Source organism: Martes martes (genome assembly GCF_963455335.1).
Source record: "Martes martes genome assembly, chromosome: 10".
Classification (NCBI taxonomy): domain Eukaryota; kingdom Metazoa; phylum Chordata; class Mammalia; order Carnivora; family Mustelidae; genus Martes; species Martes martes.
In genome coordinates this window covers 28,978,389-29,122,567 of record NC_137898.1, presented here as the reverse complement: position 1 = coordinate 29,122,567, position 144,179 = coordinate 28,978,389, and the positions used below count along the sequence as shown (strand labels likewise).

The following is a 144,179-nucleotide window of genomic DNA, read 5'->3' as shown; positions in this document are numbered from 1 at the left end:
AGTGGAGCCCCAACCCAGGTTTGTCTCCCAGCTGGTAAACTGAATCCATGAATCCACCCAGTGATCATTTTTCCAGCTCCCAAATGTATAAATGGAATGGACATTCTTAGAAATTTGCAGAATATTTATACTTGTTCTTAGACCTGTAGAGTAAAGGCAATTGTAGTAGGAAAGGCCATGTGTCAGTCTCCCAAACAATACCCTTTGGTGAATTTAGTATATCCAGACAGTCTGCCCCATAGGGAGAATGGCGGATTGCTGCCACCCTTGAAGACATAAAGGATGTAGGGGTGGTAGTCCCCATTATATTATCATTGAATTTTCCAGTCTGGCCCCTGAAAAACCGAATCATGGGGTATAACTGTGTACTGCGGAAGACTGAGAATACCCCCAACTTCAGCCATTTTTCACTAGAGCAGATTAACAGATCCTCATGTGCTTGGTATTCAATGCTACCTGGCAAGTATGTGGTTTTCAATACCCATCAGAAATGAGGATCTGAAGCAGTTGACATGAATATGTGCTGAACAACAATATCCATTCACAGTTTTACCTTAAGACCACATTCATTTTCCTCCTCTCTGTCCCAGTGTAGTCCAAAGTGTTGTAGACCATCTGATGATTACACAGAACATCACCTTCGTCCACTATATTGACATCATATTAACCAAACCTGAGGAGGGATGACAAATTCTTTGGATAACTTGGCAAGATACAAGTGCTTCAAGAATTCAGGGACTTGCCACACTGGTGAAGTTTTTCGGGATCCAATGATTTGGATATAATATCATACCCATGCTGAATTATCCTATCTAAGGTAAAGGTCAAGTTTTTGTGCTTTGTACCTTATACAACAAAGAAAGGGGCATAGCGCTTGATAGGCCTCTCTGGATTTAGGAAGTAGTATATTCCACATGGGAATACTGGGCCATTTATTGGGTGACACAGAAGGATCCCATGGAGATTGAGTGAACAAGATATTTATATTATGGAACCTATAACATAAATCCATAAATCTCTAATACTCTATTTCCCATTTCAAGCTTTCCTTCTAAGGAACCTGACATGAGACAGCTTCTTCCAAAGAGACCAAGTTGTCCAGGGCCAGTAGATAGAACACTAGCTCCTGGTGCTATCGACTTTTTTCCTGACTGAATGGTCTAGGCATGCTTTCTGCCTCTCTAGGCCTCCATGTTCTTGTAGGTAAAGTGTAGGGTTTGTGTTAGTTCAGCAATTTTCAGCTCTTGCCATCAGATAACAGATAAGATTTACGTGCATGACACACTCCCACGGGTGTGTCCCTCCCACCAGTAAGAGAGGCTACAGGTTACGGGCAATTCCCAGCAGTCTGGCTGTAACTCCACCCCTCCTTCCCACTCGAAAGAGAATATTGGAATGCAGTGCAATAAAAGGGGGGTAATATGGTAGGAATAACCTTGGCACCACTCTAGTTTGTTTTTTGAAACATCATTCACCGTCTATAATACTACTGTGTGTTTTAAAATTTTAACAAATTTCACAATGTCTTGACAACATGGTTCAGAACTGGTGGCTTCGAATGCTCTTTAAGATTACTCTTTGGGGCACCTGGGTGGCTCAGTGGATTAAGCCTCTGCCTTCGGCTCAGGTCATGGATTGAGCCCCACATTGGGCTCTCTGCTCAGCGGGGAGCCTGCTTCCCCCTCTCTCTCTGCCTGCCTCTCTGCCTACTTGTGATCTCTCTCTTAAAAAAAAAAAAAAAAAAAGATTACTCTTCACCTCCAAATTTTTAAATTCTGAGAATGGGTCCCCCCAAAAGGACTTCCAAAACCTTTCTATAATCTCAAATGTCCCTGTGATACCTGAAGCAAGAGCACTGCTTTGTAAACCTAAGTTTGAATGTAAGTTGCATGTGTATTTCATTCAGCCTCAGCTATCATGGCCCCTATATTTGGAGTCACTCACCCCATATTTACTGATGCCTACTCTTGTGCTATATCTAAGATTTTAGAAGGGACAAGTTGGGAGAAGTAGTTTAAAATTCACTGCCCTTATTTTATATTAGCCTTTCAAAAAGTGCATCTTAATGAGAAAGAAAGGGGTTCTGTGGCCCAAGAACTTTCTTTACCATAGGGGTGCCTGGGTAGCTCAGTCGGTTGAGCTTCTGCCTTCAGCTCAGGTCATGATCCCAGGGTCCTGGGATCAAGTCCTTCTTCGGGCCCCCTGCTCAACAGAGAGCCTGCTTCTCTCTCTCTCTCCCTCTGCTGCTCCCTGGCTTGTGCACTCTCTCTCTCTGTGTGTCAAATAAATAAAATCTTTAAAAAATGTATTTCTTTACCACAGCCCTTCTCTAGTCCTTTAGTTTACTCTGTTTATAAGCCTTGTGAATCTCCAGGAGAGAAATTTAGTTTGCAGTGTTTGCCAAAGACTTTGAACATGGAACCCCAATAGAACAACTGTTTCCAGGAACACACTTTGGAAAAGTCCACAATACGAGGTTTCAAAGTTTCCCAAGTAATTTGAGATAATACCACAGTGACACCATCCACACTGGCTTATTCACTACCAACAGAATTATACTTCTAAGTGATAGACAGAGCTGTCTCCTAAATGTCCCTCACTCCCTTCCCCATTCTTCTTTCCTCATCTTTAGTCCAGATTCCACAAAAGCCAACGGTGGCTCCATTCTGAAAAGTGTATTGCTACCCCTCTCAGGCACTGACAGATTTTTGTGGGAGAGTGTGAACCAGTGGTCAAGACACCCAGTTCTGGACCTTGCTGTGGCACCCAATAGGAAGGTGACCTAAAATAATTAAAATACGAGTGGTTGTGTTCATGAAATGAGCTGACATGTTTTTAATGTTGTTTAGAGATATAGTTTTAAAAATAAAAGAAATTACCTGCCACACTTCAGGTACATGTCTATAAGCTTCTTGAGGATAAGAAACTGGAAAGTAATATTGTGAATGGTCCCATTTATTGAGTACTCTATGCTTGATCTATGCTAAACATTTCACATTCCGATCCTTGTTCACATGCTACCTCTTCAGAGAGGCCTTTCCTGACTATCCTATCTCAGATAGCCCCCATCACTCTTCATACCCTAATCAGGCTCTATGCTTTATAGAATTTATTTTTCTGCTTAATATTTGTGTCCCCAACTAGAATTTAAGCTCCATGAGGATAGAGGTTTTGGGGTTTGTTTTATTTGTTTTCTGTGTGGTATTCTTAGTATCTAAAACAGGGCTCAGAACAGTGCAAGCCCTCAATAAAGTACTTGTACAAGGAATACACCAATGAATGATCTCGTGGAATTCTAACCACAACCCTATGAGCTAAGTCCTATTATTAGCTCCATTTGATAACTGAGGAGACTGGGTCACAAAGAGATTAAGTCACTTGCTGAAGGATGTAGTAAGTAGTAGAGCCTGTATTCAAATCTAGGTATGACTGACTCATCTTTAGCCACCAGGTTCTCTTGCCTTTTAATGAACCCAAGTGTTGCTTCTCAGAAGGTCATCTCTGGCCTCTGTGGGAACTCATTAAAATGCAGATGACTGGCATTCACTCTGATATATTGAAATGAGTGGAGGGAGGGCTGGGGGAGAAGAACAGGTAAGGAGAGGTAGTGAAAAGAATTATGTCTGTCTGAAACCATAAGTGACTCTTAATCTCACAAAACAAACTGAGGGTTGCTGGGGGGAGGGGGGTTGGGAGAGGCGGGTGGGGTTATGGACATTGGGGAGGGTATGTGCTATGGGGAGTGCTGTGAAGTGTGTAAACCTGGCGACTCACAGACCTGTACCCCTGGGGATAAAAATACATTATATGTTTATAAAAAAATAAAAAAAATTAAAAAAAAAAGAATTATGTCTGTCTGAGATATCAGTTCCCACGAGGACCAGTGTGACCTCTTGGGGGTCCTGTCTGAATTCTTCAAGAGAGAAGGGATGCAGGAGAAATGGAAGGAGCCGTTTTCACAAGGGGCTCTGGAAGACCTGCGATACTTCGAGCCCAAGGTGAAAAGATGGCGCCCAGTCTGGCCCCTTTCAGGTTATTGGCTCTGGGAGCAGCATGGGACAGCCCAGCCCAGACACCAGAATTGTCACAGAAATCATAGAGGGAATCTTGGGAACTGGACATCATCGACACAGAGGCTGGAACGGAAAACAAATGCCTATGGAATGTCAGCAGGGGACTCCCGGAACACCTCGGAAGGTGGGCAGCATTTGCTAGGGTCTGAGGTCCCCGTTTAAGCAAGTGTGGGCAAGGGCGAGCTACAGACACGGGAATCGTTATTGTTACAGTGACTCCATTAGTACCTTCAAATATTATTTTTCTTCTTCCAAGGTTTCTGTTTTCCTTTGTCTGATTGGTCCTGGGTGGTTCTGCTCCCTTAAGTCATGCTGGCCTCCTGGGCTCTCCCCCTGATGTTAACCAGAGGACAAGCTGAAAGTGCAACATTGATCCTTTCCTCCCTGGGTCCACCTGTCATTCTCCAGTGGTTTTAAACAGAAAACAAAAAAAGCCTGGAATAAAAACTACATGGGAGGATTCAGAACGAGCTCTGGAGTCCCACCTCTTGGCATCACATCCATATGGACATGGGTGAGCTCCAGAGAGAGAAAGGAGGCTTTTGTCCTCCCCTTGGTCCAGACCCAGCCACCCGGCTGTGCCTACATCCTGCAGTGTCACAGGACTGGAGGGAAGTTGCCCTTAATTTCTAGCAGCTGAGCTTGCTTGCAAGGCGCCCCCAGGATTGAGCTGTTAACTCACCACTCCTTTGTTTACACGTTAGTTAGATGAAGTACACCCACTCAGATTGTGAAACACCATTCATTGTTTTTGGCGAGTTACTCTTTAGGTGTAGTCAAGAAGTCTTATTCGGAGGGGTTCAGAAGCATTTCATGGCCATGTCAACTCCATAGTTATGGCCCAAAGTAAAAACCTTGACCTGAGAAACAAGTTAAAACTCCCAATAGGTGAGGTAAGTAATTAAGCAAGGGACTGCATTTTATTGTGTAAATTACACTCCATTTACAGTAAAGCTCAGCTTCCAATAACCCTTATAAAGTCCTCGCAGGTAATGACTTACCCATGAATAGTGAGTTCTAGGGCTGCAGAACAGAACATGTTTGTCCTTTAAATGCTGTTGGGAAAGAGAAACTAGATTAAAATTGAAGTGGGGGGGGAGGCCGTTTTCCCAGTCTCCAGTCATTGAAGGCTTGGCGTGGGTTCAGGGGTGGAATTTTGGTTTTCCCCCCAAACCTCCCCAGGACTGGCTTATGCAAATCTTAGGTGTAGCAAGAGTTGGGCACGAAATCAGTTGGCAGTTTTGGAATGCTTGTAGCGTACAGGCAAGTTGGTGGGATATTCTCTCTCTTCTCTTGGACCATTTTGCATCTCATTTCCCTGGGAATGAGTGGCATGTAATCATTGCACTCAGGCCAACAAGTTTGCACAACCCCAAATGTGAAAGGTAGCCCCCCCCCCAGTTGTGTAAAACACCAATCCTTCTTCCTTTCTAATGGGGCCATTTGTATCACTGGCTGCCGAAAATGAAGTTCCTATCCAGCTGGATATTCCCTTCTAGCGTTCTTTTCCCACCACCTGGTTCGGGTTAAAGGATGTTTTCCAGCTTGGTCTATTTTTACCTTTTCCTGTTCATCCTTCAAAGATAAGACCTTCCAGGCAGTCCAAAGGGTGGTGGTATGTGCCATCTGACACGAGGGAGACCTTGGGGGATGAAAAAGAAAAAAGAGTCCAAGGTACGTGCGAAAAGGCTGGGACATTGTTCTGGAAAAGGTGTGAGAACTTGCTTGTGACATAAAATAGTAGTTTTGATCCTGAATCTTGTATCTAGTGTTGAGTGTTAACAGACTTTGAGTTGAAATGAGGGCATATGGCGTCCCTGGGAGATGAGGACAAGAGTGAAGTCTCCTCTGCAGCCCCACCTCTCAATCGAAATAGATTGTTTTTATTCTTTCTGCAACAGACATTTACTTACAAGAACAGCTGCTGCCTTAGGAAGGATGTACCCAACTAATCCTCCACATAAATACTTGGCTTCAACAGAGAAAATACGTTTGCCATATTCAGCATAAAGCTTGATTGCACTTGCCTCTAGGACTCTGAGTGAGCTGGGCTGCTCTGTGCACAGAAAGCCTAGGCTAACAGCAAGGACATTTCAAGAGCCAATCAAAATATCTGAGACCTGGAGAAAAAAAGAAAGGTTATGCTTCCAAACTCTGGAAGTTGTGAAATCAGAATCTTAAAATGTTTACTGACGTCGCTACAAATTACAGCATATGTCAATTTCATTGACTACTGAATTTGATATTCATAAGGATCTCATTACAATGAAAAACGGTGTGCGCATTGGGTTTTCTGACTTAAAATGTCTCCTGGGTTCCCAGCAATTGCTAAGAAATCATAATGAGTGTGAATCAAAGAAGTTACCCTAGAAAAGAATTTTGAAAGCCAAATTAGAAAATGCCTTTCAAATGTTTTTGCCCCCAAATTGTGATGGACGTGGGTATATATTAATATGTTGGATGAGAGCTGCCTCGGACTTATGAAGCTCAAGTGACCCCCCCCCCCTTGTGGGGGTCATATCTCCTTTCTGGGATTCTTTCGAATTGTATCTACAATCCATATTCTTCCACGGATTTAAACCTTCACAGGAAATGTTCCCAAGGACTTTGTTTTGTTCTACTCTACTTCTCTCCTCGAATAGCAATCGTGCATGGAAGGACTTCCCAAGTAAAGCATAGTATTCAGCCCTTTCCTTCAAGATGTTCACAGTCGAGAAAGGAAGATGGACAGGAAAGGAGATAAATTCGAGCACAGCTGCCTTCTGGAGGCTTCCTGTCTGTTGCTTAGAGAAGCAATGGGTTCAATATGTTTTTACTTAATGAGCATTTTCTGTGCGTCAGGGACTGTTCTCAACACAGGTGCTTTTTAACAGTTTTACAAATATTAACTCATTTAATTCCCAAAGTAATCCTTGGGGGTATTATTATCAGTCGCACTTGAGAGATAAGGAATTTGCTCAAGGTCAGTCAAACAGCAAATAAGTAGTAAAGGTACAATATGAACCCAGACAGCCTAGCTTGAGAGCCCACACTCTGGCATTTTGAAGGTCCAAACCAACCCATATGACCAGAACCAGAAGGGTTCATAGAAAAAACTACATCACTAATTATGCACAGGTCAGATGAAAAGGCATCTCACAAAGGAGATGATATTTGAATTGCTTTGTATCAAACAGGAATTCACCCAATAGATAAATTTGGAGTACAGGATTAAGAAATACGTTCCAAGTAGAAGAAATAGCCTATGCCATCATCTGTACATATAAAACAAACAAGCCGATAAAATGGTTTGTTTTGGGTGATGCAGATAGTTTATAGGGTTGGGATTCAATGTGCCAGGGAGGAGGTGTAGAGATGGGGCCTGAAAGGGAAGCAGGGAAGACATATATGTGTGGGTCATTTTGAGGAGTTTGGCTTTTGGTCACTTTGGACTTTGGTCCCATTGAATGTTGGTGGGCTACCCCCCACTTCCATCCCTCCCAAACCACCAATGAAGAGCTTGATAACTCAATAATGCAGAACAAAAATTTTCAATGTGCATGGAAGGAAATGACACCTAGTCAAAAGTCAAACAACACACGAGGATGAAATATTTGCACTGCACGGCACAGTCCTTTTGCTTAATGTACTAAGTGTGTTTACAAATCAATAAGGGAACTCCGTGTGGCGACGGATGTTACCTAGACTTATTGTGGTGACCATTTCGCAACCTAGACACATATCAGGGCATTATGTTGTACACCTGAAACTACTGCAATGTTACATTGTCAATTTTAAAAACATTAGGGAAGGGGCACCTGGTTGGCTCAGTCAGTGGAACATGTGACTCTTGATCTTGGGAATGTAAGTTCAAGCCCCACGTTGGGTGTGGACATTACTGAAAAATAAAAAAATAAAAAATAAATCTTAAAAATTAAAAAAACTAAGAAAAAAATAAAGATAAGGGGAAAAAAGACCAACAAATCAAGGACAAAGGACATGAACAGAGAGTTTAAGCAAAGGTATCTAAACATGTGTGAAGGCACTCTGCCTTCTTAAAAGAGAAATGCAAAAGCAAATCGGAGTAAGATATAATTGTCACTGTTGATCTGGCAAGGATCGAAAGGTTTGGTAACACACTGGCCCAGCCAGGGTTTGGGAAACAGCTGCTTTCATACACTGTTGGTAGGAGGATAATTTGGCACAAACTTTACGAGGGTAATTGGGCAGCATCTCTCAAAACTACACATGAACAGTTTTTTTCACCTGACATTTCCACTCCTATGAATTTATTCTGCAAGCATATTCAAGCATGGATATGGTGGTGTACATACAAGGACATGTATGTTACAACATTATTTGTGATAGTGGACGATTGGGGGGAAAAACTAAATCTTTTTTGTTAAGAAATTGGTTGAGTCCATCATGGCGCAATCATACCATAGAATTCTTTGCTGTCATTAGAAAGAGCAAATCTGTCCTGTACTTACTGATGTGGTTGAATCTCCCAGATATAGTGGCAAAGGCAACGTACAAAATAATGGCTTAGGTTTTCGCCATTTTATGTGTATGTTTGTTTCAGGAAATGAATACATATAGGCTTGAATATGCATTAAACACTTCTGGAAGAATCGAAAGAAGCTGGTAACGCTGGGTGCTTCTTGGAAAGGAGATGGGGCAGCTTGGGAGAGAGGGATTATAAAGATCTATTTTTTTATTGTACAAGTCTGGTGCCTTCTGAGTTTTTGCCCTGTGTTTCCCATTTTTTATTACTATGTTTTACCTTGTATTATCTGATTCTTAATTGTTAAGTTTTAAAATGTTGGTTGGCCACCCCCCCCCACACACACCATTGCATTTTTTGCATTTGGTAGGAAGATCAACCAATAGGTGTTCCATGGATTTAATTTTCCATAAAACTCCAAACTAAATTATCTTCCTATAGGAGAGTGAAGAAGGAGGAGCTTGACCACCATGAGCTGGAGCTACAGGCTGAAGGTGGCCTGGGGAGGAGACTGCATCAGTCCACCTCTTCGGGCAATGCCAGGACGATCAGCCTTCCTGCAGGACGGGCAGGTGGGAGAGATCATGTGTCTGGGCAAAGGTGTGCAGCGGAGCTCGTTGGAAGATTTGTTTGAACACCCTTCCAAATGTTGGCTTTCTCTGACTTGAACCCAGAGATAAAGATTGTGAAACTTCTGTCTCACCACAGTTTTGGTTACAACCCTGGGTTTGTATTCATGAATGCTTTCTAGCATGTAAATAATCGTCACTGGCCCTACTCGAAGCAAAGCTCAGTTTTGCTGAAAGGGATGAATCTGTGCATCTATTTTTAGTGAAATCTATCAATGCGCTTATGTAACCACCGAAGGACAGATTTCTTCCCTTAATAAGGACGAGTACAGAAGACCCAAGTGTCCATTTAAAAGAGACTGTGTTTAGACCTCTCAAGGTATAATTAATAAAGAGAATAAAGGATCAAAGATTATTTCAACCGACAAAGCCAGGCCCTTCTAATTAGTGAAAACTGCCCAGTGGCCTGGCAATATTTTCTTTGCCAGGAGACAACTCCTAACCTAAATGTTTAAGTGACTTCTTGTTGAGCTGGTTTCGGAGGATTAAGCGCAGTGTAATTTCATCTTTCCCAGGTGTGAGGCACTTGTGTGTGCAGTAATACGATTCTGTCCTGGCAGAGAAAACAGTGTGTCTTTGTCAGCACTGGTTGACAGAGTCAAAACCCTGAATCATGACCTCACTCGCGGCAGGCCTAAGTCCCGTGTGGTTACCACTCGCCTTCTGCCTGCAGATGTGAGGGTTTGCGCACCGGCACATGGTCATGCCAGTTAGCAGAGTGGAGGTGATGTGAGCCGCCGGCCCCTGCCTGGGCTTCGGAAAGCATTTCCTGTCTGATTCCTTCAGATTTAACTCCGAAGGCCTGAGCAATAGCGTCTCTGTTTTCATCAAGGGTGGGAAAGTAAAATGCTCGATAATTAATTTGTGTTTGCTTTAGCTAGTAGTTATTTTTCTGATTCCTTGGATAGTGTTCTCAATAATGGTTTCCTGCTCAGTGTTTGCATTTTGATGTATAGTGTGGACTCTGATCTAAAAGATATTACCTACCACCTATCAATAATAGTGGTTAACTTTTCCCTAGTTCCAACAAACGCCAGGGACTGTTCCGTGTCCTTACATGGATTATTGCATCTGATGCACACCACTGTGATTATCATGTCCATTTTACAGATTGGGAAGTGAAATTCAAGACAAGTTAAGTAAGCTGACCCAGGACACAGGGATGATAAGTGGTACGTGTGGGATTCAAACCCGGGTGGATGAGTCCAGCATCTTAGCACATAACCAGAAAGTTATCTTTCTGTATTTATTGTATTTCAGACACAAGAAAACTCTGAGACATGATGATTGTCATCCCCATTTTACAGATGGGCAAATAGAGTCTTTGAGAGTTGAAACCAGCTACCCAGGTCACACAGGTAGTAAATGGCTCTGCCTAGCTCACTTGGATCCAAATATGAGTTTTTAACTCACAAATCATCTGACTGAGAAAAGTGAATCCATTCCTGTGTTGGTTGGTCCACATGGAGCACATGTGATGGGCAGAGAGATATGGGCTGTCTTGCCGTTTGTCTGCACCTGTCCATAGAGGGAAGCATAGGAAATGAGAGATGGTTGTACTCTGAGCTGGGGATTCTAAAAACTTGTTACTGTGAGTCTTAACTGTCTTACAGTAGCAAGGAGTAGAAAAGAGTCTTGAAAGATGGAACCTTAAACATTATAGCTCAAAACCCTAATTTCACAGATAGTGAGCTATCGTTTCCGAGACAGAAAGCACCTTAGGCAAAGTCGCAGAGGAAATATTATGGTCTTGCTGGAGTTAGAACCAAAGTCTCCTGACCCAGTCTAGTGGTGTTTTACACCATTTTGTTACTGCAGAGTTTCCCTGAACCTTGTATTGCAAAATACCATTGGGGCACTGTTCCTCATTGCGTGCTTTAAGCTCAGCCCTCCTCTCTAATGTCAACACTTTAAAGTTCTTTATCTGAAGCCTTTATACAGTTAGTCCAAATCGTATGATTGTGCTGTGATTGTGTTTCAAAAAAGATTGACTATGGTGGTTGTCTTGGGATTCTACCTGATAGGTTTTCATTTAGAAAGTAGCAACTAGCATAGTCGGCCTTGAATTTAGTAAATCAAGAAATCATGTTCTTTAACTGGATTACTTCTTTACCCAAATGTACCCCCCTAAAACTGTGTGGATATTTTAGCATCTTCTCTTTCCACTCAGAAAGAAACATGGAACAACCTGAGAAGAATAGAGGAAGGATGTCATATCTAAGACTTTCCCAAGATTACCAAGTGGGATGAGCTATTCATGGCCTCTGTGTTCTTAGCAATTAAACTTTCAGATATGCCTTAATTCCACCATCATTCCCACCAAAACCAGGTCAAACTTCCTTCTCATACATTCCCATATACCCCATAGCTCTCTTTTGTAGCATTGAGCTTTTCTATTTACTTGTAAAATGATTTACCTAAATCCTTCCAGCTCTTTGAGGCTGGGAACCTGACTGGTGTTGCTTGCTCTGCATCTCCAGCACTTAGCTCCATATCCAGCACATAGCAAAGGGTCAAGAAATACATGCTGAACGAATGAATGGACAAAAATTAAAATGCAATGCTTTGTTTTATTCCTGTCCTCACCCTCCAGCAACCTAATGTCAAAATTTTTCATTTAAATTTAAGTCCAACCATGGAAATCTGTAGAAACATCCCATTTTATCACTGTGATAGGCTGGACTGTCCTATGTCAGCCCATGACCTATACCAGGTGTCGAAGTACTCAGAAGGGAGCCCTGGCAAGGACTTGAAATTTCTTTGTATGGCCATGAGGCTAATATGCAGATTTACATACAATTTGGACCGTAAGCCGTGAGGGGCTTTCAAATCTCCTAGCCAGTCATCACTATAAATTCTTATTCCTTGTACTTTCTAACTATTGGGGGAACATTCTGGTAGTTCCCCCTTCACTGCCCTGGCTGGCATGGATGTACACACAGCAGGTCAAAGGTAGCCCCGGTGGCTAATCTAGCCATGTGAACATGGGCTGGTAGTGCCACTTCCATAAATGAGGACAGAAATGGAAGTTTCAGTCTCTCCCTGTTCATTAGGGTCAGAGTTAGGACCAACCAGAACATAGTAGAAGATGCTCTGGAGTAGATTTGGGATGGGAGGGAGGTCTTGGGAATTTTGTGTCAAACTATAGTCTTCATCCTCCTTCACTGACCAGAACTTCTTTGAGAAAATGATCTGACCATAGCGTTAATCCATAGCCCATCAGTGATTTGGAAAGCCGAATATGGAGATGACCTAGATGCTGTTCTACCTGCATTCCAGAGTGGGAGCTGACCTGGAACCTGGTGTCACTGTAAGGAATGGGACTTTCAGTGATTGCTTTATTTGCCTAAGCGAAGGCATAGAAAGAATGGCCCTCCCCCAGCTGGAATAAGGACAGTGTGTTCTGGCACCCTCACTGCTCTTACTGGCAGTCTTCTGGTCAAGATCATTATCTGCAGAGTGGGCATACCGAGAGGTAGAGTCTTCTCCACTGACATCTCAGTAGGGATTATGATCTTCTCTGCTTATGGAACACAAGAAAGTCAGGTCCTGGGAACTAGCTGAGACAAATTGCTTGTTTGAGAAACCAGCTCATCAAAGAGGACTTGACTAATTGGTCTTAAGCTTGGGCTGAAGTTGACAGCAGCACAGCCATAACTCCCTGTATCTATCTTTGCATTACCAAATTTCTCTGAGTGTTCTATGCATGCTTCTCAAGGTCTTCTCCTTAACCCTCCTCTACCACGCTTTCACTTTTCAGTCTTCCCCAAGCTGATTCGTCTCCCCTTTTGGATTTGTGTTTGTCAGTGCTCTCCATAGTTGCCCTGCTATTTCTTTTAATGGTTCTCTGCTATTGTCCCTGCTTCCAAGGTCCAAGTAAGGGCAAGAGAAAAATAATCTGTAGCCTTCCAATTTGGGGTGAGTCTCATGCTGGATTTATTCATATGCTACTCTGGCTGTGTGAGACAGAACCTAATTCAGCTCCAAAGTTCTGAGTTGTAAGAGGCTGGATATAGACTTTGCTTCAATTTCTAGCTGTGTGACTGATCACATCCTCCTCTAAGCTAAAAGGTTGAGGCATCTGGGTACCAAATGGTGGCCCTAAATTATTATCACAAATGTCCCTGGTATTGCCCTTCCTCCTACATCTTATCGGAGGGGTGTGTACTGGAAGACTGTTGGTCTGAGATACATAGACACTGGAGAAGAAGAGTCTTTTGGATTTTAAAGTTTAAGGAATTCAGGCAAATTTTTAAGAATGCATTGATTCTCCTTTTTGCCAAATTCAAAGGTGTCCAAAAAAAAGCAAAATAAAAAACCAAACTTCCGTGTATTAAGCAGTATGGACACTTTTGCATACATGATCTCACTTACATAGCCCTTAAAAGATGCATTTTAATCCCCACCAAAGTCACATCCATAGAAAATGGACTCAAAGATTATTTTTCTGAAGTTAAGTCCATGTTCTTAACAATATCATGCTCTATTTTTTTATTTCTTACTCTTGATTTTTCTGCAGAAGATGACATTTTGACTTCTCTTTTCCTTTGGAAACTCTCACATTTTAAACTGAATGATATGCTCTTCTGGTTTCCACCCACTTCCTCTTTCTCTGTTTCCCTCATTGGTTTATTTTCTCTTTTAGACTCTAGAAAGTGCCCTCAAAGCTCAGTTTTTCTCCTCACCTTTAGAAAGATCATCTTTACTCATGACTTCAATTAATTTTTCTATGCTCTCACCAGATTCTAAGTACCAGAACAACAGAGACCAGATTTGTCCTATTTACTGAAAATCTCAAGCATCTTGCGGAGTGCTTGATGTATAGTAGGTGTTCAATAAACATTGTTAAATGAGTGAATGAGTGAATGGGCGAGTCACTGATCTGGTGACACCTTTCAGATACTCTTTTTCCAAAGTCTAGACCCATATTTCCAGCTACCTTTTAGATATTTACCATAGTGCCCTGCTATTGCTAATGAAATGACAGTAAGAGTTTAGTAGAATAATTGACAGTTTGCTAGGGCAGCCACACCAGTTGGGTTCTCTTATGTTTTTCCACTGAAGGAAGCTATAGACTTTCTGCAGGGGAGAATAGAAGGTTGTTGGTTCCTTCCAATGATCTGAGCTCTTTTGGGAGGATGTCAGTGCAGCTACCGGGTGGAGTCTTTTGCTAAGTAGGCAAGGATGAAGAAGGATCACTGGATCCAAAGCAACCAGTAGCTCATTTGAAGGTGACAATATCACCACACTCACTGGGTAAATTCATCCTAGTATTGAATGCCCAGGGAGACTTATGTCCAGATCAAGTCTAGGCATGGAAGAATAATGAGCTCATAGCTGTGAAGAGTCATGATCCTATCAGAGCCTCCAGATGTGTCCCTTTGTTACCTCTTCCTGTTGTAAGTCTTCAAATATTCCCATAAAATTTGGCTGTGAATGCCAAAATTGGTGGCTAGCCTTAGTTACTAAGGGTGTGGTCCACTGAGGATTTGTTCATTCTTAAGTAATTAATCAAACAATTTGTGGGAGGTATAATCAGAGAGAGAGAGACTTAGAGGCTGGATGACATCTGCTGGCTGAGTCATGCTGTCCACTTGCTTCATGCCTTTTCTATGCTATGTGCTTCTGGTGGGCATTACCATGTGATCCAAAAATCTGCACACTTCATGTCTGCTATTATGTATTTGTCCTCATGCTTCCATCCCAGACCAATTTGATCCCAATTTTCCCATCTTCCTTCTTCCAGACACCTGTTCAGCCAGTCAGGCCATTTGCCACTGCCAGTGAGTCTGTATCTATTTTAATGCTGGGCCACTTCTTCTGTCCCTGCAAAGTGGGTAACAAATTCATCACTGGATACTCTGCCAACTGGAAGAATTTTTACCTCACCACTGTCTTTCAAGGCCACCCCTGGGTGGGAATAGAGTGCAGCTTCTTGTCCTTTTTGGATTATATCCATATGCTGAGATGACCTATGTATAACGCAAGCCCAGGCTTGTTCCTTCTCTGTCAGTTGGTTGTAAGGAATCCACCATGAGACCATAGGTGTGAGCTAAGCCAGAAGTGTTCAGGTGACAATAATACATGGCATGAAAGGCAGAGCTATCTGCTATGGCAGCTTTCTTGTGACCTCTGGCCCAGCCCATGCTTGACCCCAGGTGTTCCACTGCTATCTTGTGAATTGTGGGTGGGTCTAAAAAAACCCAACATGATGATGGATGATGGTTGTTCTGGATGCATGATCATGTGATGTTCTAGTCAGGGTTCTCCAGAAAAATAGAACCAATAAGACAGAAACATTGGTTATATATTGTATATTTTACACACACACACACACACACACACACATACACACACACACACACACACACACGGAGAGCTTTATTTAAGGAACCTGGTTCCTATGATGATGGGCCTGGCAAGTCCAAAATCTGCAGAATGGGCCAACAGCCCGGAGATACAAGGAAACATTAATATTGCAATCTTGAGACTGAAAGCAATCCAGAGGCAGTATTCATCAGAGCACCACAATTTTTTCCTTTAAAGCCTTTGACTGATTGGATGAGGCCCACTCATATTATGGAAGGTAATCTGCTTTACTCAAAGTCTACTGATTTAGATGTTAGTTATATCTAAAAGAAATACCTTCAGAGAAATATCTAGGCTGATGTTTGACCAGACATCTTGGCACCAGAGCCTGGCCAAGTTGACACATAAAATTAACCATCACCGTCAGTGTCCCAAGTTCTACATATCTGCAAAGGCCCAGAAGCACACTAAAGTTTTTCAAAAGGCAAATAATTTTCCACTGCAGAAGTCCAGGATTTGCACTGTGACTCTCACAATGAGACTTGCCATAAACTATTCATGACATCTTTTTCACCACAGATTCTCAATACCAGACGGTCTTCTGGGTCATGTGGCCCAAGCACCAGGGCTGCCTGCACCACAACCTAGAGCTGTGGCAAAATTCTTTCCTGCTCTGGGTCCCACTCAAAGCTGGCACCTTCCAAGATATTCAGCATATAGACTGGAATAGTATTTCCATGTGTGGAATATGTTGCCTCCAGAACCCAAAGGAATCTACTAGGCATTGTGCCTCCTTCTTTTTAGTGGGAAGTACAAGATGTAATAAGTTGTCTTTCACTTTGGATGAGATATCCTAGCATGCCCCTAACTATTGGACTTTTAAATAATCCAGCCAAGGTTGTGCTGGGCCTCATAAGAGAGGAAAGGGACCTTCAGGGAGCCATAACACCCATATACAGGTATAGGCAGAAGCCAGGGGAATGATGTGGGAATGAATTCTAAGGATGTAAGGCTGAGACATAAAGCTGGTTATAGGAGAGTTAATTTACTTTCCTTGGCAAAGGAAGATATATCCAAGTGTTGGAAAACTGTTAGACACAGGGTCTGAGGTGACATTGATAGCTGGTGACCCAAAGTGTCATCATGAACCTCTGTTAGAGTGAGGTCAGAGGGAACAAAGTTATAAATGGACTGTTGACCAGGTTCTGGTTCACTGAGGGCCCACAGGGTCCATGGACCCACCTACTGGTCATTTCCAAATGTATAATTGGAATAGATAGAGTTGGTTGTGGTATAACCCCCACATAGGATCCTTGGCCTGTAAGGTAAAATCTATCCATCACAGTACAGAAAGCCAAGTTGAAGTCTTTGAAACTGCTTCCTACTCCTGCCCTGCCCCCAGCCAGGATACTAAATAAAAAACAAATTCATATCCTTGGACAGATAACAGAAATTAATGCTACCCTTAAGGATCTAAAAGCGGCAGAGGTGGAGATCTCCATTTTATCTCCACTTAACTCACCAGTTTGGGCCCTTACAAAAATTAGACAGATCTCTTAGAGGATGATAATAGATTGTCACAAATGCAAATGCAGTTGCCATATCAGATACAATATCTTTGCCAGAAAGGATTGACATGGCCTAGATACTATGGAGACATTGATTTCTGTATCAGAAAAGAGGGTCACAAAGACTTTGCCTTCATGCGCAACGGGCAATGGTTAGAGCTCTCCTCCAGGGCTGTGTTAGCTCTCACTCCCATCATAGAGTCCAGAGAGATTTTGACTTCCTGCGTATCTTACAGAGCATGATATTGGTCCACTGCTTTGATGACATTATGCTGAACGAGCTGAAAGGGCAAAAAGAAACTAGCCTCTGCTTGGGCAGATGGGAGATAAACTAGATTCTGCGGCTTGACACGGGGAAATTTAAAGGTCCAACATGGGGCTCAATCCCAGGACCCTGGGATCATGACCTGAGCCAAAGGCAGACACTTAACCTACTGAGCCCCCCAGGCACCTCATGTCTTTTTAAAAAATGCACTCATTTATCAAATATTTATTGTGTACAGGTAAAGCTAGATAAAACCTCCATACTTACAGATCTAAAAGTCTACTATCCCTCTTGATAACCAAATGGGTAAAAATATTTCAGTTCTTATTTTTCAATCTAAACCAACGTAGTTGAATGTGAATGTTCTTATTTTTCAATCTAAACCAAGATAGCTACATGTGCTGGGCAGCAGAAGATGAACGGTGATATTAAACCGAGGTGTTAGGGAACTGCCACCTGATTTTTCACAAAATCTGAGCAGTATATTCACCAACACTAGGCTTTAAACATTCTTTTTTTTTTTAGCCTTAATGTTAGCCTTCAATGTTAATATTTATATCTATATTTCTTCCCTTTCCTCCCCCTTTCCCACAAATCATCTTATGATGTAAATTTGTATATGGTCCTCAATCTTTTTCAGAATGAGTATAAGTAGGTGATATAGAAATGGCATATGGGATCTACAGGGCTGAGGCAGACCACCAAACCTGTTACCATGTTTATAGGACTATGACACCAGAGCACAAATAAAAATAATAATATCACTAATAAAAACACCAACTTGGTTAACTCTCTTCAAAGTTCACAGTGAGCATCACCATTAGCTAATCATTGATTTCCCTAGAATTCCTTTGAGATGTGGTTCTTATGAGGCATTTGCTTCTAGAAGACTCTATTTTCATCAAATTTAGAATCTGATCCTGTCTGAAGCCTTCCTCATGAATCCACTGTTTTATGTTGGGGGAAATTTCTTGGGTCTTCATGCACACCTGCCCCAGCCAGTGCAACGAAGTGAAAACAGTGACAGCTCGTGAGATCATTAGATCAGACCCACTCTAACTCCCCACCCCGCTGCACCACTTTTATCCTTTGACTTCAAGACTGAACTTCTGCAGGATTTTCAGTTTTTCCCCAAGGTTTCCATGTATTTCTAAAACATTCTCATTAGTTGTGAAAGCTTGCCCTGGTTGCTTTAAAACAATGTGCGGAGAAAAACTGTGTCTGAACCAACCCAGCTTCCAAGCCACAGTGGGACACCAACAACTTTTCTCTGTTTGCTAATTCTCTACAAAGTCACGCACACAGAAACCTGTGTCTCCTCAGTCTTCATGTGAGTTAGCCATTCCTCTCACATGACTGCGTAGCTTCTGCTATTAGTCACACATGGTATCAGTTGAGATACCTATATGCTAGCTAGCATATAGGCTGAGAATGTAAGTGTCAGGAGAGACAGTATAAGTCAAGACAGAAGATGAAAGGAATAGAATAAAAGATATATGTTCAACGAATAAAAAAGAAGAGAAACAAGAAAAAGCCCTCCCAGAAAAGTGTGTGGGGGGGAATAAAGCAACAAATAAAGCCTCCCGTCTTGATAACGGGTGGGCAGAAGAAACCAAAGAAAAGGAGAACCTGCAGGAAAGCCTCATTCTCAGGGTGTGAAAGCATTGCGAAAGATTCGAAGTGATAATACATACTTTTGTGTTTTGTGGATTTGGGGTAAGGGTCAAGTTTTCATTTCATATTGGGACTTCAGGTGGTGGTGTGTTTCATAAGTAAATAGGAAAAATGCCTGAAGACTATGTGAATGGCATTGAATGATTGAAGATTAACAGCTAGAAGTAGTTAAGGCCCGGGTTAAAAATCACACTTACTTGTAAGCGTGGTGAGTCAGAATCATTGTAAATGCAAAAAGGTAATTCTTAGGAAGTCACCCGAGGCCAAAGGAGTCTCCTTCACAACAGCCAGCTTTCACAACAGAGAGGGGTTTTTAACAATCATTCTTGGCTGGGAAGGGAAATCAGCAACGGGAAGTAAGAGCTCAATTTTGCTTTCTGGATCAAAAGGAGCCAAGGAGAAGATGATAGGAGGTTCTGAAATTTAGGAGAATGGACGAAAGAAGTCTTTTTCAGAGAATTTCTATAAAAAGCACCCAGTGATTGCTGCTATGACATTGAGGAACAGTAGACTGAAATGAGTTCATTCATCCCACTGTGTGATAAGATCTCCAGTTAGAGATCCCACGTGATTAAAATAACTGCAATAATGGCTGTGAAGAGAACTTAAAAGGCAGAATTTGATTTGGCATCCTGTTAAACGAATGGCTTTGAAAGTACCTTTGGGAAGTATCCCTTATGTGCAGTGCCCTTAGAAGTTTGAATTTAAAACAGAATCGACACATTTATTTCGAGGCTTATCAAGATCCTCATATCCCTGGGGCGCCTGGGTGGCTCAGTGGGTTAAAGCCTCTGCCTTCGGCTCGGGTCATGATCCCAGGGTCCTGGGATCAGCCCCACATCGGGCTCTCTGTTCGGCGGGGAGCCTGCTTCCTCCTCTCTCTCTGCCTGCCTCTCTGCCTACTTGTGATCTCTCTCTGTCAAATAAATAAATAAAATCTTAAAAAAAAAAAAAAAGATTCTCATATCCCTGAAAAAATACTGGAACAAAGCAGGAAGGACAGAAATATGCAGAATTATCAGTTAATGTAAGTTCATTATTAAGAATTGTAGAGAAAGGAATATAATTTTTTCTGTAATAACATCCTAATATTCTAATATTGTGATGTTTATCACATCTATGAATATTGTTAAAATATGCATGCAGTTTTACTAAAATGTCAGAGAGAATATATACCTGAAATTTATATAAGGAACAAAAATAGATGTCAACCAAAAAATGTCCCTATGTGCATTTTAAGTCTTGAACAATTTTAAAATGTTACAAATCAAATGCATATCTCTGTATTTGCTGAGAGATAATTATTCATCCAGTTTGGACAAATGTCACAGACTTTAGAGGCAAAGGCTTGGGACAAATTCTCACCCCTGTCACTCACAGGTATTGGGCAAGTTAACCTTTTGAAACCTATGTTTTTATTTGTAATATCAAGGTCTACATTAAAAAACAAGCTTTTGGGGGTGCCTGGGTGGCTCAGTGGGTTAAAGCCTCTGCTTTAGGCTCAGGTTATGATCCCAGGGTCCTGGGATCAGCCCCACATCAGGCTCTCTGCTCAGCGGGGAGCCTGCTTCCCCCTCTCTCTCTGCCTCCCTCTCTGCCTACTTGTGATCTCTGTCTGTCAAATAAATAAATAAATAAATAAATAAATCTTAAAAAAAAAAAAAAAAAGCTTTTGGGGGGCATCTGCATGGCTCAGTTGGTTGAGTGGCCAACTTTTGGTTTCAACTCAGGTCATGATCTCAGAGTCTTAGGATAGAGCCCAGCATTGGGCTCACTTGAGGATTTTCTCTCCCTCTCCCTCTGCCCCTCCCCCTGCTCACTCTCTCTCCCAATCTCTAAAATAAATACCTAAAATCTTAAAAAAAAAAAAAAACAAATAACCTTTTTGATTGTCTGTTATGTGTAGGAAAAGGGCTATGGCAATCAGTGGGACAGGGTGCCAGTTCCCCAGAAGCTTCTGTGTGCGGGCCGATGGTGATAACAGTGCAATCACAGGGATGTCAAGAAGATGACTAGGAGAGTGGAAGTGTTTGCTAAACTATAAGATTTTATGCAATTATTGTTATTAAGCATAGTTAACGACTAAAGTGACTCATAGTTTGCTAATGGGAAGACTCATAAAATTTAAAGACATTTCAATAAAGAGATATTAGATAAGCTTTATTGCTTCAAGATTTTAGAATCCTATTCATTCTAATCTCTTCTTTTGTGATGTAATATATGACTGATTTGTTTACCTATAACTCCCCCTTCCAGTGCTGTCCCAAGCAGGGATTTAAGACTTTCCCAGTCCTACTCCATTAACTACCATCGCCAATTTTGTCTATCATATAAAAGCTAATACAGCATTCATTCTTCCTAGGCTCATTTCTCTCCCAATGGAATTGGGAGGAGGAGGTGAGGCAGATATTTCATTTCATTCCTAATTCCTAGCTGCTTTAATATTTATGGGGCGGGGGCCCAAGAGTCAGTCATTCAATGTCTATTGTCATCTACTTACTATCTTAGGTTTGCAGTCATATCATTTGAAGGATCAAGATTTCCCACCCAGTATTGGACAGGAACATTCAGTGCCCTGGGGATGTTGATCTATTTCATTCCTTCGCTGTATTCTTCTTGTGGTTTCTTTTAGTTCATTTATATCAAACGGATAAGTTGACAGATGGACATAAGTACTTCAACTGGGAGAGCCTTATATTGGACACCAAAAGAACTGCCTGCTTCCAGAGAGAACTTATTACACTAATATATTGTATTTCCTTGGGATAGGATATTTTGCTTTTTACCCAGTTTTCATAAAATAATGGAAGCCAAAATGAGCATAAGATTATACACACACACATACACACATGCACACACATCTTTCTATATTTAGAACATAGGAAAGAAAAGTTTATCAACTGAATAGTTCATTCATACCAGAAAGAGAAGGAACCTTAACTAGCTAGTGAGTTCCTGTTACAGTAGTATTTTATCATGTTCGAGGTAATTAAAGAGGTTGTATACCAGGACAAGATCCCTTTTTTCTTATATTAAAAGTGGTGGATGCAATGAAACTTGAAACCAACAATGAACATTTGTGAAACCAATGGAAAACATTTTTGAGTGATTTTAAAACACATTACTCAAATAGAAGAAAAATTGTTGGTAATGATTTAGTCCATATCCTCAAGATGGGAAATAGTTATGACTGAGGGCCATATGTGAATATTTACCATTGAAAGAATGAAAAAAACTAGGCTAAATTCACAAATCACATATATAATGTTATACTTTATGAGTGAGTGAAATAATTTTTTTTAAGATTTTATTTATTTATTTGACAGACAGAGATCACAAGTAGGCAGAGAGGCAGGCAGAGAGGGGGAAGCAGGCTCCCTGCTGAGCAGAGAGCCTGATGTGGGGCTTGATCTCAGGACCCTGGGATCATGACCTGAGCTGAAAGCAGAGGCTTTAACCCACTGAGCCACCCAGGCGCCCCTGAAAGAATTTTTAAGGTAATTTTGACTATTGGAAGTTTTCACTTAATCATTAACTTTCAAACCTAAGATGTAGCTCTACTGTACATTAAGAAATTGATTCCTTAGTTTTGTTGGCAAAGATGTGGCCTCTCTTGAGATAAAAATAATATCAAGTAGGAAAGTAAAAGGTACTTAATAAAAGTATAAGTAAACTAATAGAAGGAATAGAATGCTATATTTATATTTAAAGGAATAAAAATTAATCATACAGCTGAATAATAAATGGAAACTCAATGTACCATCAATAAATGGTCCCCAAAGATATTTTGGAAAGTATTAGGTCAGTAACACCAAAGATGCTTCTTTGTGAACATATTAAAAGTTCTTCAGTTCCTAAGTCTCTAATGCCTATCTCAGAAGCCACATATACTTTAAGAGGCAAGCTCTTTTTATAGCCATAAGAGTAAAATTATATTGCACTGACAAGATAAATTTAGTTAATGTGGAAAGTGCAGAGAGCTTACTGAATGAGCTTGGTAGATTTTTTATTTGGGTAATTTAACCTCTGGATTTTATTTTCTTCATCTGTAAAATGAGGGGTAATAATATCTTCAAGAGTTACTATAAAAATTGAATATAATGTATTTAAAGGTTCTTACCATATATGCCAACAAACTGGGCAATCTGGAAGAAAATGGACAAATTCCTAGAAACATACAAACTACCAAAACTGAAACAGGAAGAAATAGAACATTTGAACAGACCCCTAACCTGGAGAGAAATTGAATCAGTAATCAAAAACCCCCAACAACAACAACAAATCCCCAACAAACAAAAGTCCAGGGCCAGATGGCTTCCCAAGGGAATTTTACCAGACATTTATATATTTTTTAATTTATTTGAGAAAAAGAGAGAGAGAGAGGAGGGGGAGGGGCAGAGGTAGAGGGAAAGATAGAATCCTGAGCAGATTCTCTGTGGGGCATGGAGTCCAACCTGGGGCTGACATGGGGTTTGATTCCACAACCCTGAGATCATGACCCGAGCCAAAATCAAGAGTCAGACACTAAATTGACTGAGCCACCGAAGCACCCATCTCCCCGGCATTTAAAGAAGAGTCAATACTTATTCTCCTCAAATTGTTTCAAAAAATAAAAATGGAAGGAAGATGTCCAAACTCCTTCTACAAGTCCAGCATTACCTTGATTCCCAAACCTAAGACCCCACTGAAAAAGGAGAATTATGGGCCAGTATCTCTGATGAACATGGATACAAAAATTCTCAACTAGATCCTACAAAATCAAATCCAACAGTACATTAAGAATTATTCACTGTGATCAAGTGGAATTTATTCCTCGGCTGCAGGGGTGGTTCAGTATTTGTAAATCAATCAGTGTGATATACCACATTAATAAAAGAAAGGATAAGAACCATATAATCCTCTCAATAGATGCAGAAAAAGCATTTCACAAAACACAGCATCTATTCTTGATTTAAAAAAAAAAAACCCTCAACAAAGTAGGAATAAATTGAACATACTCAACATCATAAAGGCCATATATAAAAGGCCCCTAGCTACTATCATCATGGGGAAAAACTGAGAGCTTTTCCTCTACAGTCAGGAACATGACAAGGATGCTGACTCTCACCCTTACTATTTAACATAGTACTGGAAGTCTTAGCTTCTGCAATCAGACAACAGAAATAAAAGGCATCCAAATCAGCAAGAAAGAAATCAAACTTTCACTATTTGTAGATGACACGATACTCTATGTAGAAAACCCAAAAGATTCCACCAAAAAATCGCTAGAACTCATATACGAATTTAGCAAAGTTGCAGGATATAAAATCAAAGTACAGAAATCTGTTGCATTTCTATATATCATAATGAAGTAGCAGAAAGAGAAATCAAGGTATCAATCCCACTTACAATTGCACCCAAAACAGTATGATACCTAGGAAAAAACCTTTATCCAAAGGAGGAAAGGATCTATACTCTGAAAACTATAGAACATTTATGAAAGAAATTGAAGAGGACACAAAGAGATGGAAAGACATTCCATGCTCATGGACTGGAAGGACATTGTCAAAATGTCTATACTACCCAAAGTAATCTACACATTTAATGCAATCACTGTCAAAATACCATCGGCATTTTTCACAGAGCTAGAACAAACGATCCTAAAATTTGTATGGAAACACAAAAGACCCTGAATAGACAAAGCAATCCTGAAAAAGGAAAGCAACGTTGATGGCATCATGATTCCAAATTTCAAGCTCAATTACAAAGCTGTAATCATCAACACAATATGGCGCTGGCACCAAAACAGACACTAGATCAGTGGAACAGAATAGAGAACCCAGAAATGGACCCATAATTATATGGCCAACTAATCTTCTTGGACAAAGCAGGAAAGAATATCCAAAGGAAAAAACATTTTCTTCAATAAATGGTGTTGAGAAAACTGAACAGCAACATGCAAAAAAAAGGAAACTGGACCACTTCCTTCCATACACAAAAACAAATTCAAAATGGATGAAAGACTTAAATGTGAGACAGGAGTCCATCAAAATCCTAGAGGAGAACACAGGCAGAAATCTGTTTGACCTTGGCTACAGCAACTTCTCACTAGACATATCTCTGAAGGAAAGGGAAACAGAAGCAAAAATGAACTATTAGGACTTCATCAAGATAAAAAGCTTCTGCACAGAGAAAGAATCAATCAACAAAACTAAAAGGCAGCCTTCATAATGAGAGAAGATATTTGCAAATGACATATGTGATAACAGGATAGTAGCCAAAATCTTTAAAGAACTTATCAAACTCAACACTTGAAAAACAAATAATCCAGTTAAGAAATGGGCAGAAGACATGAATAAAAATTTTCTAAAGAAGACATTCAGATGACTAACAGGCACATGAAAAGATGCTCAGCATTACTAATAATCAAGGGAATACAAATCAAAACTATTTCATGCCTATCAGAATGGCTAAAATGAACAACACAGAGGGGCGCCTGGGTGGCTCAGTGGGTTAAAGCCTCTGCCTTCGGCTCAGGTCATGATTCCAGGGTCCTGGGATCGAGTCCCGCATCAGGCTCTCTGCTCAGCAAGGGAGCCTGCTTCCCCCCTCTCTCTGACTGCCTCTCTGCCTACTTGTGATCTCTGTCTGTCAAATAAATAAATAAAATCTTTAAAAAAAAAAAAAAAAAAAAAAAAAAAAAAAAAAAAAATGAACAACACAGAAAACACAGATGTTGGTGAGGATGTGGAGAAAGGGGAACCCTCTTACACTGTTGGTGGGAATGCAAACAAGTATAGCCACTCTGGAAGACAGTATGGAGTTTCCTCAAAAAGTTAAGAATAGAGCTACCTTATGACCCAGCAACTGCAACACTAGGTATTTATGTAAAGGATACAAAAATAGTGATTCAAAGGGGCACATGCACCCCAGTATTTACAACAGCATTATCAACAATAGCCAAACTACGGAAAGAGAAAAATTACACAATTAGAACTGTGACAGGGCGCCTGGGTGGCTCAGTTGGCTAAACGTCTGCCTTCAGCTCAGGTTGTGATCCCAGGGTCCTGGGATCGATTTCCACATTGGGGTGGGGGTGGGGGGGTTCCTTGCTCAGCAGGGAGCCTGCTTCTCTCTCTCTCTCTCTGCCATCCCCCCACCATGGGTTGTGCTCTCTCTCTCTCTGTCAAACAAATAAATAAAATATATTTTTTAAAGATTTTATTTATTTATTTGATGGAGAGAGAGATCACAAGTAGGCAGAGAGGCAGGCAGAGGGAGAGGGGGAAGCAGGCTTCCCGCTGAGCAGAGAGCCTGATGCGGGGCTCTATCCCAGGACCCCGAGATCATGACCTGAGCCGAAGGCAGAGACTTAACCCACTGGACCACCCAGGCGCCGCAACAAATAAATAAAATATTTTTTTAAAAAAAGAATTGTGACAGAGTAAGAGAGGAACACTGCTTGTAACTTATAACCACATAAGAGGTTACTTATTTCAGTGATTATCATCCAAAATGTGATGATTCAATGCTTATAGATTATAGATCAATGAAATAAAGCCAAATTCTTTTTCTGTCTTAAACTTGGAGGGAGAATTCTGATTGCTTCTTGAAAAGTGCGACCAATGGTGACTCCCATATCTGACCACCTTGACTAGAATTCCTGATGAGATACCAGTTTTCTTCATGCAAGGGGAAGTATTTGAGCAAATTGAAATACAAGATGAAACTTTATCTTTCTCCTTGTTTGGGACGTTCTCTGGGGAACTATATTTTTTGAGGTACTTCTCACAAAAGAGAGGGGGTGGGACAAAACAGCTCTAAAATCAGTTGAGAAACAGATGACATATTCTTGACTAAACTATGTTAATCCCTTATTCAATCTGAACGTGAATGGAATGTCCTGCACTTAATGAAATAAAAGTGTTTGATCTAGATCTCTTACCAGTTTAATCCTTCATTAGTAACCAACCTTTCCCCTCCTTATTTAAAGAAGTAGGAATAATTGAGAGAATAGTCACAAGGGCAACTGAAGAATGCCCGTCCACCCCCACCCCCCAAATCTTCACTCAACACCCATGTGTCAGACACTGAGAATAAGCCCTCCCACAGCTGTATTTGCATTCACTTTTGGACCTCAGCTCCTAGAATCCACATTGTAAGGATCTTTAAAAAAAAAATTTACTGGGTGATACAGACTTTCAGCAACCATTTCTCCACCTCAGGTTTTACAAATCTTTTCTGCATTTCCAGGGGTAAGAAACACACAAAAGGAGAGGTGCTACAGTGCAGCCAGACTTCAATGGCTTCTTGCATTACATCTATCTCCAGGATAGCTAAGTGAGGGCTGTTTAGGAGAGAAATTGAAGAGGTTGAATTGAATGCCTTGGGTGCATTTCTAGTTTGAGGCACTGCAGTAAGAGGTTTATATACTTCTTCTTATATTCTATGTAGTTATTATTCTTATCTGAGCCTCAATTTCCTAATCCAAAAAAAAAAAAAAAAAAAAAAAGGACAATACCTACCTCCAAACACTCTTATGAGAATTCGATGGGACTTATAGAAAGAAGGTTAATTAATATTTATGGAAGTATTGAATACCTGCCAAAGGTCGAACACTGTGGTCTGTTCTTCTATGTGCTTTATCTCATTCATTAGCTTCATTTAAAAATGAAGAGAATGAAATGAAGCTGAAGTAACCAAAACTATAGAACCTAGAACCTAGAAAAACAAATAGTTATTGGGTGCTTAAAATGTGTCAGGCATTTTTCTTGTTGTAAAGAACAAGACAGGTCGGTCTCAAAGAGATTTTAGCATAAGCCTCCAGAAAATGTTTGGAAGTGGGGAGGGGAGGGTGAAGGTTTATAGGGAAGATAAATCAATAGCACTGTTTTGGGCCACGATGGGTTTTAGATGCCTGTTAGACATCCAAGTGGTGAGGAGTAGGAGGTAGAGACAAGTCTGGAATGTAAAGGAGAGGTCTGGGCTGGAGATAGAACACTGAGTCATCAGCATGTAGATATTTAAAGCTGTGGCACTGAATGAGATTTCCCAAGAAAAAGGTAAAGATGGAGAACATGGTTAAGGGTGGACAGCCCTGGGGCCCCCCAACATTGTGGTCTGAGAGAGGACAAATACTCAGGAAAAGAACTGCAGACATGGCCAGTGAGGTGAGTGGAAAATGACCTGAGTCTGGGGCCGTGGAAGCCTAGAGAAAAACGTTTCAAGGGGAAATAATCACTAGTCATGCTACTGTAAAGTCTCACCAAATACAGAGAACTAATCGCGAGTTTTGGCAAAAAGTTGCTCTTTTATTCAACAAATATTTATTTAGTACCAACTCTGTACTAGATATGCTCGAGGGACCGGTGAACAAAACAGACAAAAATCCTTGTCCTCATGGGGATCATTTTCTGGTGAGGGGGGAAAGGTGAACAATTAAATCACAGGGTTAACCATAAAAGTAAAAACTGCCAGTGATTTTACCTGCAAAACATAGGTTTATTAGGGAGTAAAATAGAATTGTAATCTGGGACAAACAAGCTACAGCAAACCATAGGCACATGGGTTTAAGGAGAAAAGGGGTAATTTGAAAAGGCTGTTAGGAACTAAAAGTCCACCGGAGTAAACTGGGAGTTCAAAGCGAGGTGGCTTCGCATTGGCTGAGCTGTTGCTAGGGCACAAGGAAAGCTTGTCCTCCTCCAGCTGGAGCAGTAGAGCAGCACCTACGTGCAAGGTCAAGTCCATCTCTTCCTGTTGGGTCTGCAGTTGACTGCTGAGTGGTAGGTGTGATCGCTCGCTCTGTGGAAACCTCCTGACTTTATTTATCCCCCTTACTAATTTTCACAATAGCCTACTAGTTGGTTATAAGGGCTTTACAACTAAAACTAAAACAAGGTTGAAGAGAGTTCTGGATGAGGGGACTAGAGAAGTGTTGTGATTATAATAGGGTGGTCAGGGAAAACCACACAGGTGAATTTGAAGACCTGCCTGAGCAAAGGGCATGAATGAGCTATGCAGGTGTTCTGGAGCAAGAACATTTAAGTGGGGGAAGAACACCTGCTAAAGAAATTGCCTGGAAAGTTTAAAGACTCACTAGGATACTGTTATGCCCCAATAACGGGTCCGTGATTAAAGGAGCGAGACTGATACAAAGCGAAGGTCAAGCAAAGCTTTATTTCGCGCCAAGCATCAAGAATCTAACCGAACGTTCGGGGCCGCACCTCTTACAAGAGAGGGCGACCCTTCTCTGTTTCACAGTCTAGCTTTTAAGGGCAAAGGCCATGCGGTTGGGCCTGGCCACGCACAGGTGGCCAATGAGATTGTAACACACACAGGAAACTCCAGTGATGCTAGGTGACCAATTGAATTATAATTTTCCCTAGTAGACATTTGAATCAGCCTATTACACCTTGATTAGGATTGGTGCCAAAAGGGTTCCCAAAGGGCGGGGGCCCATGCTCCTTGGTAGCTAGGGAGACAGTATGCAACCCCCTACTGATCGGATGTCTCCACCTGGCCTGACCCATCTTTGTATCTGGGCATTGTTACCTGGAGCTGGTTTCCGGGACCGCCTTTAAGTGAATCCCCTGGGGGAAGGGGAGCAAGGCAGTTCAAGGGCTAAACAACAAGGTTTTGTTTAACCTCAATGAAAGCCTCTTGACAAAATATAAACATAAAATATGTCCTTACAGATACTAGTGTGGCTGGAGCAGAGTAAGTGGGGCGGAGGGAAATTGAATAAGGCAATGGAGGTGGGGCGGAGGGGAGGCTCTGTGGAGCCTTTACTGTGAGACTGGAAGCCAGGGTTTTGAGCAGAGGAGTGACACTGGCTGACTTCCGTGTTGACAGGATTGTGTAGGCTGCTGTGTTGAGAATAGATAGATGAATGGGGACTGGAGTGGGGAGCTGAGCAAAGACTGAAGTGGAGAAGTCAAGAGTTTAGGTGAGAAATGGTGGCCCTTGGGCCAGGGGGTTAACAGTGAACCTGGTGAGAAGTTGAGAGATTCTGGATAGGCTTGGAATCCAAAGCAGATGGGATTTGCTGATTAGCTGGATGTATAGCCTGTTGAAGCAACCACCAAACATGATAGCAAGATTATGAACTTGAGCAACTGGAAAGATGGTGTTACCATTAACTGCGTTGGGGAGGACTTCAGGAAACTGGAAATTCTGTCATGGATATTGTCCTTACATGAGAAGCGGGTGGAGATTTCTTTACGTGAAGAGGCTAGCCTTAGTGGGAAGCATGGACAGCTCATCATCAGAGTCCCAGCAGAGACGTACAAGCCCATGCAAGCTCTTTTGTTTAATTATTATTTTTTTTAATTGAAGTATAATTGACACAAAATGTTGCATTAGTTTCAGGTGTACAACACAGTCATTCAGTAACTTTATACTTTATACTACGCTCTCTCCTGATGGCTTCCATTTTTTCAGTGAAATAGCACTCAGGGTCGTCAGTCAAGAGTGAATATGCAGGGAGGAGGTGTTTGAAGTTTGCAGAGACACTTGTCAAGAGAGTGAGGGAATGAATGGATGAGGTAGTGAAGTAAAATTCCCAGACAGTATTAAAAGCCCACTCAACCTTGTGACCTTAACGTGGTTATGAGTTTTCCTTCAGCCACCTTAAGGCACACAGGTGTGGGTGTGGAGTCAGAAGAGCTGGAATTAGCTGTGACCAAAGGTTTGCTGAGTACAATGGAATGAGAAGGGGAAAGACTTTTAATGTTCAAGGAATTCACTCACCCCATGCCTGAGGGTACAGGAAGTGAGAACCACCATCAATTGAGAGGCTAGCCTCAGGGGAAACTGTGTCTTTGGGAGAGACAAGTTTCATTCTAAGCAAAGAAGTAAAAGAAGCGTTCAAGGAGGCTGGGGGGGTTGTTACTCTTGGTAAATCTGTTTCGGTGGAGTGGTGTGGTCTGATTGGAAGGAGTGGGTCAAGGAACAAGTGAGAGAACAGCTGACAGAAAAGTGGACAACTCTTTAAGAAATGTTTGCTCTGAAGGTGCTGAAAAGAGCTGAAGGTTGAAGGCAAAGTTTGTGTTTGTGTGTGTGTGTGTGTGTGTGTGTTTTAAGATAGATGGTATTTTAGTAGGTTTTTATACCAATAGAAAAGATCCAGTTAACAGGGTGAAAAAATGCCAATACAAGAGAAAAATGGCATGTGGGCATCCTTGTAGAAGCAAAGCCCTTGAGAAGGTCACAGGGCATTGGATTCAAGGGAGAAGTGGGAGAAATGACCTTAGAACCAACTCTGTACAAGGAAGGTGGCAAAGAAGTCTGTAGGCAGAAGGCTGGTAGAAACATGAGCTGGAAAGGTTAGTTCTCTTTGCAATGAATCTATTTTATCTCTTCAAGTAAGAGGTGTTGTCATCTGGTACGGCGGGGTGGTGGGGAATGGTGGAGATCTGAGGAAAGACAAAGGTGAGGAGAAACAGTCACGAGGTTGGGAAAATGAATTTACTAAGGAATTATAGGAAGTTTGTTTGGCAGAATCGAGTGCCCACCTGAGATTTGTGGTTCTAACTCTGAAATGAGATCAGTCAACAGAGTTGTGTAATTTTCCCCCATCAGACCTTGCTGTGTGGGTGCAGGTGCCAAGTAAGTGGCTTCACAAGGACTGAGGGCTGTCCAAGTGAGCGTGGTGGAGGGAGCACAGTACACGGGGTTAGGATGTTTGCCATGAAGTGGTGCAAATATGGGGCCGCCACCTAGGCTTCATGAGGGAGGAAGCAAGGACAGGAATGGGGTCTGGATAGTGACAAAGGGTATGATCCAAGGGCTGGAGTGAAAGAACTGGGGTAAGTGAACTCAAAGGATAGAGGACAGGAAACTGAGAGGGGGTGTATGAGGTTCAGACTGTGGAGATGGTGCATTACTGATTTTTTCTCCCCCAGCTGAAAGGAGCCTTAACCAAGTGAAACCTTTATGATCAAGCTGATGTTGCTTTTGGCTGCCCTAAAGAAAGCACTTTCTGATTATACCACTGGTTTGGTCGGGCTTTGTTTGGCTAGGAGAGTGGGAGTTAGTGGGAACCTCACAATCGGTTCCAATATAAAATGAGTGCCTTTTGTTTTATCACAGGGAAGCACTACAGCATAGAGGGGAAATCTATAAATTGCTCTGACATCAATATTGAGAGATGCATTTGATTTTAACTCTTCACATCAATGTTACGATGCCAATACTAAAATAAGAAAAATGCTCATTTCATAACCAATGGAAATTTTCTCATGATGTCTATATTATCAGTAACTTTAAAGAACAAGAGGATTTCTCTGGGAGTATATGTAAGAAAGGAATTAATTGAGAGGGGAATATTTTGCTGTTAAGGATTTTAAAGTAAACATAAAAAATTCATTATGAAATAATTTTTATTCCACTGCAGTGTCATTTAAATTTACAAAAATATAAGCAAATATCATCCAATGTCAGAAGAGATTCAGGGTGGCCATCTTGTACTTAGTGACAAATTAACAGTATCACAGAAATGTTCAATTCATTAAAAAGAATAGTCAAGTTTCATTTGAGTCATAATTAAGATAAACTTTGTGTATATCGTTAAACTTTCATTTGGCTTATACAATTCCATTTTCTCCAACTGGAAGCTGTGTAGGATCCAGGCCGACTCTCTTCATCGAAACGGCAATATCAAACAAATAGTCGTAACACTCACACCTATGAAAGAAAAAGCACAGAACTGAAGGTCTCAGTGAAACAGAGTTCTCCAGTCCTACCAGTCACGTTTCTCCTCTCTACAAAGCCAACCTGTTTCTCGTGCATTTTTTTCCCCTCAATTCCAGGCGAAGTTTTCTCATTTTGCCCCCAGCATTATTAAAACACGGAAAGGAATCCTACTGAATCATGCAATCATATTACATGCTTCCCAGGACATAAAGGGAGTTTAAAATACACTACTTATATAAATTTAAGTTGTTGTTGTTTTTACCATGTGTCACTTTTTGAAAAAAAGTGTAGCAAATCATTATATAACTTGGGTTAGCTTTATTCTTCCTTCTAGCCTTAAACTTGGAGAATGAGATCTGTGTTTCCTTCTTCTTTGTCAAGTGCATGATGGCGCCTTGCCAAATAATAGCTTGTCCAATAAATATTTCTTAATAAATGAATACATAATACAAATCAAATATCTAGAAATAGTAAGCTACTTAAATTTAAACCAATCTGACCAATAATACACACACACAAAATCATACTTCCTTTCAGATCACAAAACATACTTCATTCCCTTTCACATTTCGAGTGTGGTGACTTGTCCCAAATGTCCTATGATTGATACTTACATGGTTTTAGCCTTCTCCCAGGTTTCTCCCCAGACATACACGCCATGACGCCTGACAAGGACTGCGCAGGAGTCGGGGTATTCATTTATTGCACGAGCCATTCGTTCTTTGAGGTCTTTCTCCTCAGGTGTATTCTCAATAATGGGTACCACTAACATATCATCATACCTACAGGATAAAACAAGCCATTTTTTCCCCATTAAAACAAATAAAGGTATTCATATGTTAAATTTATAATTTTTTTTTCAAGTAAGCAGTTAGACATTCTCTTTATATCTGAAAGCCATTCCAAATTACAGACAAGATGTTGCATGTTATTCTGTATATCTTGCATAAACAGCTGTATCAAAAGACGCCTTGGGAGTTTGGCAGGTATTATTCTAAGTATAAGTGGCAGAAATTTGTACAGGATACCAAAACCTAACAAAGAAATGATCAAGATCATACATGTATTTCCTTGAAGCAGAGACAACCATAATATTTTCAACAGGTGATGAGACATGATAGATCGGATAACCAGAAGCATAGAAAGGATTAACAATTTAACTACTTATTAAGTATGAATTTTCCAAAGATACAAAATCCATTCCTTTTATCTCTGCAAGACCCCAAAGTGTTTCAGGCAAATAAATACAGGTGTGGTTTGTGGCCCTGGGATAGCAAGAATCTTCTGGAAATAACTCTGAATATGATGTGATAATATTTTCAGAACAGTCTCAAGTCTGTGGCATTAGAACTTCTTTAGCTTCCACCTTGTTTTCAGGAAATACACGTGATAAAATTGGCACATGTGTTTCCTTTCTGTTTGTGTAAGATAATATTTAAGCGAATAACTTAGTTACTGTAAAATCAAGTTTATCTCTGAGGTTGTTTATACCCAGTCAAACTCGGACATGTTTTCCCTTTTACATGAATTTCTCTTGCCTTGTTAATATAACATCTGCTTTTTCACTACCTCTGTAATGGCCAAACTAAACAACAAAGAAGTTCTAGGTATAGTTTTACCACAACCTGCAACTTTAGGACAGGAATAGGTTAAGTAGCTGTCATGTAAGGAGATGTTTACTATTTCATTTAAGTAAAAAAGAAGTAATTAAAGAATATTCTTTTTTTTTAAGATTTTATTTATTTATTTGACAGACAGAGATCACAAGTAGGCAGAGAGGCAGGCAGAGAGAGAGGGGGAAGCAGGCTCCCTGCTGAGCAGAGAGCCCGATGCCAGACTCGATCCTGGGACTCCCGGATCATAACCTGAGCCGAAGGCACTTGCCCAACTGACTGAGCCACTAAGGCGCCCCAATTAAAGAATATTCTTAAATATGGAATGAATGAATTGCTAATCCCAAACATTTCCTAATTTTGGCCAAGAGAATCACAAACATATATCTTCCTTGAACCTATACTGAATAGTCAGACATCTTTTCAGGGGTAAAATAATATTACAGTGCAGTAAGACCTGAAATTCAATCTGAATCACCAACTTTACAGAGAGAACACTAATTCTTCTGAGTTAAATGAGGAACAGAGCCAGGATGGTCCTTTGATCATTAAACAGTGTTCTTTTCACTCTACCACAGGCGTGTTGCTGCCAGGAGAGAGGACAATTACACTTACATGGGGGAACCTCCCCTGAGGAGAATTAGGTATGTATTTGAAAGTTTTTGTTTTTCAAGATGGACTTTAAAAAAAAAAAAAAAGACGTATCTCTGCCCCCTGAGTGGTGATAATGAGCCTATTTCTGATTTCCAGGCTCAAAGAGAATTGCAAAGGACATTTCAAAAAAGTTTGTATCCTTTAAGTTCCAAAACATTTCAAATAATATATGAAATGTGTATGTTATGGTGCATAAGAAAATGGTATCTTTTCATTCATGACATTCTTTTCCCCCACAGAATTCCAAAGGCTGTGGAATTCTACTGTGGTGTTCCTCTAGGCACCCTGTTATACCTCCTTCTGACCTACTTTTATTTCTTTACCAAAGCAATCAAATGCTGAGGAAATTAAAAGCACACATATTGCTTCTCTTTCAAGACCAGAATGGAAAAGGCAATGTGGAGCTATACTTTCTTTAGTATGTACACTTCCATAATTTAAACATTTAACTTTTGTAAATAGGTTTTTCACAGTGCCAAGGAATGCTGTAGGCATACAATAAATATTAACTAAAATCAAATCATAGTAAGTTCTCGGCACACTAGTTTAAACTTGTACATTCTACGACGTGGAGTAACAATAAGATATTGCCATCAGAACACTTTAGAAAAACTGGCACCCATTTCCTCTAAGCAAGATAAGGTAGAATCAGGCCCTTTAGCAAATTAATAAGCTCAGAAATAGAATGCCAATACATTCAAAAGAAATGCTTAGCTTATACCTGAGCACTGAGAACACGTTTCTTCCTGTCCCTGTATTCTAGATTGGCAAATAATTACTACATTTTTGTGGGCTGGTGGATTTGATTTTATCTAGAAGGTTCTATTTAACCATCTATGCTACTTTCCATTCTGAAAAATTATAAAAATACAGAGATCTACTTAATTGAAATAATTGCACAATGTTTATAAATACTAAAATGTTCTGGAAATTCCTTATTAAATCAGGATGAAGTAGAAACTTCAGTGAGGGCTGAAGCTTCCTGGAGACCAAGTGAAAGTAAGGGGATCTTGCTCTCTGGGTGACTTCATATGAAACATAATCTTTCCATCTCTACAGAAAGCTCAGGCAAGGGTTTTTCATTTTATTCTGACAAATGTTTCATTATTCATGTTGCTAATAATTTACCAAGGTTGGGGCAGGAGTAGGGAAGGAGGAGGGGAAGTGTCTGATTTGTGTCACTGAGAACAGATCTGTATAATAGTATAATAGTAAGTGGGCTATTATTTAACGTAGATCCCACAATATCTCATTAAAGGCATAAAAAGATCAGCAGCCTCTTTATCAGAAGACAGAAAAATACTTTTCAAATTACTTAAGCAAAAATAGAAAAAAAATACCTGTAATACCCTCCCGAAGTACATTTCCTTATTCCTTTGATCATCTCTTGATGGGTAATTTTAAACTCTCGTCCTGGAAAGAGAAGGGTGGCCAGGACAGCAGCTTTTGAGTGGGTATGAATCACTGCACCTGCTCCTGGAGGAGGAAGAAAAAAGTCACATGCCCAGTGAAAATGAAATGTTACCTTTTAGAGAAATATCTATATAGGTACATATACAACACATATATTTATTTGTATGTGATTTTGAACTTGTTTTTCTTGGCATGGAATCATAAGTTGGCAGCAGACAGGAGGGTAGGAAGGGAAGGAGGAAAAGAGAAATAGTAACAGAGAAGCTGGAAAGCAAAAGGCATTTAACTTTTATCTACATTGGGACAATGCTCAATACTTTACACGTGGCTCAAGAAATAGCTTTAGGGGCACCTGGGTGGCTCAGTGGGTTAAAGCCTCTGCCTTCAGCTCAGGTCATGATCCCAGGGTCCTGGGATCGAGTCCCACATCAGGCTCTCTACTCAGCAGCGAGCCTGCTTCCCTTCCTCTCTCTCTGCCTGCCTCTGTGCCTACCTGTGATCTCTGTCTGTCAAATTAAATAAAAAGTTAAAAAAAAAAGGAAATAGCTTTAGATGGTCTGAAGTACAGCTGTAATAATCATGGAGATCATAGTCAAAATGGTACCATTTTCTGCCTACCTCTCATTGTGTAAGCATTCATGAAAAGAGGAGTACACTGGCTTTTTTTAAGATTCTTACATGGCGGAGGTCCACTTATGTCCTGTTCATTGATGTCACAAACAAACATATCTTCAGGCTGTTTATAGAGTAGGGAAAAAAAAAAAAGGCTTATACAGTATCAGTTAGAAGTGCCCCTTTTCTTGTGCGTGCTAATATATATGTGAGCATATTTAACTCATATTTTAAATATCCATATACAGTTTCTCTTTGAAAATGTTTCAGCCATTTTGAGAAATAAAAAATGTTTCTACTGATGAACTATTCTCAAGAGCTAAAATTCTTCCTTTAGAATTTGAAGAAACAATTGATGTGGAAAATTTCATATGTTTGTAATGATATTGCTACTTTCATTAACGTAGCTTCTTAGATTTTCCCTGCAATTTCACAACTATATTTCAGGGAAGCTATACAAAGAAGTCATCATTCTGAGATGGGTGCTACAGTTCTTTTTTTATATTTCATGACATGAGGAAAAATCTAAAGTAGAATTTCTAATCTCTTGAGAAACTTCACTGGTAATCAGAACCATGTTCACCTCAATAAAGCATATTATTTTAAAGTTCAAGCAGTTAAGCAGATGCATGGATTTTTCCTAGCAGGGCAGGCATACTTCCGACTTGTGACTTTCACTTGCCAGGATTTATTACAAACTACAGTCTAAATGTTTTATTAATGAAGCATTATGCCTTAGCTAGAAGTTAAGTGCTATATGTTTGTTCTAACTAGATTTTGAGTCTTCTAAGCATGAATATGGAATGAGACTTCTCAAAGATTTGAAATAAAGTTTTATAACTTTAGATTGGAATAGCCTGGCTATTGCTAAATATGAGCCAGTTTGGTCCATTTGAGACTATCAGTGTGATTCCCCTACTAGCCTGATAAAGATGGTGGTATAATGGTGCAAAATTAGAATCGCTTTGTAAAGATTGCGCTATTCACTTGTGCCCTCTAGAGGTGGAATGAGAATTCAAAACATATTAGTTGCATGGAGATGAATCACCTTAAAAATTGTTAATAGTCACTTAACAAATGTTTATTGATTATTTAAACTATAACAATATTACCCCCTTCAAAACTTCTTTTGAAATTAATTCCATTTCACAAAACAATAGTCAAGTAGACAAGACAAGCCATTTGGTGTTAAGAAGGATCCCTTTAACATACCTGAATCCGTTCCTTTTGCACTCCTGAAGGAGCAATGTAGATTTCATTGCTAGTAACACAAAATATAGAAATTGGCATTTATTTAACTCTACTGTTCTGCTTTTGACCAAAGACAAGTGTATTCTTGCAGTCCAATCATCAATATTCTTTACACATCAAGTCACACAGAAAGCTGCTTGATTTTAATTAATGGCATATGCTGTATAGAAAGAATATCAAATTACTGTAATGTCTTTATAATGCCGGTGACACAGAAAAATGTTGATAGTTTTCATATATAATATATATATTATATATAATATTATAATAGATATAGTTTTTCACATATATTTCTTTTTACAGTGCAAAATCAATGGTCATCAGAACTATCTGGTTAGGGGAAATACAATTCTAAAAACACAAGTCTTTAGCATCTTTAAGCTTGAGTAAGCAGTTTATCTTATTACACGTGGAATACTTATTATAAAAGCCATTCAGAAGAAAATATGCTCATGAGGAGTAGCTCGTCTTACAAGGGATCAAGTTTAATTTTATTGCTTCAAAAGCTCTTCTTATAAAACATGAAGTTCGGGGACCCCTGCTGGACAGCTTGTTAAATTACAGCATTAACAGGTCTACTTTCTGGGTGGAACACACACTTCCTATTTGAAAAGCCCATCTTTCTTGTGAAAATATTTGGTAATAAAGCTAAAACAACAGCAGAAAGTTAAAAATATAAAAGGCATGCTTACATCTTGAGATCTTCCTGTTACAGAATGTTGCGGTCCTAAGGGAGATGCTATATATTCCACTTAACAGAAAGTACTCTCAAATTTGATTTGGAAATCAATTTCAAAACCTTCGCTAAATTCTCTCTGCCCTCAACAAGGTCCTTTGGCTCCTTTGTCAGTTTCAGCTCCTGCCAGAGGGTATTAAAGAGCTGCCATGTACATGCAAATGAAGGAAATCCCAGCACCTGCCCACTCCAGCTTCTGCCACTGAGCCATGGATAGAGGGACACTGAATATTAACTGTCCTAGTGAAAATGAGGATGATGGTCTATATTGAATCAAGCTATCAATCCAGTTGGGGTTTTTAATAAACCTACAGACTTGTAACTGACAGAAATGAAAGTTCCTTTAAGGGGCCACTCGTAAGCTAAGGTCTACAAAATAAATGCCTGAAAATGGGAGAGAAATCCAAAGCACAGCAAGCTATCTCAATCATTTGTTTTCACGACACAGCTCAATTTAAGGCTTTGTTCCATAAGAAAACATGGAGCGGCATTCCTCCTGAATCAGTGGAATTGGTATGGGTCATACTGTTAAAAAGGGCCCTTTGCAAATAACAGGGATCCAAATCTCTTGTCCTTGGGTAACATGGAAACAATGCGAGAATCATGTGTGGTATAAGACTCGTAGGGTAAGTCTTCTTGTGTGGGGAGAAATTTATGCAATCCTGGGAAGAGACCCAAATAAAGTTCAAAACAGCCTGCTGATAAATAAAATCCACTTACAAAGTGGGAAAATTCAGGGTATTCTGTTATTCAAATGATTTGGTAATCTGAATCTGTTTTTACTGCTGCCTTTCTGAAAACAAATCAGTTTAGACTGAGCAACTTTGGGTAATTGAAAGATTAGCTAAATAGGTTGTGGAAAAAACATATTTACACCTATAAAGAAGGAGCTATCTGGATAAAAATAGGAAGATGATAGAGACTTTATTTTAGGAGGGAAATATGCCAAGGACTAAAAGTGAAGTCTTTACTTGGTGCTGTAAGCTGCAAACAAAAAGCATTTTGAATTTGAAGGCATTAAGTTTTGGGATTTATTTCTCCATACTCCCTGCTCTTTCACTATTTGGTAAGGAGGGGGACAAAATTCAAGAGTTCCCAATACATCTGTGTTCAGTTGCTTCTATTTTTATTTACTGTCTAGTTATTTAAAAAAAAAAATTAGATCTTAAACCTCAGTTATCTTGTCTACAGTATGGGTTGATTAATTTTAATTCTAATAACATGCCAAAGGATTAGTATCTCTGACACACGATGATATCATAACATGAAAACAGGAAATGTCAAATGTGAATGACAGTAACCCAACCTAAACACAGCGGCTGCCGAGTATCCTGGAATTGCTTATGATTACTGTCATTTTCTTGGTCTTCAATGTCCTCCTTCTGATTTGACACTCGTATGGATCTTAAGCTGTCTTTTATATACATCTTTTGGGATTACACAGACTACACACAAGTAGCATAATCTAGGATCTTATTGGCCAAACCTTGTCAGTAAATAATTTTATGTTCCCAAACACAATCTATTTATTGGGTTTATCCTTCATTCCAAATTTATTTGCTCTAAGCTTCAGGCAAAGAAAAGTGAAGTTTTACTAGCAGCATGGGTATAACATTGTGGATAAAGTTAATGATGGGGACTTATGAAGTCATTTAAATATTACGTCCAGTAAAAACTGGACGTTTTACTACAAATTACCCATCTTATTTTGTAAAGCACAAATTTAGTGAGATTCCAAACAATGCCATGTAATTGTGGCTGTTTCCAGCCATGACCTCCAGGAGGAGCTCCTCACCTATTAAGAATCTAAGGGCAAAGCATTTTACACTTATGATGCAATGTCCCCATTAATTGATTGTAGTGCTATAAAAACCATTTAATTTTAAAAGGTGCCAGTGAGTGTTTTAGAGTGACCACCCACAATTTCAGTGCATGGGTTAACAAAATTCTTCTAGAAAGAACACAGTCTTTTATGTCTTTATGATAAAAAAAATGTGGCTCTTTCTTGAAAAAGCCACTTAGAAGACAGTTATTGTAAGTGAGCTGGGTAGAAAGCTCTATTTTGTACACGCATAAACTTTCTGCATATATGAATAAAAAGCAGTTAACTAAAGGCAATGTTTAGAGTATAATTTATCATAAATACAGCTGAGAAACCAAATTACTGGGAACTCCATGAAATGAGGGGATAAATGAAAACAACAATGACAAACGTTATCATAGGGCTTTGCTCTGAACAGGTCAACTTGGGAGGTTTTTGGCAAAATCACCTGAAAACCTGCAAAGTGCTGAACTGACAGGAGCACGGGGTGATGGTAAGAGGGAAGGCACAGAGGACGTGCGATGTCCCATGAGGAACATGACCCTTCCAGACAGAGCATATCCCTACACATGTAACTGTGACAGTTAAGGCCCCATAGTTCAATTAATATTCTATGAGTAACTTGACAATTTGAAACAGGTGAAATTTCACTGGCATCATCTTGTAGTATGCCAAAAAACCCCTTTTGTTCTAGATGTTCTGATTAAGTTTTACGTTCCATTCCTTTCTAGGAAATGCAGCCTCCTAGGGGGTGTTACTATATATATATTCGAGATTATACGAGTGTTATAGTAACTCAATTTTGCTAAAGAAACTGAATTAGGATAAAGAAATAAATCAAGTTACTTAGTTTAACATTCAGCCTCCAGACAATACTATTCCTAAAACATTTCAGGAGAAAAAAATTCATCTTCTTCTAAAACACTGGAAAGAACGAGATTCCACAACCTGCATTTTCATCGTTAATAGGTTATGTACCACTTCATCTTCTTGGAGGAAAGACACTGAATAAATCTCATGAACAATTAAATACTATTCATTCCTTCTGTTTCACCCAGTGCCTTGTGTTTTGTCCTCTGAGCAACAGAGACCAGCAGGTGCTGTCCATTGATGATGACATACGATGCATTTAGAAAGGCATACTGCCTGTCTTTTGACTTAATAAAATGTATTTTTTAGTATTTTTGATGGCTTGTCATCTGTATTTCAGTGACTTTTAAAACATGTATGTGAACCTTTAAAACAAATCCTGTTCACTTAAAGGTCCGGGACCTTTTCTAATTCCAGCCATATAAACATACTTGGCAGCACGTTATTTAACTTTGGTACTCCAAAGACTGAGGACAAAATTATTCTGATCAGAAATTGTGGTTCTTAAATCCTTAGGTATTTTTTGTATCTACAACTTCTGCACACTTACTATTCAGTTATGCAAATATTCATTTCTCCATTTAGAAACTAAATATTTCTAGTATCACATAAAACTGGCACCCTAACACATATTAAGCTTTTCACTGAACTACTTATATGGATAATTCCCAGAAGTGAAATCAGCCCCAAACTTACCCATGTTTCAAGCTAATTCCTCCTCCAGTCCCAGTGACCCAACCCAAATGGTAAAACTGTTTGCAAAGCTCTGGAATCAGGTATCTTGGATGTTCCTTGTCCTTAAAAAGAAGATAATGATTTTTCCCATAGACATTATATTATCAAGTGACTTTTCTAGCTGACAACTCTGTTAAGAAGCCTATGTAGGGGGTGGCTGGGGGGGCTCAGTCAGTTTAGCGTCTGCCTTGGGCTCAGATCATGATCCTAGAGTCCTGGGATTGCTGGAGTCCCCTGTCGGTGGCAGGGGCGGGGTGGGTTCCCCCCAACTGCTCAGCAGAGAGTCTGCTTCTCCCTTCCCCTCTGCCCCTCCCCCAACCCCACTTGTGCTCTCTCTCAAATAGATAAATAAAATCTTAAAAAAAAAAAAAAAACAAAGACTGAAGGAAGTTTAAGAAAATCTACCATAGAGAAGGTACCACGAGGGAGAAAACTATTAGAAGACATGCTTTGTTTTTAATGCTTAGAAGGTGGATCTCCTACTGTTATTTGGCAACGTGGAATTATTCAGAACAGGAGCATTTAGTACAACACCATGGGACAGGCTGCAATAACAAGCTGGGTAGATGCCCAGTATATATAAGTGTCTACTACAATGGCTGAAATAAAACAGAATCTAGTGCTGAGAGGAACATGCTTCTGCCTGTCCAGTGAATTTTTTTACACAAAACATCTTACTCAATTAAGTCATGATATACATATGACAGCTATGTGTTCATATTCTGTGTTGGTTCAATTTTATTTTTATTCTAAAATCTTTTTTCCAGTGATTACACTGTTTTCTCTTATTACAAAAGCAATTATCTACTAACTATGGAGTATAAAGTCAAGAAAATAACATGGAAAGGACTCACTAAGAAGCAATCACCATAAACACATAAACATAAACATAAAACACCATAAACACATTCTAATAAAGGTATGTGTGTCTGGGAACAAATGTATGCAGGTTGGGATAAATTTCAAGCTTTATGTATTTTTACTGAAGTAGAATTGACATTTGGCATTATAATAGTGGATAATATAAAGAGTAGATATTTGTATATATTGTGAAATGATCAGCACAATAAGTTTAGTTAAAATAAGAGCTTATTTTTATTAAGTCTAATGATTACTTTTTTAGGAAAAAAAATCAATGTTTTCCCATTTTAAAAAAATAAAATTAAAGAAAATGAAAATAATAAAGAAATACAATGAATTCTACTTTTGGCAGTATTTTTAAGATTTTATTTATTTATTTGGCAGAGAGAGAGATCACAAGTAGGCAGAGAGAAAAGGGGGAGTAGGCTCCCCCCTGAGCAGAGAGCCCAGTGCAGTGCTTGATTTCAGGACCCTGAGATCATGACCTGAGCCGGAAGCAGAGGTTTGCTTAACCCACTGAGCCACCCAGGCGCCCCCTTTTAAAGCATTTCAAATTGCTAGGCTGTCAAGAAAGTAAGGTTTCACAGTAGCCATAAAAGAAACCAGGGTGAGTCTACCTGGGAGGGAAGCTCTGAAGTCATAATTTCCCTGAAGGTATTTGCAGAACTCCGGTGAGCTTAAGCTTTAATTTTGATAGCTCTATAAGCCACTAGAAACATGAGATAAAACCTAGGATGGCCTCAGAATGGGGTACATGATAGGAAACCCCTCCATAGGCTTGTGACCAGACATGGAGCTACACCCTCCAGGTAAGGGTGAACAAGACATAGAGCTTGTGCACAAAAGCACAGCAAGGAAGCTTGCCTAGCTAAATCTTGGTACTGAGTAAAGGGGAAAAACATCTTTGAGTCCAAAGAGAATTTCTGAACAGACCAAATTTTCAGCTATTTAACTGGCTTTTGGAAATTATGGTGTTTTCCAAAATTCACTGTTAATATTTTACACATACACTGTATTTTGGTATAAGTGATAATTTGATGGAGTAGACTTCAAAATATAAAATTAAGAACATGGGAATGTTAAAAGTTTTTGAAGTTCTGAGTTAGCATAGGCTTAGGAGTTAATGGACATAAAGTGAAACTGACATTATGGCATTTATTGCTTATATGACTTTGGATTTCACTTTAATCCATAAAATGAGAACATTCTGAGGATTAAAAGGAGATACAATGCTACAGGATTCCAGGTATGGGATGAAAAAGTTTTTCTTTAAAAAGAGAAAATAATGAAGATAAAGCATCCACCAGGACAATATGTGACACAGGGTTAGTTTCCCTCCCATTTTTTTTTTCAGTGTTATGTTAGTTCAGATGTACAATATACTGTATTTGACAGTTCTATATATTACCCAATGCTTACCACAATAAATATAGTTGCCATTGTTACCATATAATGTTATCACAGTATTACTGACTCTATTCCATATGTTGTACTTTTCATCCCTATGACTTATTTATTACTGCAAGTTTCACTTTCTTTCCTATTCTAATGTGTTAAAAATTCTTGAATTAAAAATAATAAGAACGTTGTGTTGCCTTTCCTTATATCTGTCATTACAAAATCTAGCCAGAATTATCCATGCCCTGTATAATTTGCTATTTCCTTTTTTGGTGATACAAATGATATTTTAATTATATATTAAAGTACAGCTAATGAGAAGACTCCTGCAGTCTTCCAATCCTTAAAACCATCAATCTGCATAGCAGGTTGCAAACATTATAGAAAATGGTCTATTATTATGGGTCTCTCCCCTTTTCCTTTTGTCTTTTCCAGTACTGAGTTATTACAGCAATTAGCAAGCTTCGTGCTACAGGAATAACAATGATAAGGCAGCTGTTGTTAATAAAGTTTCATTCAACCGTTCAAACCCATAAAATTACAATTTCAGGGAAAATAATCATGGAGCAGTGGGAAATAACAAATATACTGGGTAAAATGCAGTCATCTAAATTGTTCAGAATGGTGAGGAAATAAATATTAGAACATATATTTCAGTAAGAACAGACAAGGAGGAAAAAGGTTAACATTTACTTCTCCCTGGAATGTCAGTAATATTACTTGTCTGTTACTGTTATGTCTGGTTTTCAATTAGAGTAAGAATGTTGAAAGACATTTCTAAAGTTGGATTACAATCAGCTTCTTATAGTAGAGGTCCTATACCATGAAGGAGAAAGATTTAACAGTATTTTGTGTATATTAAAAACATTAAAGCCTAAAAAGTTGTTGAATCAATACTTTTAAAAATTTTCCAAACCAGTTGTTTTAAGGAAATCAGCTCTACTGTCACTGAGATACCTGGTCCCAGCCAACAATGACTCTAAACCCGCCCCTCTCCACCTTTTCTTTCAATTTAAGCATAAGAATGAGACATGTACTGCTTGGACAGAGGTTTTCCTGGAGGACTCTCCCACAACTATAAAATAAACATGTCAAAGATATTATTTAACCCATCAACTAATGACAGAATCAGAAAGATGATACAAATATGTCCAAAGACAATGCAAAGCACACATCCTTATAAAATAATCAGGAATCCTTGATTTACAAACAAGGAAAAACTGGACAATATCCTCCAGGCAGCAACAAATTCAATGTCCAGAATACAGGTCACATTTCTCTGATCAATAATCATCTGCACTGTTACTGGCATTCTACAGTTTACAGAGCTGCACAATAGCTCAAAGATGGCCCTAAGACACCTAGTGAGATACATATATATATATATATATATATATATATATATATATATATTTGGCTCATTTCAGTCTTTTAAAATTCTTGACACTGGCCTAAGGCAGGGACTGGATGCAGGCAGAGCCAAGTTGTCAGCATTTTCTCTGTCTCTGGGCTTGCTTTCTCTCTGTCTCATTCTCCTCTCTATGCATATGAGTTTTCTTTGCAACTTCACCTCCCCTCAGAGCCCTATTTCTCCCTTTCGCCTTTACCATACTTCTTCAGGTCAGCTGGACACTGAATAGAAGAAATGAGACCTGAAGCCGGCTTTAGCTTTGACCTCCCACTAGCTGAGTGCCCTCAGGCCAAGTCAGTGACACTTTCTGGGTATCAGTTTCCTTATGTTAATAACTTGAATCCTTGATTCCCAGACTTCCCTAGATAGGCCAGCAATTTGTTGTTTAAATTTCAGGGACTGACATAAGGTTGCCAAGTTATAGCATTTATTTCATTTAACCATCTATTATCTCCCTCCTCCAGAAAGAAAGAGCATTTTTAACATAAAAAAGTAGGATCATCTCAGAATAAAAGGTAGTCCTTTAAATTGAATGCATTAATTTTGTGAAATTCACTTTTTCATTATCCCGATTTTTCTATTTTGCAATAATTGAGTAAAAACGCTTTCAGGAACTCCTATTACTCCTATTTGGGGGAGGAATAGGGTAATCTTTTCCTATTTGGTCTCCTTGTCTACAATTTCTCCTTCCACTCCTTCTCTGGCTTACCCTCCACTCTCTTGTTGGTACTAAAAGGATACACTACTTTGATCACTGAACCCCTATTTCTCCAACCACAGAAAGCTCAAATGCTACATCCTTAGTCTGTTACTTAAGTCCTTCTGCTTTCTTACCTCAGTTTACCTTTTCAAATATTTTCTTTCAGTTTATGTTTCTATAAATCTCTTCGTTGGTGTTCAACCTAGTTGTGGTAGTCAGCCTCCAGGATGACTCTCAGTGGTCCCTGCCTTCCAGTATTCACACCCTGGTGCACAGTCCTTCTCAGCGTGTACCAGGGCGGGGCTGCGTGACCAGGGACTGTAGTAGCAGGGCAGAAGAGATGGTAGGTCACTTCTGACATTAGCTTATAAAACACTGAGCTTGGTTGCTCTCTCTTGGCTCACCTGCTCCAGGGGAGTGAGCCAGCTGCTAAGTAGTAAGGGTACTCGGCCTATGCAGAAGGCCATGTGGTGAAGAGGTGTGTGGGTAAAAGTCAGTGAGGAATGGAGACCTGCCAACAACTACACAGGCAAGCTTGGAAGCGGACCTCCAGCTGCAGTCAGGCCTTGAGAGGACAGCAGTTCCAGCAGATGGTTTCACGGTCACCATATGAGAAACCCTGAGCCAGAACCTTGAGCCAAACGCTCCTGGATTCCCAATCCTCAGCAGCTCTGTGAGACGGTACGTGCTTGTGTTTTAAGCCTAAGTTTTGGGGTATTTGTTATGGAGCACTAGTTAACTAAGACATATTTTCTTGCTAACCTAGTGCATCTTTTTTTCTTCGCACTGTTATTGCTCATGCTGTATTTTCAATGATCCCAACTCTAGCTGTCACGCTCCTGCTTGTTGGCCTTTATACCGGACTCCCTACCCACTTTACCTGGGATTCCTTCTCTCATCATCCCAGCAGGAAGTGATCACTCCCTCCTTTAATCCTGTGCCCAACATTTGCTCTATGTATCTCTCCTTTGGTATTATAGAGCCTTCTTCTCATTCATTCTTTCAGCAAATATTTACTGTAAGCCCTGAAGAAATGAATATGAGTAAGATAAAAATCCTTACTCTTGAGAAGCTCACAATCTAGTAAAGAAGTTATGAAAAGACAAAGCAATACATAATACAAGATAGTCCAAGGTAGCTACTGGTGGTGGTGGGCGCAGGGAGAGCTAGTGGTGGGAGGGAGCAGGAGCTGGGCAAGCTTCACAGGGAAGGGGATGGTTGAACTAAGTCTTAATGAGGCACAGTCCGAGTATGCCAAGCATTTCCTGGCAATTCAGCCATGAACACTTGACAAAGTCCCTTCCCTAAAGAAATTTACATAGGAAGAAGGAAACACACTAGGAACTTAGAGAAACATAGCAGAGATCAACTTTGACTGAGGTGGTTAAGGATAGCCTCTCTGAGCACATGAGGATCTAAAGCCTGCAAAGTGTGAAAAAAACCAGTGTAGTGAATGTGTTTGTACATGCAAGGTTTTTTTTCTTAAATGTTTTATTTGTGAGATAGAGAGAGAGTGCACACAAACAGAAGCAGAGGAGAGGGGCAGAGGGAGAAGCGGACCCCCACTGAGGGGGGCTCAATCCCAGGACCCAGAGATCATGACCTGAGCAGGCAGATGTTTATCGGACTGAGCCACCCAGGCGCCCCTCTCACGCAAGGTTTTATGTTGGGGAACGGCGAGCACTCCAGGCCAAGAACACAGCGAATGTGAAGGCCGTGGAATGAGACAGTGCTTGACATGTTTAAGGAATAGGAAAAAGGCCAGGTGGCCAGAGCAGAGTACTGACAAGGAAAGTGCAGATGAGTCTGCAGGGGCCACATCACAAAGGGGCCTGGAAGCCATTCTGATGAGAACAGTCTCGCTGAGAGGGAAGGCATTCATGGTTGGAGAGACAGGGAGAGGGGGAGAAACAACTTCTGGATGTGAGAGTGCAGGGAAATCCTGAGTGGAGGGATTGGGCTTCTTCCACCTTGAGAAATGAGAAGATGGGTTCATGTTTAGGCAGATCAGTAGGTTTCGTGGGAGGAAGGTGAGTAAGTTCACATCCAATGTCTTCTATTTTCTCAAGTATGAACAAAGTCATCAGCTGAGTAACAATGTGAGGACAGGGTATGTATGGGAGGCTTGAAAAGATAAAAAAGATAATATAAAAGATAAATACCTTGAAAAGGTATAAAATAGTAATTTCAGGGAGTGGGACAGTAAAGTACTAGGCAAACCCAGGATGGCTGATGGGCAGTGGTAAGTGCCAACCTGAGGCGGAAACGTTGACGATGAAGCGAGGGCCGTCCGTGTAGTTGTGTAGTTTTCTCTAGGAATGCGGCTCAGTGTAATCACAAAATGATAGTCAGTAGGGTTCATCTTGGGCTGGGGTTTCGGTAGGACAAGTATTTGTAAATTAGGTCAACCATGACCTTAAGTAAGAAGTGTTTCAATAGACTGGGTGTAGAAGCCAGATCTCAGTGGATGAAGTAGTGAATAAAACTTAGAGGCAGAGAATTCTAAGGACTCTCTTGATAGTGTGGCTGTGAAAGGCAGGATAGGGAAACTGGTTAATACAGAGTTTTCTTTACAGGCTAAAAGGTAAAATTAGGAAAGAGGGAGAGATTAATGACATAGGAAAGCAAAGCCTAAAATAGGTCGATTTTTGTTGAGACAGAGCAGCTGGAATTAGACCAGGGAGGTATTTACCTTAGACAGGAGGAGGAAGAAAGATGCAGGAAAATATGTAATAATATAATTAATAACAAAAATAGTTAACATTCACTGAATATTTATTTTATACCACATACCAAAGGCTTTATATGCACAATTTAACTTACTCCTAGTAATTGTATTATGCTAAAAAGATTAATGTCCAAGAGCACTCGAGTGGCAACTGGCAGAACCAAGATTTGCACAGGCAGTCAGATTCTGGATGTTTTATTCTTTTTTTTTTTTTTTTTTTTTTTTTAAAGATTTTTTTTTTTTTTTTTTTTTTTTTTTAAAGATTTTATTTATTTATTTGTCAGAGAGAGAGAGAGTGAGCACAGGCAGACAGAGTGGCAGAGGGAGAAGCAGGCTCCCTGCAGAGCAAGGAGCCCGATGTGGGACTCGATCCCAGGACGCTGGGATCATGACCTGAGCCGAAGGCAGCCGCTTAACCAACTGAGCCACCCAGGCGTCCCTGGATGTTTTATTCTTAACCCTTACATTATAACGTGGATGTCTTGTTCTTAACCTTTACATTATAATGTAGGTGGGACCAGGAAGAAATTGAAGAAGTTCACACCTAATAGCTTCATTTTCTTTGTGATTTTGGAGGCAAAGTCCTCTTCAAAACAGGCTTAAAGGAGAGGACAAGGTGAGATGGTGAGGTTTTGGGATAGTCACTTAAGATAATGTGAAGGGAAGCCCCTCAGGGGACTACCATGAGGTGCTCAGGAGCTAGCTGCAGTAGGACACAGTAATATTTGTAGAGACACAAATGTGTATCATTGAGTGACCGCCCCCCCATCCCTCGGGAGTTCTGAGTGGAAGGCATTTAAGTAAAGGCAATCATTTATAATACGGGATGGAGGATCCTATGATAGAGGCTACACAGAGAGACCTGTATGAGTAAAGAAAGAAAAATCCTTCACCCAAAAAAGTATGGACTAAAGGGACAGTGGTTGGGCAGGGAAGGATATGGCCATGGGGATGGGCTGCTAGAGCAGAGGGGAGGGTGGAGATCTGATGAGGTCAAAGAAAACAGAGGGAAGGGTATTGAAAAACCTTGTGTTATCGTAATAACAACGAACAAGAATTATTCTTGTTTTATTCTTGTATTAACACATACAGGACACTGTGATAGGTAAGGTATAATTAAAAAATACAAGTAGGGACACCTGGGTGGCTCAGTTGGTTGAGCGGCTGCCTTCGGCTCGGGTCATGATCCCAGTGTCCTGGGATCAAGTCCCACATCAGGCTCCTTGCTCGGCGGGGAGCCTGCTTTGCCCTCTGCCTCTGCTTGCTACTCTGTCTGCCTGTGCGCTCTCTCTCTCTCTCTCTCTCTCTCTGACTAATAAATAAATAAAATCTTTAAAAAAAAATACAAGTAGTTCCTGGTTTACTTCCGAGCTAAGCATAGCTCCCTGAAGGGCAGGAAACATGCTCTTGACATATCCATATAACTACCACAGTGCTTTGCTCAATGAACACTGATGGGTTTAAGATCACATCTACATTAAGAAAAGTCCTATATCACAGGTTACAAACTGGTGGCTCATGGCCTGAACCAGACTTATAGGAAGTGGTTTACTGAAGTGCATATGCAAATCTGTTGAGTATGGAGTTATGGTAACGGGGCACGCACATTTAGATGGTACTCACTGGTCAGCTCGCTCTAGACCCCGAGCCGTCAGATGTTCTAAAGTTTTAAGAGAAGCCTGAAGTGTTCTCCATTTTGAAAGGTTGGCTCAAATTTTTTATGAACAATGAAGTGAACTAAACTTGCCAGGTTTGATTTGAGAATTCTCGTTTATTCTCATCTCCCTTGATAAAGGCTCTCCCTGATGCTCATTTAGATTATATTTCACCAAGATTTATCTACTGGGGGTATTAACATATGTGTTATTGAAACCTCTTAGCAACGATTCTAACAGGTTGCTTTCCTCACTTTCCACACACACCTGCCTGGCCATCTAACCTGTATCCAACGTCTTCCCCCTTCTCACCCAGTTTTCCCTGTCCTGCATTCCATCCTCACAGTCGTTGCTGCTCATCTGGGGAGTTACTTATTCACACGAGATTGACAAGTATTTCGCAATAAAATCTCCCACGTGTTATTACTTTTTAATTGGAACCTTCAGTCCTAAGAGAGAATAACATGGGGAACAAGGAGGCTAATTTTAGGGAGGCTTTCCCTGCCTCTGAAGCAGGGTGTACTGCAATTATTTATCCGTCTAGTTTTCCTCCAGACCCCAGGCCATTTGTCTTAATCACTGCTGTATCCCTGAGCACGTAGGTGTTCCATAAAACTGTTGGGGAGTATACCCAGTGAACGAAAAGCAGATGCAGCCCGAGGGTGGATTTTCCTTTGACTCCTGCTCAAGGAAGCAAGCATCCCACAATCACTCTAAACTGAGGCAGGCAGAGAGGGAAAGCGCCGGCTCCTGGAGCACAAGCCCCGATTTGGCCACCGTTTCCAGTGCGCCCACTGCCTGCCAAACGTCGGGCTGGTCGCCAAGGGCGCAGAAAATAAGCTCGCGAGCAAACAGCCTTAGCTCCATTTGCACTCCAGTGTTTCCCGTTGCCTTGTTTGGCCTGTATGCCCCCAAGTTGTTTCAAAACACACTCAAGACACCCGGCGCTCTTCTCCGTTATTTTCCCTTTAAAGTGTCTGGCGCCCCACGCCCGCCGTCGGAGCCCAGCCCCGGGAGCAGGGACCGCGGCGGGGTCGTGGCCTCGGGTCGGCCCGGGAGCCGAAGCGGCGGAGAGCTGGGGTCGCGTCCGCACTGGTCCCAGGCCCCGCGGGTCCGCGCTCCGCGCGCCCGCCGCCGCGTGCCACCAGCGCCTCACCTCCGGGCTAATCCCGCAGCCGCGGCCCCGCCCCTACCTGCGCGCCGCAGCGCCGCGAGCCGCAGTCTCCCTCCGGAGCGTGACAGCCCGACATGGCCCGGATGAGGAGAACCACGGCCTCCAATCCTCGCGGGCTTCGGAACCCGCGCTCAGTCTGGGCTAAGGAAGACCCGTCTGTGGTGAGGCCGCAACTGCAAACGGGCGGCGCTGAGGGCAGCCCGAGGGCGGGGCGGACCAGGCGGAAAGCGGGTCTCGGAGGGCCTCGCAGACGCGAGATCCGGAGGCGCCGCCTCCTGGCCGGGAGGTGGGGCGAACGAGGTTGGGGGCGGGACTCTTGTCTCGGAGATTCACAGACGCCGCCGGAGTTCGGAGGCGTGGCCAACATGACAGGAGGCGGGGCCCGGGTGGGTCTGCTGACGGGGCCATCAGGCTGTGCTGCGGGCAGCCCGTGACAAGGCCGGGAAGATGGCGGCCTCCTGGAGGCTAGGCTGTGACCCTCGGGTGCTGCGCTATCTCTTGGCCTTCGGCGGGTGCCGAAGACTAGAGCTGGTGAAGGGCGCTTCCGGGTGGTCTGTCGGCCGCGGAGCTAGTTGGAGATGGCTTCACAGTACGCAGCGGCTGCGGGGTGAGTGGTCGGGGTCGCTCAGCTTCTCTGTGTAGCTGAGTAATGGGCCTGGGCCAGGGGCTTTTTGATTCAGGACCCATCTGGGTCTGAAGGAGCCCGGGGCTCTCTGTTCCTGAGACCTTTTCTTGGGGAGGGGTCCGCCGACTTGGCCTAGTGCATGCCGCGAGGGGTTTTCTTGGGAGCTGGAAGAACCTGACTCCGTTCCTGGGCCCCTGGTTGGTATGGCTTCTCTGTGACCTTGCCTTGGAATTTGGGTTATTTGTGACGCGCAGAGACAGGTCCTAAACGCTTTTCTTCAGGCCACTTCTCAGTTATATCTCAGGTTCCTCTAGAGCTGTCAAGCTGCCCAAGGTTGCTGAAATTCAAAAGCCTTTGGTAGCAGTTCGTATTCATTCTCTGGGCCCATCTCTATGGGAAGGTCTTTTCTTCCAGGCCCCTCGGGTTGCCCCGCGCGACGACTCGCAGAAGACTTAATTTGTAAATACCTACGGCATCACAGACGTAGGTGCACAAGGATATTTTAAGCAAAATATGCGCTTAAAAGAGTGGCAATTTAGGAGGGGAATCATACCAAGAAGTTATTAGAAAAAATTGGCATTAAGTAATGACATTAACACTGTTCACACAATTCTTTAGTATTTAACGGGATGCAATATAGTATGCCAGGCATTGTTTTCTTTACGTGAGGGTGGCGGGGAGGGAGGGTATGGCTAACATTTTGTGTGTGTGATGTATTACCTGCCAGTCATCCTGGCACTCCACAGTATGAAACTAAGTGCAGTAGGCAGTGCTTAAATATTCTGAGCTACCTGAGACTCAGAAAAAAAGTAAGTTACGAAAAGTCACAAGATGAGTGCACTGAGATTTTAAGATTTGGTAATGAGAACAATTTATTTCAGTTTCTTCAGCTTAATATTTAATAAAATAGCTCTTGGAGTAGTAGTACTTTAACTGTGTATAGAATTCCCTGTTTTCCCTTTCCTCATTTTGTTAAATATTAAATTTTCCTATACCCCCCAGATATTCCATCTGGGGTGGAGCTCAGCCATCTTCATTTTACAAACTACCTTTGGTGAATTGTGATGTTTTATGTTAGTGTTTGATGGGCTGCACTATGACACTAACTACCTTCAAAAATCATGAAACAGTAAAAGCTCAGTGTTGGAAATAATTTAGGAAGAGTGTTGGTTTTTGTGTTTTGTTTTTTTTCCAAATTCATATTTAAATTTTAGCTAGTTAACATACAGTGTAATATTGGTTTCAGGAATAGAATTTAGTGATTCATCACTAACATGTAACACTCAGTGCTCATCATAACAATTGTCCTTAATACTTATCACCCATTGAGCCTATCCTCCACCCATCTCCTTCCATCAACCTTGAGTTTGTTTTCTATAGGTAAGAGTCAATTATGGTTAGTTTCCCTCTCTCTCTTTTTTTCTTCCTGTATATTCATCTGTTTTAATTCTTAAATTCCACATATGAGTGAAATAATATGGTATTTATCTTTCTCTTACTGATTTATTTCATTTATCTTAATATATTCTAACTCCATCCACATTGTTGGAAATGGCAAGATTTCTTTCTTTTTGATGGCTGAGTAATATTCCATTGTGTATATATACCACATCTTCTTTATCTATTCATCAGTCATTGGACATTTGGGCTCTTTCCATATTTTGGCTATTGTGGATATTGCTGCTAGAAACATCAGTATGCCTGTGCCCCTTAGAATCTGTATTTTTGTAACCCTTGGGTAAGTACATAGTAGTGCAATTGCTGGGTAATAAGGTAGTTCTATTTTTAACTTTTTGACGAACCTCCATATTGTTTTCCAGAGTGGCTGCACCAGCTTGCATTAGGAAGAATGTTCTTAACCTTGTTTGTAAAACAGATTCTCTAGAGAATCTTTGTAAGCTTTAGACCTGCTCTACAGAAAAAGGGACAAAGAAGTGCATGCAGTTTCAGGGGTTTTCTTTTTTCTTTTCTGCCTCTTACAGTTCTCCTATATTTGTTTTTTAAACATTTTAAAATTTAAATTCAATTAATTAGCATACAATGTATTACTGGTTTCAGAGGTACAGACCTGTGATTCATCAGTCTTAATGTAATACCCAGTGCTCATTATATCACATGCCCTCCTTAATGTCCATCACCCATTTACCTCATTTGTCCATTCCCCTCCCCTCCAGCAGCCCTCAGTTTGTTTTCTACCATTAAGGGTCTCTTATGATTTGTGTCCCTCTCTAGTCTCGTTTTGTTTTATTTTTTCCTCTCTTCCCCTGTGATCCTCTGTTTTGTTTCTTAAATGCCACATATCCGTGAAATCAGATGATAATTGTTTTTCTCAGATTGACTTATTTTGCTTAGCATAATACCCTCTAGTTCCATCCATGTCATTGCCATTGCAAATGGCAAGATTTCAGGGTTTTTTTTGATGGCTGCATAATATTCCTGTGTGTGTGTGTGTGTGTGTGTGTGTGTGTACACCATATCTTCTTTACCATTCATCTATTGATGGACATCTGGGCTCTTTCCATAGTTTGGCTATTGTGGACATTGCCAATTGGGATGCAGGTGCCTCTTCAGATCACTACATTTGTATCTTTGGGGTAAATACCCAATAGTGCAATTGCTGGCTTGTAGGGTAGCTCTATTTTCAGCTTTTTGAGGAACCTCCATACTGTTTTCCAGAGTGGCTACACCAGCTTGCATTCCCACCAACAGTATAGGAGGGTTCCCCTTTCTTCGCATCCTTACCAACATCTGTTGTTTCCTGACTTGTTAATTTTAGCTCTTCTGACTGGGGTGAGGTGGTGTCTCACTATGGTTTTGATTTGTTATTTCCCTGATGCCGAGTGTTGTGGAGCAGTTTTTCATGTGTCTGTTGGCCACTTGGATGTCTCCTTTGGAGAAATATCTGCTCATGTTTCCTGTCCATTTCTTGATTGGATTATTTGTTCTTTGGTTGTTGAGTTTGATAAATTCTCTATAGATTTTGGATACTAGCCCTTCATCTGATATGTCATTTGCAAATATCTTCTCTTAGGGGTTTTCTTTAGACCCCGTTTAAGGACTCCTGCCTCTGGAAACTCACTTAGGCAATCCTCATCTGAAGCATCATTACATTTTACCCACTCCACTGTGTACCATGAGCAACATGTCTAACTCAGCCTGAACGTCATCCATGAGAGAGAGAACACTATATCCCAAGAAAGCTGTCTTAGTTTCCTAGTTCCTCCTCCTTTTATGTATAAGGATCCTGGTGATTACATTGGTCCCACCAGGATTCTTTCCCCATCTCAAGGCCAACTCTTTAGCAACCTTCTTTCCTCCTTCAACCTTAATTTCTCCTTGCCATGTAATATGACATATTCACAGGTTCTGGATGTTGGGATGTGGGACATCGAGGGGGGAAGGAAGGTGGGAGAGAGGCAAGGATATTATTATTCTGCTACCCCAGTAGCTAACTGTTAATTGGGTAGCTTTAAGTTATTTGGAAATCTTGGGGTGTATTTTTTTTTCCCCTAACGCTGAGCCCAAATTTGTCTCCTGACTTTTCACATACAAATTTTTTTGTTTTGCCATGGTGAATGCACGTGGCAGTCCTTGAACTATTTGTTTTACAAAGCATGAATTACATGGTGTTGCCTCATTTTTCACTGAGCTTGGTAGAAATTGTAGTTTCATAAAACGAAGCAACTATTTGGTAATGTGTAGACTATATGAATTAAGTACACTTCCTGAATAATTTCCACACTCATACATCAACCAGGATTTTAAAGTCTGTCCATAGAAGTCACACTTGGAGTTTTGGTTTCCTTAAGTGGTGTTTGTTGGCATCATTTTTATGAGTAATGACCTATGCCCCGTGCTTAGCACTGTCTATGAATTGGGAAGTGGATCCTCGTCAGCTGTCACACATCTGTCAGCATCATGATTTTGCACTTCCCAGCCTCCAGGGCTGTGAAAAAATAAATGTTGCTTGTAAGCCACCAGTCCCAGGTATTTTGTTATAGCAGTCTGAAGTGACTGAGACACCGAGCAGTGGGGTCCTTTACTCAGAGAATATGTTCACAAGAAAGGCATACAAGTGAACAAAATTTGGTCTCTTCCAGCAGGAAAGAAGTTGGGGGAGTGGGTTTGAGTATAACAAGTAGCACCAATCGCTTACTATGTACTATGTACCCTTCTCAGCACTTGACATGGCTTAATTCATTTAGTCCTCACAGCAGTTAATGCTGTGCTCTGGGGATAGGATGATTTCAGCCCAGCTCTGCCTGACACCAAGGCCTGTTTCCGTAACCACAGCCTACCTTGGTGTCTGTGGTGGCTTGGCCTTAGCCATCAGCAGAGCAGTGCCTGCACGCTGAAGCTGTGTTTACCAGGTGTGTATTCTATGTGAACACCTGTCCTTTTTTTTTTTTTTTAAATAAAGTGAGTCATATTTTAGTAATAGCTGCACTGTAAAATAGTATTTCAGCAATAGTCCCGATAATCATACAGTTTAACAATTACAAGCCTAGACTGTGTATAAAGGGTGGCAGAACCATTTAAGAGAGTTAGAGTGTATGTTAATGTCCTCTCATCTCTAAATTTCTAATTGATAATTGATGTACAGTTGATCCTTGAACAACATGGGGATTAGAGGCATTGACCCCCCATACAGTTGAAAATCCATGTATAATTTTTGACTGCCCCAACTTAAGTACTAATAGCCCACTGTTGACAGAAGCCTTACCAATAACATAAACAGTGTATGAACACATATTTTGTGTGTTATATGTATTATATACTATATTCTTATATACATAATTTTTTCTTTAAATGTTTTGGTATTTGGGCACCTGGGTGGCTCAGTTGGTTAAGCGACTGTCTTCAGCTCGGGTCATGATCCTGGAGAATGGGGATCGAGTCCCACATCAGGCTCCCTGCTCGGCAGGGAGTCTGCTTATCCTGCTGACCTCTCTCCTCTCATGCTCTCTCTCTCATTCTCTCTCTCTCTCAAATAAATAAATAAAATCTTAAAAAAAAATGTTTTGGTATTTCTAGTCTACATGATTCATCTGTAAGTTTTTTCAAATTTTTGCAAATCTCCAAAAAATTTCCCAGTATACTTATTTTTTAAAAACCTGTGTATAAGTGGGCCTATAGAGTTCAAACTCAAGAGTTTCCTGTACTCTGTTCAAGGGTCACCTATACTCTTAAGTGTTTCTTCTTGTCTTGGGCTTCATTTTGTTTGCCTTTTACAGCAAAATGCATAAATGCCCAAACTTACACATGTGTTCCTTTTTTTTTTGGGAGACTCGTGAGTGGTGATTTCTTTTTGTCCTTTTCCAAGATTGCAAAGTAAATGGATTCAATTAGAATTTTAATTTTATAATTTAATTGCAAGACCAGTATTGCAAGCTGAAACCGCTTGTGTGGTGTGTGGTTTTTCCTGCTCAGAGGAGGTAGTTCTGCAGCCACGGACTGACTACCTACAGTTCTGGCCAGCTTCCTTACAGATGCACCATTGGATACTACATATATGAAAGAATCAGCAAAACCCTTAGAGAAAATTGGGGCAATGGTGATTTGATTTAATTTTATTTTATTTTTGTAGTTGGTAGGCAGTACATTTACTGTAGCTAGTGATCTACTCAATACTTTGCTGCAATCAAGGGCATTCTTGTATTACATGAAAAATTTTAGGGGAGAATTAAGTTGGCATATTTATAATTCAGGAGAGCTTCCTTGGGAATCTCCTAGTCTTGGTTTTTAGGGGGGTACAAATCTATTTGAAAAATTATAAAGCTCTACCACTTTTTGAGACAAATGTGTACATTCAAAATTTTCTTTGTGGTTCCAGGAAGCCCATGGATCTCCCTGTAATTTATCTATAAACACTGCCTAGTCTCCAACCTATTTCCATAAACAAGTCTGTCATTTCCTGTAGAGAATGGTGCTAATTTGCAAGGATATTTACCCTCTCGGAGAACAAGAAATATATTTTTTATAGGGGTTCCCATTATAAACAAATGGCTAGAGAATACCTTTATAGAAAGCCAGTAATTTGGAAATCTTGATTCATACTATTCACATGGGGTGACCTTCCCTGTGGTTTGAAATTTTTCTCATTACTTGCGTGCCAGCCTCCTAAATCTTTATGTAGGGTCCCGGCAGGGAATAGATAGCAATCTAAAAATGGCTGATTTGAGGAGAGTTTACTAAGTGATTACTGTGAATTCGGGGTTTAGAGATGGTGCTATACTAAGGGGCTATTTAGAGCAAGATGCTCTCCCCACTCCTTACTTAGCATGGAGAGGCTTGGGGAGAGAGCAATTGCCAGACTAGAAAGAATAGAGCCTGAGGGGAGGATCCCTGAGGGGAGGATCCTTGGTGGATGTGCAGTCCTTCAGTTAAAGGATCCTACCAGCCCCTGGGACCCCGTAGGGAGGAAGCTGGGGAAATAAATACCCTGACCTTGCTCTCCTTTCTCCCTTCATCTCCTGCTTATGCTGTCCATTGGCTGAACCCAGGCGGAAGCCTGTGCCCAGGAATGCCTAATGAAACACAGTGGTATGGGCAAAGCTGACGAGTAGATCTAGAGGGGCGAATGGGAGATCTCTCCCGTGCCCTCCTGACTGATCCCTGTCAGTCATTACACTTTACACTTCAGGTGAGCACTGAAACTACCAAGTACTGTATTGTTTATAAATATGGTGGTTCTCATGCTATGAGGGAGGAAAAGAGCAAGTATAGTTTTTAGATTTGGAAGAAGCCAAGTGTAGTTTCCCTGGATTGTGGCCCAAGGCCAGGGCCAGGCACAAGGGGGTAAGCACAGGGTCTATATAACTGACCTGATGTTCCCATTTTTCTATAGGCATTTGAACAACTGAATAGAAACCAAATCTATGTAGTTTATAGGGCTCTTGGGGCACTTTTTATAGGAAGAAAGATTTTCTTTTTGGAGCTGTGGCATCTAATTTTCATTTTTGTTATTTCACTTGTACTCATGATTAGAGTCATCCCTGACTCCTGACTTTTGTATGGCACATCAGAAATTCCTGTTGGCTCTAGCTTTTATATGTAATCTGGCCACTCCTCTCCAGCTAGCCTAGTCCAGGCTACCACTACCTCTACTCTAAATTATTGCAGGAGTGTCCCAGGACACAGCCCTACCATCACCCTTGGCCCAGTACAGACTGTTCTCCATACAGCTTTGCAGGCTGCTTCCTTTCCCTCTTTCTTTCTTTCTTTCTTTTTTTAGAGATTTTATTTATTTATTTGACAGAGAGAAAGAGAGCACAAGCAGGCAGAGCTGCAGAGAGAGTGGGAGAAGCAGGCTCCTCACTGAGCAGGGAACCTAATGTGGAGCTCCATCCTGGGACCCTGGGATCATGTCCTGAGCTGAAGGCAGATGCTTAACTGACTGAGCCACTCAGGTGTCCCCAACCTTTTTTCAAAGTAGGCCTCACGCTGGGCCTACTCATGACCTGAGAACTCATGACCCTAAGTTCAGAATCTGAGCTGAGATCAATAAGAGTTGGATGCTTAACCAGCTGAGCCACCTAGGCGCCCCCAGAGTTCTTTTAAATTATAAATCAGATCATGTCAGTTCTCTGCTGAAAACCTCCAGCAACTTCTCTTTAAACTCAGAATGAAGTCTAAAGTCCTGACTCTGGTATACAAGACCCTATCTTCCAGAAATGCCTCTCATTTCTTTCTACCACTGCTAGAATGAAGGCCAAACATTTGGAAGATCTAATGGAAGATTCTGGGTGCCTTTTCAGTCTCTCACGTCAAATGGTCTAAATGGATAAAGGAGAATAGGTAACAAATTCATGGGTATCTTCACTTTGTACTTAAAATTCTATTATTTTAAATTTTCTGCAACATTTATAGTTGCTACCATCTCCAAGCATATGCAGGTTTATTTTTTTTCTGTAAATGATACAAATTTGTGAACATAAGCCGTTTATGTGGAACTGTAACCAAGCTGTTTTTAACTGTGGTTATTTCTCTTGCTTAGAACTTTTTTTCATGGTTTTCCATTGCTGTTTAAATAACATCAAACCCATTAATGAGGTATTAAAGTTAAGTTACAATAGTACTGTAAGGTACTGTAGACAACCATAAGGTAATAGTCCCAACATACTTTTTTAATTCACATGCTTATTTTTCATTTTCATTATATTTTGCACTCCAGCCAAACTAAGCTGTAATTCCCACCTTCTTTGCAAATGATGTTCCCCTCATCTAAAGTATCTGCTCATTCCCTCACCTTTTCTTCTTTGCCTGGCATACATTTTTTTAAGTTAAAAAAATTGTGGTAAAAATACATAAAATTCACCATTTTAATTATTTTTGTGCATTCAGTTCCATGGCATTAAATACATCTACATTGTTGTGAAACCATCACCACCATCTATGTCTAGAACTTTCTCATCATCCCAAACTGAAACCCCGTGTTCCTTGATACATCCCCTTTCCCCTCTCTCCCCTGCCCCAGGTGACCACCATTCTACTTTCTGTCACTGTGAGTTTGCCTGTTCTGAGTATCTCCCAAGGGCAGAATCCTACAACGTTGGTCTTTTTGTGTTTAGCTTATTTCACTTAGCATAATGGCTCGGGTTTCGTCTGTTTCGTTGCAGGTATTCAAATTTCATTCCTTTTTAAGGCTGAGTCATGTTTCAGTGTATGTCTCTACCACATTTTGTGTATCCATTCATCTGTTGTCGGACGCTGGGGTTGCTTCCACCTTTTAGCTAATGTGAATGATACCGCTGTGAACATGGTTGTACAGATATGTTCCAGCTCCGCTTTCCCTTCTTTCGGGTGTATACCCAGACATAGGAGGCCTGGATGAAATGGTAATCGTGTGTTTAATTCTTTGAGGAATCATTTAATTTTCCCTAGCAGCCACACCATTTTACTTTCCCACCAGCAATGCACAACGATTCCAGTTTCCTCATCTTGCCAACACTTGTTTTCTCAGTTTTTGATAATAGCCATTCTAATGCGTATGAAGTGAAGTGGTACTAGATCCTCTAGTACTTACGTATGTATCTCGACTGCCCAATTAAACCATAATCCTTTTGAGGTCAAGATTCTGGTCTTGTATGGGTCCAGGGTCAGGATAACAGGAGCTCAAGAGGCACTTACTGAGGGCCTAGTTGGCTCATTAGCTTTTGGTAGAGAATGTTATGGGCAGCACCACTGGAAATAAAACATTTGCTGATGGTTTTAATGAGAGTTTGGTTTTCAGATGTGCACTTCAGTTAAAATAGAGGTCAAGAATTCGTAGACTGTAACTGTGAGAACAAAGGCCAGATTAGGTAAAGGAGAGACTAGAAAGGAAACCTTCACCTTTAGGCCTGGGATGTGAAAGGAACTATGATTCCATCTTCTATTACTTGAGGAAAGAGGTGTAAGGCAGGATATTGTGATACATCTAGCCAATTCTGGATGTCCGCAGAGTCCTCCCTCTTAACCATTTCTGTGCTACCTATTAATAATAAATAGCGAATGTTTTTGAGACTGACTGACTTTTCGCCAGGCCCCACTGTAAAGACTTTGTATGTGTTAATCTTCTTTAATCCTTACAAAGTCTGTATTTTACAGAAGAGGCGACTGAGGCACAGAGTGGTTGAGTGACTTGTAAGTAGTGGATCTGTAATTGAACCTAGCCAGTTTGGTTCCAGTGTTCTCTGAATCACCATGGTATGCTGCTGCTTATTAGGATTTTTATAAAATTAATGAACCATGCTTATGGTTCATGCTTATTAGGATTTTTATAAAATTAATGAACCATTTTATTAAATAATAAAATATTTACCTTAACACAGTAATAGATGCATATAGTTTAAATAGAGTACTAAGAGGTTTATAGCAATACAGTGGATCTCTCCCTACTTCTTTCTTATAAGCACTGATAATGCTTATTATCAGTGCTTCCCCATCTTCTTTCTTATAAGCACCAAGTTTCATCTCTTAGCTTCCTTTCAGCATTTGCTTATCTCCCTATTTCTGTTTTACATATTATCTTTGGATGAGTGCTGAACAGGGCCATTCCCTAGGCTTTTGTTCCACTAATGTAATTATTTTTGCAATTCTTGGTTAAATCCATATTCAGTATTTATACCCAATAAATGTTACACACAACTCGATATTGTCCCAAATTATGATTGTTACCTTTCTTACTTTTTTCTTTTCCTGACATTGTTGCCATTTAAATTTTTACTCTAGTTTCCTCTGTCACTATTGCTGATTCATCCCACGCCATCTAATAGCTTCTCAGTGCGACTTTGTCAGTCATATCAGATAATTTCTCAATTTATTTTTTTGCAGTTTCTGCTTGCCTCCAGATGTGTAAGTTGAACCTCCATTCCAGAGGTTTAGAGAACCTCCATTCTAAAGGTCTTTTACCTTCTTCAGAGAAGCAGTCTCCAGTGTCCCAGTGTTCTGTTGAAGGAGAGTGAGCTTTTACCTAGCACTGGACTGCAGGAGGGGATCCACGTATCTGCATCTCAAATAGCATTCACCCAAACGCCCACCCCCATTCCCCAGCTCCAAAGATCCTCAGGACTGCCAGTTTCTGGGCCTTTGGGGGATTCTGTTGTATGAACAGGTGATTAGCCTGGCTTTCCTCACTTCTGGCTTAGCATTCAGCTTTCTAGAATCTCTTCAGTCAATCATTACTCATCTGTTTACTTTCCTGCTTCCAAAGTTGTGTGCTGTTATTCCTTCCTTTCTCTCTGTCCTTGTGGGTTTGTATCTAAAAATAATAAAAACAAAACTACCTTTTTTTTTTTTTTAAACTTAGTGTTAGATTAGTATTGGGCAGGGAATAAATTGAATAAATTTAACGGAAGAAAACTGCTAGGGGCGCCTGGGTGGCTCACTGGGTTAAAGCCTCTGCCTTTGGCTCAGGTCATGATCCCACGGTCCTGGGTCGAGCACTACATCAGGCTCTGCTCAGCAGGGACCCTGCTTCCTCCTCTCTTTCTGCCTGCCTCTCTGCCTACTTGTGATCTCTGTCAAATAAATAAATAAAATATTTAAAAAGAAAACTGCTAAAATGTAGATTATAAGAAACAAAAGAAATAAAAAGCACTTATGTAATATCACCAACCAGAGAACCACTTCTGCCATTTTGGAGTATATCCTTTCAGTCTGTGTGTGTGTACAAGCTAAGCAGGTAGGGAATGGGTTATGCCATGCATAGTGTTTGTGGGCCATCTTTTACCATGGCAAGACCTGTAAATGCTATTTTTACAAGTTATTCATGCATCTTCTGTTGTCCTTTGGCCTTTTCAGTTTATTCTTACACTGGTAGTACACCAAAATCACTGTTTGAATAAAGATGATATGTAGGACAAGCACTCATTTTTTTAAAAATTTGCTTTAGCCTCCTTTATTCAAAGCTCAGTGTTAATACTGTTTTGTGCCCTGGTGTTGATTCTTAAATTACCTGTACTTCTTCATTGTGCTTTATTTCATCCAGCCTGCAGGTGGCAGAATTGTTTTATTTTTAACAGATAGTTTAAAGGCTAATTATATTTAATGAGTTCCTGCATTGGAAAGAGAGGTGATTAAATGAGCAGCATCTCTCCCTATTAGAGAAGCAGCAAATTAATGTGAAGAACAGGGAGGCACACTAAGAAAGTATTGGATAATTTACTTCTTCACTTGATCTATCTTAACGATTTTTTATGTATTCGCATAATAGTACTATAAATGGACTAGAGCCTGATGCTGAAGCGTTATCATATGTAAACTGCTATGTTTCCTTAATTTCCTTAGGCACAGTAATGGAACTCAGATCTGCTTCATATTAACCACAAAGCAATTTGGTCTGCTTTTATATTTTAAGAGTTTGCATATATTGTTTTTGTTGTTGTTTTAATCTGGAGATCTCTTAGAAGTGATGTATAGAACATTAGTTAAAGGTTTTTTATAATCAATTTTATGTGAAGTATGAGTGTTTTGTTCTTAGCATAAAAGAAATTCTTTAGGGAACAAGAAGTAGAATTAGTATACCATATTTAAAGTTGAAGACAGAATTATTCTGCAGAAAGATTAGAAGAGCAGATTTGAAGAAATGCAGGAATTGCTTACAGAAGCTTATAAAATTCAGTGATTGGTAGATTGCTTGTGTGCTTGATAAGACAAGTAAAACAACAATATACTAAGCAAAAAATTTTAATTTATTGTGTCATTCTGTCGAAGGAAAAAAAAGATTAGGACAGTTCTAGTGATTTTTGAGACTCTACTTTTAAAAATCATTATATTTTAAATATAAACTAGAAATGTACATTGCTGTAGTCATCTTAAAACTTTTTACATATGTTTTTAACCGCAGAAGTACAGACTTTATAAGCGATTAGCTATAATTTGTTAGTTTGCTAGAAAGGATTTGTAAAAGGCTAAGACTAAAATAACTACCAAGGAGTTACACTCTAACTAAAATTTGGGTGTATTTTTGAGTATTAGTTGAAATAACTGGTATTACCCGTGGAGAAGAAAACACATTTCCTTTATTCTTATTCATAGTTGTGCCCAGTTATTCGTAGGAAATATAGTTGGTGCTCATTTCAAGGCCTCCTCAACTTGACAAGAAGAAGGTAGTGGGACGCACTGCTTACTGGAATGAAAAGGGAAGCTATATTTAGTTTCTCTAATGAAATTAAAAATGTTAAGTATAGGCCAAAATTCCAAGAAGTCTAGAAAAAAGCCCAAACTATCTGAATAGAATTGACAACAGCCATAAAGGGCAGATATTAATAATGTGCAGCCTGTCATTCAAAGCTGATATGATTGTATACTTATTTTCCACTGGAAAAATACATTTGGAAAAGATATGTATAATGTTCCAGTCAAAAGAGAATATACTAGAATGAAATATGTACCATTATGAGTAAATTGATGTTTATGTTTTGAAGTGATTTTCTGGTATTAAGAGTAGATTGGCAAATTAATCAGAAAATACATTGCACGTTTTATTTCTGCAGTAAACTAGTATAATCAATCAGGAGTTACGACCAAATAAGAGAGATGTCCAAAATGTCTTTCTTTGGTTTTTGTCACCTTCATTTCAGAGTCCAGATAGTGATCTATTACAGAATTTTTCTATTTTACAGTCATTATTCAGAGAAGCAATTTCAGTTCATCCTTGAAGGGTGGCTGCATGAAGAATGATTATGTTCTTCTTATTTTTAAAATATGAAAATTTTTGAGTTTGTGATGTGGTAATTTGGAAAATAATACTTAATAAATATAAAAGTTTCATAATATAGTCCTTAATGTCAGGAATAATGGAAATGTGAAGGTCTCATAGGTGAGAGATTATAATAAGAGATAGAATCATAAAATAAATATGAATTCTATCTTGGCAACTGGAACCAAGGTATAAAAATACTGAGGAGAGATTTTGTTTTGGAAACGTGATTTAGTGTTTGTCAGAAATTGGAATCTGGACGTAGAATCATTGAAGTCCATTTATTTTGTTGCTTTGAAATGGAGCTCTATTTGACATAAATTTCATATGTATGTGATTATGAAATAGTCTGTCTCATAATACCAGCCTTGAACTTTTTGAAGGAAGCAATATATTAGGCCTTTTTTGGAAGCTGTGTTTTTCAAGAAGAGGCTGACCTCTTACCATGGTGCTATTAGAAGGTAAATTTTTTATTCGCTTCTTTTTAAAACCCCATTTGTCACTGTGAACTTAAAAAAATTAAAACTGTAGGCTTAGACTCGCCAAACATTTTGAAGGCAACTGTTTTTATTTGTTTTCTACATCAAGCCGTGAGAAAATGAAAGAGGCACGTGCAATGTAATGTAGGGGATAAGAAAGCTTATTTTATTGTTTTTAAATGGGGTTTAGTTTATCAGCTTTGAGCACTTGGAATTAAGCATAGGCTTGTTACAGTTCGGATTTGGAGATGTACCACTAATGTTGTTTGCCTTAACATTTGCTAATGTTAAGTTTGCCTTGTGTGTGTTGTGTTTCCTCTAAGTGCATGTCCCTGAATTCTAATTCACTTAAAAATCTGGTACTCTGGTGTGTTCTATAGACGGCACTGCGCTAAGGTCGGGCGTAGTAGTTTGCATTCTTTTCTACCCATTCAGTATCTTAATGTGTCTATTTTAGTCCATGAGGACTTATTTTACTAAAGAAAAAAATGTGCAGATGTTTTTAAGCTATATTACATTCATGGTTTGAATCTTAACTAGACGGAGCTGGGAAATTAAATGAAACTGAGGCGGTAAAAGTTTTAGAGAAATGTAGTACACAGGAGCTGATGGCCCGTGTTTGCCAGTCTCTTCTGTGATAAATGTGTTTTAACAATAAATCACATTTTAATAATAAATACATGTGTTAATAATAATACATTAATAATATATAATAAATAAGGATTTATCAAGAATTAGGATAGTTAGTTGTGGCTGTTTTTCCTCCCTTGTTTTCAAGATATAATGCACTTAATGATTACCTGCTTTCTTCTACATTCAAAATATTCAGTGTCAGTAGTAAAAATGGTTTCTTGATACAGGAATTTTTTTAAGCCCAAGGTAGGGAAAGGGCTTGTTGGGAAATTTGACCGAAGATATGTTCACATGGATTTGAGATGTCTCATTTGCTGTGTTTGGATTTCTGGGTTAGTAGACTATGAATAACCAGTGATTAATTGATGATCTGTGTTTGTAAGGATCATCAATTAATGATGAGAAGTATCTGTGCAGTGTAGTCGAGTATAGCCTTGAGAGTTAGGCAGGAGGAATTCAAATCCCTTAAGCAGTGGTTTGTAGTTGTCTCGTGGATGAAATGGGTGCATTGACTTAGAGTTTAGTTTGGGTCCCACCATGGTTGGGGTATTAGGAGTGAAAAATTCTGCTTTTCTGTCCTTCTTTGAGTTTGGTACCTATTGAGAGAGAGGCAAAAAAGTCAGATGGAGATCAAAGTACCAGTTTCACTGTGGTGGTTTTATTGGATTAGAGGATGTGACTTTGATCTGTGGCCTTTTGCAGTTGGGTTTTCCAGTGTAACCCCATATTGAGATTTTGGGCTTTTGTTTGAGGAGCGTTCCTGTGTATAAAGCAAACACAGATACTTGAATTGCTCCTCACACCCAGTGGGGCCTGATGGCCGGAAGAGAGATAGGCCTGCTATCTGCCTTTGAAAGGCAGGGCCCGGGGCGCCTGGTTGGCTCAGTGGGTTAAAGCCTCTGCCTTCAGCTCAGGTCATGATCTCAGGGTCCTGGGATCGAGCCGCGCATCAGGCTCTCTGCTCTGCAGGGAGCCTGCTTCCTCCTCTCTCTGCCTGCCTCTCTGCCTACTTGTGATCTCTGTCAAATAAATAAATAAAATCTTTAAAAAAAAAAAAAAAAGGCAGGGCCCGTTACACCTTGCACATGGAAGAGTTGAAGGGGAGATGCACGTTCCTTATGGCAGGCAATTCTCTCTCTCTCTCTCTCTCTCTCTCTCTCTTTTTATTTATTACTTATTTTTTTGAAGATTTTATTTATTTATTTGGCAGACAAATATCAAAAGTGGGCAGAGAGGCAGGCAGAGAGAGAGGAGGAAGCAGGCTCCCCGCTGAGCAGAGAGCCCAACAAGGGGCTTGATCCTCATGACCTGAGCCAAAGGCAGAGACTTTAACCCATTGAGCCACCCAGGCACCCCGTCTTTTTTTTTTTTAAAGATTTAATCTACTTACCTGAAAGAGCAAGAGAGAGTGAGCAAGCTAGAGAGAGCGAGCTTGCACAGGTTGGGGGTTAAGGACAGAGGGAGAAGCAGACTCCCCGCTGAACAGGGATTCCCAGGATCCAGGGATCATGATCTGAGTTGAAGGCTGACACTTTACTGACTGAGGCACCCCGGTATGTAATTCTTAAGAGAAAATGAGGAAGAGACTGAGGCAGGTGTGTGTGCTTGGTGGAGAGAGAAGATAGAAGTTTCTCTCCAAATCCTTCCGATATGAAACTCCTTTACCATGAAGCTGTAGGAACTCTGTGCTTGAAGTCACAGTAAATTAGTTCATTTTCCTGAAAGAAATATTTAACCTCCTTTAACATTAGTGTTCAGATCCCTTGTTTTTAACCCTAAAATGTCAATGAAAAAAAAATAAACCCTATCCTGTACTCTTTCACATTTGAAATGTATTAGATGTGCTTTTATAGTGTTTCGCTTTTTTGGGTCAGAGAGTGAATGATGTGAGAGGATAGGTTCTGTGGAAGGTTTCAGGGAATGTAATTTCTTACCATGGCTACTGCTAGGAGTTGGTATATGCTATTAACTGCTTTATAGTATTTGAATATTCATATACATGAATATATATTCAATATATTCATATATATATGTTCATATATATATGAATATATATTCATATAGGATTTTGAATTTAATGTACCAGCTGGGTACTCCTTGAGTATGGTCCTGGACACTGGATGACTATTGGGAAACACATCTGGACAAATACAGAAGAGTGTGTCCTTTTTGATATCCAAGGAGAAAGTAGCTTTGTTTCCCTGAGGGGTCACCCTAGGTTGAGTCTACCTTTGGGGATCCCTAATTGAAATGTTGTATGGAACACAGTCTGAGATTAATTTAACCATGCAGGTTCACTTTCCTGGTCCTCTTTGACAAAGCGAATCTTTTCTTTTCATGCTTACAGCAAGAACCTTTGATTCTTGAATAGTGTAATAGTAGAGGAAAATAAAAAATATAATCAATTTCTTTTTTTTTTTTTAAGATTTTATTTATTTATTTGACAGATCACAAGTAGACATAGAGGCAGGCAAAGAGAGAGAGGGAAGCAGGCTCCCTGCTGAGCAGAGAGCCTGATGTGGGGCTCGATCCTATGACCCTGAGATCATGACCCCAGCTGAATGCAGAGGCTTTAACCCACTGAGCCACCCAAGCACCCCTATAATCAATTTCTTAAAGTCTAATTTGATTACTTTGTTGTAGGTTATCAGAACCCTAGTATTTTTTTTTCTTTCTTTCTTATTTGTCTTTTCCTTTGGTCATTTTACTTGTAAATATTTTTTTATAGTGATGAACGTGAAGGAGGTGGAACATAAATTAGCTTTTTTTTTTTTTTTTTTTTAAATCTTGCATGCATCTGGCTTGAAAATATACATGACTGGGCAACTATGAAAAAGGAATTGAAAGTATTCCAATAAGAGTTCTATGTTGTTAAAAAAATGACAGCTTTATGTTTCCATACTGTTTACTGGACACTTAGTTTGACCACTTGGGAGTCTTTTAGGTTTTAGAGTATTTTTTTTCTCAAATTGAGTTTGATTTTAGCATATTTGAACTTTTCATTGATGCCTCATGAGGTGCATTATTTTTTTGTGGCTAATCTTTCCTTTTTCATTTTCAGCTGATCCCATTAAGATACTGATGCCGTCACTATCTCCTACCATGGAAGAAGGAAACATTGTGAAATGGCTGAAAAAGGAAGGTGAGCAAGTACACTACTAATGCCCAGTGTTATTTCATTGTTTTGGGTTCTTTTCTAATCAACTATATTACACAACACATGAAATAAATCACATCCTCCGCTAGTTATTTTAAGTTTGCTTAAATAAACTTTTCCCATGGTAATGTATAATGTAGGGAAGGTTTTCTGGGTTCAGCCTATTATCTTTTCATAAGCAGAGAATGGTTAAATATTTTGAGACATGTTTTTCTGAATTTTAGTTTTTATACTTAGTTTTTAGTGTCAATGTCATAAATTTGTTGATCCTCTTAAGTTAATTTGTGATTTTATGACGATGCTATCTGTGTATGTTTGTGTGTGTGTGTGTGTGTGTGTGTGTGTGTGTGTTTCCTGAAGCTAAGCAAGTTGATTATAAATTTCATTGGCAAGAACAAATAAGAATAATAGAGAAAACTCTCAAGAGCAGTAGAGAAGGATTCTAGCCCTCCTAGATTGTGAAATGTATTACTATGCCTCCATCATACAGAGGGACAAAGGAATGATTAATGTGAAGGCATCTGGAGAAGGAGACTTTGTATTTCTGGTTGATGCTTTCTCCCCACCTGCCACCTCTGGTCATTGCCACGTGTGGCAGTAGAGTAACCTTCCCCGGTGCAAGTACTGACTGGGGACAGCTTCCTTCTGCACTTGATATAGCTGTGTTTCCGTCTGCTTTACTCATTCTGCAACATGTTTAACTTTTGTGGAGGAAAGAGGTTGTTAGATATACAGAGAAATGGACCATATGAGTTCCCACAGCCGTTATTATGCTTCAGCTTGAAAAATGATGAATCAAGTGTTAAAAACTGAAAGAGGAAAGCTTAGTATGACATGACTTGGGATGCCATATCTGATTCCAGAGACAAGCCCTGGCGAGGACTTGTATGGTGGACTTGGACACAGATGTTACCCAGGCAAATGCTGGTATTGAGTGGTCCAGTCTAGCACTTGTAAAATAACATTGAGAGAGTTTAGGCAGTGGACAAGAATTCAGTCTGACAGTTATGCTGTGATTCCAGGAGATAGAGCCATTCATGGTTTCACTTTTGCCAATGATGACAGATGTGGGGATTGGGAAGAAGGCTACAAGTATTTACTTCTGAACCGTGGCCAAATAAGCTTGAGAGTTTAGGAGGAGGCCTCAGTTCTTTGAGGGAGACTGGGGTGCTATGTAACGCAACAAGATAGATTACAAAATGGACCTCACAGCAAGAACTTGGTACTAGAGATTAGACCAATATGGAGATTAGGAGGTGTGGTACAGTGAGGCTGTGCAGATGATTATGACTGGTTCTTGCTGTGCTAGATACCACATCTAGTTGGAAACACTACTTAATTCTGTTGCTCAGTGGGGAATATCTTGATATGTCTCCTTTTCGTTTTATGACTAGCATGTAATTGGAACATACCCAGCAACACAGTAAGTGGTTGATCAATAAATATATTGGCAGGGGAAGAGTAAGCCAAAAGCAGGAAATGTTGACAGGGATCTAAGAGAGCTTTGGAGATGAGGTACTATTTGACCTGGCCCTTGTAAGGGTTTTGTTTAAAAAAAAAAAAAAAAAAGATGTGAAAGGCCATCCTGGGTAATGTTAACATTTTGGCAAAGTGTTGGAAGTGAGATATCATGACATATGTTTTGGCAATAGTAAGTAGTTCAGGCTGCATTAAGGGCATAGTGTGTGTGAGGTCATATAGATTATAGGAAGGATATTAAATACTAGTCATCAGTTTGTCAGTCTGTGAGGGTCTTTATCCTAAAACCAAGATATAGCCACACTCATGGTTATTTTATAGGAAGTGGTTTCTGTGTGCTTTCTTGAGCCTTGTTTGTGGCGTTACACGGAATGGAGAGGCCCTAACGGCAATCTAGTGTCAAGAGCAAACTCTTAAGTCATTTAATAGCCCCCTTTTCCCACTCACATTGGAAAGGTAAACCCTGAGGACTTTGGGTCACTATGACCATCTAAGCAATGGGGTAAGGCTTCTGCTCACTACTAAATAGAAAATTATGAAGCAAATTTCTTAATGGTAGGTGGTGCTTAAATACAAGAAAGGGGAATCATCAAACGCTAGCAGCACCCACAGTGGTGAGTAGGAATAGGAGCCATGTGCCCCATGGGGACCGGAATTGGAAAGAATAAATGAGATTGGGCACAGGTGTTTTTGAGGGAAGAGAGAGAGAGCAGGAGGAAGGGAAATCAAGAAGTTAGGTTTAGGCTTTGATATGGTAAATTTGAGATGGTTATTAGACATTGAAGCCAAGGTTTTGAATGGATGATTGGTTGTAGGGTTTGAAGTTCATGAGTGAAGACTGACTTAGAGATAGAAATTTGAGTGTCATCAGTATTATATGGATGGAATTTAATGCCATATCATAGATAACAGGTGAATTCATTTGTTTGACTTGAGATCTCTGTGGAATAAAGAATGCTTACTCCCTTGAAAATTTGCTTTCATAGCCTGCCTCATGAGGCTTTGAGGTCCACATTTATAATACTTGCATTTTCTGGGAACCCACAAGTGGAGGTAAAGTCGTTCTAGGCTGATAATCTTTCTGGATTACCTGGCAGAAGCCATTATTTTGGAAAGACACAGTGTCCAGTCCAAGCCGTACAAGATTACTAGATAAAGACCCACTTATGAAAAGTTCACAATCTTAAATTTAATAATATGCATAGGAGCAGTCTTTTAGGAGCAAAGGTCATGAGGCATAACAAGCAGCAGGTCTAGACCTACAAGAACTTCAGTTAATTAGAATTACTAGATACATAAAACTGTCTGTCTGAAATGACTACACATGGAAGAGAAGGAATTGGAAATCTGAAAAGAAAAAAAAAAAAAAGAAAATCTGAAAAGAGACACTCTCCAAAAAGTTTAGGCAGATTTGAAGAGGACAAACAGAACTTCTAAGAATGAAAAATACTGTCTATAAAATTAGAAACAAAAAACTTAAGGTTGGGTTGAAGTGTAACTGAGCAAAGAATTAGTGAACAGAAGTTCAACCTAAGAAAATAAGTTTGCATGCAACCCAGAGAGATAAAGCAGTAGAAGATATGAACTAGAAGTTGAGACATGAGGAATAAAATGAAAATCACCCAGTAATCCAATAACAGTAATTCTAGGAGGAGAAAAAATTGAATGAGGAAAAGGTAATATTCAAGGCAAAAGTGACAGAATTTTCTAGAATTTGAGGAGGACGTAGATCACATAAATGAAAGAGCCAGCACTTCATTAGGAAGTACTCTGAGCAATTGGCTCTGCATGGCTGCTATCTTTCAAAATAATTACCAGTATCTAAGGAAGTTTCACCTTTATAAATAATGTAATCAATTGGATTCTATTTTTAGGTGTCTTTTTCCTGATGAATTACAGAGCTTTGGCTGTTTCCACATTCAATATGACAGAGTGTTGCTGTCATTACATAATAATTCAGACACAGAACAGCCTTTTAGAGTTATTATAAAAAGATTAAATTTTTTCACATTTTGAGGCAAGTAGATAAGAAGGATTCTTTGGACCGCATTTATCTTTCAGACTTCTAGTTCACTGGCAACCTGATAACTTATTCACATCCATTAGAATACAGAGAGTATGATGAAGAGCCAGGAGACATATGGCCTCATCATTCTGTTCTTTTTTCCTTTTGATGACAATGTGCTATTTTCACATAGGACAAGCCAGGATATGCTGTAAGCCCCTGGAGCATGTTTCCCTGAAGGTTGCTCTTCACATTGTGTTCTGCCAACTGAAGAGAAATGTTCCTTTACTAATATACTATAAATAATTGAGAGTAATCTTAATCTTTGGTCCTTAGTAATTCACCGTCTTCTTTCTTTAATGATCTTTTAAGCATAACTTACTTTTCATTAACATTTATGTACAGTACACATGTGACTGTATGTTTAAGTATGTGGGGGGCTTGATACATTTATGATAACTTGGTTCAATCATTCTGTATTAAAAACATTTCAGTTCTTGTATCAAACTTTATGTATACAATTTTGTCTTATTAGCTGCGTTTTAAAAAAATTTGATCTTGAGATCTTTTTAATGCATGGTCACTGTTATTTGAAACAATGAGTTTAGAGGATTGAATTTTTTTTTCATAAAAAAGAATAGTGTTTACCTAATTATAAATCTAGTTTATTTTTAAGGCTAATGATCTGATAACCTTTAATGGATAGCAGTTCAGCCTTACAAACTTAATGATTTCTTAGAACTTGGAAATTCTTTAATTCACAACTATTATTACTGATGCTTTGAGGGGTGTTGGGAGGGTGTGTGTTTTAAGCTAAGGTGATAAAGGTTCAGTGAAAAGAACTCTGGCCTGGGAATCACAGTTTGTCTTTTGGGGTTCCCACTTTGCCATGAAATATCCAGGAGTCGAACTAGTTAAAATCTAAGGTAATATTCCTAGCTTTAGAATTCTATGATAACTCAATTTCATTTTGTTTTGTCGGTCTTGGAAATATGCAGTAATATATAAATTTTCCCCATTTTTGTTGATCTAATGAATGTTAACAAAGCAGTTTTCTAATGAATGTTTTAACACTTAATTTTAGTCTGGGATTAAGTAAAGAATATGCATTATAAAATTGGTGGAGAAGATACTTCAAAAGTGATAGGTAACATGTACAATGTCAGAATCTCTTGAAAGGTAAACTGAACTCTAATTCCACATCTTTTTTTACAAGTTTGTTATTTGGAGGGGAAAATGTGCTTTAGATATTTTCAGTTTAATGAGCATGGATATAGCTTATTTTTTCATCAGTTGAAATCAAATCTGTTAAAATAACAAAAGGAAGAAAATAGTTGTGTGTCCGCCCTTTTGTGAGAGAATATTTAAGGGTATGAAAAACACTGTTTTCTGTCTTGGGATATTTCAGAGCATACCATGAAATACTGAAGAAAAGTTGGTGGAGGTAGTCCCACAAAGTACTTCCTTAGTCACGGTGTCTGGAACATAGCACGGGCTTCCTCAGTGATGCTCGCTCTGCTGCTGCCCTCAGAGACTGTCATGTTATGTGGACATTCCTCCTATCATGTGACTGGGAACTGCGACTCTCAAATAGCTTTGGTATAAGTCTTTAGACTACATCTCATTAATGTGGAGTGTATAATTCTGAAGTAAAACTGTGTTGAAGGAGTTCTTCCCTATTGGAAGTGTTATCATGAGGTACCCTTAGGGAGTCACGTGGGTCTCTGAATTCTACTGAAGAAGAGCTCCCATGTCTTTTATTTCTGGGGATTTGTATCCATGTTTGTGGTGCTAGAATGGAAAACTGTTGAAACATGTGTTTCATAAATAGCTTCACCATTTTTTTCAGTCTCTTACTATTTTAGGAGCTTTATTGAGGTACAGTTTACATACCATAGATTTTGCTCATTTTAAGTGCACAATTCCATGCTTTTTAGTTAGATAGAAAGAGTTGTGCGACATCACCACAGTCCAGTTTCTCAGAACATTTCTATCACCTACAAGATCTCGGGTGCCTGACTGCAGTCATTTCTTTCTCCCATCCGTAGTGTCATCTGCTTTCTGGCTCTACAATTTTGCCTTTCCTAGGCATTTCATGTAATAGACTCCTATAAGGTGTTGTCTTTTGTGACTGACTTCTTCCGTTTAGCATGATATTAGGGTTCATCCATGCTATAGCATGTGTCAGCAGTGTCTTCCTTTCAGTGCTGAACAGCACTCCTTCTATGCTCTTCGACATTTATTGTGAATATTGCTATCATGTCAGGATTTTAGAATTGGTGGGTGCAGTTACTGATTGCTGCTTTATTTAATACAACTTTCTGTGGCGATGGATATGTTCTGTGTCTGCCCTGTCCCATATAGTGGGTGACCCCTAGCTACCTGTGTGTTGAGCACTTGAAAGGCAACATAATAAAATGTAAAGGGTCGGGAGGATGTAAGGAAGGTTGACTTGGCCCAGCCATTTCCTTCTCGTAACTGCTATTCCTGCCGTTAGCTCTCAGGGCAGGGCGTCAGATAGCCTGCCTAGGAACACAGTTGTCTGGGGTCTTTGGTCATGCAGATAGTATTTTGTGTGTGTGTGATGAGGTGAACAGGGTTGACAAACACTTACTAGAGGCCCCTCCTTTGTCTTCCCACACTGCTGTATACAAGCCCTAATTGGGTGGGATGGCCATGGCCTGCTTGTTTGTACTCTTTGGTCACATTAAGAACTTCTTGAAGCTGGTCTGTCTGATTTTATTATTTTTTTTACCGTACTGTCTTGTACAATGTCATTTACATATTCAACTAGTAAGTGTTTGTTGTGTAAACCATTGAATTATTTTTCTCAAATCGTAGCTATCATTATGCTTCAGCTTAGTACTGAGAAGAGGTTTTTTTCTTACAGAGATGTGATTTACTTGGTCTTACAGATAAAAGCTAGCTCTCCCATTGCCACGACTATATACACCTTTATACCTTTTAAATAAAGACTTTTATTCTTAATTTTTGGCAGGACATAATTATTTTGTTAAAGTCACAGGCTGTTATTTACTTCTTAAACATGACCATTGTGTTTGATCAAGACTGTACTTCATACCTTCATACCCAGAATTTAAAAAGAGAAAGGGAAACCTCTGGAACTCCAGGCCTCAGCTCCGGCAGCTGCCCATCTGAACAGAGGATCCGACGATGATGCTGGCTTCGGTGCTGGGGAGCGGCCCCCGGGCGGGCCTCTGCTCTGGCCCCTCCTGGGGCCCGCACTCTCGCTCCGGGCCCGCTCCACCTCAGCTGCTGACATGCGCCACGAGGAGATGGGGCGGGGACACAGCAAAGCTGCCATCTCCTGCAACACGGCAGCTGAGGAGCCGTCTCTCACTTCACACCATCCATGATGTTCTGTCGGCTTCTCGGTCTTCTCCTTTGGACTACAAACTCTTTGTGGACAGAACCACATCTTCCCGTGTTGATAACCAGTGCTTAGTATGATGCCTTATATACTAATGTGTGTTGAATGATCTGTTTGAAAGGACAGTATGGGATAGGGAGTAAGAATGAGGCCTGGTTCTTAATGGTTCTCCATAACACACCGAATATTTTTATCTAAAGATGTTATGGAGTGTTTGAAGATGTATATGAAGAGTTAACCTAACATTTCCAGTTCCATGATCTTTTTTTAACAGCTAGGCATTCAAAACCTTCCTGAGAGAGACATTAAATAATTTGGTCAAGACTACTTGTAAGTGTCAGAGCTTGCAATCAGACCTGTGCCTGAGTTGGAAAAGTTCCTTGTAACTACTCTGCTTCACAGCTTTTCTCAATTATAGCACTGACTTGTTAATTGAGGCCAAAACTGAGGATATTTAGAATCATCATGGCTTATCATTAGTCTCAAAATTTTCTTTTGGTATTTACGTTATGTTCGCTTATTGATGGCTAATACCTTAGTTTCGTAAAATTAGGGATAATGTGCCCTTATATAATAATGCGATGTTTTAAACTTTGTTATGGTTTCTGGGGAGAGTTCACTGTGTAATGGATTGATCCTTCTGTATGTTTTTTTCCATTTTCTCTCTCTTGCCATTCTCATATAGCAGCTATGTGTGTTACGTGAATAGGTATATATACAGTTAAAACACCATAAAAAGGAAACAGGCTACCTGATATATTAACTGTTAGGAGCATGCTGCAAATCAAATGTTAGAACCAAACGAAATATAAATGATAGTTTGGTGTATACTTTATGATGACATGAGGATTTGTGAAATTACTGCAGTTTTTTTTTCTTCAGGTGTTTTAATCACAAACTCATGTATGAAGCCCTAACTAGAGTCCAGGGTAATGAGGTAGAAAAGAATATAAAACACTTAAGATGTATCCTATTCATATTGTGAAGAAGCTCATAGTGAGGTAAACAGAGAAAAACTCAATTGAAAACTAAAAGTAACAGTAGCAACATGACATTTTAGAATACAATTTGTGATTCATTTCAAATTAATTACAACTGTTGTGGGAGTTCTGGAATAGGAACAAAGTCATCTAGATTGATGGCTGATCTATGGTTTGTTTCTGTGTGTGTGTGTGGGTGTGTGTGTGTTTATCTGTGGTTCTTAAAGGGTGTTTGGAATTTGCAGTAGGTGAGCACAATTGATAAAACATAATTTTACTATTTTCTTATTGGGGGAATTTCTAAGTGTCTAGAAGACGTATTTAATTGCTAGGTTGCTTAGTTCAATTGTTTTTTCCATGGTTACAGCAGAAACATAAGGGTATGATTTTTTTTTTTCTTTTTGAAATACAATATATTTTAACTATGAAAACATCTGTGAAGTGTATAAGATGATAAAATCTGCTTTCTCTGTGTGACATATAGGGTTCCGTTTGGGTCTGATTTGTGCTTACCTCACCAGCCTAACCTCTCATTGCTTCTCTCAGGTACTATTAGCCCGCTCCTCCAAAGTTTCCTGTTCTCTTTTGCCTCCTGGGCTTTGGGTATGTTGTGCCTTCTGCTTGGATCACTGCTTTACTTGATTGTCTTCTCATATTTTCAGGCTCAGATTATCTATATGTATAAATAGTATGTATATAATACACATAATTATGTAAATAAATAAATATTCTTTTTTTAGGAAGCCTTTCACCTTGCAAAAACTAAATTAGATATCCCTCCTGGATGTTCCTATGGCATCCTAACTTGACCTAATCCCACCATAATCTCCAGTTAATTGTCACTAGATAGTAAGCAAGCTTGAGGTTAGAATCTTAATCCCCCCACCACTGGTGTATCCTCAGTGCCCTCAAGCATTTTTTTTAAAGATTTTATTTATTTATTATTTTACAGAGATCACAAGTAGGCAGAGAGGCAGGCAGAGAGGAGGAAGCAGGCTCCCTGCTGAGCAGAGAGCTCGATGCAGTGCTCGACCCAGGACCGTGGGATCATGACCTGAGCCAAAGGCAGAGGCTTAACCCACTGAGCCACCCAGGCGCCCGCCCTAGAGCAATTTTAATAAATATTTTTTGAGTAGAAAAATCTCTTTGGGGGTAGGCTAATAATCTCCTTTTAGGTGTTTCATAAATATCATCTAACAGATAATGTTGACTCCATTAAAATAGTTTATATTGGTTCCAAACTGTTTTAACTGAAGATAACATAACCATCTATGTGACCATCTTGGTATACAGTGTAGTTTCTGTACAGTGAACTTCCTCCCAGAGCATATTTATCCTAATGTTTTAGATTTTCCTTCATGTTCTTTTATTGAGTGTGCCTATGAATACTGAATACTGCTGTATTAGCTATTTTTGGTCTATGTGGGAAGGAGTGTATTTGTATATTACATGTTTTTCTGTACCTATATTTTTATTCTGGTTTTGTTTTAGGTCTGTCTCTTGTAAGCCATGTTTATCCAGATTTTATTTTTTTGTATTCATTTTGGTAATTGCTGCTGCTTTTAGTAGGTTGTTTTAATCTATTTGTATTTATTACAATTACTGATCTATTCGGACTTATTTCTACAATTTTGGTGTATTTTTAATTTTTTTCTTTTCCGTCTGTCTGTCTTCAGTTGGATGATAGTTTTTATTTCATTTTTCCTCTGCTTTGAGGACTGCTGTAGATTATATTTCTACTTGGGGGATGTAAATCATTAAGTATTTTGGATGCATATTTAAGTCTTGGTAATAAAATCTAGAGTTATTTAGCATTTTTCCTGCCTATTTATATCAAAAGTTCTTTGCATGCTTTAACCATCAACTAAACATTTCCTTATCCAGCTTACTGTTTTTTAGAGTTTGAGTTTTACATTTTTTAAACCCTTGGAAATTAGCTTTTAAATTATTCATAGTTACCATTCTATCAATTTCTGTAGTAACTTGTTTCATATAGTCCATGGGTCCCCTCCTGTGTCCATTTTTCTTCTTGATGAACTGCATTTTTTAATAGCTCATCAATAGGTGGTATTTCTTAGCCTTTTATGTCTAAAGAATCCTTTTCCTTTAGTCTCTCTCTCTCTCTTTTTTTTTTAATGAAAGAGAGGATGGGGTAAGGGCAGAGGAGGAGAGAGAGAGAGAGAGAGAGAGAGAGAGAGAGAATATTAAGCAGACTCCACACTCAGAGCAGAGCCTGACATAGGGCTCAGTAGCACAGCCCACAACCCTGAGATTATGACCTGCTGAAATCTAGAGTCAGACACATAACTGGCTGAGCCACCCAGGTGCCCCACTTTTCCTTTATTCTTGAATGATGGTTTGGTTGCATATAACATTCTAGACAGTTAGTTTTCCTCAGCTTTTTGAAGATATTACTCCATTGTCTTCTGACCTTTATTACAGCTTCTGAGAAGTATGCTCTCTGTCATTTCCATTGACATAGTCTGGCTTATTTTCCTGGTAGATTTTAAGGTTGTTTTTATTGTATAGGATTATTGTATGGCATTTCATGGCAGTGTATGTAATGTGGATTCATACAGTCTAACACTTTTTTTCTGCTTAATTTTTTTAGTGAGAAATAAATTGTAGAAAATATGAGCTCAATTAATTTTTACATACACATATAACCAGGTTACCACCACCTAGTCAAGATTCATAGTATTGCCAGCAAGCTACAAGGCTTCCAGTGCCCCTTCCTAGTCAATACACTGTAGTTTACAATGATCTAAACTCATTCAGAGCTCTTTCATGTTGAGGATATGTATTTTCCATTGTAGAAACTTCTCAGCAGTTATGTTCTCATGTATTGCTTTTCCATTATTCCCTCCAGTCTTCTCTTGGAAAATCCATTAGACAAACATTGGAACCTCAATCTGTGTCTCTTACTGCTTTCTTCTATTCTTAATCTTTTTCTCTGCATGTGATAAGTTCCAGGTAGTTCCTTAATGCTGCCTTTAATTTACTAATTCACTTTACTATGTCCAGTCTAGAATACATCCCACTGATTGTTTCTCTTTATTTCAATGACTGTATTTTTCATTTCCAAGATTTCTAATTAGGTTTTTCCTTCATATGTAATGTCATTTTGTTTCATTTCTGTACATTGTTTTTATCTCTTGTTCTTGTGATGGATCTTTTACCTTCATTTGTATTTCTGAACATCCTCAGAATACTTACTTAAAAATCTCTGGCAGGTTGCACAGAATGAATTACATCTGAAATAAATTTCTGTTTCCATTATTGGTTTTGTGGTTTTCTTTCTTAGCATTAAATTTCTTAAAATGTTTTGGAACTAACTAACTATCTTTCCTCCCTCCCTCCCTCCCTCTCTCCCTCCTTTCCTTCCTTTCTTCCTTTCTTCCTTCCTTCCTTCCTTCTTATTCTTTAAAAAGACTTTTTGTTTGTGTTTCCGTGTCTTTCCACCTGCCCCGCACTCTTCCTTTCCCCACCCCCAGTCTAGGAATTTTGCTGTTGATACTGGAGTTATCAGTAGATGCAGTAATGGAGCCAGAGAGTGGCTTGGCTCAGATCCTGATATTGAGGTAGTGTTTTGTTCCCTACCTTCCTAGACCTACAGTTCTGATTAAAGCCATAATCCTACTCTACAGGTCTTGATTGTCCCCTTTATTGGCTTCTACTATGAGTGGAAAACCAGCCCAGGTTTTAAGGAGACATTCTGATTTGCAACCATGTCTGCAGCAAATCACTTTTAGTTTTCTTTATTCCAGAGGAAACCACTGCATTCTCCCTGCTAACCTTTACCCCTTCCTAGCCCCTCCACCCTCACCTGCTTCTAGATCCAGAAACAGCAAGTCAGGTCTTGCTCAACATTTTTGAGTTTCCATATTGTTTCTGTTGTACAGAAATGTTTCTTATTTGACCTCAGTTGTGTCTTTGACATTGTCCCTTTTGTTTAATATACCTTATTTATTTATGCTCTGCAGTGCCAACAGGGTTTCTGAATTTATGCTACAATGTTAACCCAGAAGTGGTATTAATTATAAAACTTTTCTCCTCGTGGAATAATAGTCAAAATATATTAAAAAGAAAGGAATAGGTCTGGAATTGATTTGTTTGAAGAGTCTATGCATTCATTGCTATTGTTTCTAAAATGTGATTTCATTTTTAATATCTGTTAATAATCTTTTGTAATTGCTATTTTTCTTATAACAAATGTAGTTTATGTCTATTATAGAGCTTTTGGAAAATACAACAAACCATACACACATGCAAACCTACTCACATACACAGTGAAAATTACTTGTAGTTCTGCAGCCCAGAGCTAGCTACCAGATATTTTGGTATTCATTATTCGTGTTTTATGCACTTAACACACACTCCAGCCCACATAATTAACATTCATATTTTAAAAAACAAAACAAACCCAGTCTTGTTTTGTAGGTGAAGCTGTGAGTGCTGGAGATGCCTTATGTGAAATAGAGACTGACAAGGCTGTGGTTACCTTAGATGCAAGTGATGATGGCATCTTGGCCAAAATAGTGGTAAGTTTTAATTTTGATTGTCTTCAACGGGATGAAGATCTCTTAAGTGTGAAGTTCCTTTTTATTTTTACCACTGTATTTATAATGTTGTATTATCTGTATCTACATAATATGTTTTTATCATTTTTAATTGTATTTTTAAATTTTATTTTTAAAAATTTTGTTTATTTGAGGGAGAGAAAGAGGAAGCACGAGCAGGGGGAGGAGCAGAGGGAGACAGAGAATCTCAAGCAGACTCCATGCTGAGCGTGGAACCCAGCCTGGGGCTTGATCTCACAAACCTGACATCATGACCTGAGCTGAAACCAAAAGTCAGACGCTCAACTGACTGAGGCACCCAGGTGCCCCGTGACTGGCAAATTCTTTAACCTCTCTGTGCCTTTTTCTTCATAATAAAGTAGAGTTAATAATAATATATGCACCATGGAGCAGTAGTAGAGATTGAGATAATACATATACACTCATTACAAGACTTGTCACCCACCAAGCATCAATAAATATTGCTACTTTCATTATTATTATAATTACTCACTCAGCTCTTGGTGACCATTAGCCCCTATGTCAATCTATATGTTTATCTAATAATTTGTATTGGTTGTTTGCAACTGAACAGTAAATACCCATTCATGCCTCTGTAGTTTGGTTTGTACAGAGACAGTGCACATCTGTTAGTAGTCCATTATTGATATGTTTTTAATTCTGAGATACCGGCTCTCCTTTGTTTTGGGAATGGATACAGCACCTTCCTATGTACATTTCACCCAAATGTTATAGTCTAATTAGATGTTGATCTAGACACGGTTTTTCACTCGTGTTTCTTATTCGAAAATCCTTTTCCCTCTTTTCATCATTTATATGCTGCTTTTTACATTCTAATTAACAAACTTCCTTTACTTGTCATCTACATTATTAACAGCGTTGAAAATACTTCCTTGGAGGAAATATGAATGAAAAGCTAAAATTAATGAGGAAAATATAAATATTCATACCAAGAATAGTTTCTTCAACTAATTTATGCAGCGTTATAAAAAAGGGAAAGATTGTTTGAATTACCATATGTAATAAACCCAGCTACATTTTATTGTGTATGCTTTTGGCAAGCTGTGTTCTTGGCCCTGGCTCTGGATTGTTTGACTATGTAAGGCTTCCAGAATTGATAGCTTTTCCCACTTAGCTGCTTAGTAATGCATTTCAAATTGCTAGCAGTGTTAGAGGTCAGTAGTGCCTATTCATCTGGGCCCTAATGCTCTAAAAAGGTAGGGGGCTGAGGGGAGGGTATGACTAATAAGGGCTTTAGCTGCACAAATGGCTACTTCCTTGCCAAAGAAAAGATTGTATGTGTATCTTAGGGCTTTATGGCTTTATTATTATTCCATATGCGTTTTGAATATTAGGAATGGGAGTATATGCATGTCACAATGTAACAGTTTTATGGAGAAAAAAAATCAGGGTGATACTAGGTGATATCACTGGGGTTTTTAGTTTTTCACCCACCTCTACTCTCAGCCCTCCCGCCTCCATGCAGGTTGCACCTTTGTCTTTCATTGTGGAACAGTTCTCATATGAGTACATATTATAAACTGATTTTTTTTTTTTTTAAATATTTTATTTATTTATCTGACAGACAGAGGTCACAAGTAGGCAGAGAGGCAGGCAGAGAGAGAGAAGGAGGAAGCAGGCTCCCCGCGGAGCAGAGAACCCGATGCGGGACTCGATCCCAGGACCCCGGGATCATGACCTGAGCCGAAGGCAGCGGCTTAACCCACTGAGCCACCCAGGCGTCCCTATAAACTGATTTTAATAAGAATACTTACACAAGATCTTTACTTTCAGAATCAAGGAGTTGGAGATTAATCTAATTAAAAGGCAAGTGATGATAGAAAGCTTGCACACATTTTTTAAACCATTAGAAATTTTTAGCTATCATGTTCTTCATGGAGATTTGTTTGCCTAGTGTTTGAAAGGATTTTGTATTCTTCCCCTCCCCCTGCCCAGTTTCGTATCTCTTTGTTCTCATTCGTAAGTTTTGCATCTGATTTCCATTTTATATGAAATAATATTTATTATGTTTCAGTTAGAATCAGAAAAAAACTTAGAAGCTTTTAATAATGTTAATAAAGAATAATTGCTGTCAGTGTAGATAATTTTAGGATTTATTTCCAGTTTAGTTCAGCTAATGAGAAAGTTGTTAAATTCTAACTTAATTACTAGTAAATTGTACAAAAAACCTTAAATTTTTACACATGTATCAGTTCATAAGCTTAGTCTTAAATTAATTCGCAGGGATTTTAAATGATGTTAATAAAGTAGAATATTAGGATGACATATTTGGGGGTTTCTTTGTTTGTTTGTTTTAGAGGGGTGGGTGGGGGAGGACAGATGGAGAGGGAGAGAATCTTAAGCAGGCTCCACGCCTAGTGTGGAGCCTAATATGGGGCTCCATCTCACAACCCTGAGATCATGACCCGAGCCGAAATCAAGAGTCAGGTGCATAACTGACTGAGCCACCCAGGAACTCCTATTTGAAGAATTTATTAAAGATTGTCTTGTTTGGCTTCTAACATTTTAAGGTTACTATATGATTTGTTACAAACCAGGATACTTTTGGGGATGAAAAGGTTGTATGACCTTAAGATTATTTAAATGTACATAATTTTTTGACATTTTAATGTATTAACTGTCAAAACATTCATTGATTTTTATAACATTGATAGACCATTATTTCTCAAAATCATTTTCAAGAACAGAATTCTTTCTGAAAACTAAAATCCACGAATATTAAAGCAAAATTTTTAAAAATCCTTCCTTTAGGGACGCCTGGCTGGCTGAGTTAGTGGAGCATGCAACTCTTGATCTCTGGGTCATGAGTTCAAGCCCCATGTCGGGAGAGTTTACTTAAAAAGGAAAAAAATGCTTCTTTTTTGTTGATCATCCTAAAATTAAAAAGTAACAAAGAATATTTTTGGTACTATTTATGTTCTTCAGTTTCTTAGCTGCATCTCACTGTAACACTGTGTCACTGGTGTTTTTCTAAAGAATGTATTTTTTCTTTTTTTTTTTTTAAATGTATTTTTTCAGTATGACTTTATTGTTAGGTCCCTTTCACCCTTTATTTTTCATTAAATTGCCTGAGTCAACTTCAAAGTTGAATTTCATTGTTTGAAAGTTTATGGTTGAAATTGGACATTGTGAGACCTTCAGTTGATTCTTCTCTGTAGACAATAGCATTTTTAATTGAGAAAATAACCCTCAAAGTTCAAAACAAATTCTACTACATGAGAGATATTCTCAGTTCTAATTTTTTCATGTTGAAATGGATAAATGACATATTAAAGTGATAAATGAGTCTGTGTTCCCTCTGAATTAAAAGCTAAATGAATTGTAATCTGCTCTATAAGCTTGTTTTTTAAAGTAGGAGCATGATCTTGAACTGCTGTATGATAATTTTGGTCCTGTGAATGCAGTTTACGGATTTGGTACTTGGCGTGTTGAATGCTACCTGTAATGTCAGATTACATTTGAATCTTGGCTTGGATATCTACTGGTCTTACGATTCTGAACAAGTCATTTTAACCTTTCTGTGCTTCAGTTTCTTTATCTCTACTTGAATATTAACATCACTTACCTCCTAAGGTTGTTAGGAGAGTTAAATGAGTTGACACAGTGCTAGAACAGTGCCTGGCACTTGACTGCCAAACTGTTAGTCAAGGACTTAATGAGTGTTTTTTCTCCCCCTCTGCATTTTTAACTTGTCATTGATTTGTTTTCAGTTCAGTGTTTCTTATGTATCTTCCTTTCAGACCAAAATTCATTGTGCATGTAAGTTAAAGTGTTTATCTTAAAGGATATAGACAATTTCAAACTATATAGTGGTTGAAGCCATGATGGAAAATACCTTCTAAGGTTTCAAACCCGATCAGTCAGTCATATGACTGCTTCTCTCCCCTCACCACAGTGCACACTCCTTCTGCGCTCAGCAGCTCTCACACTATTCGATTTTACAGAAGAAAATATTTAACTTACTGATTATTTTTTAACTTCACATCAAAACACAGTTTTTACCACCACCTTTAATGGAGTGAACTCCCTCAAATAATTTCTCTGTTGGGAATTTCTGCTGTACAGATCTTGTCTCTCGACTTCCCCATCTCACATCCTGGGGGACGCTGGTGAGCTTGGGCAGGCTGTCTTTAGCACGTTTGCAGGTGATTCATGTCAGCCTATTGGAATGTCTCTTGTAAAGAAAGAGGCTCCATCCTAGGGGTCTGTCCCTCAGGATGGAGTTCAGCCCATGTATGGGTGTTTGGAGAAGTAGGTGCCCTAGGCTTCCCACCTACTGTCCCATGTTGCTGTCTACTCCCCAGTCCTGCCAGCCTCATGCTGGGCCTTGAGGTGAGACTTTCCAATGCTTACCAAAGGGCACTCCTCTGAAGTCCATTCTTGACCCGTGTTGAGTTTGGTTTTTCTTTTAAAACAAAGTTTGTATTTAACATCATATTAACTCCTCTTTTTGACGTAATAGTACAAAAACTCCGAGTAGTACACAGAGCTAAAACTTTTTATTTTAGTGTGTTGACAGACAGCTAAACAAATTGTTCTTGAGCTGTTTAGTATTTTTTCACAGCTTGCAATTCATTAGATACCCCTATATTCTATACTCTTTTCTTATATATATGTTTTTTGCTTCACCGAAGCATTATTTCTGTTCTTCTCCATCAGTATTAGTAAACTTAAAAAGCTTCCTAAATCCCATGATTTGTGCCTTATTTATTTTTAGAATAGAGTACATACTAATAAGCATCAAATTTAATGTTAATCAGAAATGTCAAGCCCATTTTAGTTATGTTCTTAGTTATAATTACTGTATTAGCGAACATCCTACAGCCTCTCATTCTATTATTCATTAAATTACATCTGTAATGAGCTTTATTTAATGTAATTGAAAGAGAATAATAAAAATTTTAAAGGAATGACATTTTCTTCCAGTACTGAACTTTAAAAACATTGTCATCTGAAATTTCCCTAGGAACTTCTCTTACTAGGTAAATAAAAATCAGCCCTTTCTCTATAAGTTAATACGCTAAAATGTTTGAAATACATATAAGTTTTTTTAGAATTCAATCTTACTTATTCTTTTAATTGACATTACCTATGAAAGATTGATTAGCTGAGACACCACTGTGTTTCTGATGTACTTGTAAAAATTCATGGGATTTTATTTTATTTCTCAGGTTTTGTAAATAGATACGTATGGGAAAAATTAAGTGTAAGGAAAGACAGAAACCAACATTAACCAGAGTAGTTAACCAGTTCTGTTTCTATGATGGGATATGCTTTTTTCCAGAGACTAAGTTTACAGAATACATTTTACATTAGATTAATGTTAGTAATAGGACTAATTTAGGGTACTTAATTCATTGTGAGCTCTTGGGATTCCTAAGCTATTGTAACAAGAAGCTATCTGGGAAAGACAAATAGTTGAAGTAAACCACAGTCTCCTGGTTTGGATTTGTACGGCTTGACATCAAAAGGAAGATGGTAATGATTGCTCTTATATATTTGAAAGCTGTCAGAGGAGAAATTCTAGTTTTTTTTCTTTCCAGGATGTAGCGTTAATAACTGGGTTGGGAAGAGCGGGGAAGGAAAGTATACATGGGGAGCAATAAGAAAGGGCAGTGGTGGGTAGAAGGAGGAGGCAGGCTGACTTAGAAGCAGATTTTAGCTCAAATTAAGAGATCTTTCTAATCAGTACAGAATTACCTAAACTACTTCATACGATCGTGAGCCTTTCCATCTCTGCAATTATTTTCTTTTTAAAATACAGGTTGAAGAAGGATCTAAAAATATACGACTAGGTTCACTAATTGGTTTGCTAGTTGAGGAAGGAGAGGATTGGAAACATGTTGAAATCCCCAAAGATGTAGGTCCTCCATCACCAGCTTCAAAACCATCAGTGCCTTGTCCTCCACCCGAACCACAGATTTCTCCTCCCGTCAAAAAGGAACACACACTGGAAAAACTGCAGTGAGTATGTTTATTTGGATGCTGATGTTTAAAAAAAAAAAAAAATTATAGCAGCTTTTAGGATATTTTAATCATTATCATATTTAAAACATTTCTGCACCTTACGTAGGAAGTAGGTGATCTTCCCTTTTTCTCTTAGGTGACTGAGGCCTGGGATGATTCTTTTACTCTCATTGTTCATTCAACAAAGAAACAGTTATTGAATACCTGTCACTTTCCAGGTAGTATGTTTAAAACCCTGCTCACCTGGTGGAGAACAAAGCAAATAGTCTGTGTCCATGTTGAACTTGAAGTAGGTTTTAGGATTATAAGATGGAATTCAGTACACCAGGCTTCATACTGTGTTTCTGTCCATGGAATTCTAGTTACCGTAATGGGAATTCCAGTTTTAAATGTATAACTGACATAAAATGGAATTGGCATCCTAACATGCATTCCTTTACAACTATACTGCATTTGAATGTCTGACACAGACTGGAGCTCAGTTTTGGCCCTGGATAACACACAGACTTAGTAAACACCATTTCACTTCAGGCTTACATAGCTTTAATTGACAGATTCGGAAAATTTTAACAGGTTCATTTATTTAATATTCTCTGTACAAGATTACTTTTTCTTTATAAGAAACTTTTTTTCTTTATAAGAAAAAGTTCTTAAGAAAGGTCCTCTTAAGAACCGCTTTTGAACTTACAACGCAGACCCTTCAGCATTTTAAAATTTTTTCCTTAAATTACCAGTGTCAGTTCTTGTCAGTGATTTTGAAGTGCTGAGTTGTAAATTTCCATCCCCCCACACAGCATTTCTCGCTGCATTGCTTTAACTTCCCTTTATTTTCTCTTTCATTTACCATGGAAATCAGAAGTAGAATCATGGAGGTACTTAACTGCTCTTCTCCTTAGGCAGAGATCATGGCGTATCCTCCATCATTCTGTGAAGATCCATCACTAGAGACTTAATGAATGTGCAGCCCCGAGGTATAGAAAAACCAGCGGACCTGGGGCACCTGGGTGGCCCAGTCGTTAAGCATCAGGCTCTTGATCTCAGTTCAGGTTTTGGTGCCAGGGTCATGAGTTCAGGCCCCCTGCATTGAAGCCCCATCGAGTGTGGAGCCTACTTAAAAAAACAAAACAAAACAAAACAAAAAAAAACTCCTCAGACCTGTGAACTGTGCAGTGTTGGCCCACACAGTGATTTTTTTTTTAAATAAATTTTTTGAATTGGTTGTAGTTAATCTTACATTAAGAAATCTAAAATTACAATTTCTTTTAAAAAATATGAAGATTGATAGCACTGAGCCCATATCATCGAGAGCTATTTCTCTGAAATACAGCAAGCACATTTGTTCTTCTCCATTTCTTGGTTATAAAGTTCGGGACTTAGCCCCTTGGACTCATTTTCTTTATCTGACTGTATAGTCTTTTGTATTTGCTGCTTTATCTAAACGTCTTACCTGAAAAGTAGATACTTAGTAGTTGTGTCACTGTTTGGTGTATCTGTTTCCATGTCTAACAATCAACATAAATTTTTGCCACTTACTCTCCTGAAGTATATGTGAAATAAAAATGCTTTCATGTTAAATAATAATGACTTTTAAAAATACGTGAGTGATAAAATTCAGCAACACAGAACGAACAACCCAATTAGAATAGGCAAAGTACTCAAATACACATTTCGTCCAAAGAAGATGCGTGAATGGCCAATAAACATGTGAGAAAATGCTCAGTGTCACTAGTCATGAGGGAATTGCCAGTAAGTGCCACAGTGAGCTACTACTCCACATTCACTGGATTGGCTCCTGTTAAAAATACTAACAATGTGTTGATGGGGATATAGAGAATGAACCTTTGTGCACTGTTGGTGAGAGTGTGTAATGGTGCATTCACTGTGGAAAACAGTACAGCAGTTCCTCGGAAAACTAAGAATAGAATTACCATATGACCCAGCAATTCCCTCTCAGGGTACACACTCAAAAGAATTGAAAGCAGGAACTCACGTTGATAATTGTACAGCCATGGATAGCAGCCTTATGTACAGAGGCCAAAAGGTGAGAACAACCCATGTGTCCAAAATATGCTATATACATACAATGGAATGTTACTCAGCTTTGAAAAGGAAGGAAATACTGACAAACATACGATGACATGGATGAACCTTAAAGACATTAAATAAGCCAATTATAAAAGAACAAATACTGTATGATTCCACTTTTATGAGTGACCTAGACTAGTCAAATTAGTAAAGACAGTAGAATGCCAGCTGCTTGGGGCAGGGGGTGGGGCAGGAATGGGAAGTTACTGTTTACCAGGTACAGAGTTTCAGTTTGAGAGAATGAAAATTCTGGAGATGGATGGTGGCGATGGTTGCACAACAGAGTAATTGTACTTAATGCCACTCAGTTGTATGTAAATTGTAAATTTTCTGTAAATTTTACCACACAGAAAAAAATGAAGGAACAGTGTAGTTAGTTCCTTATTGATGTGTTTGATGAGGAGCCGTGTGAAAAGTTATTAGTCAAAATAGAAGCTCTCTCCTTTTGAATATATACTCTTATTAAAAGAATATTTTGAAATAGTAACTAATTAAATTTGTATGAAAATGTTTGGGTGGTAAAATAAATCAAATTAGTATGGATTAATTTATTTGACTGTGACTATGGGAATCATTTAACTTTATTATAAATTTTTATTTTTCTAATTATCAGTAAAACTGTTGATGTTTAGGTATATTTGGTTCAAATTATGAGTGTTTATTGGTTTTCTTAATCATCACGTTTTCTTCTTAGGTTCCGTTTAAGTCCAGCTGCCCGTAATATTCTGGAAAAACATGCCCTGGATGCTAGCCAGGGGATAGCCACTGGCCCTCGGGGGATATTCACCAAAGAGTATGTTTGTGCTTTTTGTAATAACCAATTCCATTAGTTATCATGATCATCTTTTTCTGGAAGTATTTAAAGAACAGCTTATTCAGTATTAAGATTTAAAAGGACATACACTGTTCTTTTGTATTTTCAATTGCTTTTGTGAGTGCAGAATTCTATGCAAGAGTTATTTCGGAGTAATTACAGCATTAGTGAAAAATGGTTCGGATTCGGTAACTAAGCCAGATCCTTAGAAATAGTGATAAATGCAGAAAATTATAGAGTGCAGAGTGATGAAACTTATATATTGTTTTACGTTTGTTTGAAATAAGCTTAAATCACATTTAAATTTTTAAAACCTGGAAATATCCTTTTAAAAACAGTTTCATTCAAAAAAAAAAAAAACAGTTTCATTCATTGGCTTTTAGTCACTTGTATGATCAAAGTGATTTCCGTATGTGGTTGGCTCTTTTTGGATTTTCTTTTCAATTCCACTGTCCATGAGTTGCACCTAATTTTTAGTTCAGTATCACACTCTTAATTATAAATACTTTATAGTAAGGTTTAAAATTTGATAGAGTTTTCCTTGTTCTTTTTCAATAGACCACTTTTCTTGGTTTATTCTTATTTTATTATTTTTCCAAAAGAATTTTAAACAATTCATTTGCCCTGATGGTACAGGGGAATGATAGTGTTTTTATTGGGATTGTATCACATTTTACAATTAACTTGGGGAGGGATTGATGTCTTGATGATCCTGAGTCTTCCTATTCAAGAATACTGATACATTTTTCTATTTGTTTACATTCTGTTTCTTTTAAGAGTGTATGAGAAGAGGGGTGCCTGGGTGGCTCAGTGGGTTAAGGCCTCTGTCTTTAGTTCAGGTCTTGGGATCAAGCCCCGCATCAGGCCCTGGGATCAAGCCCCGCATCCGGCTCTCTGCCCAGCAGGGAGCCTGCTTCCCTTCATCTCTCACTGCCTGCCTCTCTGCCTACTTGTGATCTCTGTCTGTCAGATGAATAAATAAAATCTTAAAAAAAAAAAAAAAGGTGTATGAGAGCAGATGGTCCCTGCTGTATTGAAACTTAGTCTAGCGGTGAAGACAAAGATTAATCCTTTAGACATATGACCGATGTAAAATTGCTATAGTGGTGTGTGTTATTTTAGAAAGAGAGAGAGTGTGAGGAGGGGGCAGAGGGAGAAGAAGAGAGAGTCTTAAGCAGTCTCTGCACTGAGCACGGAGCCCAGAGCAACGCTGAGATCGATGAGACGCTGAGATCATCACCCTGAGATCATGACTTCCGCTGAAATCAAGAGTTGGATGCCTAACCATCTGCACCACTCAGGTGCCCCTCTGTTACATTTCTATTGGTGGTAGTAACTCAAATTTCTATTACATTTCTGTTACAAATTTCTGTTACATTTCTATTGTTGGTAGTAACTCAAATTGAGTTAACATTTTAAAGCAGTATGCTTATTCCCCATTTACTATTGATAAAAAGTGATCAGTAATATCAGCTAACATTTCTTAACTTGAGAAAGGTTATGAAATTAAGTGGCAGTGCTGGACCAAGGGACATTTCTTTTTTTTTCCACGAGATTATTTTACTCTTCATTAAGGCATTGATTTAATAGGGCGCCTAAGTGGTGACTCAGTGGGTTAAGTGTTTGCCTTCGGCTCAGGTCATGATCTCAGGGTCCTGAGATGGAATCCAGCTTTGCATAGTGCTTCCTGCTCAGTGGGGAGTCTGCTGCTTCCTCTCCCTCTGCCCCTTACCCCTACTCATTTTCTCTCTCTTTCAAATAAATAAATAAATAATCTTTTAAAAAAAATAAAACATTGGTTTATTTGGGGACATTTCTTTTATGGTGAGCAATCCAGGCTTGATTCTTAGGTAGCCTCGTTTATCTGTATTACAGCTGTATTGATGTGTTCATCAGACATGTGTATGTGGTTCTCTTAAATACATACCGTGAGTTCTGCCATACTACATGCGGTGTAAATCAGCTGTCCTGACCCATGACTGAAAAGTAGTATCCTAGACTGTGAAGTTTTAAAGGAGTTAAAAAGTTTCACTTAGCCATAAAATGTTAAAATTAAGTATCTTCATATCCAGTTAAGCCTAGTTTTTCTCCCACATCCATCCTATTATTTGTCTCTTGATTTTATTAATCTACCAGTCTGTGTTTTAGTAAGCTTTCCATAAAAATGGGATAAAGCAACTTTTTTTGTAACCAAGTAGACTTACCTATATTTCTGAGGGATAGGACCAAGAGTCTATATTTAATTCATTAATCATTGATCAAGATTTGGTGAAATCTTTGGTAAAGTAATCATAACTGTACCTTGGATTAATTCTGCAGATTTGTAGAGGATACATTGGAGCAGAAGAAACCTTGAGGTTAGGAGATAAATTAATAGGCATATAAAGTAATTCAGGTGAGAAAGATAAAAAATGCTTGAATGTGGGTAAAAGAAGTAGAAGGGAGATTATTGATCTAGACAGTGTTGTAAGGACAGAATCCAGAAGCTTTCATAAAGGATCAGATGGGGAGCCTAGACCAGGATAGCAGCAAATCAAGGAATGAATTTGGTATTCTGGTCCGGATAATGAAATTTTGGCTCCATAGGTGCAAGTAAGGGCTTTGGGAAACTGTTTGTCTTGGTGGAGTGAGTGATGTGTTAGCTCTGAAGCCTGTCATCAACGCAGACAAGCCCACAGGCATAGGGATCAGTGAGATGAAGGTTATTTGCAGGCTATATTTCGGGACTTGAAAGGGAGGTTTGGTAGGTAGTAGAGCAGTAGTTATAATTGAAATAATCAGGAGATAAACATTTAGAAGGCAACTTTTCTTGTGTTAGAGGATATCTAGGAGCTGGATAAAAAGTTAAGGTATAATCCGAGAAAAATCTTGAAGTCGGTTATTAGGTGATATTTTAGAAGGCAGTTCAGTGGTGTGACAGCAGAGGAATGAAATAGCCCTTTCTTCCTTTCGCCCTTCTCTTTCCACATGTGCTTCCTATATATATGACGAACAAATAGCGCTTTTTTCAAAAACCTGAATTGAAGTTATAATAGTAATGTAATATTTATTAAGGAAAACAAAATGGTATTGTCTTGCTGTACACCCAAAGGAAGCACTATTAAAGTAGAGTTATATTTTTAATATTTTTGCCATCTTCCTCCTCCTAATTTCCAGTTTTCTTTCCTGTCCTTATTCTTTAACTCTGCACCAGAAGAGAGTCAGCCTTTGGTCTTCAAAATCTGACACATTACAAAAGATTTCATGAGAAAAATTGATCCTGAAGGCATGCATTATTTAGGATTTTTGCTTTGTATACCGGTAAAGTTGCCTGTGTTTTAAGTTTAATATTAAGGTGGACTTCGGAAAAAACTTCGGCTTGCTGTCACCTACAGAAATATCATCTTCTGATAAGACTGAGAAATTGCAGGCTAAGCTTCCCCCAAAATACCTCAGCACAAATTCTTGAAATTTGGAGGGACGTCTTTGCTTCTTCCACTGTCAACTAAAAATGCAAGCAGAATAGAAAAATCAGTTCCAACTGCTGTGGAAGTGCCTCTGATCCATTGTGTTTATGAAGTAAACTCAGTGTTAGGGTTGCTATTTTAAATGTAGCAGCAGAACAAACATATTGCTGAAACATATTGCTCAGAATGTATGTTGCACAAAAGCATACAGACTTGACTTTGCCTTTGTATGTAATTATTTTAAGAAAGCTAGTGCTGGGTCCACAGTTAGATACAGAATACATTTAAGTTCTTTGCCTGTAACCTAATATATCTATGTCTTAAAGTCATAGCTGTAGCTAATGTTTGTATTCATATCATAGCATGAAAAACTCTGATAGGTGTGATAGGGAAGTGTGTAGCATGTTTGCAGTGGTGTTTTTTGTTTTTTTTTAAACTAAGTCATAGCCCACCCAAACGAATTGCTCTCTAAGGGATCCTCGTAGAAAAGGTTCTGCTCTGAATGAACTGCCAGGGTTTCTTCTGCCTTTGTGCAGAAGTGTGTGGCATATTTGTTTTTCTCCTAATTTTTAGAGCTTTCAGTGCCCACCTAATTCTTCATGTAGAATCTTACTCATTATTTCATGGACAGAAATCATTAAAAGCATTCTCTGCATTATAGAAACTAAATTGTTGGCTGTTACTAAACAATAATGAACATTTATACTTTATGACGTCTGTTAAGTGTAAAATCAGCAGTGAAAGTTTACTGTGAAGCAGTAGCCAGAATTGATTTCCTATTTACTTGGTTATGATTAATTAATGACTTCTCCTTACTTCTATTCTTTACCAAGAGCCTTTATACCCAGGAATCTTAATTACTACAAGAATGAAGCTAAATTGCCTATTTCTTGACAAAATAGTAAATAGTAGTTATGCTGATAAAAATGTGTCAGTTTAGTGTGACCAATCTTTTCTTAAATAGACGTATTCAGACAACTGTTATTTTTGTTTGTTTATTTTTAACTCACGCCTGAGAGTAAGCTGGTGATCCCCATATAAAGAAATGGGGGGGGGGCGGGCTTTGGTGGCTCAGTGGGTTAAAGCCTCTGCCTTTAGCTCAGGTCATGATCCCAGGGTCCTGGGATGAAGCCCCGCATTGGGCTCTCTGCTCAGCAGGGAGCCTGCTTCCCTCCCCTTCTCTCGCTGCCTGCCTCTCTGACTACTTGAGATCTCTGTCTGTCAAATAAATAAATAAATCTTAAAAGAAAAAGAAATGGGTGTGTTTTGGGCATGTCAGTCTTATACTAAACTAATTTGATTTAAAACCCAGATTAGTAATAGGTTTTGTTAGATGTATTTAATTACCTTATATAATGGAAAGAGACTAGTAATGTTAGGCTATGACTTGTAAGAGCTCTTAAAAGCTAGATACCTTTTGTTGAAGGCATTTTTTTTTCTGAATCAACAGAAGGCCTTATATATCAATGCTTATTTTTTAAGGATTTTATTTATTTATTTTATTTTAGAGGACGCTCAAGCAAGCAGGTGGGGAGGTGGCAGAGGGAGAGAATCGTCGATCAGACTCTCTGCTGAGCACGGAACCCAACATGGGGCTCCATCCCACCACCTTGAGATCATGACCTGAGCCGAAATCAAGAGTTGGTTGCTCAGTTCACTGAGTCACCCAGTCGCCCCTCGGTGCTCATATTTTTGTTTATCTGGCTAGGGTTTTAGCTTTTGGCATAAATCCCCAGAAATGTTATTGGCAGCCATTTACTTCACATGTAAATGTTATCATAATTAACTGGAAAATGGTGCTTTCGGTTGTGAATATGAGTAAATTAAAAATTGACTTCCAGGGGCGCCTGGGTGGCTCAGTTGGTTAAGCGGCAGCCTTCGGCTCAGGTCATGATCCCAGAGTCCTGGGATCGAGTCCCACATCGGGCTCCTTGCTCAGCAGGGAGCCTGCTTCTCCCTCTGCCTCTGCCTGCCACTCTGTCTGCCTGTGCTCGCTCGCTCTCTCTCTGACAAATAAATAAAATCTTTAAAAAAAAAAAAATTGACTTCCAAAGTTGTCAAAAGCCTTAACAGTACATAAGGTCATTCCCTCCTAGGCCACGTAGCTCCTCTTCGCCCTCATTCTTTCCGTTCCCATCGCTGTGTTGTGGCACATGCTCTGAGAACCAGCACTGCCTCCAGTTATACCTGTGCTGATTTTTGTGTGGTGGGTTGGAGGCCATGGTCAGGAGATCCTACATTTGGCTTTAGATCAGGTAGATCACATTTTGTCGCTCAATCTCAGACTTACTGTTAATTTGAGATGTACTGCATTCTATCCCAGTCTGTTCATGTGAAAAAAAAAATGTTCTGACTCTGCCTTGGTTTATATTTGCATGCTGTGTGCACAGGTATGAGAAAAGTAGTAGAAAATGCACAGGCTCTGGAGTTGGCCACACCTGGGTTTGATGCCAGTCCTGGCTTCATCTTTTAACCCTCTCCTCCTTCTGCACCGCTCTTTCCACACTGGCCTGCCTTCTGTTAGAAGCAGCTGTATTTTCCCTGTCTAGATTCATGCTTTCCTAGGTCTTGCAGCGTGCTCCTTCAAATCATTCCACACAAATACCACGTCCTCAGGTCTTCCCTGACCATCCATCCTATTTTCAAAGAACCCCTCCTCTCACCTGTCATTCATGTCGTTATTCTGCTTTATTTTCTTCATAGTGTGTCATTATCTGTCATTTGTTTGCCTGATTAATATAGACTGTCCTGTAGAATAAAGTATCTTGTTTAAACCCTGTATCCTCAACACCTAGAGTAGAGTAGGTGCTTGAGAAATACTAACTTACACTTGGAATTTAACCTCTCTGAGCCTACTTAGTCACCAGTGGATTGGGAGTATTAATACCTCCCGTACAGTGCTCGTGAAAGATACATAAGCACAATACAAACATAAGAGGCTTGTTTTCTCACTTTTACTCCCCTTTCAATGCTTATTAGTGATCCAAGATGGTAAAACATTTAAGAGTTCTTCGTCAATCTGACCTCTTTTGTTAAATGTCAGCTATTAATTTTGAAACAAGTAAGTTAGTTGTACTTAGTGTTAACTCCATGTGCCCCTTTTTGGACCCATTATAAAGCATGGACTCTCCTTCCTAAAAATGGTATGAGTACACATGGGGGGATTCCTCTAATAATGTGCGCCCGGTTGAAACATGCGTGCCTGGGTCAGTTTTCTATTACTGCATAACAAATTACTACACACATACCAGATTAAAACAGCACCTGTTTATTACCTAACAATTCTGTAGGTCAGAAATTGGGGCCCAGCATGGCTGAGTTCTCAGCTTCTGGTCACGAGGCTGAAATCAAGGTTTTGGCCAGGGCTAGGGTCTCATCTGTTGGAGTCTTCTTTTAGGCACATGGTTGTTGGCAGAATTCAGTTCTATTCTTTTAGGCACATGGTTGTTGGCAGAATTCAGTTCTTCTATCAGAACTCAGTCTATCTATCAGAATCCAGTCTTTCACACTCTGGCCCCTGGTTGGCTCTTAGCCAAGGACTGGTCTCAGCTCCTAGAGGCCTCCTTCAGGTCCTTGCCATCTGCTTATCTCCACAAATGCCTGTACGCTCCTCCAGCGCCAGCGGGAGAATCTTTCTCCATTCAGGTCTCTTCTTCTAGGAGTTCTTGGTTCCTTTTAAAGGGCTTATCTGATATGTCTGATCCCGCCAGGGTGATTTTACTTTTTGCTTTTTGATGAACTTAATGCCAGCTGATTGAGGACCTTAATTATGTCTACAAAGTCCATCACCTTTGTCTTGTAATGTAACCTAATCAGGAGCCTATCCATCATACTCAAGCCCACCCATACTCATAAGGGATTATGTGGGCTGTGTATACCAGGTGAAATTCTATATATACAAGAATATTGGAGCTCTCCATCTCAGAATTCTGCCTACCATGTTGCCATAAGATATTAAATAAAAGGTTTTGTTTAGGGGAGGTTGATTGTCATTTCAAATATGCCCAGCTTGCTAGGTTTTCCCCCTCATAATTCTTTTGATAAATAATAATAAATTAACTGTGTTTGAGAAGTTTAAGGAATGTAATTTGTCTTTAAATTGTGTCACCATAATGTTGTTTTTAGATTATGCAAAACCTTTTTAAAATTTTTCTTAGATTAAAAACATTTTTAATCTGTAAAATTTTGTTTTTGGAAAGGGTTCTTTTGAATTGTCAAATATTATAATTTTTGTAAAAGCCATTTTAAGAGAATGTATTACTTCATACCCACTATAACTTAGCATAGATTGAAAGCTTGATATATGTATATATATATATACACACACGTACACACACACACACATATATATATAGTAATCTAATTAAATCCCTTTAAAAACCAAAGATACCTTTAATGCAAGTTAAGTCTATTACTAATTTAGTTATCTTTCATTCTGAATGATGCTTTGGATTAGGTTTATTTCATTAGATGGTGCTGACAACATTGAGCAATACAAAATGGTGTGATATCCTGGCTATAAACAAGGTAATCTGCACTAGAAAATCTAATAATTTAGTAAATATCCTAATAAAATTTGACATTTTCTAAATGCCATGTGAAAGTTATTTGACAAGTATAAAGAACGAGAGTATGATTTAATTTGTGAATTTTTCATCTATCAGATGATAGCCCCCCTCAAAAAAAGATTAATTTTCTTTTTAAAGATACCTACACCCAGTACTTTGATAAATTTGAATGGTTGTTTGGTTTTTGAAAATGTCCAAATACTGTAGTGGGTGAATAATATGAATCAGTAGACCAGATAAGATTCGCTTGCTTAACTCAAGCCATTCATTTTGCATTATTTTGGCCTTGACATCTCTCTAGTTCAGTACCTTCTCCCCACAGCTCATCTCTGCTTTCTAAACACTCTGTTCCTTGTTGCTAATCATGGTTCTGTATCTCTTATCTTAAGGGATGCTCTCAAACTGGTCCAGTTGAAAGAAACGGGCAAGATTACTGAATCCAGGCCCACCCCAGCCCCTCCAGCCACTCCCACAGTGCCTCCACCCACACAGGCCACAGCCACGCCACCGTATCCACGACCAATGATCCCACCACTGTCAACTCCTGGACAACCTAATGCAGCGGTAATACCATTTGAGTAGACTCGGTTTTTTCCAGATTTCAGTGAGAAAGAAAACAAGAGCCATTACTATCTCTTACAAGTGATCCTACCTATCCATTTTACTAGTACCTGAAAGTGATAAAGAGGAAATACTCCAGATGTTTTGTTTTGCACACTCCTAGCACAAACCCAATTTGTTTGTATGGTGCTGACTTCCAAATTCATTGCCGTATATGTATGTTCTGTAATTATGATACTTTTCATGTAGCTTTTCTTGGGTGTGGCACTATTAATGGGTAGCTGCCACTAGCCCTTTTCTGTGGCTGTTTGATTCTGACTGAGGGAATGGATAGTCTCACTGCTAGACACTGCTAGAGACTGTACTGCTAGATATTCTTTTTCAGGTACAGGCAGTGTAACAACCCTTTTTTATTGTCAAAATTCCATTTTTGCCTTTTTTTACCTCCTTCTCTTAGTATCTTTCATGCCATTTGCTTCCAGTCAGAAGAAATGCAGGATAATCAGGTTTGTGAAAAACTGAATGGGCACTTGGGAACTAAACACACAAACGTATCCTCCTCTTTCTTCTGGAGAAGTATATCCCAGTAAATTTCAAAATAGTTGCAAACAGTTTAAATTTCATGGGAAATAAAATTCTTTTGTGTAAATTCATGATTCATGATAGCACATACAAAACATTTATGTGTAATCAGATCTTATATTTTTAAGAAGTAGATTATTCAAATTAAGAAGATAAACCTGACTTTGAAATTTTTATGGTATATAGAGAGCATTTATTCTGTTTGAACAAGTTCTCTGCCAACCTAAAATGTTTAGTTTTGAAAATCAGGTGTATTTTTAGCTGCATAGTTATTATTCTGAAGTGATTTTGATCTGGCCCCAGAATGGTATGAAGAACAAGGAAGGAGTCACATGTGGTTTAAGGTCCATCCTGCTTTTGGTAAAGCTTCAAGGAACAGAGAGGAAAAGCTACAGTAGAGTTACAGGAAGATTTTACTATCTCAACTATACTTTATATTGTGAATTTTTAGGAAATATGATACTCATGTAATTTCTTTTTAAATTAACAAACCAAAGTAGAAATAGTTTGGCAGTTTATCCAATATATTGAATTACCTTTTTCTGCTGCATGCCATTTGTAAGTAAGAATTGTCTGTTGTTGGTTTGTTGAATTATTGTATGCTTCGAGTTTTATTAAGAAGTGATATTTGTAATAGAAGCTGCTTACAGGTGGTATGTGTGTGTGTCTATCTCTCTGTCTCTCTTTCACACAGACACCCATGGGAGAATTATTCATGACTTGGAAGATTTCTTTTTGATCATCTTAGACATAGTAACATAAGATGACCCATTTATAACTAAAACATGAATTATACTATTTTCTACAGTCGTGTACTATAAAATTAAAACTCTTTGGATTTCTTATATTCCTCCTTATAATAAGAATTTTTACTTGTACTTTTCCTATAGTAATCTTTAATTATTACCGAAAGCTAAGTCACTGAGACTAGATTTTAGTTACAGAGTTTGTTTTTTCCATTTCCATATTTATGGTTTAATGGACAGATTGCAATTTCTTTACAGGGCACATTCACTGAAATCCCTGCTAGCAATATTCGAAGAGTTATTGCCAAGAGGTTAACTGAATCTAAGAGTACTGTACCTCATTCATACGCTACTGCTGACTGTGACCTTGGAGCTGTTTTAAAAGCTAGACAAAGTCTGGTCAGAGGTTAGTAAAGTTACATTTACTTAATACAATACGCGTGCTAACTCTTGTGAAATCCTTTATAAAGGTACATTGTATAACTTTTTTTTCAGTTTCAGCATCTGGGTGTATTTTAGTGCTAGAGAAAAGAATTGAGTCACTTTTCCTATGAGAAACAAACTGGTTCCATAGTATTGAGTAAATCATGCTTTTTGGTATGTTATCTGAACAAAGCGGTACTTATTAACATTTTAGAAAGTATAAAATCCCAACTGATTGAAGAATGTTTTAGATTTTACATAGATCTTAGATATTCCTGTGCTTTATACAAGTTTAAATTTTTTATTTCTTCTTCCAAGTGAACTTCTAGGTTATGAAATTTGCAGTGTACCTCCCAGCAGTCAGTTAAAACTAAGGTTGCTGGGAGACATAAAAATTTTTAGCCCGAACTGATGTTTTCTTTCTTTTTAATCGATATGGCTTTTATTTCATTTTTTTGGTTTATTGTACTGACTAAGACCTCTGGTACATTAATGAATGTCAGTGGTGAAAGCAGACTTTTTACCTTGTTCTTGATCTTAGGAAAAACATTTATTCTTTAATGTCAGTTGCAGGTTTTTGTAGATTCCTTATTTTAAGTTGAGGAAATTTATATTCCTACTTTGCTGAGAATATTACACATAAGTGGATGTTGAATTTTGTCACTTTTGTGCATCTTTTGAGATAATCTTTTTCACTCTGTTATTTTGGTCAGTTATATTGGTTAATTTCCAGATGTTGATTGACCTTGTATTCCCCATATAAAACTCAATAACCATTAATTTTCTCACCTATTTCTTGATCTCATTTTCTAAAAGTTTGCTGAGAATTGGGGCACCCAGGTGGCTCAGTTGGTTCCCAGCTCAGTGGGGAGCCTGCTGCTCCCGCTCCCCCTGCCCGTGCTCACTTTCTCTCTTTCTCTCTGTCAAATAAATAAATAAAAATATTTAAAAAAAATAAAATTTTGCTGAGAATCATTATATCTGTGCACATGAGAAAACCTGTAGTTTTCTTTTCTTGAAGAATTTTTTTAAAGATTTTTTTTATTTATTTGACAGAGACACAGCGAGAGAGGGAACACAAGCAGGGAGAGTGGCAAAGGGAGAAGCTGGCTTCCCTCTGAGCAGGGAGCCTGATGTGGGGCTTGGTCCCAGGACTCTGGGATCATGACCTGAGCAGAAGGCAGATGCTTAATGACTAAACCACCCAGGCACCCCCTGAAGATTTTTTTTCTCAGGTCTCACAGAATGAATTGGGAAATGTTCCCTTCTCTTTTATTTTCTGAAAGAGTTTGGGTAAAATTGGTTTATTTCCTTTTTAACTGTTCGGTAGAATTCACCATTGAAGCTCTCTAGGCCAGTGATTTTCTTTGTGGGGAGATTTTTTTTTTTTTTTAATTTATTTATTTGTTAGAGAGAGAGAGCAAGCGAGCACAGGCAGACAGAGTGGCAGGCAGAGGCAGAGGGAGAAGCAGGCTCCCCACCAAGCAAGGAGCCCGATGTGGGACTCGATCCCAGGATGCTGGGATCATGACCTGAGCCGAAGGCAGCCGCTCAACCAACTGAGCCACCCAGGCGTCCCTGTGGGGAGATTTTTAACTATGAATTTTTAAAAATAGGTGTAAGTTATCTGTTTCTTCTTGAATGAGCTTTAGTAGTTTTTGTCTTCTAAGGAATTTGTTTATGTTATCTAAGTAATGAAATTTACAGTAGTCCCCCCTCATCTGCAGGGAGTACAGTCCAGGACCCCCAGGGGAGGCCTGCAACCCCTGATGGTACAAAACCCTGTATATACTCTGTTTCCTCCTCTGCTTACATACTTAAAAGCTAGACACGGTGAGAGATTAACAACAATAATAAAATAGAACAATTTTAATTGTATGCTGTAATAAAAGTTAAGTGGATGTGGTCTCTCCGTCTCTAAATATTGTATTGTACTCACTGTTTTCATGATTCTGTGAGATTACGTGCCCATGTGATGAGATCACATGAAGTAAATGTCGTAGGCATTGTGACATAGCGTTAGGCTACTGCTGGCCATCTGGCAGTAAGTCAGGAGGATCATCTGCTTCTGGGCTGCTGTTGACCATGGATGACTGAAACTGTGGAAAGCAGAACCATGAATAAGGGGGTCTGCAGTATTGGCATAAAGCTGCTCATAACAGTACCTTATACTTCTAATGTCTATATAATCTGAAGTGAAGTCCTCATTTTCAGTGTGAGTAATTTGTGTCTTCTTACTTTCTTGATCAATCTGGCTGGAGATTGCTCAGTTTTATTGATCTCTTCAAGTAATCTGCATTTGATTTCATTAACTTTCTCTATTGTTTTTATAATTTTCTTCTCATTGATTTCTGCTCTTAACCTTTATTCCTTTTTTCTGTTTGCTTTTGGTTTAATTTGCTCTTTTGTTTTCTGGTTTCTTAAGGTGAAACCTGAGATCGATATGATATAATAAACCTTATTCCTAACATAAGCATATAAGGCTTTCAAGGTCCCTCTTGGCAGTACTTTAGATGAATGCCACAAAATTTGATGTGTTTTATTTTTCTTTTCATTCAGTTCAAGATGTTTGCCATTTTTCCTTGTGATATCTTTTTTGATCCATGAATCATTTAGTGGTGTAAGTATAATTTCCAAACATTTGGGGTCTTTTCAGCCTTTCTTTTATGATTTCTTGCTTAGCTCTATTTTGCTTAGAGAACACTTTTTAATGATTGAAATCTTTTTAAATTTTTTGAGATTTTATCATCATAATATGATCTATCTTGATGAATGTTTCATGTGTAGTCAAAAAGAATATGTGTTCTACTTTTTATTTTTAAGATTATTTATTTATTTGTTTATTTGAGAGTGAGAAAACAGAGCAAGCAGGAGAGAACATGAGTCAGGGAGAAGGGCAGAAGGAGAGTGAGAAGCGGGCTCCCTGGAGGAGGGAGCCCTATTCGGGGCTCGAACCCAGAACCCTGGGATCATGACCTGAGCCAAAGGCAGATGCTTAACCAGCTGAGCCACCTAGGCGCCCCTCTACCTTTTTTTTTTTTTTTTTTTAGATTTTATTTATTTATTTTGAGAGAGAGAACCACAAGCAGGGAGAAGGGGAAAGGGAGAGAGAGGGAAAGAGAAAGAATCTGAAGCAGACTGCACTGAGTACAAAGCCCAACATGGTGTTTGAACTCACGACCCTGAGATCATGACCGGCACTGAAATTGAGTCAATGCTTAACCAACTGAGTCACCCAGGTGCCCCTGAAAAGAGTGTGTGTTCTACTTTTCAGGAGTGTTCTTTGAATGTCAGGTGAAGTTGGCTGGTAATAGTGTTCATGTCTTTTATATCCTTACTGATTTCCTATCTGTGTTCTATCAATTCTCAGAAGAGTGTTGAAACCCCCAGTGGTTTTATCTAATTCCCCTTTGAGTGCTGTCAGTTTTTACATTATTTGGGAGATCTGTTTTGGGGCACATCACAACGTTAGGATTTTGGTGTGTTCCTGATGAATAGATCTGTCATGGAATATCCCTGTCCACTCCTGGTGTAATCTTTCTTACCCCAAAGCCTTCCTTATCTGGTATTGCTACAATTACTCCAATTTTCTTTACTTAATGTTTTTATATCTTATATCTTTTTACTCCTAACTTACCTGTGTCTTTATATTTAATCTGACTCCTTGCAGATAACATATAATTTTTCTTTGTTTTTTTATCTAATCCTGTACTGTCTTTTTATTTTTTATTTTTTATTTTTTTAAAGATTTTAATTATTTATTTGACAGGCAGAGATCACAAGTAGGCAGAGAGGCAGGCAGAGAGAGAGGAGGAAACAGGCTCCCTGCTGAGCAGAGAGCCCGATGCGGGGCTCGATCCCAGGACCCTGGGATCATGACCTGAGCCGAAGGCAGAGGCCTCAACCCGCTGAGCCACCCAGGCGCCCCCTGTACTCTCTTTTAATTAAATATTTAGACCATTCACATTTAATAATTTCATCCTTTCTTTTGCTTTGTACTGTTTTCCTTTGTACCATTTGTCCTTTGTTTTTATTTGTCGCATCTCTTCTTCATTTTTTTCCTCTTTTCTTGCCTTTTTTTAGATAGGTTATTTTTAAATTTTGATTCCACTTTATTTCTGTCTTACCTTTCTCTCTTTCTCTTGTGGTTTCCTTAAGGTTTACAATATAATTCTTCAACTCATCATGGTCTACCTTCACATTTTTATCACATCCCTTCATGTATAATGTAAGAACTTTACAACAGGATATTACATTTTCCTCCTTCTGTCCTTCTTGTTCTTATTATCATGTTTTATTTCTACCTATGGTGTAAGCACCAGCATATATATTTGATTTTTTTTTCTTTAGCAAATTAGCTGTGTTTTAAAGAATTTTAAATGAGGGGTGCCTGGGTGGCTCAGTAGGTTGAGCATCTGACTCTTGATTTCAGCTCAGGTCATGATCTCAGTGTCTTGAGATCAAGCCCCATGTCCAGCTCTATGCTAAGCATGGAGCCTGCTTGGGATTCTCTCTCTCCCTCTGCCCTTCCCCTCTGGCTTGTGCACTTGCTTGTACGCTCTCTCTCTCTCAGAAACAAACAAATAAACAAACAAACTGCGTTTATCCTCTTTGGGTTTCTCTCAGCTTCTTGGATTTGTGATTTGTTGTCTTTCATTAATTTCGGAAAACTCCTAGCCATTAGTTTTTACTGTATCTTCTGCTCCATGTGTTTTCTTTTTGGAACTCTTGATTATAAATGTTCAACTGTTTGAATTGTCCAAAGCTCTTAGATCCCCGTTCTTTTTTTGTTCATCCATTTTTTCTCTCTATGTTTCTGTTTGAATAATTTTCGTTGACCTAATTTCAATGTCACTGACTCTTAGCTATGTTTAGTCTGTGAAGCCTGATGAAAAATTATTTATCTTTGATTGCATATTTTTCCCCCTAACTGTCCATTTGAATGTTTTTAAGAGTTTCCATCTCTCTGCTGATATCCCCATCTGTTCATGGGCATTGTTCCATGCTTTGTCCCATACTCCCATACTCTGACATGTGTTTATCCTTCTTCAGAGGGGAATCATCACCCTTGATGTTCAGTTCACTTGTTTGTCTTGTAACCTCGACTCCCTAACAGACTCAAGAGAAGTTATGATTTTGTAACTTCTCCTGCTTTTTCCCCTGCCCTATTAGGGTGGGAAAAACGTTCTCTTGTGGCTTTCTACATCTTAAGTGACAATAGGACTGATATTTCAATTTAAATACAGACTTTGAAGAATTCATATGAAGACAACCTGAGAGCTTTTAAAAGTTAAAGGAAATGAATGGAAAGCTTGCCTCACAGAAAATTAACAATATTCAAAAAGTTAATCCTAGAAGCTCCCTTACAGGCTTTAAGCATACTTGCTTACTCATGATATAGAGATCGTTAAGGGAATAATTTTTCTGGTTTCTTCCTTTCATGAGGCAGGAAACAATACTATTTCAGTGGAGAGATGGATTAGTTTAGTATCTTTTCATGGTCCAAGTTTGGTATGTCCTTGCAGCTAGGAAGTTTCTAGGGGGTCTCCAAAGAGCCCACATTATTTCTCTCCAATCCTCTTTCTTATATAGTTATGTAACATTCTATAAGTATGTTTACAATGTTTTGTAATAATTTACAAATGAAAATATTTAATATTCCCTTCGAAACTTCTTCCTATTCTTCTCAATCATGTCACCAACAGTCTCCTTACTATTTGGAAATTTCCATAATAAAGAGTTGAAAATAAAAGATCTTGAAAAAAAATCTCCTTTGTACTCTTTTGTTTTCCAATGCCTGTTAGAAATGTCATGTGAGAATTGGATATATAAGTCAAGCTCCTGATGCATCAGGATAAGAGATAGCATTTGGAGGAATCATCAGCATATGGATGGTATCAAAACCTTGGAACAGAAGGTTCTTGCTTGGGAAGATGCCACCATTAAGAGGAAGGGACAGAAAATGAGTGAGTGGTAGAGTGAAAGAAAACCCAGGAGGGTACAGTGACATAGAAGACAGTAAGAAAAAGTGTTCCACGATGAAGAAAGTGATCAGCTCCAAAGTACAAAATGTTGGATATGATGAGGGCAGAGAATTTAGGTGAGCATGGGGACTCCAGCAGTAGATAGGGAATCATCAGCTGGGGGGTGGTTTGGGAAGTCTTCGCTGTAGATACCTATAGGTATAGATAAAGTATGAGGGAGGTTGAGGGAGACACAAGAGGTAGGCATAATGAGGTCATAAAATATGTCCACATATTTGAATTTATGCAGGCCATGTATTTTGTATGTTATCATTAAAATTCTGTAAGCTCTGGGAAACTGCTTATATTTCTACTCCTAAAAGGGTTTTAAACAAGCAAACAAAAATATTTATATCTCTGGAAATCTGAATTAAAAGAGCTATGAATTGGATGAGCAGGTGGTGGTTACCATGACTGGCAGTATTTGGGTTTATGGTAATTCATCTAATGTCTTTCTGAAATCCCCAGCATGCCTTTGTAATGAGCTATTGTTCACGTAAAATTCCATGATACTATAGTAACAGGATTTGTGTATCTTGCCACATACCATTGACTAGATCTTGATCTTAAAAATTCTTTTTCTAGAAGCTTTTGCAATAGAGAATCAAGTGTAGTTTACATTTTTCAACACTTTCCTACCCATCGGGAGAAGCAAAAGTGTATATCAGATGCTTTCGTTATGATCAGCTCTGTGGGAAGGGAGGGTACCTTAGCTTTATCTTGAAATAATTATGTATACTGGGAGGAAATTGATTCAGATGGAATCACCATACAACTAGACAGAAAATTTCGTCTTGTTCATTGCACTAGGATCTGTGCCAACATTGCTTCATCTTTGGCTTTTGCTATATATCCTGTTTTGTTAAGTGAAAAAACAGCTTGGTGGTCTTAAATTTTTTTGGTACACACTTCATTAGTAAAAAATATCTCTCTAGATATAGGTAGATACATAGATAGATACAGATATCTTTAAAATGACTGTATGTTACCACTGTTCTACTATAATCAGTGTATTATAAAGCGTATGCTGAATAAAGACATTTGGAAAGGGTGATAGAAACAATTGAATCACCGTAGAGACCATTTGTGTTTTTAGAGACATAGAAGTGGTTCTTTTCTTTCTAACTGGTTATAATGTGTCAAGTTCTCATGTATATCTGAGCAGTTTAAAAGACTTGTAATTCGGAAGTAATCTTTTACATTTATGGTAAATATTATTTATGCAGAATCTCATAAAAGTTTTTCTAATCAGGGGCCTTTTTTTAAAAGATTCTATTTATTTATTTGACAGAGATACAGCAGGAGAGGGAACACAAGCTGGGGGAGTAGGAGAGGGAGAAGCAGGGAGGGAGAGCAGGGATCCCAACGTGGGGCTCGATCCCAGGACCCTGAGATCATGACCTGAGCCGAAAGCAGACGCTTAACAACTGAGCCACACAGGCACCCCTAATGAGGGGGCTCTTAACTGACTAAGCAGACAAAAACCTACAATATTTTTCACTACAATTCGTTAATGAACAAGTTGGAAATCATAGTGGCCAATGTTAAAGTTTCATTATGAATGCTAATTTTGATATGCTTGTTTTTCTTTCAGATGACATTAAAGTATCAGTGAATGATTTTATCATCAAGGCAGCAGCCATTACCCTTAAAGTAAGTAGCAGACCCTAAATCATTTTGACTTCTACAATGGTCTCATATCTTGGGATTTTTATATGATAAATAGAACTGTCATTTTTAAGTCACAAAAATTATGTAATTTCATTGCTAAAAATATTATACCATTTAATCTCACTCCCTCAGTTTTATTCACAAAACTGAGAGTCAAGGGGGTTATAACTAATTATAGCAGAATAAAGACCATTTATTCAGCAAATACTAACTGATCCCCTGTTGCATGCTGAGTACATTATAGGCATTTAGAGAAACAGTAGTGAACAGAAGTGGACATGTTCTCTGCTCTCCTGGAGCTTATAGTGTAGTTGGGAGAGACCAGTATTTGTCAGATAGTGAAAGTGTTGTGGAGGAGGAAAAAGCAGACCCCACTGCAGAATAAGTCAGGGTGTCATGGTGCACACGGTTAGGCAAGATAGGTCTCTCTGTCACGGTGGTAACTGAGTCAAGGCCTGGAAGAGAGGGTGTGAGCAGGGGAGCTATCAGAAGAGTATGCCAGGCCAAGGGAACTGTCCACGGAAGGCAGGTGGGAGGGGCCACTGCCTTTCAGCTGGGGATACTGTTTCTGGAGGAGTGGAGGTAGCTGATGGGATTAAACAGAAGAAAGAGGGAGGAGTTGTGCTGCTGGAAATTGGTAAAGCCTTGGCAGCCATGGGAAAGACTAGGGATTTTATGATGAAGGAGAAGGGAGCCTTTGGAGGGTTTTGAGAAAGGATTGACATCCTACTTAAACTTGAAAAAGAAAAAGGAGGGACTGTTCTGGTGGTTTGTGGAACACAGCCTGTGGGGAGGCCACCGGGCAGCAGTGCGCTCTCCTGGGAGGCCATGGAAGACGACAGTGGTTTGGGCTGAGGCGGCAGCTAGTGGTGAAGCTGGAGTGAAGGTAAGATTTGGGATACATTTCAGAAGTAGAGTCAAAAAGATTTGCTGATGGATTGATTGGCTGTGTGGTGTGAGAGAAAGGACCAGGACTTTGGCCCAAACAGTGGGAGGGATGGAGTCCCGCATGCTGACGTGGGGAAAGTGGGAGAGGAGCAGGTTTAGGCAGGAGTCTACAGTTGGATTTGGATCTGAAACCCGGGCTTCCTGCCTTCTTGCTCTGCGCCATCTTCTGTCCTTTCTCTCTATGACTAGGCTATTTTTCTGGATCACTGCGTGTTAGGTGCTATATTTAATATTTATATTTATAAGGAATTTATTATTTCTTGAACAATGCAGTAATAGAGAATTTTAAATTCCTGCATTTTCTTAGCCTTTCATATCTTTTTTTTTTTTTTTTTAGCCTTTCATATCTTAAGTGTTCATATGGCTTTTGTCTTTTGAGCAAATAATATTTTGAATTATATTAGTGATTTTCTAATTATGAATCATTCTTGCCCTCCCTAAGTGAATCTCTAGTGGTCATTACATTTCATTTCATAATTTTGTATCAGGAGCTGTAAGTAATTATAATTTACATTTTGTGCTTTTCTTTTTTAAAATCAGTGTCTTCTTAAAGTGAATTTGGGTACTTCCTCCCTTCCCTTTCTCTGTGCATATTTCAGTATTATAAAGGTTTTTATTTCTTGAAGCTTTATAGAATTCACCAGTAAAAATATCTGAAGCCTAGTTCTGTTTTGAGGAGGGAGCTTTGACAACTGTCTCATTTTTTCCCCATAATTATTGAGCGTTTAATTTTCAGCTTTTTCTTGAATCAATTTTGGAAACATATATTCCCAGAAAAATCACTCATTTCATCTGGATTCCCAAAAACTTGCTAGCCCGGAGTCATTTAAATTTGCTTCTTACAATATTTTAATATAATTTAATTTAATAATTATATATTTATATACTTACATATATAAATATATATATTTAATAATTATATAATATAATTTAATATAATAATCCTCAACACTCACATTGTTCTCAACTCTGTCTTGCTCTTATAATTGCATATTTGTGTTCTCAGTCCATTTATATTGTTGCCTTATGTATTCCTTCCATTATTTCCTTCAGCTTTAGATCGTAATTATTTTAGACTTCGGTTGAAAATATTTTGTTAGGAAATGGGAATGTGTAATTATTATAGTTTTGAATATGAAAAAGAGGTTTTAAGAGTATGAGTGTTCCTCTGACCACAACTGAGGCCAGATCCCATAGGTTTTTGTTGCATAGCTCTGAAATTACATTTATTTGCCAGATATTCCTCACTTGGGAGGGTTTTTTTTTCCTTTTACTTTAGTGGTCTCCATGAAGAATTTAAAATCTTCTTGGGGTTTGGGACTTCACTGTTTATTATTTTGACATAAATGAGCTTTGAGTACTTTGAATGAACCAGCTGAGCCTTGAGAGATGGAGAACTCCATGCACAGAGCAGCTGAAAGCAGTGCAGCGGAGGAGGGCCTGGGTGGCTCAGTTGGCTGAGCGTCAAGACTCTTGATTTTGGCTCCAATCATGACCTCAGGTTGTGAGATTGAGCCCCGTGTTAGGCTCTGTACTGGGTGTGGAGCCCACTTAAGAGTCTCTCTTCCTCTCCCTCTGCCTTCAGCCCAGCGCCCCCGACTCATGCGTGTGCTCTCCCAAAAACAAAAACAAAACAAAAACCTGCAGTGAGAGCGAGCATAGCAGGATGATGAGAAGCCTGAGTACGGTGGGGAATGCATCTCCAGGGAGTGGTCAGTGTACAGTTAGGTAGGCTGTTATCAAAGCAAAGAATTTTTGAGAAGAGAAATTAGTTTGTGCTTTCTGTTTTTCACCATCATTTTTTCTACAATATTTGGCAACAGTATCAGTACATACCATCTCCAGGCGTTTACCGATTTCTTCTGCTTTTTTCATCCTCTGTGTAGTTTTGTGTATGTTCAATACGAGCATGCTCATACATTTATCATATGTTTATGAAGCCTAGGAAGTCTTTCTTAAAGAGGGAAATCACTTATTAAGGGCCGGATGGATCTCCCAGGGCTATACTAGAAACTTGGGCTTTCTACCTTCCCAATGGAATAATGTGGTTGAATTGTTACTCCGTTCCCTCCCCTCTTCTCCTCAAGGCCATCTCAGTTGCATACGAGACAGGAAGTATAACAAATGTTGAATGCTTTTAGCAATCAGGTTGAACAAAGGGAGACCTTTTTTTTAACCATGATTTATTGTAAAGAGATCAAAACATGTACATCAGCGTTTCCTCAACCTTTCTTCAAAAAGCATGGTACGTATATTCTTCCCAAACATAGAAGCCATTTAACACAGATATCCAAACCATTGTTTCAAACCAAATCTTCATTTATTTGCTTCTGTCTACCTATGCTCACTTTCAAAAATGCATAATAATGCTATTTCTCTGTATCCAATCTAAAGCTGGTCTAAAGCTGCTTTTTAAGACAAACAAACAAATAAATCTGCTTCTTTAGAATGACATGTTTTTTCTGTTTCTGTTTCCTAGCAAATGCCAGATGTTAATGTAAGCTGGGATGGAGAGGGCCCAAAGCAACTGCCCTTTATTGATATTTCAGTGGCTGTGGCAACAGATAAAGGTTTAATTACACCAATCATAAAAGATGCTGCTGCTAAGGGTATACAGGAGATCGCTGACTCTGTAAAGGTATGTCTTAAGAAATATTATGCTTTCGGAATGTTAGTATTTACTTTCTGGTTAAGTTGTGGCATCATCTAGTCACACTGTGATGTATTTCCAAATGATCATCAATCATATATGAAGATTTTTAAGTTTTAACCTAGGTATGACCCACTTTAAGAACATTTAACCTTCAAGAGTTCAGAAAAAAACACAGATAAATGAGGATCAGCTGTTTTCAAGTTATAGGTGAATGCTTTATTTCCCAAAGTCTAGAATTCAACTCTAACAAGGATATTTTAGATGGTTTTAAAGTTAAAGCTGAAACCATATTCCTATGAAGGTGGTAATGGAGAGACCTCACTGTTCACAGCTTTTTATTCTTCAAAGTTGATTTTATTCGTTTCCTCTCTAGAATTGAGACCACTAAAGTACTTAATATTGTAGAAGCAAAAGTACGGAATTTTTCCTGAGTTTCTTTAAAAGCAGTTTTTATAGCTCCAAATATGGAGGAGTCCGATTTCCCCCAAAATATTCCATTGAATCGGCAGGAACCAGACAGTAGGTCAGCTCTGACAAACACTATAATTTCCAAAGGTACTTTTTTGACAGAAGTATCAGCTCTTATAGTGTTAGAACTGAAAATTTCAGATTCATTTAGATAAGTGATTCTTTTCTCTTTCATTTACCAAAGACCAGTTGTATATATAGTGGATGAAAAGTTATAAGGAGGAATTAAAAGTAGAAGATAAGATTTCTTTGGAGAGCTGACAGTATATACGTGTATCGATGAACTTGCCCAAAATACACGAACACAAATTAATCTACTTTTAAAAGCATACTGTTGGAATTTTCAAGTTAGATATAATTAAGGGTGAACTTAGTGGAATAGACATTTTTAGATCTTCACTCCTCTTTGAAAAGATTTGCAATGTGTTTTTATAGATAAAAATGTAACTTTTTCTTAATTGGGTGGTGGTATTAATTTGACTGATTCAAAAGTCAAGTAATTAGATTGGTTAATAAGATAGTTATGTGCCTTTTGTTCATCAAAAGTTTTCAACAACAATGAGAACTCATGTATTTTAGTGTTTTGTGAAATTCAGATGAGATCACATTTAGCTATAGAGTTAGAATTTTCTTAAATATTTATATATTTTTCTTATTTTTAATATTTGCATATTTCTTATATAAAATTTTTAAATTAGCCATTTCAAGAAGATTTCGATTTTGACCAATTTATTAATTTTAATATGATAATGCATAGTCTGTTCCTTGTATCCTGGAAGAACCTAGGTTGAGGTGGTAAGGAGGCAGTGTGAGCAACCTCTGAGCGATGGGAAGGGCACTCTTAACCCTTAGCTTCTGGAGGTTCTCGAGGCTTTCCTCTAATTCCCAGCAATCCTGCGTTCTGGCTACCCTGTGCTTCCCATTCTCTCTGCTTCTCTCTCTCACCCTGCTGCTGGTGTTTAACACTTCACTCTTTCTTGTTCCTGGGATATACCAACCATTAGGCTAAACACTTTATTTAATTCTGTAATTCTGTTAGCCCTGTGTTATAGTTGAAACCTTAATTTCCCCATTTGAAGTTGAGGAAACGGAATTTTAGTAAAGCCTTTAGGAAGTTTGCCCAAGGTAATCCATCTAAAAAGCAGTAGAAGGGAGGATTTATTTAAATCTGGGTATTTCTCAGTTCAGGTGCTACTTTCTGAGGTCTTCTGTGGCTTCCATAGCTAAAGTAGCTTCCTGGCCTTACCCTGTTTTTTTACTGTCTTTATGCAGTTGTTCAGTCTTTGAAGTTACCTTGTTTATTTGTTGGTCCTTCTCTGTTCCCTTCTGTCTGACCTTGAGGGCCTTGTTCTTGCTGTATAGCCAATTCTGCAAGAGTACGTGGAAGGAAGATCATAGATGCTCAATGAATTTATTTTTTAAATTTTCAATAAAAAATGTTACTAAGATTAATTTTTTAAGGAGTTTGTGGGTCTCTGGAACTCCATCTGTGGACCCAGGTTAAGAATACTTGCACTAAGTTTTTACTTCCTGACCATCACGAGCCTCAAGGATGTCATTGTGTGGTGCCGAAGGCATGTCTCAGCTGAGTTCAAGTTTCTAGTCCCTAAATAAAAAGTAATACAGTAACAAGCCTTAGAACCCATGTTATTCTTAATTCTTCATTAATTATAACAGTCTTAAAAGACAGAGGCAAAGTTTTCCTCTATTTGCACAGTAAATTTTTTAAACGAATTAATAAAGAATGTGTATTTGCTGCTCATCTTGTATTACATCCTTTTAGCTGGAGGCTTCGGATAGCATATGCTTTGATTTTAAGTTTGCATTGCTGGGAAATCCCAGTGAGAATTAACAATTTTCAAAACCAGTGATCCTCCTCAGAATTATTCTTATTCTAAGCTTTTAGAATTCATTGGTAGGAATATCCTGCTGATGTGTTTAGGGTCTACAGAGTTTTGTTTGTTTGTTTTTTCCTTTCTTTTCTTTTCTTTTTTTTTTTAATGTGGGCTTGCAATCCCCTTTTTTAAAGAATGTCTGTGTTATTTGTTTTTAGCCTGGTAACTCAGCAGGATTGTTGAGATCATGTGCCTTTAAAGAAATGCCTTTCAAAGTTCATATGATACATGTCTGTTTATATCATGTGAGCAGTCACATTGCTTAAGGCAGAAAAAACACATTTGTAGATTATCCTGTCTATTTCTGATAGTCCAAGGACCACACAAGTCTAAATTCATCTTTTCAGTTTTCATTTTGGATCCAAGTAGTTTTATAAATAACTGCATCCAGATAACTACATCTGTCTCAACTGTCAGAAAGTCACAGTGATACGTTGAGATCATTTTTAGACTTTTAAAGAATGTTTTCGTTTTTCAAAAATTAAGTCCCCTCTGGTTTAAAATTGAACAGTTCTCAACGGTGATTGTAATTGTACTTAATGTTAGCTGTATAGTACAGAAAATTAAGCATCAGATTTATTTCATCTCCCAAAATGACAATAGTTTAATTTTTCTCTTCCACTCATGAATTAGTTCATTATTAATTTTTCATATGTAATTACTCAATCTCCATTCCTTTGTTTTTGAAGCATTAAAAAATAAAAGTTAACATAAGTGTGATTAATTGCAAATGCAAGTAAAGGAAAATTTAACTACTTAAGGTCACTCTCAGAGTGTCTGTCTTTCCCTCTGTCGGTTTTAGAAGTCAGTTTTGCTAAAGTGATAAAATATTACTACATTCTTCTATTTCTCGTGGCAGTCCAAATTGGACTAGCTCATTCAGTAAATGCCTCAGCTGTAAAATTAAGAACCAAGAAAATGTTTATGTTCTAGGGCTTTGTAATTCCACTTCTGAAAATTTATATGAAATAATTGAAAAACCAGCGAACCAAATTAAAACACTGGGACGTGACTGAATTGTGGCAGACGTAGCGTCTTTAGAATGTTTACAACTGTCTGTAGTTATGTATATGTTATATGTGAAAAAGAAGCAAACACTGGAAGATGAAAACTAATACATTGGTTGTGGGATTGTTGCCATTGAACAATTATTTAAAAGCAATCGGGTGGACAAGAATGGCTTCTTGTAATACTGTGTCTTACAAGAAAAAAACACTATAGACATAATAAATTTCACTGTTTCTATAGAAAACTCTGAAGCATTCTGCATAGTAATGATGTGCAGAGTAATTCTAATACTGGAAGAATTTTTAAAGGAAAGCAGTTTTTGTAGCGTATCAATTTACAGCTTTAGCTTCTTAAGACTATCTGCTCTCTAACTTGTTCATTTTTTAATTGTATTAGAGAAAATGAAGTCAAATCAAGGCACGTGAGAGATGAGTGTATACCCTCTACAAATATTTTAAGTGATAACATCAGCCTGTAATGTGGTGTTGGTTGTCATGCTCTATTTGTGTTTTTCTTTCCCAGGTCCTGTCGAAGAAAGCAAGAGATGGAAAACTGCTACCTGAAGAGTACCAAGGAGGATCTTTTAGGTAATATTTAAACTCTTAGTTATCAGTAGCATCAAACAGGTATCTAGGAGTCTGTGTCACTTTTGAAACACTTTTTTTAATTGAAGCGACCTGTCAGGGCTCGTAGGAACCCACTAGGATTAGCTAGTTAACCCAATCAGGTATTCTCAGAATGACTTCTAGGTTCTGAAGCTTTAAAAAAATATATTTATAAATATAATAGATTTATAAACCTCAACTTTTTCTACTCATGATCTCTTATTTAAAGGTACTTTGAAGGAAAATATTAACACATAGAGCCTTTAGTTATCATCAACTCTATTTTTATTTTTAAGTGTCACTTATACACAGTGTAATAATATACTGAATACAGTATGAATGTTTCAAGAAGTGGAGAAACCTGTGTAACCAACCAAAGCAGGATATAGACCATTACTAGCATCCCAGAAGCTTCCCTTTACCCCTTCCTAAGTATCCCCCGTGCCAAGGTAACCACTCTCCCGAAAATCATCACCATAGATTTCTTTTGCTACCTTTTTCTTTATATAAATATTATATATTTCTTAGTGTCTGACTTCTTTTACTCAGTATTAATGTCGGTGAGATTAACCATGTTGCAGTATGATACAGTTGTTTATTATTGCAGTATATGGTATTTTATAGTATATTGTATACGTATGCCATATTACTGTTGGGCATTTGTCTTTGTTTACAGTTTGATGCTGTTACAAATAATGGCACTGTGAACATTCTTATTATTAGCGTCTTACGGTGAATGTATTTGTTGTATGGACTTACAAGTGAAATACCTGAATTAAAAGCGTTAATGGATACTGTCAGTTTTCCATAATGGTTATACAAATTTATACTTCTAGCAACAGTGTATCAGAATTCTCATTGCTTCATATTCTCATCAATACTTAGTAATGTTGGGTTTTAAATTGTAACAGTTGTTGGGGTGTGTAGTGGTACTCTTTGTGGTCAGGGAAATGCAAGTTAATGATGTTGAATACTGTTTTCATTTAATAACCTTTTGAGTATCTGGTAACTTATCAGATAAAGTACCTGTTGATGTCTTGTGTCCATTTTTAAAAATGATATGTAGGGGTTCTTATTTCCAGATACACAGACCTTTATAGGATACATATTATTTCAGATATCTTTTCCCACTCTGTCCCTTGCCTTTGGAACTTTGTTTATGGTGTTTTTAATGAACCCAAGTTCTGAATCATAATGAAATTCTATTTATTAGTATTTTTTTTAACAGCTGGTACTGTTTGTTTTATGTGTGGAATTATTGCCTGTCCCAGAATCATGAGGTTATTTTTCTGTGTTATTTTCTAGAAGCTTTATAACTTTTCACATGTAGATCACCATCCATCTAAAATTGGATTTTGTGTGTGGTGGGAAGATAAAGGTCAAGATTCTTTTCTTCCCCCATATGGATATTACGTTGACCCAGCATCACTTATTGAAAAGCTTACTCCATAGCACTGAGAAAGTGACTGTGTATGTTTGGTCTGTTCTGTGTTCTGTTTTCACTTGGCCTATTTGTCCATCCCTTGCTCAGTACCACTAAGCTATAACTTTTAATATCTGGTAAGGAAAGTCTTCTAGTTTAGTTCACCCTCAAGACTGTCTTTTATGGCTCTTTCTTTTTCCGAATAAATTTCAGAATCAACTTACCACTTTCCATATACAGACACATAGAAACCTTGCTGGCATTTTGTGTGTGTGTGTGTGTGTGTGTGTGTGAAAATTGTATTTATTTATTTATTTATTTATTTATTTATGGAGAGAGCAGGGAGCATGAGTGGGGAGAAGGGCAGAGGGAGAGAGAGAATCTCAGGCAGACATTACACAGAGTACCGACATAGGGCTCTAGATCCCACAACCCTGAGATCATGACCTGAGCCAAAATCAAGAAACTTTGCCAGAGTTTTAATTAGGATTGCATTAAATCTTTTGATCAGTTTGAGGATTCAGTCTTTACAGCATTGAGTCTTCCAGGCAGTGTACATAGTATAAACCATTGTTTATTTAGTTCTTTGGTTTCTTTCAGTTCCATTTTATAGGCTTCTATACAGAGGTCTTAAATTTGTTTAAGAATTACATCTACCATTAGATTAATTAGATGTACTTCTACCATTAGATGTAATTCTTCATACTTGGTTTTTGCTACTACTATAAATGGTATTTATTTTATAATTTCATTTTCTAACTACAGCAACCTGTATATATAAAAAGTGGATTTTTATGTTGACCTTTTTATCTAGTGGCTTAGCTAAATTCACTTATAAATCCTATCAGTTTATCTGTAGAGTCTTAAATTTCCTGTATGCAGTCAGTTCATCTGTGAATAATGACTTTTATTTCTTTGTTCTTTTTCTTCTTATATTTTATTATTTCTTTTTTTTGTCATAATCCACGGCCAAGGACTTCCAGTCCATGTTGAATGAATGTTTATATTAGATACACTATTTATATGCGTGTTGTTTTTTGATACCATTGTACCTGGCATCTTTGTCTTTGGTCTTTGAATAACTTGCTCTAAGGTTCTGTGTCACAGTTTTTCACTTCTGGGAAAGGGTTCTTTGATAGAGGATATGCCGCTCTCAGAGCTTTTGTTTTCCCCTAGTATTTCCAACTTGGGCATGTTTGGCATCGATGAATTTACTGCGGTGATCAACCCTCCTCAGGCCTGCATTCTGGCTGTTGGGAGATTCCGACCTGTGCTCAAGCTGGAGCAGGACGAAGAGGGGAATCCCAGGCTGCAGCAGCACCAGCTTCTAACAGTCACCATGTCAAGTGACAGCCGAGTGGTGGATGATGAATTGGCTACCAGGTTTCTTGAAAATTTTAAAGCAAACCTGGAGAATCCTATCCGACTGGCCTAGTCCTCCAAGATACGAAGTTGGCCTTTGGCTTAGTTTATCGTATAGCTGTTACCAGAACCTACACTATAGGAAAACAAATAGCTGTATAAGCGTGAAGTGGGTGAGTTGTTTATTTATTCAAGGTGAATGAGTTTGGCCCGAGTTGTCTTCATTTTCAGTTTGGGTTTAATGGTGTAGAAATAAATAACAAACTGTAACTAATGAAAGAGAACATTTGGTAAGATCCCTTTTTAACCTCCAGTGCTGTACTAAAGTGGAGTTAAACTCGATGTAAATTAAATTAAATGTTTGGCTCATTTGAGCATTTTAGACTATTTGAGAATGTATGATAAATTGTAAAATTGAAAAATTGTTAGAACTAATTAATGTTGAAATTAGACATGATCTTCAAAGAGAAGCCCATCAATTTAATTAGTGGGACCTCACTTTTTATAAGCACTGCTGTTACTTGAACAATTTAATATGTACAGTTTATTCTAGATAATAGTAAGTAAGTAAGGATCACATTATATTAGGGGTTATGGCAACATTATTGAATTTTTTATGTATATAAAGCCATAGGTCTTAGAGTGGTTTCTGTCAGTCTTATTTTTCACTTCTATGACACTGTGAACTTCTAAAGAGGAAGAATTAAAAAGTCAAAAATAAGAGCGAGAAAGAGAGACCAAAAGATTTGTTTCAGTAATAAACTAGGTAAAATATCTAAATTTTCTGAAATAAACTATTCACCTTCATATTAAGTCGGAATATAATAAATTATGCTGTTTCGTACCAAACATTTTAAATTTGTGTTACTTTAAACACAAAATGTTGGGGTTTTTTAGTGCATTTTAATCAAGTTTGTATTGTGCAATAAAATGTGAGAAAATATAAAAATTTCTATTGTATTTTAAATGTTAAGACACAGAAGTTTAGTGAAACCTTCAAGTAGGTTAGTAATTTGCTTAGAACAACTTAGAAGAAATTCTACAGGAGGAGAGAAAGAATTTAAACTTCATATGACATTAGGAAAACAATGGACAAGGAATGTGAAACTTGGAAAGAGAGTAGAAGGGAAAACTTACAAAGTAGGCAGGAGCTCTCCTTTTTACTCCGTCAATAGTATGAAATTTTCACTAATTATTGTAAAAATTAGAAGAGCTTATTTCTCTCTTTTAACAACTTTGCTACAGTTGACAAGTTAACTGTACTGAAATTGGGTGGTAAATTAATTAACCAGTCCCAGAAAGGCTTGTGTTGGTATCTGCTGCCAGCAATCACCAGAAAAAAAAGACCCATGTGGTATAAAGTATGTGGTATGACAGTGCACTACCTCGGCCCAAACCAAAGAGCTTCTAAAACAATTAGAGCCCCAGTATATCAGCTGTTAAGAATATGCTTAACTTTGTTATTCAGTTTCAACAAGCTGGTTTTCCAAAGTAGTCTTCCAAATTTTTGTTACGTTAACAGTTACACTGAAAATTATAACCAAGTGCTATTTTCAAAATAACTTTTATACGTTACATGCTTTTAGTTTTAACTGAAATTATTTGTGTTTTCCTAATTTTTAAAAAAGATTTTGTTTATTTTTTAGAGGGTATGAGCAGGAAGGAGGGGCAGAGGGAGAAGGAGAGAAAGAATCCCAAGCAGACTCCAAGCTGAGCACAGAACCTGACATGGGACTTGGTCTCATGACCCTGAGATCATGACCTGAGCCAAAATCAAGAGTCGGACACTTAACCAGCTGAGCCACCCAGGCACCCCAGTGTTTTTTCCTAATTTTTATATCCGAGGAACAGAACGCGGGCTAGCCATAAACAGGCCTTGGCTTGGAGTTGTGTTTTGCATCAGCAGTAGTGCCTCTGTTTTCCTGTCAGTGAAATGGGCGCTGATACCCACCACAGCCTGCCTTATAAAGTTGCAAACTGCACAGGAGAAATGACATGTACATTTAAGACATTTTGATTTTTCATGGGTTGACCTCTCAGCTTTTGGTACAAATACTTTTTGACTCTGACTAAAAGCATTTTCTCAAATATTTATACTGATTATGTAAGGAAATTGCCATACTGATTTGAGAAAGAGGTATGGTAAACTTGGCTTGGGTTGCTACAGAGAGCAAACTATGCACTGCGTGGGGCAGTCTCCCTCCCCCATTTTATTTGTTTATTTTTATTTCTTTATAAATAAATAAATATAGAGTGTATATATAGATAATATTTATTTATACTGCTGATAGTTATCACACAGAATATAAAAATGAAATTTTATATTTGGTCATCTTTTTTCTCATTTAAACAGGGAAAAGGTAAAATATTGGGAAGACTTCTAAGGAAAAGGTGACATAAGTCAAATTGTTCTGCTTCTTCAATTGCAATTTCTAGTTGACATTTACAGATAGACTTTGTTCACTGTTTTGTGGTATCAGCATACTGCTTGCTCAACTTCTTTGAAACATATATAAGTCTTTTATATGGACTGAAATAGGTACCTTACAAATGGTGTCAAATGAAACTTATTTTTAGGAAATTTTTCTTTTTTGCATTTTGGACTTAATTCCCACTAATTTATATAGGCCAGACATTTGAGATTGTGTTAAAAGTAAACCTAGTTTTCTAGCCTTTTAATTGAAAGATAGGTGGTGCTGTGAGTTAATGGATTGTAGTTAGAGTGTGGGAGAAAAATTAACATGGCATTTAAATCTTCGTGCTCAAGGGAAATAGGTCCTCATTACACACTGCCTCACGATGGACTTTGTCTCAGGTGACGTGAAGAGTCAGTAAAAGAACCAGGTATGTTGCAGGTAAGAATTAACCATTAATTTAAATATGACCTTATTAATGGGAAACTTCTGTTGATTTTTGAAGAAGGAAGTAAAAGTGCAGAATTGCTGTAAGGTTAGTCTGGCCACAATGTGCAAGGCAGGTCAAAACAGTGCGAGGATGCAGGCAGTAGGAACCATCTGGAAGCTTTTGCATTAATGAGAGTGTGAGTTGACTAGATTCTGCACTAGGTCAGGGGACTTTAAAGAAGGGAAAGAATGAAGAATATTGTACATGTCAGTTTGCTGTGGTATATTATGAATATATGGGGTGGGTGTGTTTGATATAGCAAGAATGATGTATTTTCCCAGGCCAGAACACAGTCCCCCATGGCCCACATTGCCAGTCTCAAAGGTTACAGCAGTTGGTATATCTCCATTTAAACTTTTTATAAATGGAAAAAACAGTGGTCTTCCAATAAAATAATTTTAAGTAGTTTTGTGGACTTTTACATTGTATTTTCTAGTACTTCCATTGGTTTCATCAGATGGGGATAGGCGCAGTGTTGGAGGAAAGGTGTGGTTTGTCTAGACTTGTAATATTGAATGAAATTATAAGGCATAAAGGTGTGTTTTGAAAAATGATTAGACTCTGTTAGTAGCAGTCTTTTATTTCTTTGATTGTATGTAAAGCTTACTTTCACATTTTATCACTCATGTGTATTTTTTGCAACAAGTTCAAGCAGCCTATTCTTCCCAGGAAGGCAGATACTTTAAAACCTCTAACTTACCCTCTGCTACATATGACATATACAACTAAAGGAAACCTGGACTTTTTTTAAAAGTTGAGAAATTATTCATAAAATCATGAATTAGTCATGATTTGTCTTTACTCACACATAAAATGTATTCTTTCTGAAATGTCTTGATTTATTAAATTCTTTATTATGAAAATTTTTATCACTAAAAATCAATCTTTTATTTTTTTATTTTATTTTTAAGGTTTTATTTATTTATTTGTCAGAAAGAGCGAGTATGTGAGCACAAGAAGGGGGAACAGAAGGCAGAGGGAGTAGCAGGCTCCCAACTGAGCAAAGAGCCTGATGTGGGACTCGATCCCAGGACCCATGACCTGAGCCAAAGGCAGATGTTTAACCGACTGAGCTACCCAGGCGATCCCAAAAAGCAGTCTTCTGAAGAGAAGGCTGTTGTGATCAGGTGAAATATTAGTCATAGCACTTCATAAAACATAGAGTACTCTATAAATGTAAGTTGTTCAATGTTTAGTGACATAAATTGCACTTATTCTATACTTCTTTTCAGTGGCTCATCCACAGTCTGTCTGGTAAAGTATAGGATAGCACTTGATACATTACTGTCCTCAACAGAATTACTGATCTTTAGTACATAATTTGTTGCCCAAGTTTGCACACTTAAATCAAGAACATTTTAGCCTGCTTTCAGCTTTATGTATAAATTACTGTGCTCTTGGTAGAAACTTCGTTTCCTACCTCAGTATTGCCTCAGTATTCTTACCTAGAAAATGAGAAAACAGGAGGGAAAATTAACCATGGTGGTTGCTGATCTTGTTTAATCTCTTCTCAATTCTCTAAGGTGAATATATCCGACTTGAGCATCATCCTTGCCAGGCAGCGCGATGCAACAGACTCAGAGAGGATGTCATTTGGCCAGAGGCACACAGCTCAGGTGCCACAACTGGGATTTGAACCCAGGTCCGTGCAGCACCCAAATTCAAGCTGGCCGCAGCGCAGGACAGAGTTTGTAGGGTGTAGTACTATTGCTGAGACAGTTCCGTATTAACACATAGCATTTTCCACCTGGAATAACTGAAGGTCCTGCTCCTCGGCCCTACCACTGATGTGTTTGCTACATGACCGCTCTAAAATCAGTTCAGTTTTTCTATAGTAGTTCTCCTGGTGTCTCTCTGGTAATTGTATGCACAAAGTGCCGAGGGAATTTTGTTTTAATATGGACAACGCCTGTTAACCTGAAATGCTGAACTTAAGTATATCCTCTCTCTGAATGGAAGGCTTAGAAAAATAGAAACTTAGGAAACTAGGAGCTTAGTTCCTCTGAAGATAAAAACATGACATATAGAGCATTTCACTTTTAATAAATACCTTGGAATCTAGTCCAAGTTCAAAAGCAAAAGTAGTTACCCATTTTTCCTCTGGAGGCTCCAGACTTCTGTGTTGACAGCCATCTCTGTCAGGGTCCAGTCTTGTGTATTGACCTTATCAGTCAGGGACCCCTGGTTGCAGTTCACTGTCGGGCAGAGTCCATTGGGTTGTCGAGGCCAGATCTGTCCACATGTGCCAGGGAAATAGGAAGTGGCCCTCTGGGGCACAGATGAGCCTCAGCCACGGGGCTGATCCACTGAGGGGGTCGGAGCGCCACAGTGGGTGGGAGGCCTGGAGCACATGGTATGTAAATGTTGAGACGGCCATGGGGACACGGTGTTGGGAGGGCCATTCTGGACATACGGCAGGGGCAAAGACACCCACTCGTTCCTTCATGTGTCTTCTGAGAAAGCCTAACATTGTTCCTGCTGTAAAAGAGAAACGCTTACAAGAATTGCATTTGTTGTTTTAGAGCAGTCACTGAAGGGTAAGTTTGAAGCTGAGAGACAATGAATTAATAACTGGCACAATCATCCCAACCAGAAAGGCTGGGAAATAAAATGCGATGTCATTACTTGAAATCATACTGAATAATAAGACAGCTTAGGCAGGCATAGCAGTCTATGTAAGACCTGCTTTGTGGGTAGAAATTACCTAAAAGAGAGGTAATATAGAAAATATCGTTGCTTCATTTCAAATAAGTTCGCCTATTTCCTAGGCGAGACAGTTATTAAAGTGTGAAACAGAAGTAAAGTGTGAAATTCAGTGTTCATTCAGTAGCGGTGAGCATCTGTGCATCAGCACTCAGGATTTACAGCTGATGGCCCTTCCGCTCAATCAGCTTAAACTCCAGATGAACGATGGGCAACTCGGTGGCTTCTGTATTCAAAGTATGTGCATAGGGGCTGGGTTGAGAGGTAGACTTTGTAGAGGAGGTAACATTTGAAGCAGGTTTTTACTGGTTTTAACCCACGTCCTTTTTGTCTCTGACTTCTCTAATTTCAGTAGCTAAATATTTAGTCCCTTTTATATGCCTAATGTATGGGTGTCAGCAGTCCATCTTTGTATGACTCTGACCCAGGTACCTGTGCATATTGTCCTAGTAATGTTAACTCCAACAGAGCTTGGAAACTTAGCTGGAAGGAAAGCTACTCCATGGGGGCAGTTCGTGGGCAGAGAAAGCTTTACATCCCTTTATCTACAAGAAGATGTTCTTGCCAAGGTCATCATGCCTAAAGAAAGGTTAGTTTAGGAATAAGCACTCATGTGCTGTTTAATTGAAATATATTTTAATATTACCTCCATTCCCTTACCTCTTGCCCAGCCTCTGCTTTTTTGAAGATGTATATGCAGATGCCTTCTGATAATGGAGTAAGTCACTAGCCAGGACACGTACTTCTTCAGGTATCTTCAGGCTCGCTGTTTCACATCTCAAAGGGGGCCATCTGTTAAATTTATTTTTAGAGAATCATGGTCATCTTTGGGCTCTCCAGCTAGCTGAGCAAAACGATAGGTGCAAGTGAATATCAAGCTTTATTTCTACCATTCAGTATCTTTGATGCTGAGTATCAAATTAGTGGATTCTGAAGCCAACTTCATTTGCCCACTAGCACCATGCAGCCCCCTCTCTCCCTCCCCCCCCCCCAGTTAACCTGATTCCATTACTTAATACATTATGCAGTCTGTGGGCATTTTTATTTTGGCAGCAAATCATCTATTAATTAGTGGCAAAGTAATAAGAGTGTATTTTATCTCAACCTGTTAATTACATGCTAATCAGAACTAAGTTTCCAGGTATTCTCTTATACTTTTAATGCTTTGATATAACTTCAGAAGAATGAAAATATGTTAAGTTTTATGGATGTATCTGTTCCTGAAAGCAGACTCAAACTCTCCTTTTAAAAATTTCAATATTGGTCATTTTTCAGAAGCCATTATTCCTTTATGCAGAAAATATATGAGCCTATGAATTGGGCAAATTGGAAACTCAGTATTCTTTAGGGGATAGGGCTTTGGTATGTGTGTGTCCTCATTTCCTGAAGGAATCCTCATGATTTTGAGAAATATTGGGAAGAATAGCTTCGTAAAATGTTTTAAAAGTGGAAAAACTGATAAAAGAAACATATCAGTAAAACCCAGAGTATTCTTTTACTTGGGAAATCCTCTACAGGACTTTTATTTTCCAGGTGGATATTTTAATATAATTTTTCTAGTTATTAATACTCTTTAAGTAGGTGCGGACCTTTTTTCCGTTCTTCCAACTACACATATGCTGACCATGAAAATATAATAATATGATTCAAATAGGTAACTTAATGTGTTCCATGCATTCTCCCAAATGCTTTGTAAAGTATTATTAACTCATTAAATCTTCACAACCGCCTGAGATAGGAATCGGTCCTATCAGTACTTCACAGAAGACACATTAGGTAACATGTCTGAGAGCAGACAGCTAGCAAGAAGTGATGATAGGAGTCAAGGCGGGCAATCTGGCCCCAGAGCCGAGCCTTGCAAAAGAGTCCTTTTTTTAAAAAACATCCATCTATTAGGAAATTCTGGAGCTTAGCACATGACAAAGACACGAGTTGTGGAAATGCCTCTGTGTTGATAATAGTGAAGACAGCTTATTGAACTCAGTAGCATCTCCTACAGGAATATCATACAAATGAGTCTGGCTAAAGCCACAGGACTCTGATGCTTAGTGCCCTCTAGATTTGTATATTAATGAGTGATGTGTTCCTTTAATCTTCTGATTCATGAAGGGGTGGTAGCTGATGTGGATTAGTAATTAGTCAAACAGGAAGACACCTCCAACCTTCTTATTTACAGGGCAAGTTTTTGAGTGATGACCAGAGTTCTTCAGTTTTTCTCTGAGATAACAAGTTACGGAAAAAGAACTATTTAATCTTTTAAAAAAAAATAAATAATAAATGACTTTGCACTTGAAAGTATGTGTTCTTTCAATGCAGATACCAGATAAGATACCAGATACCAGGTAAGTAAAAACCTCTTGATTTTTCCCAGATTATTTTGCAAGTGTCTTGGATATGTTTTTGTTTGAAGTATTATCACAGCACCCCTCATACTTACGATCGCCTTCAAGGCTGTTAGTTCAAAACATAGGCTGACATGTTATAGGATTCTTGACTGGTTGGATTTCTCACGTCTTACCTCCTCCCAATCCCCAAATGTGTGGTCTGACCTTCAACAAACATTCCTTTTTTTAAGGGCCTGGGGAATCTGGTTGGAGCAGTTCTGTGCCTGGGTTTCAAGAACATAGTGATGAAGTAAAAATGTTAACATTCTGCAAGACTCACCCATAATATTATGCTGTCTAGAGGATGAGTTCTGAGACCAGTCTCCCTTTCTGGTGGATAGATATGTATCTGGTAGCAGAGCCCTCTTCTCTTTGAAGGTCGTAAAGGTCTCTGTATTTACATCTGCAGTACCATATACAAGACGTTCAGAAGCAACTGATAAATTGTTAAACACTATATCTGAGACTAAGGATGTACTATATGTTGGTAGTTATAAAACTACCAAGTAACAGAATCCTTTTTTTTTTTTTTTTAGAGAGAGCATGTATGAAGGTGGAAGGGGCAGAGAGAGAGGGGAGAGAAAAGAGAGAATCTCAAGCAGACTCCATGCCCAGCACAGAGCCTGATGTGAAGCCAGACACGAGGCTCAATCCATGACCCTAAGATCATGACCTGAGCTGAAATCAAGAGTCAGATGCTCAACTGACTGAGCCACTCAGATGCCCCCAAGTAACAGAATTTTCAAAATTTCTGTACAACTTGGTTTGGTAATTGGGTTTTGTTCCACGTTTAGAAAGACATTTTTATTTTTTTTTTATTTTTTTAAGATTTTATTTATTTATTTGAGAGACAGCGAGAGCATGAGAGGAGAGAGGTCAGTGGGAGAAGCAGACTCCCCGCTGAGCAGGGACCCCCGAAGCGGGACCCAGTCCCAGGACTCCAGGATCATGACCTGAGCTGAAGGCAGCCGCCTAACCAACTGAGCCACCCAGGCGCCCCTAGAAAGGTATTTTTAAATCTCAAGCAATGACAATTTAAATATGGAAGAAGCCATGGTGTGCCTGTGCACTCCGGTTGGTGACAAGTGGAAATCCTCACTGATCCTTTTGTTATGTACCCCAAACATGTACCATAGTTGATGGGAAGATTCAAATTCCTCTTGTTCCCTACTTGGGTGACTTTGTAGTCCCCTTGCTTCTGCTCCCAAGGAACCATCTGATATGGCTTCAAGGGGGAAGATACTTATTAGGCTGTAGTGCCCAAACTGCCATCTGTTAGGTTCCTTGCTTGTTTTTTTCCAGTGGCAAGTGTAGTCAGATCAGCCCAAAGCTGCCCCTCCTTGGAAGGCAGCCTTCCTAGGAAGCGTTGGATTAGGCAGATTAAATTAGCTGCTTTGAGTCTTCAGGAAAATCTCTTTTCCTTTTGATTTGTGTTCTTGTACAGTTCTTGGTGTTTTTCTTGACATGAGAGGGTGGTAAACTAAACGGCTGAGATAAGGGTGTGGACCTATAGGATAGAAGCCAAGGAAGCTGTTCAACCTGTTTTTGTTCTTGGCTTAGGCAGTGGTATACTGGGAAATGTTTAACAATGGCTCTCTGGGAGAAAACGTATAGTTACATATAACCCAGTGTAAGTCTATTATAAATTTTACTAAGGTACAAATAATTAAATATACAATTAGCAAATTGAATAGAATATGTAGTACTGTTAAATACAATCGTGTATAAATACATTAATAATACAGTGCAATAAAATACGCAGTTCAAAAATAATAGAATACACAGTCTGCTTTATTGTAAATTTATATAGCTCATTGATCCTCACAGAATGTGTTCGTTGATTTTATGGAACTCTTTTATCTGTAGCCAAACTATGGTTGCAATTGATGAATAAGTATGATTCCCAGCATGAATGTTTGTTGGTATTTTCCTTTACATGAACGACTAAGATGAAAGCACAACAGACATATGTTGGAATTTCACTTGTTTGTCAATGAAGATGGTCACTTCTTTACTGAAATCAGACCATTTTCAGATACTGGAATAACATTTCCTAAAATTTTGTGCTACTCACAATATACCAGCTATAGATGTGACATTTGTTTTTTAAGATTTATTTATTTTAGAGAGAGAGGGGAAGAGAGAATCTGAAGCAGACACCCTGCTGAGTACGGGGCGGGACAGGAGCTCGATATCATGACCCTGAGATCACGACCTAGGCCAAAACCAAGAGTCAGTCACTTTGACTGTGCTACCCAGACACCCTCTACCTGTGACATATCTTTAAGTTTAATCTGCATTATTTACACTTTCCATCTTAAGCCTGGACATAACAATAAGTCAAGCCCTGATATCTAGCTTTCGCCTGTTATATAAATGCTCTGATCTCAAGCTACCAATGTGATGTCATTGAACGTAGAGCAGGGAAGAGGCACGTGGCTGTGCACCATTATGTAGCATTTCCCACCATTAGTACAGATACAATAGATGTGAAAAACCTCAAGAACATAGATAATAGGAAATGAGTAGGAGGTGATGAGCTGTGGATATTATTTTTGGTTTTGATAATTATTTAATAGTTAAGCTTATATAATTTAACATTTAGTAAGGGCTTGCAAAATTCTTGAAACAGTCTGCTGTTTTTAACAGTCAGCTCTCCCAAGCTGGTACAAGGCAGCTTCCCCACACCCCTGGCTTTCCACCTTCCAACTCTGACCTGTACTTCCTTCATGCCTGTGGTGGTGGGGACAGGGGAGACATACGCCAATATGCCTTTTAAAATATAGAATCCAGGGCCCTACCCCTGAAGATCAGTCCGGGGCGAGACTTAAAACCATAAAACCCAGACCTCCCCAGGTGATTAAGATGCTTAAGGAGAATTGGGAACTATTCCTTGGGTGAGAGTGCTTGCTCTCCAAGTGAGCTGCCCAGGGTTCGAGCCAGGAGTCCCACAAACAAGATGTCTTTCTTGCCTGGCCTTCTTCTCTGCTTATATGTGGTATCCCTTTGGAACCCCATGGGGCAGTGGGGGCTTTAGGTGGGGAAGCATGCATGTGTTTGAGATCCCGGAACTCCCAGCGTATCGTGGCTAGCACCACTACCTATCCTACGGAAGTCGAAACCAAACCAGTTTTTCAGTTCCTAACTAGAAATTCGACTGTAGAAACCACTGAAAAAGCAGAACTGGATACGAAAGGTTGTGGGCTGGTTAGTTGGAACCATGAGGTCTTTTGCTGGGGTTGGCTACTGACTCATGGGGAAGTTTTCTGTTTCAGTACTCCACATTGCAAATATCTTTGTTTAGCAAAGCTTAACAGCCAAGCATGATTCGATGAGCTTGCTTGATAAAGGGTGGCCTCCTTCAGTTTTTTGAAATTAGTCCATGAAAACCTAAAATTCACATGAAGTAGAGATGGATATTTTTCCATAGGACTTTTTGTTTTTTGGAAAGATCCACAGAAAGCTCCCTAGAAAATACCCTTCACATAGTTTTAAATGATGCTCACAGAACCCTTGTTCACGTGTGTTTTGTAGACATGCGCCTATTGCATTACACATAGGAACCTTACCTTCATCAGACAGTATCCAGAACATGTCTTTTTATAGCTGTGAAATAGGAAATGTGGCCCAAAGGAGAGGAACTAGGGGTGACGTCCGAGCAGAAAGGGTGTATTTGAGGACAATAACAACACGAAACACTTTCTTCTTTGCTACGCTGAGAGTCACGGGGCCAGCAATCTTGAAATCGCTCTTGTCCCATCCTGGCCAATGAACTTACAAATGAAAATTGAGGAACCTCAGCTCGAGTGAAAGTTTCAAACTTTTCTTTTAAATCCATCATAAATCCATCATAAAGCTTATAAGTGAGAGGGAAAAACCATGGCTGGCTGTGGACAGGGAACCAGCGTTCACGAAACCAGATTAAACTAAGTTCTGTGCACCCATCACATTTCTGGTATGTATGTTCATTAGCCGTACCCAGAATTTCTCAAGGAAAATGTAAAAAGTCAGTGTCCAGAGAAAAACGTGAAAAGAATTTTCCAGGGATCATTAGGTATCCAGTTGTTCCCTTGAGCATTTTCCAAGGCCCCTCGTGAGCCTGGAGTGCATTAGCACGTGCGGACTGCTACAGACAGGAACAGCAACAGGAGGTGATTAGGGCAGGACTTGGGCCTTTTTTTTTTTTTTTAAAGTAATGACATTTCCATTTGCAGGCTTCCTTAAGCTCTGCGACTGCATGATTTCCCAGGGAGAATGTTCAACCTGATGTGACAGGCAGACTACTTTGGGTCTGGAGAACAGAGATGGCAAAAGAAGCAAGCAAACCCATGTGATTTGTTTTATTCATTTGCTCCTGCTTCACCTTTGTGCTGAGACAATTCAGGCTCGCTCTCTTTGTACCTTAGCTTCTCCTACTTGGAAATGGGTTCATTTTCTGTGCAGCAGCACTCTCCTGGAAGGGGACCAGTGGATCTTCTGGCCCTTTCCCCATGTTCCCCACCTCTTCGCCTGCCTCCCTGTATTTGCTGACTGTCTCCACTTCTGCACACACATTCTCTTCCTGTCCCCAAGTGCCATTTGCACTGCTGTCCACCGTCTAGATTCCTTATTTCCTGACCTTCTGCAAAGAGGCCGTGCTCCAGTGAGGCTTCCCAGATGATCACTGTACAGGGCCGAGGACAGGACAAGCACAGCTCTCTCAGAGTGGGAAGAAGGTCATGGTTGTAAATCTCCTGGGGAGGCAGACTGACACCATGAACTGGCACTGAGCCGGGACTAGTCTCCACATGCTCTGTATGCCATCCCAGGGGCCAAGGAGCAGTGTCAGATCAAGTACATTGGGACACAGAATCTTACTAACTTTTGTGAACTTAGAGCTCTCATTCTTTCATACATAATACCATTCTATGTTACAGTTCTACTACCTCTCCCCTTTGATGGTTCCTTCTCTTTTTTAAGATAAAGTTCAAATTTCTTAGCCCAAAGGACAAAGCCCTTCATGCTCTGGCTGTGACCCTCCAGTCAGTTCCTTAATTCTGTCCCTCTGCTGCATCCATATCAATCTACCCATTGCTTGGACTCTCCCAAAAGGAGTGCTACTTGTCTTTCAAAGTTCAGGTCAAGCAGCACCTCTTGGCTTTTGGATGGATTTTCTGGGATCTGCACACCTATAAATGCCTTGCAGACCTTGGAGCACATACTGCTTTTCTAATCATGACCTGATCGTGTTCACCATATTGTGAGCTTCCTGAGAGCGGACCATCTCTGTGTCCCCAGCAAAGCGCCTGACATGTGATGATTCTTCAACTCGTGTTGGAATGAATAAATGATCTGTTCCATTGCTTAGAAATTAAATTAAAACTAATGAATAAGAGAAGGGGGGGAATAAATGAAACTCTCTGAGTTCTGTTCCCAAGGAATTCGGAATTTTAGCACTGTTCAGTGACCCATGAAAGAGAGGCAAGGAAGTACGGACCCCTTGCCTGTTCTTGACAGATGCCAGAAATCTGACAACTGACTCAGAGAGTCCTAGGAATATAAAGCCTTGAGAAAGGACAAGCCTACTACTCATGAAGAACTTGAAATAAAAATTATCATTAAACAAACACTGAGGGAGGGCTGCCTTCAGTAAGAAAGAATGCCCTAAGAATGCATCAGGATTCAGAACAAATAAATCTAGATAAAGAAGAGATTGTATCTAAAGGAACATGTTTTGTTAGCTGAAAAGTTAGGAAGGATGATTCATAGTTCTGGGTTACAAAGTACAGTAGGTAAATCATGACATGGCGGCAAGAATACATAGCTTCTTATAATAGTGTGATTTTAGCTCCAGGGAAAGAAAGGTATTTCACTCCGCATGATAGCATGTATGCCACATAGCCATTTGGTAGATAAGGTCAAAGAAAGTATCAATGTATAGAACTCTAGGGGCGCCTGGGTGGTTCAGTGGGTTAAGCCTCTGCCTTTGGCTCAGGTCATGATCGCAGGGGCCTGGGATGGAGCCCTGCATCAAGCTCTCTGCTCAGCGGGGAGCCTGCTTCCCACCCCCCACCCCCGCCTGTGTCTCTGCCTACTTGTGCTCACTCTCTGTCAAATAAATAAATAAAATCATTTTTAAAAAAATGTATAGAACTCTTTCCCAGTTGGCCATAGACCTATCGGTGACCATGAGCAGCCAGAAGCTGTATCAGACAGCACCATTGTGTTGGTTTCCCCCAAAAGGCGTTGTTACCTTGTGGATGTGCTGGATCGCACAAGGATGGTTGCAAGCTGACTTACACTAGTTCCCAGCTCAGCCCTACCCTGCTCCAAGAGGATTAAAGATGGAAAAGACCTGAAGGGCACAGAACTAAATAACATTCAACACTCAACACTCAGCAATGTTTAAATAAGCATTGAAAAGAGGCCCAATTCAAGACCTTGGGCCCTACTGGCAATGAGTTTAGAATCAAGATAGCCTTATAATTTTCATTACTACCTTTCTATAGTGAACTGGCAAGAACTCTCCTGGTAGATAGTCTTGTTGAGTTTGGGGTTCTTAATGGACCTATTTTTAAAATGAATGAGCCTGTTGTCTTTCCTGTGCAAAGATCTCCCTGGGCTGGGGTTGGCCTCCGTGAAAGGTGCTAAAGCTCCTTGCTTTTGAGGAGGACAGCTAGGACATCAGAATAGGGCAGTCAGAACCTCAGAGTGGCTGTGTTTCCAGACCCCTGGACACACAGCTTATTTCCCTAAACTAGTCTTTGGAGTGGCTCTCTTTGCCTGGTCTCTTGTGTTCCCTCCTCATCCAGGGTCTTCTGAATATTTTCTACCCCAAATGGCATCAGTACACTGACAGTTCAGTAGGTGGCAGAGATCCCAAGCTGGTCATTTTATCTTCATGATTCTAGGCTTTCGCTGGCAGAATCATCCTAATTTACACCACTGCCACAAAGTGCTTGTGTTTGTCTATGGTAACGTGTGCCCTAAATAATGCAGGAAAATCCAGCAGGTGCCAGAGAGGACACTGGCTAGCTCTGCTCTTGGCTCCTTGTAACTGCTACTGACTGGCAGATAACTATGATTCCCACCTAATGACAGAAACATCAAGGAAGATCGGTCCTTAAATCTGCCTATTCCCCTGTATCTGACATGGTTTCTAGAACATACCTTAGAGCCAGACTGAGTTCGTACCCCATTGTACTGCTACTTCATGACACAGTTTAAGCTGCTCAACCTCTGTAGGCCTTTTCCTCACCCAACAAATAGAGGAGTCATAATACTTCTAGGATTCTACAGAGAATTAAATGACTTCATACATGGAAAGTGTGTGTTAGGCACTATTATTTTTTACACTTTGGGTATGCGTGAATTCTCCAATCTTCAATCTCAGGGTTACAAAGCATAGAATATACAGCTGATGGAAATATGACTGATACTATCTAGCCAGCTTCTCATTTGTTAAGAGGAGAAAACTAAAATCCAAAGAAAAGGCAAGTCCTTCCCCGAAGTCAAATGGCTATTAGGGAGAGACTAAGAACTAGCTATCCACAGGTCCTAGGCAATGAAAGAAACAGATTTCCATGGACTAAATTGGCCATTTCCTAAAAGAACTAGTCTTGCCTGCTTAGACTTTCTGAATGGCCATAATGTGGGGGACTTAATAGTTTAAGAATATAATGCCAAAATCCAAGCATTGTGAGCTCAGAAGGAGACAGATTTCAGGGGGCAATATTACAAATAGCAAGTGATCAGAGGTCCATACTTCGAGGGCCAGGGAATTTTGCTTTGAAGATAACTGATGGCTCAGTAGTGACCAAGGAAGCCTGCCTAGGAGGAGCTAGAAGTGGATTTGCCAGCAAGAGCTTAAAAAAAGACCTGTGGCTCATGTGCATATACAGTATAGTTCATGAGCATATACAGTATGGTGGCCCAGTAGTGAAGTTGGCTTCTCCAGCCAGCCAGTGACATGGGTGCCTTTATTTTATGGTCCGTCTCACATATTGTCTACACAAAATCCCCCCAGCCCACCCCAAGATCATGACTATCCTTGTCAACCAAAGTAGGCATTCTGGCCCCCCTTTACTGCCTCTTCCTCCTTCCCCCATCTGTGGCTCCTTGATGATGCTCAGAGTTCATTTCCATGTAATCAAACCTGGATATACAGATCGAGATGGGGCACAATGTACAACAGCCATGGCAGGAAGAGAAGCATTTAAAATCACCCCTAGAATAAAAGCAGTCCACAGCCCTGAGTGGTAAGTGGGGCAAGGACAATACTCCTTTTCTGAGCTGTCAGTGTTGCAGGTTGGATGGTCTCCTAGAGCCAGGGACATGGGCACCCCTAGGACCAGAGAGGAGGACCTCTCCAAATCTGTAGAGTACATCATTCCTTTATTTTTACTACATCAAGACAGTCTCCTCATGGCCCTGAAGGCTGAGGATACCTCTTACTGTTTCTTTCTCAAGTTCTCAGGAAGTGGCAACTGCCAAATTTTGTCGGTTAATTTACTTAATTTATTCTTTATGCCCCATTGAGCCCCAGCCTGTTGGGAAGCAAATGGTGTTTTCTTCTGGAATTGAGCCTGCTGACATTTTGAAATAGCCTAGGGCAGCCCTGGTGTTGATGACCAGGGTCCTCTCCCTCTGAGGTCAGGACAACCTCCAATGGACCTGCCTCCCCCTTTCCTCCAACTCCAGCGTCTTGAAGCTGAAGATGAAGCTGACTAAGGAAATGAGTAGCCTGAGAAAGCATAGCAGCGGGGTGTGAGTAAATTAAAGAATTGGGTTTTTTCCCTTGGGTTTTTAGGCAGAGGGGAACCTACCTACTATAAAAACTTAAATAAAAAGTACCAACATGAATGAATGTAGGGGCAAGCCCAAGGGTGAGAATCATTTTTTGCTCTAAGTGGATTATCCACTGAGGGAATTTCCTCCCTTAAAAAAAAAAAAAAAAGGAGGGGAGGGGGGTTAGAAACTACTGCTTTCACCATTCTACCTGTGCCTGATTTCCCACTCTTCTAACAGGGGGCCATGGAGGCTAATCAAGGAGAATACTGTCATTGTGTTGGGTGGTTGAGGAAACTAATGATTTGTTACTGGAGACTTTATTAGAAAAGGAAAGCAAACTGCTGCAGTTGCTCTGGACCAGGCACTTGAATTTGAGGCACAGGGGACCCATAAGAATGAGGTTGCAGTGCAGGAGTAGACCACTGTATTACTAATGAATGTGGTGGCCTTGGCTGCTCAGAGGAAAAGGGATCTAGCCGTGGAGTTCCCTGCCTCGGGTACTACAAAACCCAAACTTCTGGGGCATTTTACTTACTGACTGTGTCTTAAGGGACAGAGCTGTGAAATACCTCAGTAGCCCGCATTCTAGGTCCCTGTTTGTTGAAAGAAGTTAGCCAGCATCCTGACCCTACTCTGGTTCCTGATTGCTTTGAATTAGGTGGCCTGGAAAGCCCCTGAGATTTCTGGGAGTCAAATGAAAGAGAAGCTTAGCAACAGAATCCCCAAGGAAAATACAAAAGTTAGTAGCTTCTAGGAGTAGTTTCTCGGTGTCTGGACTTAGTGTCTACCTGCGGCCAGTGCCATTAGAAATCATGCCCGTTGGTTTGGGGAAAGGTTTGAAGGGTAGTGTAGCTTTTACTTTCCCTCTGACATTTGTCTGCCTGAACGAGATGTTGCTTCTTTTACTGTTGTTGCTTTGAAACACAATTGTCTTTTATTTTGTTTTTGCCATGGAAACTAATAAATAAAGGGAAGCATGATTTCCTAATGGCCTCCATCTTTAGATGCACTTCTCCGCCCAATTACCTGAGAGAGCAGACAGCTATTTGGAATAAGGAAAGGAGGGAGGGAAGGTGACTACTGGAAGCACTGGTCAATATAAGTCTGGAAAATGATGTGGTCTTATATCACTTTCTGACATTTGATGTGCTTTTGTTTGCAAAAGATAGTGTGTGCGTTATCCTTTTTTTTTTTTTTAATTGAGTTAAATCCAACTTTTTTGTGCTTTGGCTATCCTTCATGTAGCTTTCTTTAGGGGAATTGTGCACAATTACTTTGACATGGTGTCACGCAGACTCATTCCAATGGAATCCAGTTAGACGGTCCTAAGACTTTTGCTCCAGCTGTGGACATGTGTTTTGATTTACATTGTTCTTGGATGGGCCATGTGTATGCTTCATTCTTGTGGAAGATGTCATTTGCAACAGAAGACTTGGAATAGCAGCATCTTGCTTGCAAAATTTTTTTTTAATTCCTGATTTATTCCAAAATTTTCAATTACCCTTTAAGTCGGTCCCACTTCAAGTAGTTAACCCAGTGTGATTCTCAACCCTGGGTTTATAACATCCTCACCTGGGTGGAACATTAATCCCTTACACTTCATCCAGGAGTTGAAGATTTCATTCTCAGAGACTCCCAGTATGTTTTAGGTGGGGGCCTTGGGGTGGATAGATAGATAGATCGATCGATCGATCGATAGAACGATTAAAAAAAAACTGATGATTTTGAGGCTCAGTTATGGTTGAGAACCACTATGTTAAACAATGTAGTCTTTTATTTTCTTAAAGACTTTGTTTACTTGAGAGAGAGAATGAGAGAGAGAGAGTGAGAGAACATGAGAGGGGGGAGGGTCAGAGGGAGAAGCAGACTCCCCGCTAAGCAGAGAGCCGGTTGCGGGACTTGATCCTAGGACTCCAAGATCATGACCTGAGCTGAAGGCTGTCGCTTAACCAGCTGAGCCACCCAGCACCCAAACTATGTGGTCTTTTAAAGCCATTTTGCTTTAATGACAAATAATAGATACACCTAAGGACAAGATGAAAAGATGCTCACAGAAATAAATAATGCCCATGGTCACAAGGGGACTTGTTTCATGATTATAACCAACTGCTCCCTTATTACGTGGCCTAATTTTGACAAAGGCAAGTGCTATAAAACTCTATAAAATTCCATTATTTTGGATGGTTCAGTGGCACCTGGATGGTTCAGTGGATTAAAGCCTCTGCCTTCAGCTCAGGACATGACTCCAGGGTCCTGAGATCAAGCCCCCTGTCGAGCTCTCTGCCCGGTGGGGAGCCTGCTTCCTCCTCTCTCTCTGCCTGCCTCTCTGCCTACCTGTGATCTCTGTCTGTCAAATAAATAAATAAATAAAATCTTTATAAAAAACTTCCATTATATTTTTGAGATCATACCATTGGGGCAAAGTCACCTCCAGCTGCTAAAAAAAAAAAAAAAAAAAAAAAAGGAAAAGGAAAAAAAGGGACCGCCATTTTACTGGCTAAATCCAGGCTCATGTGGAAAGCTGGTGTCCATTAGTCCACAAATAAGAAGTTGTTAATTATCTGGATGGTGGTTGGCTGGTTCCTGGTAAATACCACCTCAGTTAGAGATGGACCCAAGAAAAATAGGGCTGCTTGGCACATACAACAGATACACAAGCTGGTAACAGCCACTTACCCTGTTCTAGGCATTCTCCCCATGCTTTACTAACATCACCTCACAGCATCTCTACAACATAGGTAGTATTAGTCCCATCTTATAAATGTGAAACTAGATACAGACATCTGCCCACCAGGTTGGAAATCTGGTTGCTGGGATTGGGAATCAGATCTGTGTGGCCCTAAAGCCACGCTACAACCACTACACCACCTGGTCTCATCCCTGAGATGAGAGGGGCCATACTGGAACAGCAAAGACCATGGGGCTGACAGCGAGGCAAGTACTTCAGAGAAACCTGACTGACTTTCACATAAGGATGTGTTCATACGACACGTTATAGCAAAAGGCCAAACATTCTTGTAATAAGGCAGTGATGACTGAAGAGCTTTGTTAAAAATATTACAATAAGCATGTACAGTGGAGTATTAGCATCTGTTAAAGCTAGGTGATTTTATTGACCTATTCTTCTGTATGTTTGAAATACTTCATTGCTAATCATTCTTGGGCAAAGGGAGATAGAAGCAAGCTGATAAGCTCTTCTGCATTATAAATTAATCAGGTAGTTTTGCACAAATTGGACCAGAGATTTGCTGATACGACCTCAACAAAGAGATGAGGTAGAGAAAGGAGTGTTGGCTAATTAACTACCAAGGAAAGAGAAATGTGAGAAAAAATTAAATCACCTGGTTCTCTGTGCACCTCCAAAGGCTTCTTCCCGTGTATCTCTTCCAGCTAATGGCTGAGAGCAATTAGCCAACAATGCATCTAATAGAAAAGAGATCTTGTTAAGTTTTGAGCTCCTTGCCAATTGTGGGTGTACTGTTTTCACAAATTGCATTAGTCCCTGTGGACTGGAATCGCAGTGCTTTACATACTCAAAATTATGAGACCAGCTGTGCCCAGTGATTGTTCGGTCTTTGGAGTGAACCTCAAAGGCAATCCTTGTCTAGGAGAAGAGTCTTCCAGATTCCAACAGCTTTTGTTCAATGCAGGGCATATCTTACTTATGCTTCCTTCCAAGTTCAGTATGACACAGTAGTTTGGGCTTTGATTTGACTCTCAGCCCATGAAAATCATAAATGAAGTTCAAATTCCTACCCCTGGACTTCAGAGCAGCTGGCACATCTCAGCCAATGTTGTTGCACATGCAGTGTAGATGAGGAGTAGCCTTTTATCTCTCCATGTGGGCACATTCTTCTTTAAATCCCATTTAGGATTATGTAGTAGTAGTAGTAGTAGCTAGGGCTACTAGCTAGGGCTTCAGCAGCGATTGTATCTTCCCCTTTCCAAGTGGTTGGTGATTTCACTGTGACACTCTTCATGGATGGTAGATGCCAAATGTATTTTGTGCACCTTATCATCATCAATTATCTTGAGACCCAGGATTTTAGTATTTAATTTTTCACTAAATATACACATTCAGTTTAGTTAAAAATTTATTACTTCTTGTTACCTGAAGAATTTATTGCAGGGGCACCTGGGTGGCTCAGTCCATTAAGCATCTGCCTTCGGCTCAGGTCATGATCCCAGGGTCCTGGGATCAAGTCCTGCATCAGGCTCCCTGCTCAGTGGGAAGTCTGCTTCTTCCTCCCCCTATTCATGCTCATTCTCTCTCTCTCTCTCTCATACACACACACATACTCTTTCTCTCAAATAAATAAAATCTTTAAAAAAGAATTTATTGCAAAATTAAAGTATTGCCAAACAATAAAATAAATGGTTGTAGATTTATACTGTATAATTAATGATAAAATCACTGCACAAGGCCATTATGACTACTCCATAGATGTTCTCCAGTAGAATTGGGCAGCCGCTATTTCCCACACATAATTTGTAAATACCTAACCTATGATTTCCATCTTCCTCTGACCCCAGTGAATGGTGGCCTGGCACTGTCATCCATCTCACAGACTGTGGTGAGTCCCGCGCACAGCTAGCGGCTACATCAAGTAGCCAGCAGGAATGGCAGCAGCATCAAATGGGTGTCCCACCATCACTGGAGACCAGAAGGAATTAAATTGTCCCTCACCCCCTCTATCTGAGCTCTTGAATAAGACATATTACTTATATTGAGTAGAAGCCTGATTCCACTTGCATGAAATTCTGCAACAGATAAAACTAACCTATGGTGGAAAGAAATCTGAGCATGTGTTGTCTCTGGGGAGTGAGGGCAGTGGTGGCTGAGAAAGGGCAGGAGGGAACTTACTCGGGTGATGGTCATGAACTATAGCTTGATAAGTCTGGATTAAATGGCTATACGTATTTGTCAAATCTCAGTGAATGCACACTTAAGATTTGTGCATTTCATTGTATATAAATTATATGTCAAAACAATAATATGCACAAAGAAGTATTTGGGGGTAATAGAAGTTGGCATCTGCAACTTTCAAAATAAGGTAGATGGATGGATGGGGAGAATAGATATATATGTGAAAAAATAAGCATAATAAAATGTTAGTGGAAGAATTAGGTGGTGGATATACAGTGGTCACTGTGAAATTATTTCAACTTCTTATTTGTTTGAAAATGTTCAGGGGCGCCTGGGTGGCTCAGTTGGTTAAGTGTCTGCCTTCAGCTCAGGTCATGATCTCATGGTCCTGGGATCGAGCCCCACATTAGGCTCCTTGCTCAGCAGGGAGTCTACTTCTCCCTCTTCCCCCCCACCCGCTCTTATGTTCTCTCTCTCTCTCTATCTCTCTCTCAAATAAATAAATTTTTAAAAATGTTCATAATAAAATGTTGGGAGATTAAGCAGCTTTCATTTGCAGGACAGAAAGGACTCCCCATTGTCTGTTCAGCTGCATCTTTACACACAGATAACAACTCTCATTGGTATATTTTATATACACACACATGCACACACACACACATCATATGTAAAGGAGACATATGAAAAAGTTTAGCCGCAGCTACCTTTGGATGGCAAACCACAGATCTTTTATGTATTTTCTTATTTTGTTTGCCTATGTTTTTAAATTTTCAAAATTGAACACTTGTTTCTTGTGCCATATTGTAAATTTTCAAAGTTTTTTAATGCTTTTTTTTAAATTTTAATAAACATATAATGTATTTTTATCGCCAGGGGTACAGGTCTGTGAATCGCCAGGTTTACACATTTCACAGCACTCATCATAGCACATACCCTCCCCAATGTCCATTTCCCCACCACCCTTTTTAATGCTTTTTAATAAAAACAAACATTTTTTTCCCACTTGGGTAGAAATACTTTATGTTGATCTTTTGTTTAACCTCTGCCTCTTGAATTACTTTTCTGTGGAACATACTTGGATAATTTTTCAAATTGTGGTAAGAGGCACATAACAGGCAGTTGACCATATCACCATTTTTAAGTGTACAGCTCAGTGGCATTAAGCACATTGAGGGTGCTCTGCCACCATCGCCACCATCTATCTCCATACATCTCCATCCATCTCGACCCATCTCCATCCATCTCCAGGACTCTTTCCATTATGTAAAACTGAAACACTGTGCCAATTAGATAGCTGTTCATTTTTCCCTCCCCACCCCTAGCCCTTTGCAACCACCATCCTACTTTCTGTCTGTATGAGTTTGACTACCCTAGGTACTTCCTATGTGTGGAATCCTACAGTATTTGTCCTTTTGTGACTTGCTTACTTCACTTACCTTATTTCCTGAAGGTTCATCCATGTTGGCACATGTGTCAGGATTTCCTTTCTTTTTTAAGGCTGAGTTATATTCCATTGTATAAGCATTCATTATATTTTTGTTTATCAGTTCATCTCTCCATGAACACATTGCTTTCACCTTTTGACTCTTATGAATAATGTTGCTATGAACGTGGGTGTACAGATAGTTCTTTGATTCTCTGCGTTGAGTTCTTTGGGGTATATACCCAGAAGTAAAAATGCTAGATCATATGGTAATTCTATTTTGAATTTTTTTTAATTTTTTTTTAAGATTTTATTTATTTATTTGACAGAGAGAGAGAGAGTACAAGTAGGCAGAGCAGCAGGGAGAGGGAGAAGCAGACTCCCCGCCGAGCAGGGAGCCTGATGTGGGGCTTGATCCCAGGACCCTGGGATCATGACCCGAGCTGAAGGCAGCCACTTAACCGACTGAGCCACCCAGGCGCCCCCTATTTTGAATTTTTTGAGGAACTGCAGTAGTGTTTTCATTGGTGGTAGCACCACTTTGCATTTCCACCAACAGTGCAGAGTTGCAGTGTTTCCATATCCTTGCCAACGCTTGTCATCTTTTTTTTTTAGTAGCTTCCTAATGGATATGAAGCATTATCTCATTGTAGTTTTAATTGGCATTTCCCTAAAGATCAAAGATGCTGAGCATCTTTTCATGTGCTTATAGGGCATTTGTATATCTTCTTTAGAGAAATCTCTTCTTTCCAGTCCTCTGCCTATTTTTAATTGTTAATTGTTTGTCTCTGTTTTTGAGTTGTAGGCATTCTTTGTATATTCTGCATCTTAACCCCTTATCAGTTATATAACTTGCAAATATTTTATCCCATTCTTTGGGTTGCCTTCTTACTCTGTTGATTGTGTCCTTTGATGTAGTCCCACTTACTTATTTTTCCTTATGTTGTCTGTGACTTTAGTGTCACATTCAAGAAATCATTGCCAAATTCAATGTCTTAAAAGCTTTCCCCCAGTGTTTTAAGAGTTTGATTACTATTATTATT

General features: G+C 39.1%; 2 protein-coding genes across 3 annotated transcripts; one reads left to right on the top strand and one right to left on the bottom strand.

Annotated features, from left to right (window-relative positions):
* Nucleotides 1–32,341: 32,341 nt before the first annotated feature.
* APIP (APAF1 interacting protein) lies at nucleotides 32,342–52,590 on the bottom strand. Of its 2 annotated transcripts, XM_080816430.1 has the most exons (7): nucleotides 52,325–52,590; nucleotides 42,340–42,440; nucleotides 38,177–38,225; nucleotides 36,971–37,088; nucleotides 36,280–36,415; nucleotides 33,287–33,454; nucleotides 32,342–32,663 (listed from the first exon to the last, which is right to left on the bottom strand). In XM_080816430.1, the coding sequence occupies exons 1-7, from the start codon at nucleotides 52,379–52,381 to the stop codon at nucleotides 32,564–32,566; spliced, it is 729 nt and encodes a 242-aa protein (XP_080672556.1). In that variant the 5' UTR covers nucleotides 52,382–52,590; the 3' UTR covers nucleotides 32,342–32,563. The 2 variants fall into 2 exon arrangements, with proteins under 2 accessions (XP_080672556.1, XP_080672557.1); XM_080816431.1 differs by lacking the exon at nucleotides 52,325–52,590 and having other exon boundaries at nucleotides 38,177–38,375; nucleotides 42,340–42,435.
* Nucleotides 52,591–52,648: 58 nt separating this feature from the next.
* PDHX (pyruvate dehydrogenase complex component X) lies at nucleotides 52,649–121,414 on the top strand. Its single transcript, XM_080815785.1, has 11 exons — nucleotides 52,649–52,912; nucleotides 70,287–70,367; nucleotides 82,678–82,778; nucleotides 88,603–88,802; nucleotides 91,585–91,683; nucleotides 100,108–100,282; nucleotides 101,866–102,013; nucleotides 109,648–109,706; nucleotides 113,152–113,310; nucleotides 117,219–117,283; nucleotides 119,901–121,414. Exons 1-11 carry the CDS (start codon nucleotides 52,753–52,755, stop codon nucleotides 120,157–120,159), a joined length of 1,506 nt encoding a protein of 501 aa, XP_080671911.1. The 5' UTR covers nucleotides 52,649–52,752; the 3' UTR covers nucleotides 120,160–121,414.
* Nucleotides 121,415–144,179: the final 22,765 nt, after the last annotated feature.

Coding starts and splice junctions, on each gene's coding strand:
- APIP (XM_080816430.1), bottom strand. CDS start 52,381: ATGTCGGGCTGTCACGCTCCGGAGGGAGACTGCGGCTCGCGGCGCTGC. Junction 38,226..42,339: donor GGAATTAGCTTGAAACATGG/GTAAGTTTGGGG, acceptor TTGTGTTACTAG/CAATGAAATCTACATTGCTC. Junction 36,416..36,970: donor GAATGCTTACACAATGAGAG/GTAGGCAGAAAA, acceptor TTCCTCCTCCAG/GAGCAGGTGCAGTGATTCAT.
- PDHX (XM_080815785.1), top strand. CDS start 52,753: ATGGCGGCCTCCTGGAGGCTAGGCTGTGACCCTCGGGTGCTGCGCTAT. Junction 52,913..70,286: donor CAGTACGCAGCGGCTGCGGG/GTGAGTGGTCGG, acceptor TTTCATTTTCAG/CTGATCCCATTAAGATACTG. Junction 70,368..82,677: donor GAAATGGCTGAAAAAGGAAG/GTGAGCAAGTAC, acceptor CTTGTTTTGTAG/GTGAAGCTGTGAGTGCTGGA.